The sequence below is a fragment of the Carya illinoinensis genome, chromosome 6, assembly GCF_018687715.1.
Source record: "Carya illinoinensis cultivar Pawnee chromosome 6, C.illinoinensisPawnee_v1, whole genome shotgun sequence".
NCBI classification, from domain to species: domain Eukaryota; kingdom Viridiplantae; phylum Streptophyta; class Magnoliopsida; order Fagales; family Juglandaceae; genus Carya; species Carya illinoinensis.
In genome coordinates this window covers 34,099,315-34,221,210 of record NC_056757.1, presented here as the reverse complement: position 1 = coordinate 34,221,210, position 121,896 = coordinate 34,099,315, and the positions used below count along the sequence as shown (strand labels likewise).

At 35.5% G+C, this 121,896-nt stretch overlaps 10 protein-coding genes, 2 long non-coding RNA genes and 1 pseudogene across 16 annotated transcripts; 7 read left to right on the top strand and 6 right to left on the bottom strand.

Annotated features, from left to right (window-relative positions):
* Positions 1-4,989: 4,989 nt before the first annotated feature.
* On the top strand, positions 4,990-11,371 carry LOC122313716 (potassium channel AKT2/3-like). Its single transcript, XM_043128904.1, has 11 exons — positions 4,990-5,751; positions 6,294-6,512; positions 7,674-7,832; positions 8,144-8,201; positions 8,365-8,682; positions 8,858-9,097; positions 9,279-9,599; positions 9,713-9,913; positions 9,992-10,067; positions 10,192-10,767; positions 11,039-11,371. Exons 1-11 carry the CDS (start codon positions 5,456-5,458, stop codon positions 11,167-11,169), a joined length of 2,595 nt encoding a protein of 864 aa, XP_042984838.1. The 5' UTR covers positions 4,990-5,455; the 3' UTR covers positions 11,170-11,371.
* A 125-nt stretch (positions 11,372-11,496) lies between these two features.
* On the top strand, positions 11,497-14,147 carry LOC122313717. The gene is made up of 2 exons (XM_043128905.1): positions 11,497-12,861; positions 12,974-14,147. Exons 1-2 carry the CDS (start codon positions 12,499-12,501, stop codon positions 13,577-13,579), a joined length of 969 nt encoding a protein of 322 aa, XP_042984839.1. The 5' UTR covers positions 11,497-12,498; the 3' UTR covers positions 13,580-14,147.
* A 1,920-nt stretch (positions 14,148-16,067) lies between these two features.
* Positions 16,068-21,885, bottom strand: LOC122313457 (serine hydroxymethyltransferase 7-like). Of its 4 annotated transcripts, none has more exons than XR_006243407.1 (5): positions 20,604-21,884; positions 18,761-19,166; positions 18,131-18,232; positions 17,308-18,025; positions 16,068-16,626 (listed from the first exon to the last, which is right to left on the bottom strand). XR_006243407.1 is itself a non-coding variant. In XM_043128490.1 (4 exons), exons 1-4 carry the CDS (start codon positions 21,669-21,671, stop codon positions 17,802-17,804), a joined length of 1,800 nt encoding a protein of 599 aa, XP_042984424.1. In that variant the 5' UTR covers positions 21,672-21,884; the 3' UTR covers positions 16,909-17,801. The 4 variants fall into 4 exon arrangements, 1 of the variants encoding a protein (XP_042984424.1); XR_006243406.1 differs by having other exon boundaries at positions 17,500-18,025; XR_006243408.1 differs by lacking the exon at positions 18,131-18,232 and having other exon boundaries at positions 17,500-18,025; positions 20,604-21,885.
* A 2,746-nt stretch (positions 21,886-24,631) lies between these two features.
* Positions 24,632-29,280, bottom strand: LOC122314128 (serine/threonine-protein kinase SRK2A-like). Its single transcript, XM_043129541.1, has 9 exons — positions 28,763-29,280; positions 28,456-28,530; positions 28,183-28,284; positions 27,762-27,815; positions 27,583-27,675; positions 27,403-27,495; positions 26,204-26,308; positions 25,991-26,089; positions 24,632-25,373 (listed from the first exon to the last, which is right to left on the bottom strand). The coding sequence occupies exons 1-9, from the start codon at positions 28,880-28,882 to the stop codon at positions 25,104-25,106; spliced, it is 1,011 nt and encodes a 336-aa protein (XP_042985475.1). The 5' UTR covers positions 28,883-29,280; the 3' UTR covers positions 24,632-25,103.
* Positions 29,281-30,420: 1,140 nt separating this feature from the next.
* LOC122312908 (transmembrane 9 superfamily member 1-like) lies at positions 30,421-37,804 on the top strand. The gene is made up of 12 exons (XM_043127580.1): positions 30,421-30,634; positions 32,563-32,755; positions 33,058-33,162; positions 34,208-34,225; positions 34,305-34,396; positions 34,482-34,634; positions 34,826-34,960; positions 35,094-35,260; positions 35,415-35,509; positions 35,640-36,013; positions 36,616-36,889; positions 37,407-37,804. The coding sequence occupies exons 1-12, from the start codon at positions 30,548-30,550 to the stop codon at positions 37,472-37,474; spliced, it is 1,761 nt and encodes a 586-aa protein (XP_042983514.1). The 5' UTR covers positions 30,421-30,547; the 3' UTR covers positions 37,475-37,804.
* A 634-nt stretch (positions 37,805-38,438) lies between these two features.
* On the top strand, positions 38,439-39,187 carry LOC122312910 (ferredoxin-like). Its single transcript, XM_043127583.1, has one exon. The coding sequence runs from the start codon at positions 38,534-38,536 to the stop codon at positions 38,972-38,974; it is 441 nt and encodes a 146-aa protein (XP_042983517.1). The 5' UTR covers positions 38,439-38,533; the 3' UTR covers positions 38,975-39,187.
* A 285-nt stretch (positions 39,188-39,472) lies between these two features.
* Positions 39,473-42,345, bottom strand: LOC122312909 (butanoate--CoA ligase AAE1-like). Its single transcript, XM_043127581.1, has 2 exons — positions 42,055-42,345; positions 39,473-41,185 (listed from the first exon to the last, which is right to left on the bottom strand). The coding sequence occupies exons 1-2, from the start codon at positions 42,253-42,255 to the stop codon at positions 39,656-39,658; spliced, it is 1,731 nt and encodes a 576-aa protein (XP_042983515.1). The 5' UTR covers positions 42,256-42,345; the 3' UTR covers positions 39,473-39,655.
* A 5,374-nt stretch (positions 42,346-47,719) lies between these two features.
* Positions 47,720-48,823, bottom strand: LOC122312861. Its single transcript, XR_006243220.1, has 3 exons — positions 48,605-48,823; positions 48,431-48,474; positions 47,720-48,299 (listed from the first exon to the last, which is right to left on the bottom strand). It is a non-coding gene; the product is annotated as an uncharacterized LOC122312861 (long non-coding RNA).
* A 2,780-nt stretch (positions 48,824-51,603) lies between these two features.
* On the bottom strand, positions 51,604-52,934 carry LOC122312525. The gene is made up of 2 exons (XR_006243205.1): positions 52,317-52,934; positions 51,604-52,172 (listed from the first exon to the last, which is right to left on the bottom strand). It is a non-coding gene; the product is annotated as an uncharacterized LOC122312525 (long non-coding RNA).
* A 3,305-nt stretch (positions 52,935-56,239) lies between these two features.
* LOC122313272 (endochitinase 4-like) lies at positions 56,240-58,159 on the top strand. Of its 2 annotated transcripts, XM_043128112.1 has the most exons (4): positions 56,240-56,422; positions 56,609-57,144; positions 57,278-57,428; positions 57,613-58,159. In XM_043128112.1, exons 1-4 carry the CDS (start codon positions 56,295-56,297, stop codon positions 58,028-58,030), a joined length of 1,233 nt encoding a protein of 410 aa, XP_042984046.1. In that variant the 5' UTR covers positions 56,240-56,294; the 3' UTR covers positions 58,031-58,159. The 2 variants fall into 2 exon arrangements, with proteins under 2 accessions (XP_042984046.1, XP_042984045.1); XM_043128111.1 differs by having other exon boundaries at positions 56,240-57,144.
* Positions 58,160-58,302: 143 nt separating this feature from the next.
* LOC122313274 lies at positions 58,303-60,635 on the top strand (annotated as a pseudogene).
* A 45,886-nt stretch (positions 60,636-106,521) lies between these two features.
* On the top strand, positions 106,522-108,425 carry LOC122313273 (basic endochitinase C-like). Its single transcript, XM_043128114.1, has 3 exons — positions 106,522-107,272; positions 107,397-107,556; positions 107,927-108,425. Exons 1-3 carry the CDS (start codon positions 106,543-106,545, stop codon positions 108,342-108,344), a joined length of 1,308 nt encoding a protein of 435 aa, XP_042984048.1. The 5' UTR covers positions 106,522-106,542; the 3' UTR covers positions 108,345-108,425.
* An 8,692-nt stretch (positions 108,426-117,117) lies between these two features.
* On the bottom strand, positions 117,118-117,804 carry LOC122312798. The gene has a single exon (XM_043127450.1). It carries the CDS (start codon positions 117,802-117,804, stop codon positions 117,118-117,120), a length of 687 nt encoding a protein of 228 aa, XP_042983384.1.
* Positions 117,805-121,896: the final 4,092 nt, after the last annotated feature.

Below are 121,896 nucleotides of genomic sequence, written 5' to 3'. Positions count from 1 at the left end.
CTTCTTTCAGTCACTAAACTAACTTCTGATAAGAGTTGTTATTTTATTTTTATGCCTGAAATCTATTATATACAGGGCCTTACCCCATGGAAGATGATTGGGAAGGGTAGAAAAGCGACTTGCTTATATTTTTTGTAACAACCTTCAATGAGTGCAACTAGTAATTCATCTAAAGTTCTTCCATCAAATGTCAAATTTGTTTATGATTCTAATTCCAATTTGTGGCATAGTAGGTTAGGCCACCCATCATATTCTAGATTGTTAGTTCTTGAAAAACTACTTTCAAACTTTGTTTTGAATAAAACAGCACACAAGGATTATTGTTCTATACGTCCTTTGGCAAAATAGAAACGTTTGTCATTTCCAACCTACTCGTACAAATTCAGTTTTCCATTTCATTTGATACATTGTAACATCTGGGGTCTCTTTTCATTACTCACTCATGATGGTTTTAAATATTTTCTAACCGTTGTTGATGATCACTCAAGATTAACTTGGATCTATTTGATACGATCCAAATCTGAAGTAAAAACCATTTTTATAGCTTTCTATAATATGGTTTATACACAATTCAAACAAAAAATACAATGTATAAGAACTGATAATGGCTTAGAATTCAACATGACTGATTTTTTCTATTCCAAAGGCATTATCCATCAAACTTCTTGTGTTGAGACTCCTCAACAAAATTTCATCATTGAAAGGAAACATTAACACATTCTAAATGTAGCTAAAGCCCTAAAATTTCAGTACAATGTTCCACTAACATTCTGGAGTGTGTGTACTTACTGCCACACATATCATAAACTGTATTCATTCTCATATTCTGAATGACAAATTACCATATCAGATTTTTTATGGTAATGTTCCATTCTATTCTCATTTAAGAGTATTTGGATGTCTATGCTATGCTTCTACTCGAAGTCACAATAGATCCAAATTCTCACCTCGTGCCAAGAAGTGTGTCTTTGTTGGTTATCCATTTGGGATAAAGGGATATAAGCTCTTTATTATTGATTCACAAAATTTCTTCATATCCCAATATATCATCTTTCATGAGTCCATATTTCCATTTCAACATAAATCATCTCAAATTCCTTCATCAATCCCATCTAATCTTGTCATACCTAATTCAATTCCAGACTCAATTTCTCAATCTGAAACTGTTCCACCAATCAATTCCAGACCAGATATATCTTCTTCCAATCTCAATGAACAATCTCTTCATTCTTCTCCAACAATTCCAAGGTAATGTTCATTTTCCTCCTCTTCGAAATCAACTAGACAACGCAAAACTCCTGGTTATTTCTTATTTGTAGCACTATCACTATAGTTTAGCATCTTCTACTTCTACCACATCTTATGCAGGCTCAAATTTTACAAACTCAAGTAATCGATATGACATTTATGATGTTTTATCTTATAAACATTTATCTCCTTCTCATAGTGCTTTTAGAATTTCCATTTCATCCCATACAGAACCCGATTTTTATCATCAGGCTGTGAGCACTCTCATTGGAGAGATGATATGTCCATTGAATTAAATGCCCTTGAATCAAACAATACCTGGTCCCTCACTGACCTGCCACCTAATACAATTGTCATTGATTGTAAATGAGTATATAAAACCAAGTTTAATACCGATGGTTCAATTGAGAGTCATAAGGCAAGATTGGTTGCCAAAGGTTGTACTCAAAGGGAGGAAAGATGGTCACAGTAAGGTATTTCTTGTCGTTAGTAGCTATTCATAATTGGCATTTGATATATTTAGATGTAAATAATGCTTTTCTATATGGAGATTTGAATTAAATGGTTTATATGAAGCCACCTCCTGGTTATCTTAGAAAGGGGAACACACGGGTTAGCAAGCTACAGAAATCCTTGTATGGTTTAAAACAGGCTTCTCAGCAATGGAATTCTAAGTTCACTGCAGCCTTGTTGGACTTGGGTTTTGTCTAACCTAAAACAGACTATTCTTTGTTCACAAAAAAGGAAGAATGATTTCTTTGTGACCTTGTTAGTGTATGTTGATGATATCCTTCTAGCAAGCACTGATTTATCTGTTGTCAGTCTATTACATCCTTTCTGAGTGCCCATTTCAAGTTGAAGGACTTGGGTCATGTTAAATGCTTCTTAGGGATGGAAGTTGCTAGATCCAAAAAGGGTATTTATTTAAGTCAAAGAAAATATGCCCTGGAGTTAATCTCATATGCTAGTTTAACAGGATGTAAACTAGCTAGTTTTCCTGTGGACTCTCATTGTAAGTTGTTCAAAACTGATGGTGATTTGCTTGAGGATGGCACAAGTTTTCGAAAGCTCATTGGTAGGTTACTTTACCTTACTTGTATCAAACCAGACATCACTTATTTAGTCCATCATTTAAGTTAATTTCTTGACTCTCCTCGAGTTCCACATATGCAAGCTGCTCTAAGAATTTTAAAGTATATTAAACTGGCTCTAGGATAGGGCATATTTTTCTCAGATTCTTCTCAGATTCATCTTAAAGCCTTTGCTAACTCTGATTGGGCTAGTTGCCCTAATACAAAGAGATCTATTTCTGATGTTTGTATTTTTCTTGGTGATTCTCTTATGTCATGGAAATCTAAGAAGCAAGCAACAGTCTCAAGGTCCTCTGCAAAAGCTGAATATCGATTTATGGCCTATACTATTTGTGAGATAATATGGCTTGAGTCTTTGCTTTCTAATCTTCACCAACCTCATCCTCAACATGCTTTACTTTTTTTGTAACAATCAAGCTGCCACGCGCATTATAGCAAATCCAGTATTTCATGAAAAAACCAAACATATTGAATTGGATTGTCATCTCATCGGGGAGAAATTACAAGCTGGAGTGCTTCGGACTTTGTATATTTCTTCTTTACGTCAACTTGCTGATACACTAACCAAGCCTCTAGATTCTTTGTTGTCCAAGATGAATGTGTATGATATTTACCATTCATCTTGAGGGGGACTATCACAGATATTGTAAATAATAGTTACTACTTTATAGTAAATAGTAAATAGTTAGTTAATGATAGATAATATAAATGTTACTTTAATTACTTTTACTTTCTTTCTCTGGACTGATATAAATAGTTGCTCTCGTGTGTAAATGAATAAGTTGAAAATAATACATAATACTTTCCTTCTCTATTTCGAGGAGTTTCTTTGAGTTGGATAGTCTGGATTTGCTTCAAAAGAGCTATGGCTATATTTTCCATCCTTTCACTTCCAGAATGGAACCTCTCACTTGAAGAAAAGTCTATAATTTTGTAAAAGACCTCACACATTACTGCAAATTTATGTTAATTTTCCTAAGTAGAATTAAGTCGAGTGTGTTTCATCTGATTTCAAATGGTTTTGATTCTTCGTGGCTGGCCAGTTTTGCATTTCTCATTTTTATTCTCTTCTTTTTCGCCTCCCATTGGGTCCCACAGGCCACAAGTGAGTATGGGAGGAAATTAAGCAGCCAACATGGCAAATAATCAGTGAAGCAATCCAGTGCAATTGGTTATACAATAAAATTCACATAATCACATTTATCCTTCTCTCATATTGATGGTAATTAACCATTTCTTCCTTGATACAGTCTTGGAGTATAAATTATGTGTACTGTCTATTATTAAAAATAAATGAATTTTTCATGTGATTCGAAATTTATTTATTTATTTTTAAAAGAAATACGTGATATCTCATAATAGGTTAGATGTGTCGGTACCGACATTATATTGCAGCAAACACATTAAAATGATAGCACTATTAGACGCCGAGTATTGGGAAAGAGCACACCTTTTCACATGGTCGTGACCAAAAAAGGAAAAGGAAAAGGAAGAGGAACGCGTGGGACCTTCTCATCAGCCATCATATCAACTTGGATGAACTGTTTTGAATTTTTTTCTGTTCTTTTTTTATATATCCCCCTAAATGCATGCATTCATGCCTGCCCGCCTTAATAGTATATTACCTGTGGTTTAAGACACGCTAAACTTATGAGATATTTCCATGTTTCGACTCACCTAGCTTCCTCCATAGTGCTTGTACAACCAAATTGGCAGGTAATTAGGTCAGGAGTATTCTTGCAACACGTTGGGTTGATATATATGACGTTAATGCTCATAATTGAAGTACTATTAATTAAATTCAGCCTAACTAAAAATTTAATGACCTGTTGGCATATACCCAGTTCTCTAAATGAAAAATTTAGATTCGAAATCTATCACCCATCGTTGTGTATATATATATATATCAGTCTAAAATGATAAATTAAGATGTTTAATGGGTAATGTTAATTACATCAAATTAAAAGAATTATGAGATATATAAATGATTTCGCATATATGGCAATAAAACAGGATGTCGACGTTCATTCATTTGGGAGGAGACTTGGCGCGCCAACCCCACCTCTACTGCTTTTCCCCTTACTTTTAATGCTTTTTCTTTTTCGAATGCGTCCAACTGTTTATAATTTTGTAGTTTACCACTCGTGATGACCGGCTACATATGTCTTCAATTTTTATCTACAAAGCTCGGAGAACCTTTTTTTTTTTGTTGTTGTGGGAATTACAACTTAAGACCTCACTTTCTCTTTAATTTCTTATTACAAAGATAGAAAATACCAGTTAGCTAGAACTATATAAGTTAACCGGTAACACTTTAATATATATGCTTTCCGTCCATCAAAACTAAGCCTATCGTCCTTGAATTGACTACAAGGACGCGAAGTATATGTTTAGGCAGCCCCACCAAAAAACGTGTTTGGCAATAAGCTTGGGTAAAAACATGGATGGCCACCAAAAAAGGCCCAATTATTCATATTTTGAAAATACTTAATAATGAGATTTCCACATGATTTTGAGGATATGCGACCATTTAATAGGATATGGCCAATTAATTGGCCATACCAGATATTGCAGTGGGTCATATATATCAAGTACCTCACGCTTTGACACCATACATACTCATTTAAAATCATATATACATGAATAATGTTGGAAAAATTACGTACACAGACACAGAGAGAGAGAGAGAGAGAGAGAGAGAGAGAGAGAGAGATGATCCTCAGGCAGTACAGGTCTTCCAAATAGTCCACCTTTTTTATCCTCAGTTCAACTCTTACTAACTCTTTCCAGGATCATCACTTCCAGCTACTACTACTAGCTAGTACTAGTACTACTTCAGAGAATCCCCACAACTACTTCCATCTCTTCACATCCACCAAGCGATGGAATCTGCATCTATCATGATCACAAAGCTCTCTTCTTTTAACTTTAAGCCCTCCCTACCTTTAATTTCCCCCTTACTCTCTCAAGCTAGCTAGCTCATGTTTCTCCAAAACTCAGAAATATAATTACTCCGGGCAGGCCGGGACTCTAATCCCTTTCTGATCTTCTAGCTCTGTTTTTGTGTGTTTCTGTTATTATATTTGTCTTCAAAAATTCTAGTACTAAAGAGTACTATGTTTCGGAGAATTGATAAGGAACAGCTTGGTCCATACAATACTAGTCTTGATCACGACTTAGCCTCTGACATGAAGAAGGATAGCCGGAAAAATCAGCACAGCGGCCAGCTGCACCTGAATCCAGAAACCCCAGTACCACATGAGCATGAAGAAAGCGATGCGTCATCATCTCTCAGTTTGCGTCACCTTTCGAAGCTCATCATTCCGCCACTCGGTGTTTCTGGTGATCATTACACCCAAAATCAAATAGAGTCAAAAGGCTGGATCATATCGCCCATGGATTCAAGATACAGGTACGTACGTACGTACGTAAATGTAATATATATGAACTGAATTAGCAATAATATTTTCGATGAATAATATTTCTTATTTCCTTTAATTTTTCGTTTGGAGGAATAAAAGAAAAATTCGAAGATAGCGATATGCTCATTTACCAAAGTTGGACGTACGCGTTGTGTTGATGATCATCACCTACCGGTCATCACCATGAATTAATCACGACCACATATTTTAGTTAATATAAAATATTGTTCTAAAATGTTACTTTCTACACGTACGTGCGTACCCATATATGATTGTATATTTACATATATGCGTGTACACGTGTGTGAATCCATCCATGCACGTGTGTGTACTGCTAGACAAATTTGAAATTCACCTAAAAAAATCTCAATTTTTAACTATGGATCTCAGTACTGCATACCTTTCAAAAGAGAATACTACATGAAACATGTAAATCTTAATATTACATCTTCGATCCCTTACTCAAATATTAATTTACAATAGGAATGAAGATAAAGATGAATAGACTGGGTTGGTTTGTGTATATATGCAGGTGTTGGCAGGCATTTATGGTGCTTCTGGTTGCGTACTCTGCATGGGTCTACCCATTTGAGGTAGCATTTCTCAGATCCTCTCCCAAGAAACTGCTATGGATAGCAGACAGCATTGTGGATCTATTCTTTGGGGTCGATATCTTCTTGACATTTTTCGTGGCTTATATTGATTCGCTAACTCAGCTTCCAGTTCGTGACTCTAGAAAGATTGCGAGGAGGTTAGTTATACGTTCCTGCATTTTTTTTTTGGACCACTTTTGACTCATGGTGATCTGTTTTTCAACCTCATCAATCATGTCCGGTCTGATCGATATTATCTCTTGAATTGAAGCCAAATATGAACATGATCATTGATTTTGGAATAATTCTATTTGGAGGATTTTAATTTACGCCACACACCTATCTATATATGTGACATAATTTGATTTTGACACATGACCAACTTTTCCTCTTTAGTTGCTAGTTTGTCTTAAAAGCTGGATGAAATCATAATTAGTTCATAAACTAATGATCATTGATCCATTTCAATTGAAATAAATAAATAATATCTATTTAACATAAAATATTGGATACTTTAATCATTTCTATTTATTTGAAACTAAGGCTGGTTTGGTTTCACAAACTTTTCAAATCATTTCATCATCTCTCATTTGAATATTTAAATACTATTCAAATGCAAACATTTTCATCTAATTATTACATAATCATTATAACTTTTTCAAATTTTCAAACAATTAAAACACAAAAAGCATGCAATACAATTTTTTTAAATTTCAAAAAAAAAAATTATATTAAAAAATTATATTATAATCCTTTTTTAATTTTATAATTTTTTATTTAACTTAATCTATTTCACTGTTATTTTTAAATCATAATCTCATTACTATTTATAAATTTTTCATTTTATCCCTTTTAATTACATTTGTGTAACCAAACGAAACTTAAGAAAAAAAATTGAATAGAGGGTGAAGACATCAAATATTCAAAGGCACCTCAATATATGATGGACCCCTAGCTAGCTAGCTACTTGATCAAGCAATTACAGCCAACCGCCCAACCATGCAGGGCTTCTCATTGATAATCTTCCGAGTCCCGGTGGTCCATTTACATTAAAGTTAGGATTGAAGAGTTTTAAACCAAATAATTTAATAGATTATTTAATTTTCTCACCATGCATGTATACAGCAGTCTTAATTATAATTAAAACATCCGGCCCCAGCAATCCAAATTTCTAGATCTGTGTCATTGTACGTACCTGTTTGAAATATATAATATTCAATATTTGATGATTTTTTTATCAACTTAAAAAAAAAATTGATCATTTAATATATATATATATATATAATTTGATATTGATTCTCTTATTTGACTAATTAAAGGTACCTGTCAACTTGGTTCGTGATGGATGTGGCATCCACATTCCCATTTGAGGCATTTGGATACTTGCGCACAGGCAAACTACGCACGAGTGTCTCTTACACCCTCTTGGGCATGCTCAGATTTTGGAGACTCCGACGGGCCAAGCAGCTCTTCACCAGGTCGGTCAGTCTTATCCAAATTTAGGTCGAAAAATATTCGCCAGATCACTTGAAAATGAAAATAAGATAATTAATGCATAAAGTAGATTTTACAGTATTTAATATTGTGTAAAATATCTTTACATTACGCATCATTCAAATAATATAATATAATTTAAAAAATAAATTTTAAAATTTGAATATGAAGAATGAAATTACAAAACGTTGTTTGTTCAGATTTTTTCAATGCTTATGCATGTTTATCCAAATTTTGAAGCCCGCAACTGGACTCATTCTACAATTAAAATGTATTGGGCTCCCTTATTTGGCAGGCTTGAGAAGGACATCAGGTTCAGTTATTTCTGGATCAGATGTGCTAGGCTGCTATCTGTAAGTAGCCCATATATCCACTCCCACTCGGCCCCATGCATGCATTTTGATCATTTTGCAAGCATTGACACACGAGTTTTTCTGAACCTACGTACACGTACGTACGTACGTACAACTTGCATGAGGTGATTATGTAAATCAATCATCTTGTTGGTTTCATCAGGTGACACTGTTTACGGTGCATTGTGCTGGTTGCCTCTACTACTTGCTAGCAGAACTGTACCCTCACCATGGAAAGACATGGACTGGAACTTTGATCCCAAATTTCAGAGAAGCAAGCCTTTCCACACGTTATATTTCTTCCATGTATTGGTCCATTACCACCATGACCACAGTCGGCTATGGAGATCTCCATGCTGTCAACACCATGGAAATGGTCTTCATTATTTTCTATATGCTCGTTAACCTTGGCCTCACTTCTTACATTATTGGTAACATGACAAATTTAGTCGTTGAAGGAACTCGTCGTACCATGGAATTTGTGAGTATTTTAGATTTTCCTCTCTCTCTCTCTCTCTCTCTCTCTCTGATTGCAGTCTTTTTCAATTTCACGTCACAATTTAAATATTTATGCTTGTTAATTTGTGCCACTTAATCTGTGTGTTCTGATCGATGATGAATTTGGTGGGATTGGCTGGCTTTATAAATTGTTGCAGAGAAATAGCATTGAAGCAGCATCAAATTTCGTAAGCCGAAATCGCTTGCCTCGAAGGCTAAAAGAACAGATATTGGCTTACATGTGCTTGAGGTTCAAGGCTGAGCACCTAAACGAGCAGCAACTGATTGAGCAGCTACCAAAGTCTATCTGTACAAATATCTGCCAGCGTTTATTTTTGCCTACCGTGGCGAACGTCTATCTTTTCAAGGGCATTACGAAGGAAACTCTCTTGATCATGGTATGATCCATGATATTGGTTAAAATCTGAAAGAACAATACGTACGTTTTTTAACATCAATATTAAAATATGACAATCAGTGTCAATCCCCTTATAAAAAATAAGATTATTTTGGTTCATTTTTCTTGCCAAATAGGAAATTAAATTGCTCTAAACATACATGATCTGGTATTGGATGTAGGTTGCCAAGATGAAGGCAGAGTACGTACCACCTAGAGAGGATGTCATAATGCAAAATGAAGCCCCGGAAGATATCTACATCATTGTATCGGGTGAGGTTGAAATACTTGAGTGCGAGAAGGATCAGAGAGAAAGAGTTATAGCCACTTTGCAATCAAAGGACATATTCGGAGAATTTGGTGCTCTTTGTTGTACGCCTCAAAGATTTAATTATCGAACCAAGACGCTTTCACAACTCCTGAGGCTCAAAACCACTGTTCTAATCGAGTCGACACAGACCAAACTAGAAGACTACGAGCAAATGCTGAACAACTTCCTTCAGGTCGGTGTGCATGCATAGCATAGATTTACGATGATCATTAATCTTTTGATATCTATATATGCTTGTTCACTTTGATTAAGGATTTAAAGGTTTCTTATAACTTGTAAATGCAGCATTACAAAAAGCTAAAGGATCTTAGTATTGGAGATCAATTGCTAGAAGAGAATGAGGAAGAAGTAGATCAGGCCGGTGACCCGAATATGGCTAGCAACTTGTTGGCCGTTGCTAAGGCTGGCAATGCTGCCTTTCTGGATGAGCTTCTCAAAGCGAAGTTGGATCCTGACATTGGAGATTCTAAAGGAAGAACTCCATTGGTATTTTACTCTCTCTGTATAATCATCATCATTATAATCATCATTATAATTAGTAGTAATTTTCTTGTAATGCATTAGCACATTGCTGCATCGAAAGGGCATGAAGAGTGTGTTTTGGTACTCCTTAAGCACGCATGTAACGTACACTTAAGAGGTAATGATCTCTGTCCTTCGCATTTTTGTTTAAATATTTTAGTTGGTGAAATTCTTCTGCTTCAACATAATTAGTATGCCCTTCGTATTTTATATTATACCATATATGCATGGCATGCATGCAGATAAAAAGGGCAACACTGCATTGTGGGATGCTATAGAATCCAAACATCATTCCATATTCTGGACCCTCTACAACTCTGCTGCCATTTCTGATCCACATATTGCTGGCGATCTCTTCTGCACTGCTTCAAATAGAGACGATCTGACGGTGATGCAGGAACTGTTGAAACAAGGACTAAACGTCGATTCAAAGAATCGACACGGGTTAACAGCAATCGAGATAGCCATGTCCAAAAACAATGTGGAAATGGTCAAACTTCTTGTTATGAATGGTGCAGATGTAACGTCCAACACCAAAACATACGAGTTTCCTCAGACAACTTTGAATGAAATGTTGCAAAAGCGAGAGGTTGGACACCAGATTAGAGTCCCCGATACAAATCAAATTCTTTTGGGGAGTCATGGTGAAGGGGAGCAGGGTTGCAATCTGAGAGAGTGCTACTCCAGTACAGGATCAATTTGTCCAAGGGTAAGCATTTATAGAGGCAATCCACTTTTGAGGAGAGAGACTGGCTGCATGGAAGCTGGAAGGCTAATTAGGTTGCCGGGTTCACTTGAGGAGCTCAGAAATATTGCAGGTACTGGAGACATATATATCTTCGAGTGCTGCTAAATATTAATTATATCACTATTTTTCAACATCCAAATTTTATGCCCACAAGACATATATTAATGTTCCCTATGACCACTTTTCCTACAAAATTAAGCTTGATCTCTGTCATGAGATATCATTTAGAATGGCCTACTAACAGTTCAATCATTATGTTGCTTTGATTCTAGGTGACAACTGACAAGGTTTTAATCTGATATATATCACCTTGTTTTGTATATTTGTGTTTCTTCTAATAGGTCAGAAATTCGGGTTCGATGCAAGAAATGCCACGGTAACAGATGAAGAAGGATCAGTGATCGACTCTGTTGACGTAATTAGAGATAAAGATAAACTTTTCATTGTTGAAGTTCCAAATTCCTCTATGTAATTGGGAAGCAAAAAAGGCAAAGCAAAAAATGCCGCATATAATTATGTGTTAAAAAAATAAAAAAGCCATGGCTCTCACGTATATTTTCCATCCTTTCACTTCCAGAATAGAATGGAAACTCTCACTTCAAGAAAAGTCTATATTTTTGTAAGTGATCTCACACATTACTGCAAATATATGTGAGTTTTCCTCTTTCTTTTTTTTTTTTTTTTCTCACTAGGGTGGAAATACAGAGGATGCCCCCTTTCCCCCACATTATATCACAAATAAAATAGAGAATTGATAGTATTATTGCTCTAAGTGCGTTTAATTACTAACATAACACTGGTTTGGGACTAATTAATTTGTAAATACATATCTAGGTCAGAGATTCTATGGCCAGAAAAGTTGCCAAGAAAAAGTACTTGGGCTGCTGGTCTTGGGCCACTGTGGTGGAGGTTTGGGGTACATATATCAGAGTAACCCATCATCGATGTTACTAGGATCAATGGGTACGATACTCACATTCCATCAAATATCAAAAACTGTAGATTTAATGCCTAGAAAAAGGATGTTGGGTCCTGAAAAGGATAAAGAAGAATCGGTATTTGGAACATAAATTAATCCATATATAGAGAACCCTCACCATCCAATTCCTTTTAAATGAAACAAAACAATAAAATAGAGCCTGTCTGGGAAAACAAGACAGAATTTGCAAAATGAGGGTTGTAGAAACATGGGAAGGAAGAGAAAATAAAGTTGAGGGCAAGTCAAAGAGCAATCAGTTCAAAAGGGAAACAAATCAAACTAGAAGAATGAGAAGAAAATCTCATTCAAAGTAGTCAGACCTTTACAGCTCGGGAAACATAATCTAACATATCAAATGATAAAGAGCTTTTAAGATTCTTGATTTACTTTCTAGCATATATTCCTATATTTACTTTCTGCTATGTGCACTATCCCCTTGGGGAATGGAAAAAACAAACTGTTACACATAAATCAAAGAAGCAAAACAAATAAAGGGTAAAATAATATTGGAAGAAGAATATTTTGAGAGAACTCATTTTCATATATCATATTATTTTTTCTCTGTGTCTAACTTTTTATTTTTTTAATTTCATTAACTGCCCATATAACAATGCAACAGCAGATTCTCAATCATCCCCTCCACTCTAAAGGAAACAGCCATGATTGCACCCAGCAATGCTTTTCACTATGGAAACCTAAGCTCTTGAGCTACCCACCTTCTTTCGTTCCTGCTTGCTTTCTCCATCTTCTAGTATATATCTGTCAGTCCCATCATCTTTATTTTCACCCCCACCATATCATCCTTTTTTTTTCTTAGTTTCCATGATGGATCCCTCATGTTCCACCTCTTCTGTCAATGGCTTCTACAACTTTCTCAACCAAGGACTCGACGATCTTGATCATTCCTTGCTCTCTCACGACTTCATGTCAATCCAATACCTTCAGAAGGTGCTATCCTCACTAAGATCCTTTAATTGCCAGCTAACCATTTTGGTTCAAAAGCTTCACTTGCCAATAGGTGATAAATGGCTCGACGAATACATGGATGAAAGTTCTAGGCTTTGGGAAGCATGTCAAGTGCTCAAATCTGGTGCCTCCGGAATGGAAAATTACTATTCGACTGCTGCCAATATAGAAACCTCGATGGATGGCTGTCGCCATTTGAGCCCTCAGCTCTCTCGTCAGGTCAGTAAACTTGACTCGCCAACATCACTAAAATCGTTTTCAAGTTAATTTTCCAAAATATGATTATATTTCGATGTGTTATTATTTTGATCTTCCAATATTTATGCAAAAGGTGATTCGGGCTATAAGTGGTTGCCGGAGGGAAATTGTAGCATTGGAAGAGGATCACAAGAGTTTGATGGAAACAAGAATTCAACCACTCTCATTATGTTTCGATGAGAACATTTCGACAACATCAAATTTCAACGGGTTCTATGGTTTTCGAGGTGTTCTTTATGCAATGAGGAACATTAGCTCATTGCTTTTGATGATCTTGCTTTGTGGACTTGTGTATTGTTGGCCTGCATCGAGCTTTTGCCAAGGAGGATCAGGGTTCGAGGGGAATAATGCTGTATTTGGCTCAGGCTTGATGGTTTCAATCAAAAGATTGCAGCAAAGAGTTGCGGATGAGATGGAACAAATTGATCAAGGGCAGCCTGGGATTTTGCTGCACGAGCTCCGGGAAGCGAAGGCAGCAATGGAAGAGTTGAAAGTTGAAATGGAGAGATTTTTGGAGTATGAAATTGAGATTGATGTCCAAGACAGGGTCGAGAGGTTGAAGAGTTGCTTTGGGTCGTTGAGATGTGGGGTGGAGGCCATCATTGGACAGATTGATGATTTTTTCGATGAAATAGTTGAATGGAGGAAGAAGCTTTTGGACATGTGCACTCATAGGTAGCAAGAAACTCTGGACATGTGAAGCCCTGAGTTCAAAAAGAAAAGGATCAAAGTACGTGAGTGAAAAAAAAAAAAAAAAAAAAGCATTTTGCTGAACTGGCACTAGTGTCAGCCATCTCTCTTCAATTTTTTTTTTTTTTTTTTTTTTTTTAATCTTCTCTACTGTCTTGAAGTCACTTTGTTTTGAAGCCACAACAGTGTTGAAGCTTTAAGACAGCTTTCCAGAGGAAACCCAAAAAGGAAAAATATGGAGTAAAGAGAATGTGATTCTTCCTTACAAGAAAAGTAACATTATTACCCAAACAGAAGAAACAGGGAAGAATATTAAGATAGCTAATGGCTTGAATGGAAAGCAAGATTTTCCTACCAAAAGGTCAGATTCTTCTCTTGAAATGAGAAGATAATATAAATGAGGTTAAAAAAAAAAAAAAAATTGCCTCTTGTTTGTCCCAGAGGACAAGGAATCTTTGATGATGAAATATTCAACATGTATGACAGTATGATGTCCATGAGATTTCTGTTAAAACACTTTGAAAGATAACATAAATCCCTTTAATTTTGTAGTACTATTTGAGTGGTACGTAGTTCTCTCTCTCTCTCTCTCTCTCTCTCTCTCTCTCTCTCTCTCTCTCTCTCTCTCTCTAAATATTGCCATAAGATAGGTACCTATTACCAATTTATATTCGAATTAACTAGTGCTGAATTGAGGTAAATCTGGTCAGAATCTTCACCTTGGTATCTAATGACAATTTACCAATTCTGATCTTAGGATGCTATTTATTCAAAAGAAGAATAACACCAATCGGAGAGATTAATGTTTTATTGGAACAGCTGAATATCACTTAATTAATATTAACCTTTTATATGGACCACACTACCATTTTTACCCAAATTTTTTCGAAAGAAAATATTAAAAAAAAACCGATCTGGAGCTAGCCTTCAACCTTGAATCAGCCAACTCACATTGTACCACCAGCTTGGCATTCCTTGATCTATCAGTCTCAATACAAAAAATATTAGTAAAACCATAGGCGCAGTGGCGAACACGTTGTCGTCACCGGCCATCAAGTACTATTTTTGACAATTTTTTTCCTCTAAGGAACAAGAAGATGAAGATATGGGTCTCTCCATCGATCAATCCAACACGATGAGTTACACCACATCTCATTCTATTGTGGTTGCCACCATGGTATGATATTGGTATCTAAGTTTGCCAACCACATGACTATAGTAAAATCGTCAAATAAGGCAACTCCTCAATTGGCTTGATGAAATTAAATAAGTGGGGAGGAGACATTTTTTTAGGTGTTTTATTAATAGTAATTGGGTGTTTGTTGAGGAACCCTAACCCCTCCTTATGTACCTATTATACCTATATTAATAATGTTAAGGTTGCTTATAACTAAACAAACCCTAGCTAATTTATTAGCAGACTTTCAAAATCCAAATGCACACAGCCAATAGGACATTGGCCTAATGGAGCTTCTTTTTTTTTTAAATAAAAAAACGAAAATCACCTATTCATGAGTGACCGTCTCCCTATTTTATTAAAAAAATTCTCGCTTATGACGAAAAAATACCATAATAACAAATAACATCTCGATTAATAATGCAAAACCCAACTCCACAAAAACTAGCGTCTAATGTAAGAGAAACCCCAACTATCCACACCGTCCCTTGGAATATACACATTATGAAGTTGAGAAGGGAATTTGGCCTTGGATCGTTCAGCCAAAGCAAGAGGAGCATGCATGCTCAATGCCAATAGTAACTTTGCTGCTGCATGCATTTATTTATAAGCCCTGGCAGCAGGCTATGCATATACTTGAAGCTTGATTTCCGAACCCTAGAACAAAAGGCTAGACTCCACATTTCTTGAACAACATAGTATAAAAAGAAGAATTAAAATACCATCAACCCTTTTCACAAAAACAGGAAACAGCAATACCGCAGACAAGTTTAAGACAGTAAATATCATGAAGAATCAGCTACCTACAAAGGATTTACCCTCTTTTTCTTTTTTCTTTTTTGATTTAATGATGTTTTGGGTTGTTGGGCAGATAGAGGGATGATGGGAAGTCAGCTTTCAAAGGATGGTTAATTGCCATGAAGAAACAAGAATACCTCTCCCCCACCAAGCTAATTAAAAGATAATTATACCCACAAAAGGTTTCTATTTTTCTTGGTGAAAAATAAAATACGGGATCATGATATGCCCACAAGACAATCAGAAGATCACATCTACATGAAACAATGATTTTTCTTAATTAATAATGGAAGTTGGGCGTTCTTATTTTATTTGGGAGCTCAGCTTCTAACCGTCTTTATATTTGCTTTTAAATTCCCTTTGTACTCATAATGTGAAGCGTGGTGGTGCAAAAAGCTAGCTAGGTAGCACACGGGAGTGCAAGCAGCACTACTCTACATAAATTTGGAAGTCATTGTCTACGTGAGCCAAATAGGTTAAAGTTCAGTGGCACTCGAGTGGGAAAAGAAAATGAAATAGGAATATTAAAGATTCTTAATTCTCCTCTTGCTCCGGGTTTTCCTTCTCTTGTCAAGAAAGAAAGATGCCCTTATAAAATGGTACAGCAGTTTTTCTCCCAACATATCTTTCGCATTTTCATAGAGATTCTCCAGAGTTGTGATAGCAAATTGACTAATCATTTTAGTGTGCAGCAATATGGAAAAAGAGGGTTGATAGGACAAAAAAACAGAGAGAGAGAGAGAGAGAGAGAGAGAGATTCCTCCTAAGGTTTTCTTTATTAAAAGTTCGAAAGGCAAGCTTTTCTATCTCAATGGATAGATGCTGTCTGATTCTGGTTAGAAATGAAAGCAATGGTGTCGAGTGTTTGCTGTAGTTTATGGTGGAAAGTCTTCTCGATCATGAGTCTCCAACACCAGCTACTGACATTTGTCCCGTTTATGTTGATCGCCCTCTTTTAATGAATCTTCTTTTTCCATCACCCTCCTCTTCATAATAATGGCTCCGTCCTTTCCTCAATGAAATGAAATTATGGTAGTATGAGCACAGAACTCAAAATATCCCTGATGCAGACACAGATGCTATTTTCAGTTTACAAAGTTATTGCAAAATTTTAAAAAATAAATAAAAATGATAAATGCAAACAATTAGCAAATTACTTGGTCCCCATAAAATTGTCTCTTGCACTAATTCTCTTGTGTGAAGGATATGAAGAGAGACCCTGCACTTGCAACTAATATCACCTATGAAAGTAAACACCCCCCACCCAAAATGTTCTTTCTTTCGAGCAAGGGGCTCCCCTGGCATATGTCTTCAGATGTATAGGAAGTTTTAACTTCAAAGTATTTAGTATCCCAATTTGTTTGAATACAGAAGGAATAATAGTTTTAGTAATTGGTTCAAAGCTACAGAAACAAAATCGTCTTGAACTATCCAGGAAAACATTTATGAGGTAGTAAAGGCTTTTACAGCCTCATTTTTTCTTCAGAATAGATACAAGAAGTTCCAAGGTGTAAAAAAAAAAAAAAACAGACCAACCCCAAGATTCCGACGTAAGGTCTGTGATTGCACGATTTCGCTCAATAGGACAAACAGAAAATGAAATTAAATTCAGGATGCTGCAAATCAACGACATATGAAGCAAAAACAATGAGACTGTTATGTGGGTCAAACGATATTGACCCAACATTGCGCTAGCTGAATTAAATGTGATGAAAAAGACTTCAAGGATTCAATGCATGTACATCAGAATCAATGTATTTTGCTGGCTCCACATAAATTAGGAAGGTTGAAATCGGGATTGGTTGATCAAGATTTGATCTTCTGTTTGGTCAACTGAATCACAAATGCTCCAAGCACCACACTCATTCCTTGTTCAGCTGTCCGCAGCCACCATTCTATCAAAACAGCAGAAAGCATTAAGTATGAAAACATACCTCACTAAATAATGGCCGTGCACAGTGTCACACTTCATTGGCATAAGGCCCACGCTTCAGGACAAGGATCCATAAGACAGGCAATCCGATGATCCATGCCACAAGTAGATGCAGGATGAGGATCCATAAGACGGACAATCCGATGATCCATGGCACAAGTACTACCTGAGGATGTGAATCGGGAAGTTGCCATTGGCAGCAGAAATCTGCCAGGTATGAGACGAGGAAGATGGTGATCCTTTCCTAATAATCTCTTCAAATGTTGGACCATAACCCTTCATTGTTGTAACACCAGAACCCGTTCAAATTTCATATCCTGGCATTGCAAACTGTGTTGCAAAAGTTTCAACTTGGGTTCGGAGCTCCACAATGTCCTTGTTACTTTGGAGACCCTTCAGAAAAACAATTTGCAACTTCCCATGCTCTCTGTGCAATCCACTAGCAATCTGTGCAGCTCTGAGGAGGAATTCAGCAATTGTCTCAAAATCAGTCTCTAAACAACCTCTGGATGTCATAGCAGGGGTACCTGCAAACATTAACAATATAAGCATTATAAAGCACCGTCCCCTGAAGTAGACACATCAAGCTTTAAAAAACTTGCAAACTGAAATCTACCAAAACATTCACATACCAATCCTTACTCCTCTGGGGGTGATGGTTCCATTGTCATCGAAAATAGCAATTTTATTGAGAGTTATGTGACACATCTCACAGACTTTCTCATAATTCTTACCTATAAAAATATGAATGCAATAGGAGAATTCTCAGACAGCAGAATCAAAAAATACAAAAAAAGTCCGAACAGACACTAAAGAGGACTACTATCCCCGATAGCGGAAAGCAACAACCACAAAAGAAGACAAAATGCACTAAATTCTGCAGTTAGTTATTTAATGCCTGGTGAAAAATATAAATTCCATCCTATTATAACAGCAAGGACAGATCACGCTCTAATTTAAGTGATAAAGAAAAAGAGAGGAGGCATTGAATGAAAAGAGTCAAAAAGTTTATTTTTAATTATGAATACTTAAGCGACTGATAAACTAGGAAACAGATATAATTCAAACTTAAATCTCATTCATGAATACCTCAAAGAAGGTCCCTAGAAATAATTTGAAGCCTTTGAGCAGCCAGGAATCACAACATAGAAAAATTTCACTAGCAATAAAATGAATATAAGTTTGTGCCAGCATTTTACAAAGAAACTGACTGCCAACATGAACTGTACCAGCTTGAATCAGAACATATAATATAACTATACCTGTTAATCCCAGAGGCCTTAGATCCCAAAGTAACAAATGATTGTCTGTGCCTCCAGTAACCAACCTACACTTCCTTCTCAATAAAGCAGATGCTAGAGCCTGAGCATTTTTCTTCACCTGTTGCATATATGCCTTGTACTCAGGTGTAGCCACTTGCTTCAAGGCTATGGCAAGAGCAGCAATATGATTATTGTGTGGTCCACCTTGCAATGATGGAAACACAGCAAAGTTTATCTTTTCCTCAAAATCATACTGTTCGCTTTCATCTCCCTGATTCAAACACATGCCTCTCTTCCTAGGCTTCATACCCCTTCTATAGAAAATTATACCCCCCCTGGGCCCTCGAAGACTTTTATGAGTTGTTGAGGTGACAATGTCACAGTAGTCAAAAGGATTAACACATTCCTGTATTAAAAACATGTCAGAGGCACTTATAAAAATAAAAATATATATAAATAAATGTAAATTATTGTGGTCATAACTAAGATATATTAGTTTTCCATACAAAAACCAAAGTGACTTTAAAATTCATGAAATAGTAGCCTTAAAAATAGAGAGCTTGAATTTAATTATATATATATTTTTTTATAAGTAGCTTGAATTTAATTATATTACAAGCAATTATACCAAAAGTTTAAGAATGTCATCATTTGCCAAAAAGTATGGTCTCCCCATCACATCATTACAATAAGCAAACATAACATTTCATTCAGGCTTCATAAAGCATAGGTGATGCTCTTGTATACATCCTGTGTACTTGGCCTATCCCTATTGTCAATAAAATCTGTTTACCAATTAAAAAAAAAAAAAACATTTCATTTTGGCTGGTTGAGATGCAGGGTTACTCCCCACAAGCCACCCCACCCATAAAAGCCCAGCACAACCACCCAAGCAACCAAGGAGATGTTCAACAACAAACAAAATTCCAATCCTCTGAAAGGCAGCACATAAAACTAAGAATGTGAAAGCCCATTAGTAACGGAACACAAAAGCCAAGTAAAGAGTAGGGTGAGCCATATAATTATTATTTTAACCCAAAATAGGATGGCATTCCATGATATTAAGATCTACATTATTAGGCATATGTTATCAGGCATAAGTTGACTTCATCCAGTCAACTTGAAGAAGTTATTCAAAATCTAGATTTTGAACCATGACTACACATCCTCAATAATAGTGGACTTCCTAGTGGATGCAGCATTAGGATTTGCTTCAAACAAAAGGTACTTGCTTCTATAGACATGTTGTCCTATAATTTAGAACCCCCCCCCCCCCCCCCCCCCCCCCCTTTTTCTTTTCTTTTCTTTTCTTTTCTTTTTGATGATGAGGTATTCGAGAACTTTTACCACCCTAGATAAGGCTCTGGTTCTCGACTAATCCCCGAGGTAAAAGACGTCTCTGCCAGCAAATTTGTCACCTTCACCGCAGTGCCTTGTTCGCAAGGACCAGAACTGTAAAGTTGTAAATTGCAGCCAATGAACTGTAATTTCCAGCCTTGTAAAAAGCTTTTAGATGATTGCAATTTGCCTCGTATCTTAGTAAATTTTCGAAAACGTATTTCACTCGATAACTACCTATCAACACATATTTCACGATAACTACCAATTCCACACTAAGCAGACTTTTAATAAAAAAAAAAAAAAAAGTATTAATATAAAAGAAAAGAAATGGCTAAAATAAAGTTAAATGACACCAAAGGCCCGCTATATCTAGAAACCAGTAGGGAGCAGATCAAATTACCACATAGAAAAACAAAAGAAGCATTAATGTACAATGCATAGATACAAAGTCAACAAGTCATAATTACACATGCGAAAAAGGAAGCAATGAAATTGACTCCACCTTAGCCGCCACAAGCCCGCTTATTTGAGCCATATCACACATGAGCACGGCTCCGCACTTATCCGCAATCTGCCTAAACCTGGCATAATCCCATTCCCGAGGATAGGAGCTCCCCCCACAAATCAATATCTTGGGACGGAAATCAAGCGCCCTCTCCTCAAGCTTATCAAAATCAATATACCCCGTTTGAGGTTTCACCTTATACGGCAGACTCTCAAAGAAAATAGACGCCCCCGAAACTTTCTTCCCATTCGGAGTATGGTACCCATGGCTAGTATTCCCTCCAGACGGAGTATCCAACCCCATTATCCGATCCCCAGGGAGTAGCAATCCTGTGTAGACCGCGAAATTTGAAGATGTGCACGAATAAGGTTGCACATTCACTCTCCAGTTCTCCGAATCGAGACCGAACGCCGATAATGCGCGGTCGCAACACAGCGTTTCAATCTCATCGATGTATTGATTCCCAACGTAATATCGCGCCCCGGGCATTCCTTCCGAGTATTTATTGGTTAAATGGCTACCAAGCGCTTCCATTACTGCCCTGCATGCGAAATTCTCCGACGCAATCAATTCAATTCCTTTGTACTGCCGCTGCTTCTCCTTCTCCATTATCTCGAAAATATCGGGGTCCGCCACGTGCAGTGGCGCATCACCCCAAGAGTGAATAGCACTCCGCCGCGCCTCGAGATCCGGCTCGACGGAAACCCTCTTCAAAGAACTAGACATCGAAATTGACGACGAAGAGGAAGACGAAGAGCTCTCGCGGCGGCGCTTGAGGCACATCGACTGCCCAAGAATCCGGATTTCCTTTTCACCGTATTCGGCTAATTCGGTGTCCAGAGTCGTGCCGTTTTCGGTGGCCTCTTTGCGGGGGTTCTCGGTGGTTTGGGGTTCGAGCAATCGGAATGGGATGGGCGAGGCCTGTGGGCGGGTTGGCGTGGGGTCCCGGAGGCTGGAATCGAGCTGGAGAGAGATGGAATCGTCGGCCATTTTGGTCTGACGGGGTGGTGATACATGGGATGAAAATCCTAGTGAAAGGTTCGATTGTGGATGGGTTAAGTCCATCAGAGCCAAATCTTAAAACCCTAATCAAAATAGAAATATAGATAGATAGACAGACAGATAAACTAACGTCGATGTGCTTATGTGTGTGACTCGGTTACACTAGGAACAGCTAGGAAGAAGAGAGGTTGAAAATGAACATGGTCCTACTTCCATGGCTCTGTAAATTGCATGGGGAGAGAGAGAGAGAGAGAGAGGTATGGATGAGTGGGCCTATCTATTTTTGACCCATGGTATGTATTTTAGATCTTGTTCAATGGGCCGGACCTTCTTTCTATCCATTGTGTTTATATAAATGGACCCAATTATAATTTAGAATTTCTCACCGCATCCAAGTATAATAACATTTTCTTATATAAAAAAACAAAAAGTGTAATAACATTTAAAACTTTTAATTAAAAAATTTATTTATAAGTGTAGATAACAAAACTATATTATATAATTTAATTTATAAGATAAATTTAAATTTTGAATATTATAAATTAAATATTACAATTTAAGTCATGTAAATTAGAAGTAGCAATATGTGATACGATCCATGAATCTAATATGAACACAATACGAAATCAGTAGATTTATATTTGATATAAATAGATTCATGTCAAAACGGGTTGAGCAGTTTAAACACAATTAATAAAATGGGTCAATAATAGGTCGAACTGCTTTACCCGAAATCAATCTGCAATAATCCGTTTAAATTTTATTTCAAAGTTAAAATTCTATTATTGATGAGTTATAATATTGGTATTTCTCAATATGTTTATATTTTATTATTGAGATTGTAATTTGTACATATGCTTATATTTGTTGTTGTTGGGTTGCTACTATAGATTTTATTATAAGTTAAAATCTAAAAAATATTAATATTTTTTTGTTAGTAGACAGTCTTATTTTTTAAAAAATATTGTGACTAATAATAAATTTAGATTTTAAATTTTATGTAAAATTATGTTAATCTATTCAAGTAGTTTATGCAGGTTAGTTTAATCCATTTACATGAAATGGGTTAGAATGAGTCATGTTATATTATATTATTTCTAATTAATTATTATATGTGTTAAAATGGATAACATGACACGACCAATTATTTAAATGAGCCGTGATAGAGTTTGAATGTATGAACCATTTAGCTTAATGGATCGTATTCACGTTGACCTATTTAATTGAATGTTCATAACTTGACAAGACTCGTGAATATGAATTATCATCTTGAATATGGATAATGGAGTTACATTAAACAACCACCCATTGTTCACTCAACCTCCGCACTCCAGCCTATGTGGCTTTTTTTTTAATTAAAATGCGCGTTTTGATCAAAACATTTCAATTTCTCCTCCCCTCCCCCGGTTCGTCTTCACTTTCTTCAGAATTCTTCCCCGCGTTCTCTCCTCCATGCCCCCAGCTCGTGTCCTTTGCCGGCCTGACCCTCTCCCCGCCCCGCCATCACTACGGAACTGTGTGGGTTCATCACTCCGTCAAGGTGGAACAAAAGTTCCCCTCTAGGTGCATCATTTTTGTACGGGTTCTCCAGCCTCACGGTTTCAGCACGATTTCAGTCCCCGCACCGGCATCACTACTAAATTTATGCCATTTTCGGATGAGAATATACCCAAACTCAACAACCATTAAAAGACAAAACATAAATCTAACAAACACAAAACTAAGGAAGGAAAGAGACATTTTGGAAGGTAGAGATTAAAAATAAAAATAAAAATAAAAATAAAGTGCCTTCGGGGATGGCGAGAAGAGGCTGAAGGAAGTGAGTCAGATGGGTGGGTCTTGGAATCTGTCGAGGATGATTTCTTCTCGGGTTTGGAATTGAAGGGGGTGAGAGAAATGAGTCTTCGTTCAAGGGAGAGATACGTGAAGGGCGATGGGTGAGAGAAAAGAGTCTCACAGTAATGGTAGAGGGTAGCTGCATTTAGGAGAGATGAAGAAGAGAGAAAAGAGTATGAGGTGAGGGCGTCGGATTGAGGGGTGATGAAGAAGAGAGAGTGCGTAGGGAGCAGAGTAAAGGGCAACCTGGTTTATTTTGATAATAAACCGTGACGTGGAAGGAGTGTGGCGTGCATTTTAGGCAAACCGAATGTTGAGTAGCTTTTTTCATGAATAATGTACTCTATACACATTTTTAATAATAAAATAACTTAATTTTGATTATTGTGTTTTCTCTCATAGGAGGGCCATAAACTTTAAAAAATAAAAAATATAACTCACAAACTTTTGAGGTGATAGGAAGATCTTAGAGTATCTAAAACTACATGCATAGGGTCATAGGATTTGTTAATAAGTATTATTACTTTTTTTTTTATTTATTTTGATTTTAATCTTCAGTTATTTCAGCAGACTGGTGTGCAAAATTTTAAGGAAAAGCTAAGAACTAAATAAAATATTATTATTATTATTATTTTTAGAGTTTAAAAATATTAAATTATTTATTATATTTTATTTAAAAATTTGAAGAAATTATAATGATAAGATCTCAATAATATTTTATTTGATTTTTAATTTTTATATAAAATCATCTCACCCTCCAAAGTTCCAAACAACACCTAAATGAATCTATATATTAACTACTTGAGCGACCTTTTAGCAACTAGGTGGAATTAGAATAGTCGTGTCGACGACTCTTGAGTGCTTTGTTTGAGCTGTATTTCTGTGTAAGAGCTGTTACTTTTTCACCCAATTTGGCCTGAGTATCTGCCCTTTTTTTACCTCAATACTTCAAACTATGGCAAATGGCAGCAGAATATTCGAGGCAGAGAAGAAAATGAAATGTATGGAGACTTCTAATGGTTAATCACTTTATTCACACTCTGTTTACCAAATCTTTATACTTACTTATTGTATAAAGAGAAGAGGAAAAGAAGGGGGATCAAGAGACCAGGAGGACGAAACTTAAAAGATCAAGGATCAAATCAGGCATCGATATGTTTTGTGGAATGAAAGTCCACCACAGGAGATGAGCAAAAAAAGAAAAAAATATTATATTTTAAAATACTGACAAATATTTTATTGGCATGGCCCTTTAATCAGGTCAACCTTCCGTATATACAACCTCAAGGGAGTGAAAGCATCTTACAAGAATTCCATGTTCTCTGCTAGAACCCCTAGACCATCCAAAACCCTTAAGGCCAACCTTACTACTACACAACCCATTTTCCCTCCATACCCTCAAGAGGATTTGCAATCCTCAAAGGTACTTGGCAATCCTAATGTTGTTTCCAACATGATAGTTCTTGGACAGTCTAACATTCAGTTCCGGTTGTGGAGAGACTGACCACGACACTGTAAATTTACAAACATTTATTGAAGACCATGTCCCAAGCAGAAAAAACTGACTTTTATACAAACAAGAAACCATACTGAAATTGAGAGAGACTCGACTACCAAAATTCTTTAGTTCTAAAATAATTAAGAAGTAATAGATTGGCCTTAACTGAAATGAACTTCTTCCTCCTCATCATCGACATCTTCCTTGTTGTCGCCATATTCTTCTCCTCCACAATCAAAGCCTCCGATTGATCTGGAAGATGGGGGAGGAAATTTAGCTTCGTTAACAATTTTCATTATATCTTCCACGCTTTGGAGGGAAAAGCTTGGGTTCTCTTTCTTGTAGTATATGGCTTGAGCAGCCTCTGTTAGTTCCCTTGGCAAGTTCTTCAAAAACCATGGGTGACTCTTGATTTCATTAATGGTGATCCTCTGCCAGAAGGGAAAAAGGAAAAAAGAAAGAAAGAATGCAAACATTATATAACCTGCAATTTCCCAATCTATTTATCATAGATGATAAAAGCTATCAACATCAAAGAGTGGGCACTTCATTATTAACAATAAACAACACCTTCCCAACACCCTTCACAGGCATGTCCTACACACTATACTGTGACTGCCAACTATACTACTGAACATCACATACTAGTTATGTGCCTGCACATCAAACACTAACCCTTAGTTAACCATACAAACTTTAAAGTCATGGTTCTCTTGCTCCAATTGAGCATGGCATGTGGACCTAAAAATAACTCATGAATCAACGAAATTGCACAGATCACACCTAACTACAGCCAAAAAAAGAAAAAAAAGCAAGACCCATCACAAGAGGGTAATACTACTTTGAAGAGATATTTTTATTCTCAAGTATTTAAGAAATATGAACCATACAATGCTTATTAAAAAATTATTTCCCCAGTTTCAACCAGAGAATGAAAGCAAAACCCTCTAAACCACAAAAATCAATAAACCACAGATACAACTTTGTATCCTTCCAGACTAAGTTTATCAAAATTCTTAAGAGATCAGCAACTTAGTTTCACACATACCTTTAGAGGATTTGCAACAAAAATGTGAGAAAGAAGCTGTTTACAATCTTGAGATATGTGAACATAGTCTGGAATATTGTACTGAACAGCCATTGTTTGCTGCATAAGAATGGTAGAGGAAGATACTAATAAAAGATAACGACAGAGAAAGATATTAAACTGTTCGAATAAGAAACTTATTGGTTTTAAGCCAGCCAAATGAAGGTAAATTACATTGAAAGTTTTCCTGATATTCTTTGGGTCTTGCGGATCTTCAAATGGGTATGCTCCCACTAGCATAACATGAAGAGTCACTCCACATGACCATACATCCGCCAACTGAACATACACAAAGTATAATTAAATAGAACTGCAAATAAAAGGTTATTTGTATCCTTTGCACAAATAAGAAACTTGTCAAACAAGAGGTAGTTTACCAAGTTTTTGATCTTTCCAGGTCATATCAGTGTTCAATTGTTTCCCAAGCATCTTCTTACAAAAAAAGATAGTCTCAACTGATCACATTATGGTAATGCGGGTATGTTTAGTTAAAATAAATAAATATAACCGGCATTTGCTTTATCATATTGATGGGCAAAATACAGGTACAGTAACAAAATGAACAAGACAGACAAAGGATCACATTCGACAGAAGTGGCACAAATGTTGTAACACAATACCAGGAGAGATGGTCCTCATTTGCATTATGTGGTGCTTATGGCGAGAATGTAATGAGAGGACATTTGAAGATAAGGAGCTGTCATTAGAGGAGCGTCAATCTTTATTTTTCCGTACTTTCTTCCTTTGGGCTATAGCTGTAGATTGTAATGGCCTAAATTTGCATGATTTTCTTGTTTCCTCTATAACGACCGAGATAGGTTTTATCTCTTGTATACCATCTTGTGTACTTGGGCTTTATCTATCCTTATTAATACTATCGTTTACTTATAAAAAAAAAAAATACCAGGGGAGGCAGGGGTCTAACCCTCATTTTTTAAAAACATACAAACATTGGGATCATAGTCCTCTATGCTGATTATTGATTGGTTTACATGTTCAGTGACCGCCATATACCTCGTATAGTTTGCTAATTAATCAATTGAGCTAAGAAATCACATTCCAAAATAAATAACTGTTACTCTAACATAGCTGTGCACACAATAGGTGATTTATAATTTATTGAGATAAGAACACCGGCAGGTGGAAAATCAATAGTGAAGATGTTCAGAACAATGGTTCATTGGCTCATGCATCAAGTCTTCAAATCAGAAATAAGTTTCAAGAGAAATGGTTCAACTGAGAAGTTTAGGGAAAACAGGATCTAGGCATTATAAATACATGATAATCTGGTCATTAAATCAGCTCCAGCAAAGCTTGAACAGATAAACTTAATAGAACATGTGAGGTTCAGCAACATACGATATCAAAATTACCTTGCCATCATACTCTTTCCGTGAAAGAACCTCGGGTGCAATATATGCGGGAGTTCCAACGGTTGATTTGGGACTCGAATGTAACAGAGATGACTACACAAATATCGCTAGTTAGAGGATGTAAATTCATAACTACCTCATAGAAAGGCTTAGCATACTAAATTGAATCTAAAACTAAACCTTTGAATAACCAAAATCGCAAATCTTCAGGCATGGAGCAGGGTTTCCATCCAGCAAGGTATTTTCCAGCTTCAAATCTCTATGGCAGATTTGCTACAGGACAAGGAAAATTAGAGGGAAAATTCAACTTCAAGTAGAGAAATGAACTAGATAGTTTTACATATATTAACACCTCTTACCATATAATGGCAGTAGCACACTCCAGAGATGAGCTGTTGGAAAAAATATCTCGCCTGAAAAGACGCAAAAGAAAAGACAAAGAATCGGATTCATAGTATTTCACCCTCTGTTTGGTTGCTTATTGAAAAGAATGGGACACGTAATTCAGATCTTTATCTTCGTTTCTTTTCCCCTCTTATATTGCTAATTTTTTTGTCTCATAAGTAAAAACAATACAACCAAGCTGACTAGCAACACAGAACTGGAATGAAGGGATATTGTTTTAACCATAAACGTTGTGAGATCCAAATCCTACTCTTCCGTTATTTTCCTACATATTTTCAGCAAACAGAAACGACAGTCTAAATCTATCAATAGACCTGTAGAAAACCAGAAACATTTGAAATTGGAGCTCGCTATCAGTTAAGAACAATGATCAACCTCATCTTCGCTAAACCTTCCGGCAGCACAAATTCGCTCAAATAGCTCTCCACCGGCGGCGTACTCCATGACGATAGCCAGATGGGTAGGAGTCAAAACCACCTGTGAATCCAAATCCCAAAAACCCAAATCGGACAATTTAAAACGATAGAAGTAATATTTATGTCTAAACTCAAACAAAATAATGCATACATGCATACATGTGTGTGTTGAAAGTAAAAAAGAGAAAAGAGAAGGAAAAAACATATACTCGCGCATCACACAAGCACACACCTCCTTGAACCGAATAATGTTTGGATGGCAAAGCGATCTGTGGTTTATGATTTCTCTCACCACATTCTGACCAATCTGCCACCAAAGAAGCAAATAAACAGGTGATCGAAAGCCGCCCAGGTAGACGAAACGAAATTTTAAAACTTTCAGAGGGTTTATGCATTCTCTGAACTACCCAAATAAATTTCTGTCCTTTTTTATGTTAGCAATGGAGTTCGACGAAGTTAATCCTAAAAAGTAGTAATTTCCTCAAACAGCATGCAATAGATACTCGAGGATATGGAAAGACACTTATAAGAGCGGATACCTTGTGTCCCCGCTCGATGTACTTCATGGCAACGAGCTTTTTCGTTTGTTTGTCCCGCATAAGCCTGGCCACTCCGAACTTCCCAGACCCTATGTCTTTCACTAGCTCGTAATTCTCCATTGATATTATCTCTTAACTTTCGCCTCTTGTTATGTGCTAAACCCTGGTTTCAGTGTTACACCCATCAATCGAAATCAATAGCGGAGCCCTCAATTCATGGCTTCATGCTCGAGAAGATGTAGAAGCACAAAACTAGACTGCAATGTTTTCCAAATCTATATCCCTATTCAACTGGGAATCGGATTCGGAGAGAGGGGGGAGGATTTCGAAGACTAGAGATTTAAGGAAACCAAAGTATCTAAAACAGTCGTTTCACATTGAGAGAGAGAGAGAGAGAGAGAGAGACGTAACGTATCTCTCAGTAGCCGGTAAGGTAGAATAAAAAGCAAGGGGAGAGGAGACTGTGAGGGCGAAAGGAGGGAAACATAATTACAAGAGCCGCGAAAGGTGCCGTTTACTAGGACTTCATAGTTCATACTTCATATTGTCAAGGGTGGAAATTTGGTGCCCAGTGCCACACAGAAGTATGGTTCACGCCATACGAGACAGTGATCCAACATGCACAAATTTGAGTTATTATTATTTTATTTTTTTAAATTAATTAAATTCTTCGATTCACCATCTATATATCATATATTTAATAATAATAATAAATTTTAAAAAATAAATATAATATATAATATGCAAAGATGATGAATATATTATTTATTTTATTAAATAAATTACAATCTATTTCAAATCATTTCATTGAAATTTCATCTTGTCAAAAATAAAAATAAAAATAAAATTTCTTACAAATCTTGTCATATTAATAAAATAGATGATATATTTTTCACACTGACTTTTAAATATAATCTTAACATTTGAAATATTAAGACATTGGAAATCTCTTGATTTAAAACTCAAATCCAATTTCTAATTTGTTTATCCAAACACAAATTTTAAAATATTTTGTTTGAGCTACTAAAATAGATATCATAGCATTTATTGAGACTTTAATAATATCTAAAAATTCATTCGAATAATCATAAATGTTACGCGATTCATTTTATATATATAACTTAAGAGAAATGATATTTTCAGTCGTGGTTGTGCAAGTGTCGTGCAGTCGTTTTGAAAAAAATAAATTAATATGAGACCCATATGAAAAAAAAACTAACTTTTTAATCGTGGACCTCACTCTTTTTCAAAACGATTGTGCGACGTTTGCAATTTCACAACTGTATGTAATATTGCCGATAACTTAAATTCATTCTAAATCTTAAAATATTTGAATAAATACTCTAAAATATCCAAATATAACATCCACAAGGAATATGAGTTAATACGTTGAGATAACATTTCATTTTATAGTACAAAAAAAAAAGTATTTTTTATTTGCTTCAACAATAATTAATAATTGCTGTTTAGTGTGATTAAAAAAATTGCTCTTTATTATTGGGTCTGGGTAAAAATATTGGGTTGAGAAGCCCAACTATTATGGGTGGAACTATAAGAAACGGAAAAGCCCGTGTCCCGAGAGATGGGCCTGGGCCGGACAAAATTCTGATTAATCAAGAAAATAATAAATAATTACAAATGTAATCGTCAATCGTCAGCCAACTCTGTTTCTCCTACTCTCTCTCTTAAAGGAAGAGCTCGGGAATTAAATCGAAGAAAGTCTCAGATCAGAGCGACCTTGGGAAAGTCTGGACCGTCCATATCCAACGCTTGCCGGCGATCTCCATGTCCTCCACCGTCCGATCTTTCTCACTTGTCACCTTCCTCTTCCTCCTCCTCTCCTCCTCATTCGCCTCCGAGTCAGATCACAAGGTGAACCTGCTCTCTCTGTTTATCTATCTCCCTCTTCAAGCCCTAGCAATGACTTTGTTATCCTGTCGTGGCCCTCCTAATCAACTCGTAGATCTTTTAAATGCTTCTTGTTTGTTGTTTAATTGGCTTCAGATCTGCCACTTTCTTGATTGGTAGACTCTGTGATTTGACTTCCTCTGGTCAATTTCTGAGCATTTGAAAGTTGATTTGGGGGTTTCGTTGGTTTTCTTGGTCATGAATACCTCCTATCAACTCAGTTTTTTCTGAAGTGCAAGAACCAAAGGCGTACATTCTGTGTACATCTTCGTGTATAAGCTTTTATGCATGTGTATATGTATACATGTATGCTTATTGGGGATTTGGAAATGACGTAGTGTTTGTGTCGTTGTGTGTTGGGACCTTGGAAGTTAGGTATTCGTAACATTTTACCTTTATTATATTTGTCGATCTGATCTACATAGGCTTGCAATAGACATTTTGTGGCAGGATAGTTGACCTGCTAGTGATGCGTGTAGCAAAGTTAGGTTTGGGGGTTGCTGGGATCGTGGGAGTGCTGATGGTTTTAATCGTGATAGCGGGAATGGTGATTTCCCGTATGCACATATGCACCTATCATTGTAAGACAAGATGCGTTTCCATGCTTTTGAAGTACCCCGAATTATGACCACTATCGAATTAATCCATGACTAGATTTATCGTTTACTTATCAAAAAAAATTAATCCATGACAAGATAATTCCTGTGACGTAATGCTATAAGTTGGATCTGGTTCTGATGGATGTTCCCCGATATATTTTCCATTTGGAAGGATAGAGCTGTAATTGTGGAGTTGCGGATATGGAAATGATTTTGACTGACATATTTTAAACAGTTATAGAAAATGTTTGGACTGGTTATTTGTGATTTTGACTGACATATTTTAAACAGTTATAGAAAATGTTTGGACTGGTTATTTGACTCATAATTGTTACAAATAAACGTTAGTTTGAGCTCTAGTTGGCGGTGACTCCTTTTTTATTTAGTTTATTTAATCAGAATTTGAAAGAAAGCCACCCACAAGTGTAGGGAAAAATGAATTGCAAGTGCCTATCCAATCTGCACCTCGTACCCTTATTCATGAAGTTCTAGGAGATGCCATTATTGAGCCTCCATGTGATGCATTTTTATCCTAGAAAAAGATAGTAAATGTAGAAAGTTGCTGACCCTCTTCAGTGGTTATCATATGCAATTTCTGCTTTTTATTCCTTCTTTTATGTTTTGCACAATAAGCACATTAATTTTGAATGGTGTTTTAACCTTAAGGGTTGGCTCAAGTGGTAAGGGTCTTAGTTTTGGTCGTATGCTCTTTCTTCTAAGGCTTGAACCCTTGGGTGCAAAAATTTTCTAGGGGATACATCCAATCAGTGCAATGATTTACCTGATCCGTGTGATGGGGATGCATCATACGGGTCAGGGTTTATTTAGGTTAAAAGACATGTTGCTTTTGCAGTCTCCGGGATTTCTCATCATAAGAAAAGAAAGTCAAACAGTGTTCAATTCAAAACTAGCATTTCCTCCTCCCTTAACCAGGGGGCAGTGGGTAAAATAAAAGCCTGATATGGGTGCATGAGTCTTGTTTGCAGTAGAAAAGGGCACACTAATCTGATAAGAAAATTACGTTATTAACGCTTCTCTCTCTCTCTCTCTCTCTCTCTCTCTCTCTCTCTCTCTCAGTTTTAATGGATGTAACTAGCATTACTTATTTTCTTAAAAAAGAATTTTATAAGATGAGCTGGTCTTTCGTATATTCCAAATTATTTCTGTGTACATATTGTTGTGAAATATGTCTTGGATGAACTCAACTTGTAGTGTGTATAAATAGCTTGAGATGAGCTGAACTGCCAATGAAATTAATTGATACCTCTTTCACCCCCTTCATTTCTTCTTCAGTATCAGCAAGATGATCCGGTTACGCTTTGGGTAAATAAAGTTGGCCCCTATAATAATCCACAAGAAACCTACAATTATTATAGCCTTCCATTTTGTCGTCCTCCGGGCAGTGCTGCTCACAAATGGGGTGGTCTCGGCGAGGTCCTTGGTGGAAATGAACTGATTGACAGCCAGATCCAAATAAAGTTTGGAAGTAAGAAAAATTTCTATCATAACCCTTACTTTTTATTTTGAGGTATTAAAGCTTTCTTTTTTCGTACTTTGTTTCTTTGGGCTTCGATTATATTTTTGGATGGGAATAGTCTTATTGACTTTTGAAATGTTTTTCGTAATTAGGTGTCTCTCTATGTATACTTCTTGTGTATTTGGGCTATGCCTAATTACGTTTATTAATAAATTTCTTACTTATTAAAAAAAAGAAAATTGATTTAGGTTGTGACCAAGGCTTATATTTTGTTGAATTTAGTTGCACATATTGACTTTTTTCTTGCACAGAAAATGTGGAGAAGGCTGTCATTTGTTCTCTGGATCTTGATGAAGCAAAGGTTAAACACTTCAAGGATGCAATTGAGAATAATTACTGGCTTGAATTCTTCGTGGGTATGTTCTTCTCTGTATCCATTAGTTTTTTGCTAATACAATTTGAAGATTATTTCAGTGTGAATTATTCGAATGTTGATGGGTATGAGATTGCTGTAGAAAGTTCATAAATGCGGGGAGTGTGTACAGTCATAAATTACGATTTCCTGGGGAGGGGGAAGTGGAATCGATTAGGCTTAATTTTCCATGGGAAAAGCAATGCCATAGAGAAGTATTATTTCCTAAGCTGTTGCGTTTGGATTACAAGATGATCCGTACCAAAGTGATGAGAAATATCTTCCTTCACAGTGACAGCAAATTAATTCTTTTTTATGAGAATATACTTGTAGATTTAATAGCACAGATAGAATGGATTCGTATCTCAGTGTAAAATATGTAACACAGATAATTTTTGTTAATGCAACTATTTTATTTTTTCACACTATATACTGCTATAGGTGTAACCAGGTGAGAGTTCCAAGCAAACCCCATCACCAAATTTCCAGCAAGCTTCATTGTTGAAACCTTGACTATGACTCGTGCAAATTTGAGTTTGCCTGAGGCACTGATTTTCCCTCCCTCCCTCTCTGGGCAGGTTGGAAGGATGGGGACTTTGAAAATCATAACTGAAGCAATTTCGAGTCTTTTATGCATAGTTTTCTTTTTATAAGTAATAAGAAGTTTTTTTCCTTTTATGCACATTTTACAACTATTTATTGTTGCAAATTTCTACATGGGTTTAGATATGTTAAATCTTTTATATATATATATGTAAGTAATAAGATATTTTATTGATATTGTATAGGCATAGCCCAAGTACACAGGAAGTATACATGTGTTTACACCTAGTTAGGAATGGGTTTAGATATGTTAATCTAATAACCACATTACCTTATACTAGAGATATCTAAAAAATGCATATATGGGCTGCCATATATGTTTCTTACGTGTTATTTTGGTTTGCTTTGTGGTCTTGTTTTCCCTTTATTTACTATGGTGGAGAACTCACTCTTAACTTCTTGCCTGTTTTCTAATGTTGGTCTCGACATGCTGGATACAAGTTCAGATGATCTGCCTTTATGGGGTATGCATTTAACTCACTTTTGTTTTTTGTACTTGAGTTTGCACATAATTGGATAATTTTTTTTTTTTCCAACATTTAGGTTTTGTCGGTACGATGCATGCGGATAAGAATGGTGAGAAGCATGCCCTTTTCACACATAAGAAAATTGTCATCCAATATAACAAAGATCAGGTTTGCATTTTTCCAAATTGCATATGAATTCTATGATGGGATTTAGGATTCACCCTGGCATCATAATTAAGCTTCTATCTTGTAGATCATTCATGTGAATCTCACTCAAGAGATCCCAAAGCCATTGGTAGTTGGGAAAAAATTGGATATGACATACTCTGTCAAATGGAGTTTAACAAATGTAACTTTTGCACGTCGCTTTGATGTCTATTTGGATTACCCTTTCTTTGAGCACCAGGTAACCCATTGGTTTTTTTTTTTTTTTTTTTTTTTTTTTTTTTTTTTTTTTTCTATTTCAACCACTTTATGCATTATTATGAGTATCAAAAAAATATTTCTGACTAATCTGTGGTCATTGGCTGCTTGATTTTTCACTCATTGCCATACTTATCTGTTATTGAGAGTTGCATGTGCATTGTTAATGTGCAGATCCATTGGTTCTCCATTTTTAATTCGTTCATGATGGTTATCTTCCTTACTGGTTTGGTGTCAATGATATTAATGCGGACCCTAAGGAATGACTATGCAAAATATGCTCGGGAAGATGATGACTTGGAGACTCTGGTATTGTGCCATTTACTTGTATTTCTATTGTCATTTTTTATGTTAATGCTTTATGGATTTTTTTTACTTGAAGAAACTGTAATTGCTGCTCACTATAAAGTCCTTGATTGCTGTTTTGGTGCTTGTTCTTTAGGAAAGAGATGTTAGTGAAGAGTCTGGTTGGAAACTCGTGCATGGGGATGTTTTTCGTCCTCCTCGCAATTTAGTTCTTCTTTCGGCTGTTGTTGGGACAGGTGCCCAGCTTGCACTGCTTGTTCTCCTCGTCATCTTATTGGCAATTGTTGGCATGTTGTATGTTGGGTAAGTTGAGAACTCATGGTTGATCCTGAACAACATGCATGCATTTTATGGTAGCACAATCTTCCCAGCATCGATTTTCAATCATTGCGTATGTTTTCCTTTCATCTTCTTATAGCTGCTATAATGTCCTTCAATTGTTATTGATATGTCTCAGGCGAGGAGCAATTGTCACAACTTTCATTGTGTGTTATGCTCTTACATCGTTCATTTCTGGTTATGTGAGTGGTGGGATGTACTCACGCCATGGGGGTAAGAAAGGGTTTTGTTTCATCATCTTAATACTTTTCTTTTTTCTTTTTGATAAGTAAAAGAAACATCTTGATGCTTTTCTTAGATGGTTATTATTACAGTTTTGAATAACTCCATTTTGTTCTGCCAGGTAAAACTTGGATAAAGTCTATGATTCTCACTGCATCTCTATTTCCATTTATGTGTTTCGGTATTGGGTTCATCTTGAACACAATTGCTATCTTCTACGGGTCTTTAGCAGCTATTCCCTTTGGCACAATGGTTGTTGTCTTTGTCATTTGGGCTTTCATCTCTTTCCCTTTGGCTCTTCTTGGTACGGTTGTTGGAAGAAACTGGAGTGGTGCTCCAAACAATCCTTGTCGTGTGAAGACCATTCCTCGTCCAATCCCTGAGAAGAAATGGTATCTTACACCATCTGTAGTCTCAATGATGGGTGGGTTGCTACCCTTTGGCAGCATATTCATTGAGATGTATTTTGTCTTCACATCGTTCTGGAATTACAAGGTGGGTTTTACCATTCTATGGGTTTTTTGGGTACATAATGAATCCAATATGGTGTTATAGAAGGTGGTGGAATCGCTATGATATTTTGTTTGAATCACTCTCATGTTCAGCTGGTTAATATTAAAAACATGTAAAATGGTTTTGCCTTTTTACATTGTAAAATGGTTCACTCTCCTGTATACTCGGGATTTGCTTTTTTACATGGATCAATAAAATCTCTTTTTACCTATCCAAAAATTAAAAAAAAAAACATTGTAAAATGGTTTTAACAATATGGAGGCAGGTTTTCCAAGAACTGATTTGCATCTCTCAAATACAATGAACAGAACAGTGACATCTTTATGTTGATGGTTAACTAGTGTCTTGAATCTTCTATTTACCTATTTTTTAGGTTTGCCCGAGAACTGAGTCAGTTTTTTTTTTTTTGTTATGGTGCGAGTATTAATATTTCCTGATGGTTTTCCTTTTAATTAATATCTCCTGATGGTTTTTCAGACTGATGGATGTTTTTGTTTTCTCCAACACTAGTAATTAGAAAGTATGCACAATATGGTTAAAGGTATATCGAAGCTGAGTAACTCTTCTTGCTTTGTGTGCAACAGGTTTACTATGTGTATGGGTTTATGCTGCTGGTTTTCTTGATTCTCATTATTGTCACTGTTTGTGTGACCATTGTGGGGACATACTTCTTGTTAAATGCTGAAAACTATCATTGGCAGTGGACTTCCTTCTTCTCTGCTGCCTCAACAGCTGTCTATGTGTATCTGTACTCAGTATACTACTATTATGTGAAGACCAAGATGTTCGGCTTCTTTCAGACCAGCTTCTATTTTGGATACACTTTGATGTTTTGTCTTGGTTTAGGAATCCTTTGCGGTGAGTTTCCACAGTTCTATTGAATTTTCAATATTGAGACTTACCTTTCTTTGTTGCTTTGTAGTCGTCTTTTTGGGAACCAAAGGGCTCCCTTCTTGAGACTCGATAGTTATTTCATCTTATTTTCATTCTAACGCTTGTGCTCTCCCTCAGGGGTCTAAAACTTGATAAATTCACTAAAGTTTCGTGCTTGAAAGCTTCACAAGATTTAATGGGAATTTTAATTTTCTATTTGTTACTTCAGCCGAAGTTTAAATTGTAGTGGATTACTTATTTTAAGAAAAAAAGAAAAGGGTTAAGGAGCCCAATAAACTTGGTTTGAATTTTTAGCTAACATAGAATTGAAATTCAGTTTATACTGCCTGTGTTTTTGATACTGACACGACACTGAAAACTCCCATTTGATAGCCCCTATTTTGGGCCAAAAAAAACAAAAAAAAAAAGGATGATCCCTTTTTACTTGAACATTGATTTTTTATTTTTTATTTTTTTTTTAATTTTCGGTTTAAATGTGTAGGAGCTGTTGGTTACCTGGGCTCGAATTTGTTCGTGAGGAGGATCTACAGAAACATCAAGTGTGACTAGCATTCTTCTGAAGAGGAAATAGACCGAATGACACTTCCCTGCGCTCTTTGGTTGACAATAAATTTTGAGAGGAAGCTCGTGGGTCATGTACAAGGGACTTGGCATTTGTCTACAGATCCAAATCACAGGGTTTGAGGATGGGGATGTATTCTTCTCTCTCTAGACTGGGGATGCTCTGAGATTATTATTTCTTCTTCTTCTTCTTCTTCTTCTTCTTCTTTTTGTGCTTTTCCCCCCGGCTGTAAGTGAAAGCCTTAATTTAGGATGCAGAAATTGTTTCCATAGTCTGGAAGTTTAGCAAAATATCGAATCCACCTATCATTTGAATTATTTCTTCTTTGCCCCCTTACAAATAGGTGCCTTTGTAAGGATCGATGCCTAATTTTCCCCTCCTTTTAATTATATTTTTATGCTAGTTGCACGTCTCTGGGACAACGGAACATGTGAAGGCGAGGACTTTTAAGTAATGAATTTTGTGCTTCTGAATATGTGAGAATCAATAGGGTTCTCTCCCTATTTTGTGTTCAAAAATTTTTGGGTCGGGAGCAAAAGTAATGGATAACTTGACGTGTGTGGTTGCCATGCCTGCCCGCCTGCTTTAGACATCTAGGTGTTTTCTGTTCTTTTGTTTTTGGTTTCCTTTGTTTGTTTCTCAATTTCCTTGTATGCAAAATCATATTATGAGGAAAGAAATAATTGCAGGAAATAGATCCCAAATAGGAAATTCACTTGTAAATATAGAAGAAAATTTGGAACCAAGAAAATAAAACCCCTTTCACCCATCCAAGAAATGCGAAGGCAAAAAGCAAGGAGAAAAGAAGAATTAAGAGGATTGTATCAACCAGAGTCACCAATAAATCTGAGGTGATAATAAAAAGATAAAGCGAGCCTCAAAAGGTTGCCACGTGGCAGATAGGGGGTTATGGACACCTAATAATAATAGGCCACGCTACTTCCACAAGCCCTCCCAGTTATCAACATTAGTAGTCTCTCATCTCTCTTTAGCTATCATATCCCCAAACTCTTCACCCACACCAACCACAAAACAAAAGAAAGAAAATGGCAACCACAGCTGCTCTCTCTGGCACCATGGTTAGCACTTCCTTCCTTCGCCGGCAGCCGGTGACAAGTCTACGGTCACTTCCTAGCGTTGGCCAGGCTCTTTTCGGCATAAAGGCTGGGCGTGGAGGGCGCATAACAGCCATGGCTATTCACAAGGTCAAGCTCCTTACACCTGAAGGGCCAGTAGAGTTTGATTGCCCGGATGATGTCTACATCCTGGACCAGGCTGAGGAGATTGGTATTGAGCTCCCTTACTCATGCAGAGCAGGTTCTTGCTCTTCATGTGCAGGGAAAGTTGTGGAAGGATCTCTGGACCAGTCTGATGGTAGCTTCCTTGATGATGACCAGCTTGAAGAGGGGTGGGTTCTTACTTGTGTTGCTTATCCTCAGGGTAATGTTGTCATTGAGACCCACAAGGAGGAGGAGCTTACTGCTTAAGAAATGTGATTTCATCTTCACTTTGTTGTTGTTGCTCTCTCTCCCTCTGTCACTTCATGAATGTTTTGTTGGTTGGTTTGGTGTTTTAGTCTTGTTCCAGGGACATGGTGTTTTATGCTTTAAATGAGCGACTTTTTCTGTTTTTGTTTCCTTCATTTGTAGTCTCAAATGGACTGTAGTAGCTTAATAATCTTCCAATGGTTTTGCTTATCAGATCTCTCTCTCTCTCTCTCTCTCTCTCTCTCTCTCTGTGGCTCTCTTTCTCTCTCTGCGTGTTTGTGCTTGTCTTCAACAATTACTGGATGTCATAAATGCTTGCAGCGGACACAGCTCAGAATCCTATTTCAATTTCATCACAAAAAGGAAGAAAGTGTGTTTGGATTTTTGGTAGTGGTTGAATGGGGAATTGCACTTTGTTTGAACTAGTCTACGATACCAACAAATTAAGCCACGAGTCTGTTACAATGAATCTGCAATGAAAAAAAGGAGAGGAAAAGATCACTCAAATGGCAGCCAAAAGGAGCCAGAATACCTGGGATAGACATACAGCAAATCACAAACATGGGCAAATCACCCATTATCAATCACAATGCACACTAACATTCATACAATGATCCATTAGGCCTTAGGGATTCATTTTTCACATAGCAAGGAATTCAAGCAACAAACGGAGCATTACAACTATTGGAGCCCTTTTTGGAGAGCCAGACCAGCTGCAATATTAACCTTCTCTCTGAGAACAAATTTCTGTATCTTACCAGTTGAATTGACTGGTAAATCCCCAAAAACAACACTGTGAGGAGCCATATACTTGGGCAATCGATCCCCACAAAACTTAATAATCTCTTCCGCCGTACACACACCACACTCTTTCTTCAACTTCACAAACGCACAAGGAGCCTGATCCCCCAGCAGGTGGCCATCACATGATGCTCTCCCAACAACAGCAGCATTCAACACCTTTGGATGACTTAGCAACACTGCCTCCACCTCAAGTGTGCTTATTGCCTCTCCCCCAGAAGAGATTATGATATCCTTTGCACGGTCTTTTATTTGTACAAAGCCATCTGGATGTCTGATTGCTAGGTCCCCAGAATGATACCATCCATCCCTAAAAGCCTCTTGAGCTACTTTTGGATTTTTAAGGTACCCCAACATCATAGCATTGCCCTTAAGCATTACCTCCCCGATGGTTTTCCCATCGCAAGGTATACTCTTCATGGTTTTCGGATCTTTCACATCTACACCATCCATTATAAGGTTGTGAAGACCTTCACGACCCTTTATTCTTTCTGTTTGTTCATCCATTATTAATTTTGAAGAATACTGCAATCTGCGTTCCCATGGTCCTAGAATGGCTGCAGGGCCAAGGGCTTCTGTCATACCATAGCCATGGCTGACGTTAAATCCTAGTTCGGTAACCTTCATGAGGATTTGGGGTGCTGGTAATGCACCAGCAACAGTAATGTTCACCCTGGATGGGAGTGGCCTCTGATGATCGGTAGCCGGAGCGTCTGCAATTATGTTCAAAATGGTGGGTGCACCACACAAGTGAGTTACTTTGTGAATATAAATTGCATCAAATATGGGTTTTGAGGAGAGTTCAGTTCTAAGGAAGATATTGGTGCCGCCAAGAGCAGCCATTGCCCAAGTGAAGCACCACCCATTGCAACGAAACATGTCAACAGTCCAAAGAAACACGGGCATTTGTCTCATGTCACTGCGAAAAATTGCTGCAAGTGAATTGAGGTAGGCAGCTCTATGGCTGTATATTGCTCCTTTAGGAATCCCAGTTGAGCCTGAAGTATAATTCACCGAGATGGGATCACACTCATTTTTCAGTGGGACAATCTCAAAATCTGCTCGTCCCCTTGCAAGAAGAGCATTGTAATATTCCAGGCTACAGCCTGCTGGGGTTTCTTTAAGAAGTATTGAGGGTGCTGTAATTTGATCACTCTCTACTATTAGTACAAGTACTACTTGTAGTACTGGGGGCTTGCCTTTTCTGTCGGAGAGTATGTTTAATGCCTCCAAAACAACCTCGATGAACTCGAAGTAGATAAAAATGATTTTGGCCTCTAACTGTTCTAATAAGAAAGCTAACATGGTTGCATCTATCCTGGTGTTGAGTGCAGAAAGAACTGCTCCTGCCATCGGAACTCCAAAATGCAGCTCATAGAGTTCTGGAACATTTGGTGCTATAGCAGCAACCTGTAAAAAATATATTCATCATCTATTTTCTTATCCTTCTCTCATCATCTCATGACGTGGCATTAGATGATAGTCTCCAATCATATAATTTCACATCATGGAAAGATGAGAATTGAAATGATGTATAGGATTACTCATCTAAATAGAAGATAAATAGATCCATAAATTGAATCCCACCGTATTTATTAAATATTTAATACTATTTAAGAGATTCCCATAAACAATGTACAATAAATATTATTGGATGAAACTAGTCTACTGTCCACTATCCTCTCACAAAAGTCTACAAATCAGACAAAATCTTTTAAGATTCCTTGACTTTTTGGCGTAATGCTAGGTTAATTAGTTGAAACCCATGCAGGACCACACAGGGCGATTTTAACAAGTAAACGCGTCCATGAGGAGACCAAAAAGGTCAATGCTCTTCCTCCTCGATCGGCCTCTTCGGCTTGTACGTTCATGATCAGATTTCATCATCAGAGTTGAAGAAATTTGAGGAGATCATAGGCTGGTATATATAGATTTAGTCATATTCCAAGCAAGCAAAGGAATTATCGCATTAATGATCAATGTTTTTAATGTATTCTACTTCATTTTTTGAAAAAATAAAAAATCAGAAGAGATCTCAATAAAATACCATTACATGATGATGATCACATATCTGTAGAATGTTTTTCATTGATTAAGATCTAGCTGGTCATAAGAATTTGGAAGAATTATGTACTAAAAATGCTGCGTTCTCGTGTGTTTGTGTGTGTCCTTTTTCATTAATCGAGTTTGACATTGATTACTTAAGAGATCATGAGGACTGGTAGCCAAAAAAAAAAAAAAAAAGAGGAAAATAATACTAAGAGGAAAATAATACTTACAGTATCACCAGGAGAAATTCCAAAGAACTGGACCAAAGCAGAAGCAAGCTTGATACAGCGTTGATGTGTTTGTTTCCATGAAGTTTTCTCAGTACCATAAACCATGGAAACCTTATCTCCATACACAATGGCTGCTCTCTCTAAGAAGCTTATTGGGGAAAGAGGAGTGTAGTTTGCAGAGCATTGGATAACACCCTCCATATTGATATTATTTTACTTGTAACCAAGCATTCAGCTCCCTACCTATCTATCTATGTATCTCGCAAAACCAATTAATCTATATATATATATATATATATATATATATAACTGAGTCTACGCTGCTGTACACACATACACACATTTATATAGAATACACCAATGCTCGCCATATGTTTCATTTTATATGTTCTTTTTATATTAAAAAAGAAAATGTGATGATGATTGATTATTGAGATAATGACAGAAGTGGTTTATATACATAAACAACTCATGTTACTTTAATTCTAATACTTTGCATACTTAAATATATATATATATATATATGTTGGGATCAAGGGGCGGGTTTCAACTGGGGGAGTCGGATTTAATTGAGTGATGACCAAACAATTAAGTATGAGTTATGTCTTTTTTTTTTTTTTAGAAGAAGACAGTACTCTAATTTTATTGATAACTCTCATTTTTTTACGGATGAAAATCGTGGCTACAACCAAATATCTGGAGATTACAAAATAAACAAAAAGACCAAAAAAAAAAAAAACCGAAAAAACACCCAACCACAATACTCAGTAGCAAAAAACATACAAATCAAATAGAACAGAAAACAACACGAAGAAAACCAACATGCAAAAAAGAAATAACAGCTCACAAGATAAGATAATACTAAAGCAATCAATAGCAAAAAGGTCAAATACCTCGTTTCAAAAATCTCAAATAAGGAAAATCTCAAATACCTCACACGAAGAAGGCCTCTTAACCGTTACTCATATCACAAATCTAATCCATATTTAAACTTCCAGTATCTTATTTAGCAAGAAAATCAACCATGCATTGTATTTCCTTTACGATAAATATGATTCAATCGATGCTCCCTACAGTATCGACACACATATAGACTCAAAGCTAGCTAGCTGATCATCATGACATGATGATCATTCAAAAAAAATATATTTGTAAGTTGCTTTAGACTTTAGAGTACATACTCTAAGCGCATCTAACACGATATGCAGTATTATATTGATTTATAAATATAATGACACAATGATTATAGATAGAAAGTGAAGTTTTTTCTATATATTTATTTTTGGTCAGAGTACTGCATATATATATATATATATATATATATATATATATATATATATATATATATATATATATATATAACAATAGATTAACAAGCTGCCGACCTGATTCACACGGTGGATCATGGAATATCAAACTTAATGCATGCAGTGTCGATGCCCCACCAAAGACCCGAGAAAAGCAAGTCAAGTAATATTATCTACACACGTGAATGTGTAAGTACGAATAATTATTTAGGAAAAGAGTGGAATCTATTATTAAAAAATTAATTTTTTTTATATATATTTAGTATTTATTTATTTTTTTAAATAATTGTGTAGTACTTACACACTCATAATTACAAAAATCATTTCTCATATATATATATATATATATATATCCCCACCATCCAATTACATTACAGTTTTTATATAATAAACTGACCATTTCATACTGCATATTGCACTTTGGTTAAAATATATCTTATCATAGTTATTGTCGGCATTGTTCTTTTGGTAGCTCATGACGACCTGGCTAATTCGTAGTATATGTGACGTAATGGTACTTAATACACATGGTACGAATTAAACATCTAAATTTTTTATTGAGTTTTGTTTTGTATAAGTAAAGTCGTATATTAATCTGCATATCAATACTGATTTATTCATATTTAAAATTTAAATTAATAATATTTTTAATAAAATTTATTTTTTGACCAATCACATTAGATTGATGCACATATTAATATGCAGTTGTGCTTGTAACTAAATTTTTTTAAGATAAAAATATAATATTCAACATAACTCTTTCAAAAATATAATAAAAACCCAACACATGAATCACGATGGTACTATGAATTAAAGACCTAAATTTTTTATTTGGTTTGACATGGTATTGTTCATAAACTTTTGAATATTTTAATTTAAAAGAATAAAGAGTAACGTCACGATTGATAAATAGTGACATTATGTATTGAGATGGAAATTAAAATATAATATATCACATAATTCTTTTAAAAAATATATAATATAAACCCAACACTTAGAATTTTTTTATTAATATTGGATGTCTGATAACAAAATCTCGACTAATCTCGAGAGATGCAAATTTTGGAATATAATTTTTAGAAGTTGTTTGCTTAGATTTAAATGAAATATACCACCAACATCAAAATAATTATAATTTACGCCTTTAAATTACCATATCTTTTTTTAAAACTCATACCATTTGAGACCCTGAAATTATTCTTCCACTTGAACAAAATGAAAGCCGCAGTGCCTGAAAAGATATGTTCCGTCCCTAATACCAGCAAATTTTCGACCAGAAAGTGGGCCCTGATTGTACGTGCATGGGCCTGGACGATGAAATCAAGCCCAACCCCAACACCCAATGGCGATACTAGTAGCATCAGAAGCTCGTCTCTTTTCGACCAACTGGTGGCCCGTGGGCAACTGCACTAGATGGTCCATATGCATGGCCCATGGGGATATTGCTATTTGCTTTATTACGGAAAAAAACAAACGAGACTATTGTACGTCCAGTACAGTCACTACTACTGCTCGGCCGTCAGGAAAACAGTACTATATGGCCAGGAATATGGTTTTGGATGTACAAACAACTGAAGGTACCCCAGCCGGACGAGTCCCAAGCCTGTGATAAAAGTGGGATCGAGTGTGGGCCTGACAAGAAGAGTGTTCTAATTATAAAGATTCAAGTAAAAGGCCGAGGGTTTTTGGTGGAGAAAAACAATGCTTTTGAAACTACAGGAATAGTATGCTTTGCTTATTTTCCTGGGCTATGGACCTATGGTGTATTTTGTGTTCTATATTTTTCCATTTTTACAGTGCTGCTTTTCCCCATTCATAGGGACCCATTTTCACCTCTTTTTTAATTATCTTGATCTAAAGTCCAATTTATATCGAGCATACTCTATATTTCAAAACAATAAAATTAAAACTCTGTTATTTATATATGTTTTAGTTTTATGAGAATCTGAAGCTTATTGAAATGGATATCGAAGAGAAGGGAGAGGAAACAGAGGAGGTAGAAAGAATGATAAAGGCACTGCTGCGGCGAGAAAATACTTGCTAGCAACATGTTGTGTGGCGAGGAAAATTGGCAAAGAAACTATTGTCGACGTTTTTCTACCAAATTAATTAGAGAAGAATCGAAGGATTACAACACAGGGAGAAAGAGAAGTCTGCCATTTTTAATTGCTTGAAAGGTGGGTGGGAAGTCACAGTAATGCTTTGTGAAATGGACTGAGAATGGAAAAATTTGAGCAAAGGAGAGGGGAGGGGAATTAGGAAGAAGAAACTCACCATTTCATGGCATGCGATTTTTTTCATTCCCACTCATCCTAGCAGCTAAATGCCGCTTTTGATTAAAGCCACGTAGGCAGTCGTGCGCGAGGCCTGCACCCTAGTGACTGAGTTTAGACTTTTTCATCTTATAAATAAATAGACGTAATTTTATTTAATTTATTAGATTTGTTTTATAATAAAAATAATTTTATAATATGAAGAATCATATTAAATTACGACCAATATGATTACTTTTATATTGGTTAGTATATTTCCATTACAGAAATGATTTTTACAGTCGGGAAATGCAGTCGGCGTGCAGTCGGCTGTAAAAAAAAAATTAATACAGGACTTACATGAAAAAAAAAAAATTATTTTTATAACTTTTTATAATTCATGCAGGTCCCCCTGAATATAAAATAATTTTTTTATAATTTTTTTTTATTCATTCTGTACAGCCGACTGCACGCCGACTGCGTTTTCCGACTGCGTGTAGCAAAGCCCAAGAGTGTACAAGAACTATCGAAACCGGCCGAGAATCGATCAAACCGGTTATCGGAGCATGAAACCAGTCGGAACTGGTAAGGAACGGGTCGGTGGGCGAGAGAATAAATGAGAAAACCGATATCAGTGGTTCAACGCAAGTTCGAACCCCTAGGAAATCACTGAACCAGTCAATCTCATCTAATTTTTTTTTTTTCGAATATCTGTCTATAAAACGGCAGTTTTGAACTAGGTTTAATAACCCTCCCTCTTATTCTTCTTCCTCACGTAGTCTTCTTTCTCTCGCTGCTTCTGAATCCTCTGCAACCCTCCATCATAGAGACATTATTGTTCTTCTTCGCAGCATCTCTCCATCACAAAGATGTCGACAATATACTGAAGACCGCACCGACACATGTCGAGATTGATGAGATTGGTTTTTTCTTCCACGGTCAACCAGTTTTGGCTGGTTCTAAGCTGCGTTCTCCCAATTCGGTAGGGTCTCGATTTTGAGCCGAAACCAATGCCGATACATCAGTGTACAGCCCTATGCGATACTGTGACAACCCGTGGAAGTTGTGGATGAAGAACAACACCGGCCACTGACGAAAAAAAAAAACAAAAAGAGTTTTCTGAATTTCTCCCTAATCCCTACGTACCTGTCTCTATCATATCCCTTGATTATATAAGTAACGTGTCGTGAAATACCATCCTAACTGAATAATTATAGCTCTTGGGCATATGCAAGGGATAAGTTTGAAGGGCTAGAATAGATAGTATCGGATGTCATTAATTGCCAACGTGCAGGGTAACGTGATCGATCATGTCCTGTTGTACTACTATTCAATCGATTATTGCTAGCTGCATATGCAGATGTATATATAAATAGGACAACTCGATCGACCCGGGGACCATGAAGGGTGGAAACCAGAGACGTACAAGTATTGTTATATTTGAAAAATCATTATGTACTCTTGAAAATACAGATGTTGTGATACCGATCTGATCAACTTATTACAGAATGTAGTACTTGTATCTTTAAAATTAATTATATAATTAATATTAATTTTTAATAATACCTTACTCTATATATTGTAATGTGATAAAAGTATAAAGTACCATATATCTATCTAATAATTATTTATTACGGAAAGATTCGTGAATAATAAATATAGGAATATCTTTCCCTATAGCCTAAGAATTGGGATAAGAGCAGTACTGGCCGGCAGATGCATGCGCTGGCTACTTTAAGCTAAATGGTGCATGTGGACCCTATGTCAATGACGAACCATCACGTATGTACAGTACATTAATTGAAAAGAGAATGGAAGCAAACACATGATGCAACACATGCATTTTACGACACTACGTACCTCTTTCAATCAGTTTATCAAACCTTTAATTTCGGTCTGTTTCTGATTTTTTTATTCTTTGTGTTCTATCCATTTTATCATTATCTATGCATCAGTGGCTGACATATCATGATCATTTAGATTTTTAAGAACTCGGAATTTAGGTGAAGAGATAAATGGATATATATACATAATTTGAGTTATGCGATATTTAATATTAATATCTCAAAAATTCTATTGAATAACTATAAATATTGCAAAACTCACTTCATATGATCTATCACTATTATTCAAGAAATGATATTTTTAATCTTAGATGTTGTTATCCCTAGTCGTAAGAGGCACAACTAAAATGCAATACATGATCTCCAAAATATGATTAGAGATGATAAAATTATTTAACTTAAAAATAACAAATTGAATTTTAATAAATTTCAACAAAGTAAGCTGCATGATCTCTTAAGTTTGAAAAGTGGCTAACACATTTGGATCAGCTGATCTTTGCCATTCACGAGATTAATATCATCGATCCTGACTAGGGTTGTTCATCCGGGTTTCGACCTGGAAATCCAGATATACCCAAACAGGAATTTGGATTTAAAACCCTGGCTGGAACCCGAACCGGATTAGCCCGAATCAGATTTGGGCCGGAACCCAGATGAACCCGGATTTTGTAAAACCCAGATTCCGGGTTCCGGATTGAACCCAGTTTTTTTTTCTTCTTTTTGGAGAGGAGCTTGTTCTCGTTGATCTTGCAGCCACCGCCTTCGGTGGTGTTGCTCGCCCCTTCTTTCCATTTGTTCGGAACTATCACCTTTGATAGCTTTTTCTCACCTGCACTCCCCTACTAAACAACAAAAAAGATAAACAAAGTTTTATTGAGAAAGTAAAAAACTTCGAATATCAAAACACTACATCTAAAGCTGGGAGATTGATCCTATGGAGATAAACCGTCAGGTAAAATCAGAAAACGCTTACACTTTTCGCACACCATTGCTGTCCTCTCTCAATTTCTCCCTTCTCTGTAAGTAGAAAAATTGAAGCCCTAATCAGAAAACCGTTCAGATTGGACCTCTACTTCGTACGAGCATGTTGTTATATTTATAGAACAAAGTACGAAGGCCCAAAATGAGAGAACAAAACAAGACATACCCGTGGATGAAAACGAGGCTTTGATCGGTAGAGGAGGCTAGGGTTTCGGCGTGAGAGAGAGAGAGAGACGACGAAGACGACGACAATGCAGACAGAGCCACAAAATAGAGACGACATCACGAGGAGGAAGGGGCGTGAGGATGAAGGCGACGAGTGAGACACGAGGGGGGAGAAGGGCCGCGTGAGATGGCGGCGGCTAGGGTTACGAAGCTTCTTTCGCGAGAGAGAGAGAGAGAGAGAGAGAGAGAGAGAGAGAGAGAGAGAGAGAGAAGGGAGTCGGGACGTCGAGTGGGATATTTTGTTTTTATACAAACCCGGTTGTACCGGTATTGAATACGGAACCCGAGTTTCATACCAGGGTCCGGACCAGCTGTTCCGATTATTATAATTGCGGGTTTCGGCCTGGATTTGATCTAGTCCGAAACCCATAACCGGAACCCAGTTATCCGGGTTCCGGACCGGGCCGGATAAAAATCTAACCCGGATGAACACCTCTAATCCCGACCGTAATTTGAACGCCTCGACATCAACCTCAACGAGCTCGTACGTTGTCATTTTTATCAATTTGGTTAGAGAGTTTTTCCTCTAATCATTATTAACGTAGTCATCTCAGTTTAGAAAATAAACTATATTTCTTTTAAAATATTATAACTATAGTATAACTATTTTAAACCTTATTTTATAAAAATACCATCAATATTTTAAATTATTGCTGTAAGGGTTGTATCGATCTTTGCCATTTTCGTATTTTACGAGATCATGTAACAGGAATTCATGAGTATTTGGGTCTCGACGATGAAGTTAAGCTGATCGGCTAGCTCATCTTGACCACATGACGATGATCACACACGAGAACCGAGGAAAAATCCACCAAGTGGTCCTAGATTATAACAGTATATAAATCCATGCACCATCCTTTTCCACAAAACATGCATATCGATCGCCCCATTATATATACAGTGTATTATAATGTGTAAATCGATTAGAAAAAATCTTGTCATATGTCTTTAGCTGTCTTTGCACAAGTAATACTGCCAGCAATATCTTTTGACACAGAACTGATAATCCAAGAAGAGACCATATTGTTGCATCTTTCTCACAACCCATACGAAGAATTTGTAAAAGCTGGTCGAGCAATCAAACTATTTATAAAACCAATTTTATTCTTTACTTTCAAAGCCATTATCATGGACCTACTCTATATATGATAATTTTTTCCAATAATGACATTCGATACCAGCATAGCACCTAGTGAATCACCACTCTGTAGGTGATAATTAAGGACTTGCAGAACTCTCTATACTCGAAAAAGAAACAGAAGTTGTAGTGGTCATGACAGAAGACCCTCTTAAGGTATCTTCTCTGACACTACGAAACAAAGTAAAATAAAATGAAGAGAAAAGAGAGAATAAAATGGAATGAATTGAATTTACTTCATCTTTTACCTTTACAAGACTGTATTCATACATAGAAAAACAAAATCAGAGAGGAAATATAAACTGATTTAACCAACTGATTTTTCTAACCAATGAAAATATTACACGTGTTTCAGCTTGTTACTACTTTACTAGTTTACAGTGTATTATTCTGTAATACACCAGCCTCCAGATGGACCACAAGTACTGTGCGTCCAGTACCAATGCATGTGACTTGTGAGTAATGCTCGGCCATGGGCTCCTGACAAACAGTACTATATATGGCCAGCGAATATGGTTTTAGATGACAGTGCAGCGAAACAAGCCATCCAGCCACGATGTTATCATTGGAAAATTGGTACCTTCTACTGCGGGGACACGTCAGCAGGTCGTGTTCCAAGCCCGCGACGAATGTGACATAATACTAAAGCTAGACACAGGTTTAAAGTATTTAAATTTCATACATTTTCTTTTAAAAATATAAATTTAATTTTACTAATTATCTAATATTTCTAAATAGATTATACGAGATTTATATATTTTAAGTATCATTTCTATTCTTAACCCGCGGAAGTTGTGAATTGAGAACACCGCCTACCACCGAAAGGTTTAAAAAAAGAATAATCACACATTTACTACTCTTTTATTATTATTTTATTAATTTTTTTAATTTTTTAATTTTTTTACTTAATGATTAAACAAGTGACTATTATTAAAATTATATATTTTTTAATTTTTTTCTTAATAGTTAAAGATGTTAAAAATATATTTAAAAATAATAATAAAAAAATAAATATAATACAAATGGTAAAATAGTAATAAAAAAGTCGTAAGTGTATCATTACCCTTAAAAAAAATAGAAAGAAGAGTTTTCTGACTTTGTCCCCCTCTCTCTCTCACTATAAGAAAAACGGACTTTTGCGACTAATTTATTACAACAAAAAGACTATTTACAATATAAAATAGTAATAAAAAAGTTATAAGTGTATCATTACCCTTAAAAAAAATAGAAAGAAGAGTTTTTTGACTTTGTCCCCCTCTCTCTCTCTCACTACAAGAAAAATGGATTTTTACGACTAATTTATTACAACAATTAAAAGACTATTTGCAATCAATTTTTATTGCTAATAGTTTTTTCGTTACAATAAATTATTGGCAAAAGTTCCTTTTTCTTGTAGTGTCTCTCTCGTCCCCTTGATTAAGTAAGGTGTCGTAAAATTCAATCCAAATCGAATAATTTTGAGTTTTTGGGTATAAGGAATAAATTTGAAGGGCTAGACTCGATCAATTACCAACGTGAATAACGATTTCTAGCTAACAATCATGCTAGCTGGCTAGCAATCGATTAAGAAGAGATGTCTATTTAGGTCAAGTAATGCTATATATATAATTGTGATTATGTAATTTTTTTAAAAAAGAACGAAGTGTATTATTTAAAAATTAATTTTTTTATATAAATTTTATATTTACTTATATTTTTATATAAATTATGTATATTAATATATACATAATTTGAGTTATGCGATATTTAATATTAATATCTCAAAAATTCTATTGAATAACTATAAATATTGCAAAACTCACTTCATATGATCTATCACTATTATTCAAGAAATGATATTTTTAATCTTAGATGTTGTTATCCCTAGTCGTAAGAGGCACAACTAAAATGCAATACATGATCTCCAAAATATGATTAGAGATGATAAAATTATTTAACTTAAAAATAACAAATTGAATTTTAATAAATTTCAACAAAGTAAACTGCATGATCTCTTAAGTTTGAAAAGTGGCTAACACATTTGGATCAGCTGATCTTTGCCATTCACGAGATTCAATATCATCGATCCTGGCTAGGGCTGTTCATCCGGGTTCCGACTCGGAAATCCGAATATACCCAAACAGGAATCTGGATTTAAAACCCTGGCTGGAACCCGGACCGGATTAGCCCGGGTCAAATTTGGGCCGGAACCCGGATGAACTCGGGTTTTGTAAAACCCAGATTCCGGGTTCCGGATTGAACCCAGTTTTTTTTTTCTTCTTTTTGGAGAAGAGCTTGTTCTCGTTGATCTTGCAGCCACCGCCTTCGGTGGTGTTGCTTGCCCCTTCTTTCCATTTGTTCAGAACTATCACCTTTGATAGCTTCTTCTCACCTGCACTCCCCCACCAAACAACAAAAAAGATAAACAAAGTTTTTTTGAGAAAGTAAAAAACTTCGAATATCAAAACACTACATCTAAAGCTGGGAGATTGATCCTATGGAGACAAACCGTCAGGTAAAATCAGAAAACGCTTACACTTTTCGCACACCATTGATGTCCTCTCTCAATTTCTCCCTTCTCTGTAAGTAGAAAAATTGAAGCCCTAATCAGAAAACGTTCCAGATTGGACCTCTACTTCGTACGAGCGTGTTGTTATATTTATAGAACAAAGTACGAAGGCCCAAAATGAGAGAACAAAACAAGACATACCCGTGGATGAAAACGAGGCTTTGATCGGTAGAGAAGGCTAGGTTTCAGCGTGAGAGAGAGAGAGAGAGAGAGAGAGACGACGAAGACGACGACAATGCAGACAGAGCCACAAAATAGAGACGACGGCACGAGGAGGAAGGGGCGCGAGGATGAAGGCGACGAGTGAGACACGAGGGGGGAGAAGGGCCGCGTGAGATGGCGGCGGCTAGGGTTACGAAGCTTCTTTCGCGAGAGAGAGAGAGAGAGAGAGAGAGAGAGAGAGAGAGAGAGAGAGAGAGAGAGAGAGAGAGAGAGAGAGAGAGAGAGAGAGAGAGAGAGAGAGAGAGAGAGAGAGAGAGAGAGAGAGAGAAGGGAGTCGGGACGTCAAGTGGGATATTTTATTTTTATACAAACCCGATTGTACCGGTATTGAATACGGAACCCGGGTTTCATACCCGGGCCCGAGCCAGCTGTTCCGATTATTATAATTACGGGTTTCGGCCTGTATTTGATCTAGTCCGAAACCCATAACCGGAACCCAGTTATCCGGGTTCCGGACCATCCGACCCGGATGAACACCCCTAATCCCGACCGTAATTTGAACGCCTCGACATCAACCTCAACGAGCTCGTACGTTGTCATTTTTATCAATTTGGTTAGAGAGTTTTTCCTCTAATTCATTATTAACGTAGTCATCTCAGTTTAGAAAAAAAACTATATTTCTTTTAAAATAGTATAACTATAGTATAACTATTTTAAACCTTATTTTATAAAAATACCATCAATATTTTAAATTATTGCTGTAAGGGTTGTATCGATCTTTGCCATTTTTGTATTTTACGAGATCATGTAACAGGAATTCATGAGTATTTGGGTCTCGACGATGAAGTTAAGCTGATCGGCTAGATCATCTTGACCACATGACGATGATCACACACGAGAACCGAGGAAAAATCCACCAAGTGGTCCCATATTATAACAGTATATAAATCCATGCACCATCCTTTTCCACAAAACATGCATATCGATCGCCCCATTATATATACAGTGTATTATAATGTGTAAATCGATTAGAAAAAATCTTGTCATATGTCTTTAGCTGTCTTTGCACAAGTAATACCGCCAGCAATATCTTTTAACACAGAACTGATAATCCAAGAATAGACTATATTGTTGTATCTTTCTCACAACCCATACGAAGAATCTGTAAAAACTGGTCGAGCAATCAAACTTTTTATAAAACTAATTTTATTCTTTACTTTCAAAGCCATTATCATGGACCTACTCCATGTATGATAATTTTTTCCAATGAAGACATTCGATACCAGCATAGCACCTAGTGAATCACCACTCTGTAGGTGATAAGGACTTGCAGAACTCTCTATACTCGAAGAAGAAACAGAAGCTGTAGTGGCCATGACAGAAGACCCTCTTAAGGTATCTTCTCTGATACTATGAAACAAAGTAAAATAAAATGAAGAGAAAAGAGAAAATAAAATGGAATGAATTGAATTTACTTCATCTTACATTTACAAGACTGTATTCATACATAGAAAAACAAAATCAGAGAGGAAATATAAACTGATTTAACCAACTGATTTCTCTAACCAATGAAAATATTACACGTACGTGTTTCAGCTTATTACTACTTTACTACTTTACAGTGTATTAATCTGTAATACACCAGCCTCCAGATGGACCACAAGCACGGGAAAGAAACAAATGAGAGAACTACTGGACCACAAGCACGTGTTTCAGCTTATTACTACTTTACAGTGTATTAATCTGTAATACACCAGCCTCCAGATGGACCACATGAGACTACTGTGCGTCCAGTACCAATGCATGTGACTTGTGAGTAATGCTCGGCCATGGGCTTCTGGCAAACAGTACTATATATGGCCAGCGAATATGGTTTTAGATGACAGTGCAGCCAAACAAGCCATCCAGCCACGATGTTATCATTGGAAAATTGGTACCTTCTACTGCGGGGACACGTCAGCAGGTCGTGTGACATAATACTAAAGCTAGACACAGGTTTAAAGTACTTAAATTTCGTACATTTTCTTTTAAAAAATAAATTTTACTAATTATCTAATATTTCTAAATAGATTATACGAGATTAATATATTTTAAGTATCATTTCTATTCTTAACCCGCGGAAGTTGTGAATTGAGAACACCGCCTACCACCGAAAGGTTTAAAAAAAATAGAAAGAAGAGTTTTCTGACTCTCTCTCTCTCTCTCTCTCTCTCTCTCTCTCTCTCTCTCTCTCTCTCTCTCTCTCTCTCTCTCTCTCTCTCTCTCTCTCTCTCTCTCGTCCCCTTGATTAAGTAAGGTGTCGTAAAATTCAATCCAAATCGAATAATTTTGAGTTTTTGGGTATATCCAAGGAATAAATTTGAAGGGCTAGACTCGATCAATTACCAACGTGAATAACGATTTCTAGCTAACAATCATGCTAGCTGGCTAGCAATCGATTAAGAAGAGATGTCTATTTAGGTCAAGTAATGCTATATATATAATTGTGATTATGTAATTTTTTTAAAAAAGAACGAAGTGTATTATTTAAAAATTAATTTTTTTATATAAATTTTATATTTACTTATTTTTTTCAAAAATATTATATATAAAATATTTACATACTCTCATTTAATTCGAGACTATAAAAAAATTAAGAGACAACCATGGTTGTATTTGAAAGATTATTAGATATTCTTAAAATATATATATATATATATATATATGTTGTGATACTTTCAACTCATTACGTATAAAATATTATATCATTAAAATTACTTATATAAATATTCATTTTTAACAAATACCTCATGTGATAATTTTTCTCTGTCTTGTGAGAAATGACCGATATGTCATTTGTTGTTAGGACGCTGCTACAGTCACCGTTGGTGGCTCCCGCTGGGAGTCACCGTTAGGCAAAAACTTTTTTTTGTTTTTTTTATTTTTTTTTTCAAATCATTTTTTAATAGTTTTAAACATTTTAAAAAAATATAAAAAAATTATAATAATATTAAAAAAAAATTTCTTAATCATTAAGAAAAAGAAAAAATTAAAAAAAAAATTTTTTTGGGCCAGCGGTGGCCCCCAGCGGGAGCCACCAGCGGTGGCCATAGTGTTTTCCTTGTTGTTATTATCTTGTAATTTCGTATTTGTGTTAGTAAGTGCATGCTTTGCCACGATGTTTTTTGAGCAGTACATTTTTTTTTAAAAAAATATATATATATATATTAACGGATATTTGTCATTTTTATATATTGATTAGAGAAATTTTTCTCCAATTCTATAACGTTTAAATTTAGAAGAAAAAAAAACTATATTTTTTTTGTAAAATAGTACAACTATTTTAAAAACTTACTTGATAAGAACACCATTAATTTAAATTATCGTTGTAAGGGTTATATCGATCCATGCCATTTTCGTATTTTCCACTGGAAAGATCACGTAACAGGAATTCATGAAACGTATATGGGTCTCGACGATGATTCACAGGGATGCGCGCATGAAATTATCAGGATCATCCACCACCGAATGAAATTTTTTCTTCAACCCGGTGGAAGGTGGGCCCCCTCGACCGCGCAAGCTTTGTCCCCGTCGATGAAGTTAAGCTGATCAGCCAAACCATCTTGACCGCATTATAAACGAGGAAAAAATCGATTAATTAATGCTCCAATACATGACCAGATGATGAGAATCGAGGAAAATATCCAGTGGCTAAGTACTGGTTCTACCTTATATAAACCCACCATTCTCTTGCACAAAACATGCAGTATATCGATCGCCCCAAATATACCTTCAACGATAAAAATGAACCTTGTTTCATGGATTCTCTTTTTCGCTTTAATGCTTGCTGGATCAACCTCAGCAGCACAATGCGGAGTGCAAGCTGGGGGCGCTCTATGTCCGAATGGGCTATGTTGTAGCCAATGGGGGTGGTGCGGCAACACGGAGGCCTACTGTGGAACTGGCTGTCAGAGCCAATGCCCTTCTCCTCCTCCTCCTCCATCTCCATCTCCTCCTCCTCCTCCTCCTCCATCTCCTCCTCCAATACCAGGACAATGCGGAGTGCAAGCTGGGGGCGCTCTATGTCCGAATGGGCTATGTTGTAGCCAATGGGGGTGGTGTGGCAACACGGAGGCCTACTGTGGAACTGGCTGTCAGAGCCAATGCCCTTCTCCTCCTCCTCCTCCATCTCCTCCTCCTCCTCCTCCTCCATCTCCTCCTCCTCCTCCTCCTCCATCTCCTCCTCCAATACCAGGACAATGCGGAGTGCAAGCTGGGGGCACTCTATGTCCGAATGGGCTATGTTGTAGCCAATGGGGGTGGTGTGGCAACACGGAGGCCTACTGCGGAACTGGCTGTCAGAGCCAATGCCCTTCTCCTCCTCCTCCTCCATCTCCCATCGTCCCAACCCCACCCCCACCCCCAAGCCCTACACCCAGTGGCGACGATGTTAGCAGCATCATCAGCTCATCTCTTTTCGACGAACTGCTCCCATATAGGAATGATCCCAGATGCGAAAGTAATGGGTTCTACAGTTATGATGCTTTCCTTGCTGCTGCACGGTCTTTTCCTGGCTTTGGCACCACTGGTGATGTTGATACGCGTAAAAGGGAGATTGCTGCTTTCTTGGGTCAAACCTCTCATGAAACCACAGGTTGGCTATTGTGTTTAGCTAATTTGCACACATCTGTTGTTAATCATCATGTATATATGTTTACGTACGTATGATCATAATCTCCATAAAATCTAACACCAAATGATAACATGACGACTTTTTGTGTACGTAGGAGGGTGGGAAACTGCACCAGGTGGTCCATTTGCATGGGGATATTGCTTTATTACGGAAAGAAACAAACTCGACTATTGTCAGCCCAGTGCAGAATGGCCATGCGTTCAAGGCAAACAATATTATGGCCGTGGACCTATTCAACTTTCTTGGTATATCTCTCTGAATCTAAACAAAGATGCTCCATGACTGATCGATGACATGTTAATTAGTTCTCTACTACAATATCTCTGCTTCTCGATCGGCATCACACTGCAAATATGCAGCTAGTTAGCCTCATAAAAAGGCCTAGTTTCATAAATGCCAATCGATCTGAATTTTTATTGAAATTTTCAGGAACTACAATTATGGGCAAGCAGGTGCAGCCCTTGGATATGATCTCCTAAATAATCCGGATCTGGTAGCCACAGACCCGATCCTATCATTCAAGACAGCCATATGGTTTTGGATGACGCCGCAAGGAAACAAGCCATCCAGCCACGATGTTATAATCGGAAAATGGGTACCTTCTGCTGCGGACATATCCGCACGTCGATTTCCAGGCTACGGTGTCATCACCAACATAATCAACGGTGGGCTCGAATGCGGGCGTGGTTTCGATAATAGAGTGGCTAATAGGATCGGGTTCTTTACGACTTACTGTGACGAATTTGGAATAAGCTATGGTGACAACTTGGATTGCTATAATCAACTTTCTTTTGCCTTCGGTGCTATCCACATGCCTGCAAAATATTTAAAAAACCATATAATGTAATTGCAGGTTCGTTTTCTTGTACGTCTAATGAGAAAGCTCCTAAATTACATATATGAATAAAGGCTTTTAATGCAAAAGGTATTCTTCTGCCAAAAGTGAAGATTATGAATAAAATTAGAGTTATCATTACTCTTTTTTGAGAAAAAAAAAACAAAATAGATACAAAAGATTCATGACTACTATATATATATATATATATATTTATCCTTAAAAGGGATGGATATATATATATATATATATATATATGAATATCAGAATGGCTAATTTCGGATGACCAGTGTATTATGAAAAATATTGTGTGTTTATATTTTTTCATGTCGTGTTAATTTCGGTTGTCCTTGTCGATTTTGGATGTCCTTGTCAACGTGAATAATGTGCTATATATCCATGTGCGATTCAACCAATTGCTGCATATATTATGAAGATGCATACAAGATAAGTTGTCCTTGTCAACGTCTGAATAAGTACGTGCAGTATATATATCCATGTGCTAAATATTCAACAAAGTAAACTGCATGATCTCTTAACTTTGAAAAGTGGCTGACACATTTGGATCAGCTGATCTTTGCCATTCACGAGGCTCAATATCATCGATCCCGGCCGAAATTTGAACGCCTCGACATCAACCTCAACGAGCTCGTACGTTGTCACTTTTATAAATTTGGTTAGAGAGTTTTTCCTCTAATTCATTATTAACGTCATCTCAGTTTAGAAAAAAAAACTATATTTCTTTTAAAATAGTATAACTATTTTAAACCTTATTTTATAAAAATACCATCAATATTTTAAATTATTGCTGTAAGGGTTGTATCGATCTTTGCCATTTTTGTATTTTACGAGATCATGTAACAGGAATTCATGAGTATTTGGGTCTCGACGATGAAGCTAAGCTGATCAGCCAGCTCATCTTGACCACATGACGATGATCACACACGAGAACCGAGGAAAAATCCACCAAGTGGTCCTATATTATAACAGTATATAAATCCATGCACCATCCTTTTCCACAAAACATGCATATCGATCGCCCGGCCATTATATATACCTTCAAAGATAAAAATGAACCCCGTTTCATGGATTCTCTTTTTCGCTTTCGTGCTTGCTAGAACCTCAGCTGAATAATGCGGAAAGCAAGCTGGAGGTGCTTTATGTCCGAATGGGCTATGTTGTAGCGAATGGGGGTATTGTGGGACCACTGCTACCTACTGTGGACCTGGCTGTCAGAGCCAATGCCCTTCTCCACCTCCCATCGTCCCAACCCCACCCCCACCCCCAAACCCTACACCCAGTGGCGAAGATGTTAGCAGCATCATCAGCTCATCTCTTTTCGACAAACTGCTCCCATATAGGAATGATCCCAGATGCGAAAGTACTAATGGATTCTACAGTTACGATGCTTTCCTTGCTGCTGCGCGATCTTTTATTGGTTTTGGCACCACTGGTGATATTGATACACGTAAAAGGGAGATTGCAGCTTTCTTGGGTCAAACCTCTCATGAAACCACAGGTCGGCTATTGTGTTTAGCTAATTTGAATGCAGAACTGTTCTGTTCATGTTAATTATCATCATGTAAATATGTTTAACTATCATGATCAAAATCGTCATATATAAAATCTAACACCAAATGATAATACTTTTTGTGTACGTAGGAGGGTGGGCAACTGCACCAGGTGGTCCATTTGCATGGGGATATTGCTTTATTACGGAGAGAAACAAATTCGACTATTGTACGCCCAGTACAGATTGGCCATGCGCTCCAGGCAAACAATACTATGGCCGTGGACCCATTCAACTCACTCAGTACTATTCCTTTCTGAATCTATACAAAGATGCTCTATGATATATTAATAAGAAGTGTTACATAAATAAAAGAATCTTATAAAAATAAACTTATAAATTTACATAACTTTATATGATATATTAGATGTAATTTACAATAAAATGAACTTTATAATCAACATACCACATCAAACCATATTAATTTATAAATTTATTTTATGAGATCTTTTAATGACTAAATCATTTCTATGTATTAATTAATTTGATAAATCCTGATTCGGATTTTATTTAAATTTTCAGCAACTACAATTATGGGCAAGCAGGTGAAGCCCTTGGATATAATCTCCTAAATAATCCGAATCTGGTAGCCAAAGACCCGTTCCTATCATTCAAGACTGCCATATGGTTTTGGATGACCGTGCAAGGAAACAAGCCATCCAGCCACGATGTTATAATCGGAAAATGGGTACCTTCTGCCGCCGACACGGCGGCAGGCCGAGTCCCAGGCTACGGTGTGATCACTAACATAATCAACGGTGGGCTCGAATGCGGGCATGGTCCAGATGATAGTGTGGCTAATAGGATCGGGTTCTATAAGCGTTACTGTGACGAATTTGGATTAAGCTATGGTGACAACTTGGATTGCTATATATAATCAAAGCCCTTTTGCCTAAACTACTATGCACAGGATGATGCATATAAGATATCTAATAAACCATATAATGTAATTGCAGTTTGGTTTTCATAATTGTAAGTCTAATGATCAGAAATTTGTAAGCTCCTAAATTACATGTATGAATAAAGAAATAAAGAGTTAATCCTCAAGTTTTTCTTATAAAAGGTATTCTTAAGCCAAAAGTGAAGTTTATTAATAAAATTAGAGGTATTATCCCTCTTTTTAAAAAATAAAATAATAATAAAGAATTGATATAGAAGTTTCATGAGTATTATATATATGTGATTCATCTTATTTCAAGTTTGCATGGCCAAAGATTTTCTTTAAATTATGGAGATGAAATAATGTATAAAAATAAATGCAAGTAAATATATAGAGGAAAATAATATATTAGAATTACATGATTAAAAGGGATAAATCTAAAGATCAGAATGGATAATGTCGAATCTCCTAATTGTCAAATGTCAACATGCATGATAATATTATAATTTCCTGTTAATTTTGGGGGTCCTTGTCAACGTCAATAGTGTGATATATCATGTTAATGATAAAGAGAATTAGAAATACCTCAGAGAGAGAGAGAGAGAGACTGTGTCCCGCCGTGCCATGCTGTCTGAGAGAGACTAGGAGCAGTGAGAGCATCAGAGGAAGAGAGAGGTTATGGGGGGAGAAGGGTTGGGTTTAATTAAAACCTTACCCTAAACGACGGCGTATTATTTTAAGAAAATATAACTTAAATTAACGATGTTGTTTTATTAACGATTATTTTTAATATATATATATATATATATATAAAATACACAAAATTAGAAGCCGATCGTCCACTATTAGTGTCGACTTGACGTTAGGTTTGATAGCTTAATAAGTTGATCTATATATAAGCCATATGAAAGAGGGGAAAAGTTAGCTGGTCGAACAAGTTAAGGAATCAACGTACGTACGAACCTCACTTTCAAGTCTCAAATTCCACAGCTTGTAGAAGGCTGGGTTGCATCAACTTTAATTTGATCTCAGGCATCGTTTAGATGATAAGCCGAAGGCTTTGTTTAGATGTTGAGCCGAGCTCAACACCTTATAAATAGTAGTGAGTTGAGATAGTAGAGCGAATTCTATGGGGCCCATCTAAGATTAGTTTAAATGCATTTTGATGTTATTGAGATTAGTTCTCAGTATGCATAGCAAGTATTCGATAGAATGCCCAGAAGAAGAGAGAAAATGTATTCACACTCTTTTCACTTGTACATTCGGGTATTGAACATTTACAAACTATTTATAGACTACTGTTAGATACATTTCAGACTTCCTCAATGGTAAGATTGGAGGCCACTTGTCCTGTACATTTATAGACTATTTCTATTGTTCTGACATGATTCCATTTGTGATGTATTTCTGTTTCTGTGCAACTGTGCAGGATAGCTTGCTGCCGTGCTTTGTAGTGTAACATTGCCTCTGCCTTGCAACTGATCTGCCGTGCTCTGTAGTGCAGCATTGCCTCTGTTGGTGCGACATTGCCTCTGCTGTGCAACATTGCCTCTGTCTTGCAACTTATTATAGTTTTTTGTTTTGAGGGTCTTCCCATCTTCCTTAACAGCCCCCCTCGATGCAAGCGGCACATGTGAAACTGTGAGGTTGGATCGAAGAAAAAGAAAAATAGTGAAGTTGTCCCAAGTCTTTCACAGGAAACGACGGACCAAGTTCAGATACAAATTCAAAAATTAAGCTCAAGCTGGACCCAGTTACAACAATGTCATCTACATATATTAAGACAAAAATAACATGAGATGCATTACGGTAAATAAAGAGAGATGTATCAGATTTTGATTCTTGAAAGCCAAGAGAAAATAACTTGGAGCTGAGTTTGGAAAACCAGGCCCGAGGTGCCTGTTTTAGGCCATAAATGGCCTTTTTCAGTTTACACACGTGAAGAGGAAAGTCAAGATGTACAAAACCTTGGGGTTGTCGCATATAAACATCTTCCTCCAGTTCACCATGCAAGAAGACATTCTGTATGTCTAACTGTTGTAGAGGTCAGTTGAATGACACAGCCAAAGAGAGTAAAAGCCGAATGGTAGTTGGTTTGACTACAGGAGAGAAAGTCTCATTGTAGTCAACACCAGCTTGTTGATGAAATCCCTTTGCAACTAGACGTGCTTTACGTCTTTCCAGAGTACCATCTGCTTTTCTTTTTGTTTTGAGAATCCATTTTGGTCCCAACACATTGTAGGAATCAGAGGGGGGAACTAAGTCCCACGTGTGATTGTGAAGTAGTGGGTGAAATTCAGATTGCATGGCATCGCGCCACTCATGAAATTTAGATGCCTCTGTGTAGTTTGTGGGTTCCTCAGGAACCATGGTGGGTGCGGACTGTGTACGTGTAGTGAGGGCATGTTTGCGTGGAGGCCATGGCACTGTACCGTCTGTGCGAGTGAGAGGTTTGAGATGATTTACCTTACCTCGAGTGGCCATAGGGTGAATGTTTGACGCAGTAGCAGGAGCAGTAGGAGGGGACGATGCAGGTTGCTCTGTTTCGGGAAGGGCACGATCTAGGGTTTGAGAATTTGGGGATGTTTCGGGTAGAGGAGATGTAGAGGGGGACGAATGGCCAGAGGTATTAGTCGAAGGGCCTGAGTTAACGGGCTGGGTATGGGTTTGATTTGGAAATATTAGGGGCGGAAGTGTGGTGAGGAAATGGGCCCGTGTGTGAGTGTTGGACTGTGAGTCAATGGATTGAGAGTGAGTTGGGGTGCAAACCGTGACTTGATTGCGTTGAGGGTGAAACGGAAATTGGGTTTCATTGAATATTACGTCCCTAGATGTGTAGATCTGGCCTGATGGAATATGTAGGCATTTATATCCTTTGTGATCTGAACTGTAGCCCATGAAAACACAGAGAGTGGATCTAAGAGCCATTTTATTTTTATTATAAGGTCGTAAATTTGGCCAACATGCAGTGCCAAATGTACGAAGAAACTTATAATCTGGTATTTTTTTGAAAAGAATTTGAAAGGGAGATTTATTTTGTAAAACTGGCGTAGGCATCCTATTAACAAGAAAAACAGATGTTTGAAAAGCATTCGACCAATATTTAAAAGGCATGGAGGCTTGTGTTAAAAGGGATACACCAGTCTCCATAATATGCCTATGACGACGTTCAATGGTCTCGTTTTGTTCATGTGAATAGAGACATGTAATGCGATGTACAATGCCGAAAGATTGAAGAATTTTTTTGAGAGGTCGAAATTCACCACCCCAATCGGATTGTACATCCATTACTTTTGAAGAAAAATAATTACTCACATAGTGCAAAAAGGCAAGAAAAATAGTAGAAACATCAGATTTTGATTAAATAGGAAAAAGCCAGATATATTTCGAGTGATCATCAACAATAGAGAAATAAAATCTGCAACTATTTGTGGATAAAAAAGGGGCCGGACCCCATACATCTAGAAATAACAACTCAAAAGGTTGTGTGGAGAGTGAGGGAGATGAAGGGTGAGGAAGAGCATGGGTTTTTGCTTGTAAACAAGCTGTGCAGTGCTGGACATGTGCATGCGAGCTAGTGGAAAGATTAAATCTACGAACAGTGAAAGCAGTTGTTCTTTGAGAGAGATGTCCAAGCCGAAGATGCCATTGAAAAGGAGTGGTTCTTTCTCCAATAAAAGCTTTAGGAGAGATGGAATCTGAGATTGAAGTGGTGGCCTCCGCAGGTAAGACATACAGACCATCTTTAACAATACCTTGAAGTAGAACTCCCTGAGTTTGTAAATCCTTCACAAAGAAACAGTCAGAGTGAAATTCAAAATAAACTGAATTATCAAGACAAAACTGATGTACAGACAACAAATTTTTTGTGATTAATGGAACATGCAGAAGTTTTGAAAGAAGAAAATTGCTAGAGGGCGTGTGAAGGTTGGCAAAGCCAGTGTGTTGTATTGGCATAGATGATCCATCTCCAATGTTCACTTGGTCAGAGCCTTGATATGTAGAGGAATCCAAATTAAGGTTGCTGAAATCTGAAGTGAAGTGATGTGCAGCTGCAGTGTCAGGGAACCAGGAGTTGATATAAGGTGAAGGAGGAGTTGTGGTGGTCAGATTTGCAGATAAGGATGAGGGAGAAGCTTTTTGGTAGCTATGATCAAATCTATGGTAACATGATAGAGCAGTGTGCCCAGGCTTATTGCACACTTAGCAATGTGGTCGATTTTCAGAACGTGTGGAGAAGGAGTAAGTATTGTGTCTGCCTCCTCCATGGCAACCACGAGAACCTCTATTACCCCTTCCACGATTATTAGAATTAAACATGGAGTCAGGTTTCGAAGTAGTGAGATGGACAGTTAACGGAGAGCCACTTAGAAGTGTATTGGTCTGATGTTGAAGCCGAGATTCATGATTTAACAGGAAGCTGTAAATCTGCTGAGGAGTTAAGGGTAGGGCTGTGCTCCGATTCTGACGGAGTCAGAATCGGAATTTCGACTTCCGACTCCGACTTTTGTCGGAGTCGAAATCGAGCTCCGATTCCGATTCCGAGAGGAATTGGAGTTCGATTCCGTTCAAAATTCAGAATTTTGAATTCCGAACGGAATTCCAAATTATGAACGGAATTCGGAATTTCGATTACTGTCAGTAGTCAGATTTCCGATCGGGGCCGGAATTCCGACTTCCGACTTTAATTCCGACTCAGCCAACTTGATACGTTTTATCTTTTTTTTTTTTAAATTTATTTTATCCTTATTTTCAATTTTCTTGAAATATATAAAAGCTTGAACACGTTAAAACATATAATTAATTAATGAATTAATTAATTTTCCTGGTATAACGAGTATTATGGATAATATTTTCAATCACGTTAAAGCGTATAATTAATTAATGAATTAATTAATTTTCCTGGTATAACGAGTATTATGGACAATATTTTCAATGCAAAAGGTCAAATATATTTGATCACGTTAGACTGCATAATTAATTATTATACATAAATCAGAAAGTCCTAAACAATTAATAATAGGAATAACAACTTATTTCAAAGTTTGATTAAACAGTCCATAAGAATAAACATTTTGATTCAACCAAAATAAAAAACATCATTTGCACTTTGCAGCATCGTACTTGGTCATTTGAAGTACTTGAAATTAAGATAAAAAAGTATTCAATCAATAAATATAACTAAATATTGATACAGAAAATTGAACACAATAAAAGTAAAATTTAATTACCATTAATACCAATAAAGATTAAGTTAATTCTGACATCAACTTATCTTTATCCATACTCCATCATTCATCGGCAACTATACTGGGGTTCACAATTGCATTTGTGAAATGATAAAAAAATATAAATTAAATAAATTTCCGAAATCATAAAAATAATTAAAATAATCAATAATAAAAAAACAAGTAAAATAAGGTTACCATCTTCAAGCCTATAGCTCTCATCATCAATGCCAATGCTATTTAGTCCAATGGGTGTATCACTGATCCAGTTCTGTGTGCAAACGAGGGCCTCCACGGTTGATGGTGACAAAGAACTCCGGAAAGCATCCAAGACTCGACCTCCAGTGCTAAACGTCGACTCAGATGTAACCGTCGTAATAGGAATGGCTAGCACATCTCGGGCAATACGGGAAAGGATTGGATACTTGATGGAATTAGCCTTCCATCAAATGCATATCTCAAATGCAGGACTAGGTATAACAGCCCGCTAGAAATTTAATTGTGAAATTTCTATTAGTTTTAGGAATCTCGTGAAGATCCCATAAGTTTTCACGAATCCATTAATCGTATAGGTTTTAGTCTAACTACATAGTTAGTGTTATTATTTACTATAGTATCCGAAGTGTGTTTTTGATTATTAGAGATAGTTAGAAGTGTCAAAATGTATTATGATTTGTGTTATTAGACTCAGAGGGTTATTTAAGGTCTTATGGCGCAGTAACACTTTTTCATATTTTTGGACGAAACGTTTGTTCAAAACTGGAGATATTATTGGATAAAAATATCTTGAGCTAAATTTTGTGGATATTTTGGATAAAAATATCTTAAGCTAATTTTGTGGATATTTTGGATAAAAATATCTTAAGCTAATTTTGTGGATATTTTGTGGATAAAAATATCTATTGTGTATGTGTGTTAAGTAAATGAACTACAGTGTATGTATGTGTGTTATCATATATGTCATGCCATACCAAGTTATCACGTAGTTGTCTATTATATAGAATTTATTCTGTCATCAATTTTTATCTGTTACATAATATATTTTGTCATGTATTACTGTACCTTACAAGTACGTCATGCTAAGTATACCATCTATTACATGTATGTCAAGTCATGTAATATTTACTGTTGCAAGTATGTCATGTTAAATATGTTGTCTATTATATGTTATGCCATGTTACGAAATGTTTCTATCTCAAGTTGGTCATGTATTTCAAGTTATGTTCAAGTCACGTTATGTTACGTCAGTGCTTCAGTCATTTCGTATTCCAGTCACGTTTCATCTTGATTTCTTATGTATGGGGTCACAGCAATTGTGACGCATACACTACGTGAGACACAACAATTGTGACATGTAGAATACATGGGGCCACAACAACTGTGGGGTATGTATTTAAGCAGTTAAAGAATAAGTTTCCGTAGAATACATGGGGCCACAACAACTGTGGAGTATGTATTTATACGTAGAATACATGGGGCCACAACAACTGTAGAGTATGTATTTTTCATGTTAAGTCAAGTTTGTGTAGAATACATGGGGCCGCAACAACTGTGGAGTATGTATTTACACGTAGAATACATGGGACCACAACAACTGTGGAGTATGTATTTTTCATGTTAAGTCAAGTTTCAGATCAAGTTCATGTCAAGTCAAGTTCAGTTCATGTTTCAATTTAAGTTATGTCAATTATGCTATGTTGTACGCTAAGTTATACTTTAATTACTTATGAATTTGATTATGCATTTATGTTTTTACTGTCATCCATGCATCATTAGCTTGTGTGGAATTTTTTGTTAACTTACTGAGATTTGTAATCAAATCTCACTTTGGTAGTCCCAACTACCATTTTCCCCGAATGGTAGATCTTGTTACAGGATCTGAAGGAGAATCAGGAGCTGATCAACTAGACACAGTTGACTAAGCGACGGTGCGACGTCAATGTTAATATAGTAGTTAACGTAAATTACTACTTATACAATGGAGTTGCATTTCTAGTACTTTTTGGATCATAACCTTTTTGGACTAGTGTTGTGATCTGTTTAATGGGTCTTTATGTATGAAGTATGTTTTAAGCATTTGGGATATTTTCAATTTGGTGCATAGTATTACTAAAGAAAAAAATTATCCGCTACGAATATTGCATAATGTTAGATGTATGTTAGGAACATTGCATCTTATATGTCATGAACGGGGGTAGGTAACCTTGTGTTGCATGTCTTGACGCTTCAAATGTCCGTCCGATCCCAAACAGAGTTTGGGGGCGTCACACTAGGTGCCTCGACCTCTTCCATAAAATACCGTTCAACTTCTGAAGTACACCCCATAATATTCTTCGATGCAACGAGCTGATGATACTCGTTCATGATGTCGTAATTCCTACGGCGTCGAGGCAATGTGTCAGTCGGGCTAAAGTCATCAGAGGGAGGTGTCGGAGTCACGTGTGAGGTACCCGCTGAAGATGAAGGCTGTCCACTATTTTTGTAGTGGTTGTACAAGTCATCGAGATCAGTTTTCAGCGCTGTAATAAACGATGCAGCCTTCATTGCCCCGAGGACGGAATTTGCCCAATATTCTATCACGACCAACTTGATTCGGGGGTCAAGGATCACAGCTACAAAGAGTAATCTATTTATCTTCTCAATTTGCCCCCAATATTTATTATATTTGGACAACATCCTCTGAGCCATACCAGATAACAGTCCGCTAGGGTCATCACAACCATCTTCCAAGTGGTGGTGTAGTGTCGAGATCTGACTGAACCACAAGTTTGCAGTTGTGTATGCGGATCCAGATATTTTCATTGTAATATCATAAAAAATCTGCAAAAATGTGACAAAAAATCCTACACTCGTCCAATTATGTGTGTCCGGCAGACCGAGCCCCTTTCCTGCAGGCTCCAGCAAAGCATACCGCAGACCCCCATCTTCCACCTCCATCCGCTCAAACAATTTTTTGGTACCTCTGTGCCACATCCAACATCATGTATGTAGAGTTCCATCGAGTGGGAACGTCCAAGCACAGCGTCCGAAAATGTTTTATCCCTAGTTATTCTTCTATTGGCCTGAATTTTTTCAGCCTTTGCGGGGAAGCCCTCACATACCGCACAATGTTGCGGACTTTTGTAATGGAATCGTCAACCTCTTTTAACCCCTCAGTCACAATCAGGTTCATTATGTGAGCACAACAACGAATATGGATAAACTCATGGTCCCGGATGACATCATCTCTCACTCTCGTATTCCGCTTGAACCATTCAATTGCAGTATCATTAGCACTGGCATTGTCAACTGTAATGCATAAAACCTTTTGAATTTCCCAATCTTTCAAGCAATCATCCATCGCTGCCCCAATTGATGCACCCTTATGATCCAATATTTCTTTGAATCCAATAATCCATTTTTTAAAGTCCATAAACTGTCTATGTAGTGTGCTGTAATACACATGTATGAAACATTCTGTATAGACGTCCATGTGTCAGTCATAAATGAGACTCTCTGACCGGTCGTCACAAACATTTGTCTCATCTCAGCCTTCTCTTTCAAATGCATTTTCATACAATCTCGCATCACTGTATACCGTGACAGCAATGAGAATCGTGGCTCAATAAGCTTGATAAACGATCGGAACCCTCTTTTCTCAACTGTAGTAAAAGGCATCTCATCTTGAATGATCATCTGGGCAAGCGCATCTCTCAACATCTTCTCACTGTATTGAGGGATGACCATTTTCTTGGATTGCGTACCATCAGTTGCAGTAGAAGTTTCATAACTTAGCGTTGTATGATCTCGGGCCGCCAATCCTTTCGCTATCTTATACCTCTGGCAACTATTTAGATGTGATATCAAACCAGCAGTGCCTTGTTTCTTTGAATGACATGCAACTTCTGTGCCACAATGATTGCAAGCTGTGTGCGGTTCCGAGGGATCACCGTCAACCTTTGTGAAATGTTCCCACGTCCACGACCTTTTTTTATTTGATCGTGGACGTGGTAGTCTGGCCCTCGCGGATGAAGGTGGTGGTACATCCGGCTCATCCCCAAGCCCCATCTCCTCCTCATCATTAAATGTATCCTCATCTTCTATGTTTACCGGGAGTGGGAATCGACTACTTGCACATGAAGTTTGTGTTCTGGAAGTGGGTCTGGATCTCGGTGGTGGGGACGGAATTGTGGCATCTTGATCTTGTTCTGGCATCCCATATGGTTCTTCATCCATAGCTTGAAATCTGACACATTTAGTTCCAAAAATTAAAGTATTTATTAAAAAAAACAATGTTTTATAAAACAATAAGCTTGAAATCTGCATAATGAATTCATTTGGCCAGTCTCATGTTAGAAGTAATTACGTATGTTATTTTCTTTGATTCCTTTTCTGAAAAGTAGCAGTAATGATGGATGACATGATCGACACAGCTGGTGGGTCTTTGTGCTTTCACTTGTCTCTATTGGTTAGAAAAAAGTCTAATGTAAATTTAAGTAAACAATTATGCTAGCAGTCTCCAATTATCATCACCATTGTAAATTTGTAACTACTTCTCTAGTTTTCCAAAACATATTTTTCCAGCCAATGAGAAACTGAATGAATGCAGATCAAATCAGTATATCCAGGAGTTTTGAACATTCGATGGGGACCAAATTAGTATCTAGGACATTAATTGGAAGTCAGTATCTAGGAGTTTTAAAGCTTTTCCGAATTGGTATCTCCTTCTTTCCTAAAAGATGCTAGAGCTACCCCTTTTACTTTTATACTATTCCATGAAACAATTAATGGTCCTAAAAGCACCATAAACCAAATCTGATCTGGAACCTTCCGTTAAAGTTGATATATGCACTCCTAATCCTATGGTACGAGATTTAAGAAACTGACACCAGCTAAAGGCATAGAGGCGACCCGATTTCCAGACAAGTAATAACCTACTCAACTCAGCTAAAGGTCTTTGGTTTTAGAATTATGAACCGAAGGTCTGGCCAGCATTTATGCCACTACGGATCACATAACGTGGATCAAGATCATTGTTGCCAGTCATGTTTTGGAGCCTAGCGGTAGAATTATACTGACACAAAAAGTAATAGCATGTAATGATCGAAGAAGAACTCAAGCCACGTCCGGCCTCATACTCTAAAAGTACTATCCAATGTCATAAATGGAGCTCATAGGAATTACTAAAAAGGGAAATAACTTCTCTATCCAATGCACTCCTGATTTAACTAAACGTATTATAAGAAAAGGAAACATATAACTACAAATGCCATTTAACCATACCTGTGTAGGTTCTTTTTATCCTTTTAACTGCCTGTTATAGAGAATATGCTATTATTATAAGTTTGTACTGAGCTCAAAGTTGGTCTATAATCTGTAGTCTAAAAGTTTTTAGTAATTAGAGTTGTTATTCACTAAATATTTGTAGTCTAAAAGTTGTTCGACTTTAATTTTTAGCAATCGTATACCGTGACTTTCTTTGTGACATTTCCACAAACACGTAGGCTGCAGCCTTCAAAGTCCATCCAACTAACACACAACGAGTAAAAAAGACCATCATCCTCCTCAAATAAATATTCGGCCAACGTACAAAACAATACATTCACGGCCAATTTCCAATTATCAAACAAATATTATCAAAAATTTGGAGTAAATACACAATCGGTAAAATTTCAATTTATCGATTGGGTAATGTTAGGCTGTTAGCAGCAACTTGCAACAATAAATTTGGCACTACAGCGAGTTGGCAACGGCAACCTCTGAGCTGTGGCGTCGTCGAGCAGGTGAAGAAGTGAGCCGTGAGGGGAGAAAATGAGAATGGTCGACTGGTCAAACTTCGAGTGAGGAACAGACTACAGAGGAAGAATCCGAAGAAATGAAGAATGGCTTATGGCCCTTGGGGAGGCCATTTAGCCGTGAATCAAACGGCGTCGTTCTCATTTAAATGGAACGATGCCGTTCCAATTAAATGAGATGCCAAAAACCTGATACAAAACGATGCCGTTTTGCATCAGGTTTTTTTAAAAAAAAATTGAAATCGGAATCAGAATTCGGAACCTGTGGTTTACCGATTCCGATTCTGACTTCCATTACGGAGTTGGAACTGCTCCGACTTCTGAACCCTCTGATTCCGTCGGAGTCAGAATCGGACCGGGAGTCGGCCGGAATCGAATAGTTCAGAATTTTGCACACCCCTAGTTAAGGGTTTAGCTCGGATTGTAAGAGAAGTAACCAAAGCATCACACTCCGATCCAAGGCCAGCCAGTAAATAGACCGAGAAGTCAGAGTTAGATAGCGGATGACCAGCCGCACCCAGAGAAGTAGAGAGAGCTTTAACCTTGTTGTAATACTCGGTTATAGATTCAGGGCCTTTTTTTGTTGTGGCCAACCGGTATTGGGTCTGCATAACATGTGCAGAGGATTGGGAAACAAACATTGCATTAAGAGTGTCCCAAACCTCTCGAGCAGACACACATTCAAGGACTTCAGCAAGGACAGGTTCGGACAAGGAGGAGTTTATCGCTGAAAGGACACGTTGATCCACAAGCAACCATTGTGTATACTCGGGATTGGGCTGTTGGTTGATCATGAAGGGAGGTATTTCAAGAGAACCATCCATATGACCGAACACTTGATAGCCTTTCAAGAAGGGAACCATTTGAGCTTTCCATAAGAGAAAGTTCTCTATGGTAAGCTTCACGGTAATGGAGCTACTTGTAGAGTGAAGTAGTGTAGGAAGAATATTATGTACCATGTTCTGTGTAGAAATGGGAGGTGTAGAAATAGGAGAGTCCTCTTCTGAAGCCATTGGACTGTGGAAGAATAGGAAACACAAAAAAAATATATATATATTGTAAAAGACGATGGTCTTATTGGGCTCTTGATACCATATTAAGATTAGGTCTCAGTATGCATAACAAGTATTCGATAGAATGCCAAGAAGAAGAGAGAAAATGTATTCACACTCTTTTCACTTGTACATTCGGGTATTGAACATTTACAAACTATTTATAGACTACTGTTAGATACATTTCAGACTTCCTCAACGGTAAGATTGGAGGCCACTTGTCCTGTACATTTATAGACTATTTCTACTGTTCTAACATGATTCCATTTGTGATGTATTTTCGTTTCTGTGCAATTGTGCAGGATAGCTTGCTGCCGTGCTCTGTAGTGCAACATTGCCTCTGCTGTGCAACACTGCCTCTGTCTTGCAACTTATTATAGTTTTTTGTTTTGATCAGGGTCTTCTCATCTTCCTTAACAGATGTTAAGATGAGTTTAGTGTTATTTATAGGAAGTTAGAAAAAATTGTGGGTCTCGCGTATAAAGAGGTGTTGAGTTGAAAATATTGTGAATCTCACGTGTAAAGAGGTTTTGATTTAAGACAAGTTTAGTAATTTGAGAGTTGTATTTGGATGTTAGACTCAGGTTAAAATTAGACTGAACTAAATTAATCTCAGTGCTGTCTAACAATCAAACTAGCCTAATCTTTATATATATAATTAGCAAATGTATTGAATGGCATATAATATTATATATCTCCACGATCCAACTTTATTACAATTTTTAGATCATTTCAAACCAACCATTTCATACATTTGGCTTCTAATATGATCAAAACAATTGCTAATGCTTCATTTTTTTCAGTCATTTCCCCCCACCTTTTAGCCTAGTGCATGGTACTTTATAGAATTTTGTCCTTATAATGGGGTGCATAATGTGCAAATTATATATCATAATAATCATTAAATAAAATAATAAAAATAATAAATTTCATATTAATGTATAGTATAGAAAATAATAAATATGTTATAAACTATCTTGAATTGTATGACCACATTTAGCTAGCCGTCAAATGCATAGTGCTAGTCGTCAAATGCATAGTGCTAATCGTCAAATGCATAGTGCTAGTGCATAGTGCTAGTCGTCAAATGCATAGTGCTAGTCGTCAAATGCATAGTGCTAGTCGTCAAAAGCATAGTCTCTTTTGTACTCCTATATATATCGCCGTATCCTTTAAGGAATTCATAAGTTTTCATAACCTCTCTGATCTCTATCTCTTTTTCTCTCTTTTTGAAAGTTTTATAACACGTTATGGCTCTCTCTTTTCAATGATTTCATAATACGTTATCAGCACGAAAGTTCTGACGATTTTGAAGCTAGTAGTCCTCTACTTCAAGTAAGTTTTTCAATATATTTTTGTAGTTTCTAAAATGAATATGAAATGTTACATTACTTAATGAAAACTCTATACTTATGTTCCTGATTTATATATGTAAAAAATGTCAAATCTTACAAAATTGGAATTCGTTGCTCTTGACATTTCTGGAAAAAATTATTTATCTTGAATCCTTGATGCTGAGATCCATCTGGATGCGATGAACCTGGGAAATACAATTAAAGAAGGAAATCAAGGGTCCCTGCATGACCGTGCTAAGGCAATGATTTTCCTTCGGCACCATCTTCATGAAGAATTAAAAACTGAGTATCTAACGGTGAAAGATCCACTTATTTTGTGGAATGATTTAAGAAAGAGATATGAACACTAGAAACCTGTAATCCTCCCAAAAGCTCGTCATGATTGGATACACCTGAGGTTGCAAAACTTCAAGAGTGTTAGTGAGTATAACTCTGCACTCTTTAAAATTAGCTCGCTATTGAAATTATGTGGTAAAAAAGTCACTGATGATGACTTGTTAGAGAAGACATATAATACTTTTCATGCTTCGAATGTGCTCTTGCAGCAGCAGTATCGAGAGTGAAAGTTTAAAAAATATTCTGAACTTATATCTTGTCTTCTATTAACTGAGCAAAATAATGAGTTTTTATTAAGAAATCACCAGTCACGTCCTACTGGTTTTATATCATTCCCTGAAGTGAATGGTACTAGATTTACATCATTCCCAAAAGCAAATGGTGCATCTTTTCAAAGAAAACGAGGGCGTGGACGTGGTAGGAAAAACTATAGAAGTGGAGGTCCTAGAAGTGACCACACTAAAAGAGACAATAATAGATATACACCGTACCACCAGAAGTGGTTCAACTCAGAGAAGGGCAAAGGTCGTCAAAACAAATTTTTAAAGAAAGATGAAGATGAATGTCATAGATGTGGTATGACTGGACATTGGGCTCGTGTCTGTCGTACAGATAAGCACTTGGTTGACTTATACCAATCTTCTATAAAAGAAAAAACAAAGAAATTTGAAACAAATTTTGCTGAACCATCATATGCTTTAGATTCTATAGATGGAGAAGATATTATAAGCCTTGATGTTTCTGATTTCTTTGAGGATTCTAGTGGTAGAGTTGATTATGAAAGTGTTCCTTTTTAATTAATGTATTTCAATTATCTTATTATAAAATATTTTTATATTCTGCAATGTTTTGTAGTAATAAAAGTTTTATTTATTCTTTTATACTTGTTATAAATTATTGATAATATGATTTATCTGAGAATGGAAATGGACTATCCCTGAAGGATCGCCCTAAATCAATAATTTTATTGAGTATCTCATATGAGTGATACTTGTACCAAAAGCTCATGATGATTTATGCACCTGAAGTTGTATAATTGAAATTATGGAAAGAATATATATTTAAATGAACGTCTTGAATGTGCTCCTGAAGTAGTAATATCGAGTATTCTCCTGAAATAGTAATATGAAATGCAAACGTTCACAATGTATTCTAAATTTGCATCAGGTCTTTTAGTGACTGAGCAAAATAATGAGTTTTTGATAAGAATCATTAGTCACGTCTTACTAGATCTATATCATTCCCTGAAGTGAATGATAATGAATTTATATCATTCTATTCCCTGAAGTTAAAAGAATGATGCATTTTATTCAAAGAAACTAAGAGATTAGACGTGATAATGAATATCTTTTCGAGCCAGAAGCTCGTATTGGAAAAGCTGTAAGCTTTCTCTTTGAGATGATATTATACAAATTATTGAATCAAATATTATGATGCATCAAAATGTGATATGATTCAAAATATTTTTATCTTTTCATGGTTATCTTGATCATCCAAAATCAATTACGATAAGTCGAATGATTTTCATATGGACGTCTATAAAAGAACCAGAAGATTCTTTTACTATAAAGTCTTACCACCAGAAGTGGAAAGAAAAATTTGCTTGAAACAAATAAGATAAAATTATTCGACGTTATCTTGATTATCATATGTGAACCAGAAGTTCAGATGATAATTAAATTTTGGATGCAATAAGATAAAAATGTCTCATATTCTAGCTGCTAAAATCCCAGCGAGGATTGAAGTCCCTGTAGGACAATTAAAAAATTTAGCAGTCTGAAAGCATGTGAGACCTATTGATACAAAAGGTACTGCATCTCAAAAGAGAAAGGCACAAATAATTTGGTGTTTCTGAAGAGGCCATATCCACAAAACAAGCAATAAAGTCCATCCAAATTCTCTGTATAAATATCTCCTATATAAACTCTTGAAGAGTGCCTCCTGAAAAGGTTTTTCATGAAAATGTCTTCCCTTGAAGAGGGACAGGTACCTGAAAATAACGAGATCTCATTACATTTCATGAATAATAGAGAAATTATAGATAGAAATAAAATCGTTGTCAACAACGTATTTCCATATGAGATGGCAATTGACATTACCAGAAGTAATGATGAAAGTAAATCAAGAATCGTCGAAAAATACGACGTAAAATATTGGCCAAATTTGAAAGAAACAATTCCCGCAGAATTGATTCACTAGTAAAATATGATGCATCGGGACTTATAGTCCAAACACCTAAAGAGGTGATACTTGTTGAATGTCAGTGGGTATTTATGGAAAGGAAATAAAAATGTGATATATAAATCACGAGTCAGTTTCAAAATTCCTGCAGAATTGATATCACTAAGTAAAATGTGATAAATATGGACTTGAAATCCAAACACTTAAAGAGGTGATTTTTGTTAAATATCAGTATATATTTATATACATGATATAAAAAGGCTGAAGCTTTTAATATGAAAATGTGATATAGAAATCACAAGTTAGTTTCTCGAAGAAACAATATTGATATGATTTTAAAGTGGTTGAAATCATATTGATTTTTATTAGCTTGAAAGTTACCGAGAGTTTGGATATGCATGATTAACTGCATATTTATATGGATCATTGGATCATGATATATATATATAAAAATCCCTGAAGGATAGAAAATGTCTGAAGCTTCTAATATGAATACATATAGAAATATGTATTCTATCAAGTTTCAAAGATTCTTATATGATCTAAAACAATCCAAACGCAAATGGAAACAAGCTATTATTGCAGTTTATATATATGATTTAAATGTTATTGAGGCTCCAGAAGAGCTCATAAAAACTGCACATATTTGAAATATAAATCTGAAACCCTTGCGGCTTCAAGGGGAAGATAGATGATGTTATTAGTCATGAAATACCATCTTTTAATATAATTAGTATTTCAGATTCATATTATGGGTTTGATAAGAAGTGTGCATTATTAAAGAAGAAATAAAAGGGAACACACAAAACATCTACCAAAAGATAGAAACACAAATATGAATATTTGTGAAATATTATTTTATTATCGTGAAGCAAGAATTACAGAAATTTGAGACACTTTGCCTCATTCTTCAAACGCTCTTGTTCTTCAAGAATCTGCATGACATCCCTATCTAAAGGGGTGGGCAATCGAAAAGAAGATTTAAGTAAGGATTTTAAATTCCTATTTTCTTGTTTTATTGATTCTATTTTCATGTTGGACTCTAGAAGAAGTCGCTGAAGTATAGCAATATTCTCGTGGAGATTGTCAACTCCACAAGTTCTGGATTGCAGTCGCTGAGAAAATGCGACAATGGATGATGAGTATCGGGTACCGAGACTCACAAGCTCATAGATAGCTTCATTATCTGACCTATGAGTCAGATTATTATATTGCATGATAGCACATGTGGTAGAAGCAGGAACAGCTGATGAACGAGGTGCAGAGTACCTCATATATTGGCCATGAGAAGATCACTGAGCCATTGTAGGATAAGAATGCAGAAAGAGATTGCAGAGTAAAAATGCAGTATGATTACAGAAAAGTGAAGAAGATGAGATGCGAATGAAGATGAGCTGAATATCTCTTTTATAGAGAAAATTATGATACAACATCTCTCGTGAAGCAAGAGAAAAGAGACGAAATATAACTTCATATCTCTGCAGCGCCTGACAGCTGCGGCGCCTGACAGCACGCCTGACACCTACAGAGGAGTTGAAAATCCGCGGTGCTTGTCTGATCTTAAAAGGCTGGCCACCGTTTTTATTAAAAAATGAGGTTAGCAGTTTAATGTTGATGAATTCTCCACTAACTGTGTTATTTACAAGAATTCCAGAAGAGTACAACTCCAGAAGAGTAGTAATGAGCAGAAAGATCCAGTTGTGATTATTTTATCAACATGGATCAAGTCTACAGTTAGTTGGATGTACAGATGCGAGTTATCTTTCAGATACACACAAGAAAATCATTGCAATTCATGAGAAGAAAGTTGAAATTGATATCAAGAAGGTACGGTCAAGTAAAAATTTGGCAAATTTATTCGCTAAAACATTACCAACTGCAACATTTAAGAAGATTATGCAGAACATTGGAATGCGGAGGTTTGAAAACCTATTATCATGCACTTTTCAGGGGAAGTAATGTCTTGAAGACTTGTGCTGATTGTACTCTTTTTTCTTCACTAAGGTTTTATCCCACTGAGTTTTCATTTGCAAGGTTTTTAATGAGGCAATCCTAAAGCACTCGGCGATACACATGAATACTGTACTCTTTTTCCTTCGCCATTGATTTTTTCCCACAGGGTTTTTCCTTGACAAGGTTTTAACGAGGCATATTCTTTAAATATGGTCATCCAAAGGAGAAGTGTTATAAACTATCTTGAATTGTATGACCACATTTAGCTAGCCGTCAAATGCATAGTGCTAGTGCATAGTGCTAGTCGTCAAATGCATAGTACTAGTCGTCAAATGCATAGTACTAGTCGTCAAATGCATAGTGCTAGTCGTCAAAAGCATAAGTCGTCAAAAGCATAATCTCTTTTGTACTCCTATATATATCGCCGTATCTTTTAAGGAATTCATAAGTTTTCATAACTTCTCTGACCTCTATCTCTTTCTCTCTCTTTTTGAAAGTTTTATAACACGTTATGACTCTCTCTTTTCAATAATTTCATAACAAAATATAACTTTTCTTCCGCATTAGAACTGAAAACGATAATTTAGCCGTTTGTTCTTCCACGTGAACAAAATCAAAGCCGCAGCGCCTGATAAGATATGTTCCGTCCCACTCGCAAAATTTCCACCACAAAAGTGAGCAGGCTGGATCGTACGTACATGGGCCTCAACTATGAATCAGGCCCAGCCCCAACACCCAGTGGCGATATTAGCAGGCTAGCAGCATCATAAGCTCATCTCTTTTCGACCCAACTGGTGGGCCGTGGGCAACTTCATGGCCAGATGGTCCATATGCACGGGGATATTGGTTTATTATACTCCTGTAATTTTGGGTGACAGCATGGGGAAACAAGAGCCACGATGTTATTATTGTAAAATGAAAAATTTTACTCTTATCATTTTCGTACATATTATATATAATTTTTTTTTTCTTATTAAATGTATTGTGCATGAATCATGAGTAGAATAAACCAATCAGTGTAGGAAGAATAAAACTAAAATAAATAAAAAATAAAAATAAATATGGTGGATAAGATTAATGATGAGTAGCAAAGTTCAGTTATGATATTAGTGTGGCTAATAGCTATATAGGATCGGGTTCTATAAGATCAACCGCCTACTGTGCTGGAAGTTGCGTTTGAAAACCGCCGGCCACCGAAAAAAAGAAGGAAGAGTTTTTTGAATTTCTACCACCGTCCTAATTGAATAATTTTGGCCCTTGGTTAAATCCAGGGGATAAGTTTGAAGGGCTAGAATAGATAGTTTCGTATGTCCTTAATTGCCAACGTGGGTGACGTGATCATGTGATCCTGTAGTATTAATATTCATGAGTAATATGTCATGTGTACGTAAGTGTGTGAGATTCATATATATTATAATTTCTTGTTTGCACTGCCAAAGATTTTTTTCGAATTATGCAGATGAAATAATATAAAAAAATATATGCACGTAAATATAGAGAAAAATAATATATGAGAATTACATATTATATCCCTTTTAATCATGCACATACATGCATGATTAAAATTAAAGGGATAAATCTGAATATCATAATCATGAATAGGCATGTTCATCCGGGTTCCAACCCGAAAATCTGGGTATACCCAAACCGAAATCCGGATTTTAAATCCGGCCGGAACCCGGACCGGGTTAACCCAGGTCAGAAACGGGCTGGAACCCGGATGAATCCGGGTTTTTCAAAAACCGGATTCCGGATTGAACACGGTTTTTTTTTTTTGTTAAAACCCATATAAAAGCCTAAATATAAATACAATATTTTCACATGTAACTCTGATTTTTTTTTAAATAAAAAACAAAAGAATAAATTTGATTGTACAATTTAGAAGTTTAAAAATATCAACTCCTATATCAAAGTTCCACTTAATTTGTATCGCAATAAAAATGCATGTAAAACCAAAAAAAAAATTCCAATATTCATCTATGCAAGTATGCATGCATTACAATACAATCCACTATATATTATATTATTTGTTATTTATACATTACATTACGAAATATTAAATTACAATATATGAATTACAAAATCAGTGATTTCTTATTACAAAAAAACAAAATCGGTGATTTAATTTTCACACCAAATAACAATTTCAAAGTGACTGACCTGAAAGTGATCCTGCAAAAAACAAAATAAAATGAAATAAGCAATTTACAAATTGTAAATCTTGCTTTACTTGCAAGTCCTATCGTGCGAATTATTATAATATGGCTCTAGAAAAACCAGTCAAGGAATTGACAAATGAAATGTGGTAGAACCAATTGCATTTGAGGACAAAGTAGTCAACTGGTCAAAGAATTTTGATAGGGAATTTTGGTTGCAGCTATGTGAGCTAACTTCACCATTTGCCTGATGCACTTTGATATCCAGGTTTTGTGCAAGGGAAAATCATCTAAGAATATTGATGTCATGTGCTATGATTTTCATGAGAAGTAGATTGAGAAATATGACTGAAAGAATTATGCAGAATATTTTGGGTAAAAAGGCTGAATGAAAAGCTATGTTGATGTGCTTTCTGCCCTGAGGAAGAACTAACAACTATGTTGATGCTTGTTGCCTTGTGACCAAAAGGCATGCATATGCAAAAGAAATATGGTGGAATTATTGAGAAGGTCAAAGAAGAATCCAATGATATTAAGGTAAACAAAACTACTACATTGTCCCACATTACAATTATTAGTGGGCAATTCCAACAGCTAGAATCTATATTAAGTATACTAACTAACATTTGAAAATAGTGTAGTACTGACTTAATGACAAAAATAAAACAGAATAAGACAATAGTAAAACATTGTCAGGACTCAAACCCACAAATAAATGACAATCACAGGACTCAAACCCACAAATTAAACACAAAGAAAATAAACCAATTCAGGAAAAGAAATGAGAAAGAAAACATTGGGTCATGGATGGGATCAGGCTACAGGATTATGAACCAAGAGTAAATCCACAGGAGACCCCAACACAAACTGAAACAGGACAAGTACCTTAGCAAACATTCAAACATCCTCTTAAAAAAAAAAACTCAAAATCACCAAAGAGAGAACAAAACAATAGAGAAAAAAAAAAACATAGTCACGGGCAGCAGACACCTGCACAGTAGCAATCAGTAGTCTGAGTCATGCAAATTGTATTAAGAAGTTCTTGAGATCTTGAATGCATAAAAATACTCTGGACAAACATAAGGGTTAGAATTTCTAATCTACTTAGGAGCCATGAAAAATTAACAAGCACATGGAATAACTTCCAACACCACAAAAAGAAACTTAAAGTGTGAAGTTTTCTATTACCTCACAAAGAGCATCAGCATAAGAACTCGTATTTGTAAGAATGACAAGAACATGCTTCCCACATTCATAAGCCAAATATTCAGCAGTAGTAAGAGCAATATGAGGAGTGATAATACGTTCAATTGTAGGGTCATTTGCTTGTGCAACAGAACGTCAATAAACACATTTTTGGACTGGCCTACAAGGTATTTGGGCATAAAACATGTTTTTTGAACGTCAATGAAAACCCACACGAGACAGTGATTCACAAACACTAAATACCAAATACCCAGAAGAGATTTGGGCATAAAACACAAAGAAATGAAAACAAAAAAGACCCAAATCAACAAAGTACTCAAAACGAAAAAAAAAAAAAAAACCCTAAAAAAACTATTGCAGATCTGAACTTGAACAGAAATGGCTAGCACATATTTGACCCTAAAAAACTCGTAGCTTGATTCTTTACCCATTCCAAACAGATAAACAAAAGCATAAGGCTAACGTAAATAATAGAAATTTTCTTTTAAAAATACCCACTAATAAAAATAGCAGATCTAGATTCTATGTTGGTTAGATTGATCGATCGATCGAGAGAGAGAGAGAGAGAGAAGAGAGACTACCGATCTAAACTCCGGCGACGGAGGTGAGAGAGATAGACGATGGCTAGGGTTACATTCGTTGGACTCAGACGAGAGAGAGAGAGAGAGAGAGAGAGAGAGAGAGAGAGAGAGAGAGAGAGAGAGAGAGAGAGAGAGAGAGAGAGAGAGAGAGAGAGAGAGAGAGAGAGAGAGAGAGAGAAATGACTAATGAGAAACACGATTTTTTTTTTCTTTTTATATAAAAACTGGGTACCGGTGTTTACCTCCGGTACCAGGGTGTAATACCCATAACCGGCCCGGATTGGGCCAGTTTTAAAAATGCGGGTTTCGGCCCGGGTCAAATATGGGCCGAAACCCATAACCGGACACCTGGTTATATGGGTTCCGGGCCGGGCCGAGCCGGATAAACGTATGAACAATCCTAATCATGAATAATTTTGGATGCGTCCTAATTGTGAACGTGCATATATAATATTGCGAGCATAACGATGCCTTCACAATATTTTTCACAGCACATCTTACAACTTTGTTTTAAAATAATAATATTTTTGTAAAGTGATGTTACTTTATGAGTAATTTTACAAAAATATCATTCATTTTAAAATATAATTATGTAAAGTATTATGTGTTTATCCTTCGATCTCCCTGTCGTGTTAATTTCGGGTGTCCTTGTCAACGTGAATAATGTGATATCCTATTAATTTTGGATGTCTTTGTCAACGTGAATGATGTGCGCTATATTGTGATATTCAACTGATTGCTGCATATTTACGAAGATGCATAAATACAGGTAGGGGTGTTCAACCGTGTTTCGGACCGGGTATCCGGGTATACCCGGTCCAGAATCTGGATTCAAAATCCGGAACGGGTATAGCCGGGTTATGACCCTGTCCGAAACCCGGATTGATCCGGGTTTTTATAACCCGGAAATCCGGGTTATGGATAAAACCCAGTTTTTTTTTTTTTTTTAAATTCAAATCATTCTGTTATTAATTTTTTATGTTGACAAAATGTTTATAAAAATATCCAATATTTTATTGCAAATTTTTCAAGAAATATTGTTGAATGCAATTTTTTTTTTTTTTTTGCTATATAAAAGCTTATATTTTATATCATTTTGTCCATGATGATAAAAATATCAACTAATTATAGTTAACACATACATATAAGCTAACGCTTTAAACAACTAATTAACCTAAAAAGAAAAAAAAATCCACTAAATATTACATTGTTTGAACTGATTTGCTTAAAATATTACAAAACACATACATTGTTTTAATTAAACTCCAATACACAACAACAAACAGGAACTAATTTGGTAAGAACATTCCTTGCACTTGTCTCTTTATGTATCGCCACCAAAGTGAAGAAAACAAAAGCCATGGGAAAAGAAAAACATCAAAGCCAGCAATTAAACAATGGAAAAATGGACGTAAAGGGATCCATCCAACCCTCACTGAAGCTCCTCGAGTGTTCTGAAGAACGATCTGGTCAATTCCATTCTTGTTCTTTGTAATTTCAACTGTTGCTCTCTGATTACTTTCTGCCCCAGAATGATTCATTTCATAAACACAATAAGGACATCAATGGAAAGAAACAAGAAGACAGAATTCTCTCCAAAACAAAACCTGAAAGTAGAGCTTTCCCCCTTAATGCTTTCTTGGGACTCACCAATTTTCTTGTGAATTGAAACCAAAAACCCAACAACCAATTTAACTACCTTAATCTCTATTCATCGCTCAAAACCCACCAACGAATTATAAAGACCAAAATATCTATGACCCTCAATACCCAATTTCAAACCAAACCAAATTCCATAAAGAAACAGAAAAACAACACAGGAGACAAAAACCCAATTCTTGAAACAGTGACCCAGACGACCAAAAAATTAGTAGTGCTTGTAATGCAGCAGAGCAACAATAGAGTCGATAACCTATAGAAATTACTCAATATTTAATATATATCCCTAAATTGATAAATATATTGATAATTAATTGTATATTGACATATATCATGTATATAGCAAAATATGCATTATGAAAAAATATTAAAAAAATATGAACTATTGTTATACCTCTGTCTCTAAGTTCCAAAAGACTCTAAATAAAATAAACGTTTATACTAACAAAATAAACGTTGAACTATAATCTATTAGATTTAATTAAATATTTTATGTATTGAAATATTTATTGAAGAGGAGCTATCCCACACATAAAAGAGAAGTATTAAGATATAAAATAAATTACAAGCTGATCACATCATAATCTGCATCACTTCCTTCAGATTTTCCTTAAAACATAGCCATCATAAACAATAAGCATACTACAATGCAAAAATGCAGAGAGTAGGCTATCCCAGTAAAGAATAACGATGAAGCAACCAGAAACAACCACTAAAAGTTAATGTTATTAATATCTAAAACATTCCCGTCGTGCCACAACCAAAAATAAAAGAGGCAAATAGAAATGTTGAACGCCCTAAACAGATTTACAATACGTATCCCCTAACAGAAAATTAAACAAGCTAACTGAAAATCACCTGAAACAAAGAAACCCAGTTAGCAAAATAGTAAAAAGAAACCGTAACCAATTCCATGATATTGACACTTCTTCTCCCAAGCTACTCTGCAGATCTAACCAACCAATTACAACTAACAAAATAATAACAACAAAGAATCTAAACTAAACAAAACTCTAACAAATAAAACCCAAAAATAAAAGAGCCGATCTAGCCAACCAAAACACTACTCACGCACTACCACAACATAACAGGTTATAGATCTGGGCGAAAAAATAAAACCCAAAAAGAAAATAGCAGATCTAGCCAAATGGCAGCCTCTGCTAGTCACCGGCGACGATGGCTAAGGTTTCGGCTTCCCCAAAACACTCTTGATACGAAAGAACCTCCCCCCATGGAGAAGAGATCTAAATGCTCAAAAAACACACAGAGAGAGAGAGAGAGAGAGAGAGAGAGAGAGAGAGAGAGAGAGAGAGAGAGAGAGAGAGAGAGAGGAAAGTACCGAGAGTTGCGAAAACTCTTCTATGGAGTCGTGGACGTTGGCCTCAGATTACACCGGCAGCGATGGTTGTGGTTTCGGCGCGAGAGAGAGAGAGAGAGAGAGAGAGAGAGAGAGAGAGAGAGAGAGAGAGAGAGAGAGAGAGAGAGAGAGAGAGAGAGAGAGAGAGAGAGAGAGAGAGAGAGAGAGAGAGAGAGAGAGAGAGAGAGAGAGGTCTGAATTTTGTCCAGGGGGTGCGGCTAGGTTTTTTTTTTTTTTCATTTATATACCCGAGTACCGGGTTTTAAACTCGAGTCCCGGATTTAAAATCCGATACCCAGACCGGATTAATCCGGTTTTTCAAATCCGGGTACCGACCCGAATTTGACCCGGTCCAAAAACCTGATACCGGATTCCGGTCCGGATGAACAGCCCTAAATACAGGATCAGTCCAGGGAAGAGGTAAGGCATCTGGCCACTGGCTAGACCTGAATATAGCTATAAAATAACACAGTCGAAGCTTTTCTGTTTTCCCCATAGTGTTTTACTACCCATGCAGTGGTTGATAGATTTAGCTTCTTTTAAGACTTTTATCTAAATTGTAGAACTTAAACAGAAACGAGATAGAGATATAACGCCAATTAAATTAATATGAACTACAGTTATAAATTGTACAAGTGTCACGTAATTATTTTAAAAAATAATAAGGTTTATTATTAAAAAATTAATTTTTTATGTAGATCTTATATTTATTTATTTTTTTAAATGAGTGCGCGACACTTACACATTATCATTTTTTTGAAAAAAATAGATTAAGTTATAATATTTATTAAACAATATTTAATATTGTCAAAGAAATTCATTCAGATAATTATAAATATTGTACGACTCATCTCGTCCGTATATCTTTTCTATTGTATGCTCTACTAGGTTCAACAGTTCAATTAGAAACTCTAAAAAAACTAAATCCATGATTGACAAAAGCAACACATCATATTCGTGATTTTACTGTATACAAAATGATGTTATTACTCCTAACATCGTATTCGTTATTTTGATATATATATATATATATATATAAAAGCAATCACACTTGCCCATGGGACACTTAAAATATGTTGCGATCGTTGATTGGTCATGAAAAAATCACTTAATTTAAAAATGAGTAATAATAGAAATAATTTTAGGATATGCAAATCTAGCACATTCATGTTAAAATATATATATATATAGATATATATATATATAAAAACCATGCATTAATTATTGTTGATTTAGAGGATGAAGATCAATTATTCAAACATTACATGATCGTTGAGTAGGATCGGGGCTGGCTGGGTGCACCAAGTGGCCCATATGTATATGGGTATACAAATTGCACTTTGGTTAAAATATATGTTATCTAGTAACTGTCGGCATTGTTGTTCTTGGTAGCTGATGTAACACCTCATTGCTCAATGCTCATGGCATGGCTAATTACTCGTAATACACATGATGGTATGAATTAAAAGACCTAAATTTTTTATTTGGTTCAAGTATTAAAAAAACTTCATTGAGAATAGATAAATAGTGTCATGTTAACATATATAATGTGTCGGGAGTGAGATGAAAATATAATATACTGTATGAACGTCATAACTCTTTAAAAAATATAATAAAAATCCAACACTTCAAATCTTAATAAAAGAACATATATAGGTGTAACTGATCATAAGCCGTATATTATGCTCAAAAAAAAAAAAAAATCTACCAGTTTAAATTTTTAAAATACATAAGTTTCACTCATTTTTTTTTTAAATAAGGGTTAATATTAAAAAATAATTTTTTTTTATAAATCTTTAATTTATTTAATATTTTAAAAACATTTGTGTGAGATTTATACATTTTAATATAAAAAATATCATTAATATCATTTTTCTTCTTAATGGTGTGGCTAATAGTATTTAGTGGAAATTGTGGATTGAGAATTTGAGAACACCACCGATCAACGGAAAAAAAAGAAGAAGACAAAAGAGTTTTCTGTCTTTTTCCCCTCTTTTCTCTCTCTCGTCCCCTTTATAAGGTAAGGTGTTGTAACCCAAAAAAAAAAAAAAAAAAAAAAAAAAAAAAAAAAAGAGGTAAGTAAGGTGGCATAAAATTCAATCCTAATCGAATAATTTTGACTTTGAGTGGGCTACTGTGCCGGCTACTGATATCGCTGGCGTACCGTTCAGTGATTTTTTATACAATTTTTTTAATTATTTTCTTAATTATTAAATAAAAAATTATATATATATCAATACACTTAAAATTACTTTTTTAATCACTAAATAATAAAGAAAAAATTACTTGAGTGGCACACTAGTTTTTCCCTTTGACTTTTGAGTGCATCCAAGGAATAAATTTTAAGGACACTCGATCAATTACCAATGTGAATAACAGTTTCTAACCATGCACGCTATTCTAACTAGCTAGGGCTAACTGCTTAAGAGCATTAGTAAATAGTAATGCCCTAGTCAAATATTAATACAAGTCTAAACTTTAGTTAGATGTGATAAAAAACTTTTATATTGGATTAGTCAAAAGTCAAAAACTCAACGCTTGAGCTACAATAAATTAAGGAGACTCTCCATTGTTGGAGAGTTACTATTCAATCTCTATCTAATTATTTTATTCTTTTTATCAACCTCTCATTCTCTTCATCACGTTGAAATAAATTACCATATTAAAATAGATCATATAAGTACTATATCAAAATAAATTACCACATTTTATTTTTTAATAAAATTATTAATTAATATATGAGTGTATTTGTAAAATAGAAAATAAAATTAATAAAAAAATATAATAAAAATCCAACACTTCAAATCTTAATAAAAGAACATATATAGGTGTAACTGATCATAAGCCGTATATTATGCTCATAAAAAAAAAAATTCTACCAGTTTAAATTTTTAAAATACATAAGTTTCACTCTTTTTTTTTTTTAAATAAGGGTTAATATTAAAAAATAATTTTTTTTTATAAATCTCTAATTTATTTAATATTTTAAAAACATTTGTGTGAGATTTACACATTTTAATATAACAAATATCATTAATATCATTTTTCTTCTTAATGGTGTGGCTAACAGTATTTAGTGGAAATTGTGGATTGAGAATTTGAGAACACCACCGATCAACGGAAAAAAAAAATTGAAGAAGAAGACAAAAGAGTTTTCTGTCTTTTTCCCCTCTTTTCTCTCCCCCGTCCCCTTAATAAAGTAAGGTATCGTAACCAAAAGAAAAAAAGAGTAAGGTGGCATAAAATTCAATCCTAATCGAATAATTTTGACTTTGAATGGGCTACTGTGCCGGCTACTGATGTCGCTGGCGTAGTGATTTTTTATACAATTTTTTTAATTACTTTCTTAATTATTAAATAAAAAATATATATCAATATACTTAAAATTACTTCTTTAATCACTAAATAATAAAGAAAAAATTACTTGAGTGGCACACTAGTTTTTCCTTTTGACTTTTAGGTGCATCCAAGGAATAAATTTTAAGGACACTCGATCAATTACCAACGTCAATAACAGTTTCTAGCCATGCAAGCTATTCTAGCTAATTAGAACTAACTGCTTAAGAGCATTAGCAATAGTCTAGCTAAATACTAATACAAGTCTAAACTTTAGCTAGATGTGATAAAAAATTTTCACATTGAATTAATCAAAAGTAAAAAACTCAACACTTGAGCTATAATAAATTAAGGAGACTCTCCATTGTCGGAGAGTTACTATTCAATCTCTATCTAATTATTTTATTCTTTTTATCAACATCTCATTCTCTTCATCATGTTGAAATAAATTACCATATTGAAATAAATCATATAAGTACTATATCGAAATAAATGACCACATTTTATTTTTTAATAAAATTATTAATTAATATATGAGTGTATTTGTAAAATAGAAAATAAAATTAATCAAATATTATTAAAATATATAATATTATATTATTATTTTATCTTTAAGATGGCTAGTCTAATGTATGTTTATTTAGCTAAAAATTAATGTTATGGCCAAAAGGTGAAATTCTAGCTAAATTTTAGATTTGACAATAGCTAGTCTATTGCCAATGCTCTTAAAAATGTGTCTATTTAGGTCGAGTAATACTAGATCTACTATAGAAGCATTGTGCAATATTTTTTAAAGAGAATGAAGTCTATTATTAAAAAAATTAATTTTTTTATATAAATTTTATATTTACTTATTTTTTCTAAAAAAATTATACAATATTTATACATTCTATAATTACAAATATCATTTCTCGTTTAACTCCAGACAAAAAAATCAAGAGACAACTATAGTTATATTTGAAAATTTATATTTTTTTTAAAGAAAGAAAACAAATTTTATATATTCTTAAAATATATATGTTGTGATACATTCAACTTATTACGTTTAAAATATTATATCATTAAAATTACCTATATAAATATTCATTTTTAACAATACCTCGTGTGATGATTTTTGTCTCTCGTGGGAAATGACCGATATGTCATTTTCTATTATTATCTTGTAATTTCATATTTGTGTTAGTAAGTGTAGGGGTGTTCAGCGGTCTATTCGAACTTGAGAAACTGACTGGACCCATCAGTTCGGTCATGTCCAGACCAGACCGAAAATTGAGGGGGTCGGTTTCGGTCCAAGGATAATGAATTTTTTTGGTCTTTGGTCCGGTCCAGGATGGGGTTCCTTGGACAGGACTAGATCGACTGAATAGTAAAAATAAATATTTTCTATTATATATATAATTTTATATAATATTTGTATAATTAATTATATAATTTTCATTTAACCTATCCCCATTTACAATATAAAATTTTAAATACGTAATTACAAATTTATTCTATTAATTAACTAATGTATATTATCAATTAACCTATCACCAATTCACCATTGACTAATTACTAACATCCACATCTATATCTAATTAAATTTATTAGATAATTTTTTTATAAAATACCTAAGTTGTAAGTAAATATAAAACAATTAAAAATATTATTGTAAATTGTAATTAACTAATGTATGATATCAATTAACTAACTTATCACCAATTCACAATTAACTAATTACTAACATCTACATGTATGACCTGAGTTGCAAGTAAATATAAAGCATGCATGGATGTATGGATAATTAAATTATGTATTCTTATTGCTTCATATACAAAATGTAAAAAGTTGTATATAGCTCATTTCTCATTATACATTAACTTAGAATTATCGAAATACATTTACATACTCTAAATTAGTAACAAAGTAACAATTAACATAATCATTATAATTATAATTAATTTTTTAATGAGTTAATTAAATAATCCATATTGAATAGTTTACTTAATTTTAATTTTATTAATTAAAATATTTTTTTATTAATTCATATGCTAAAAAGATAGAACAACTCAGTTCAGATCTAATTTTGCACTAAACAACGCTGTTTAGGTCCAAGGGAAGGGAAATTAAAACTGAGTTACGTGAACTAATGCTGTTTCACGCAACTCAGTTTTAATTTCCATTCCCCTTATGTTGAATGGTGTTGTTTAAGATTATTTTCAATCCAAACGGTGCCGTTTCAACAAATTTCAGAGTGAAACCCACCCCTCCTCCTCCAATTCCCTCCAATTCTCTCTTACTTCTTAGTTTTCACTCTCAGGCTCTCATTGTGTGAAACCCTAGCCCCCCCATTCCGTGACTATTGCATTCGTAGTCTCGCAAGGCCTTTCCCCACCACATTCCGTCCCAGACAAGGTGGGCCTTCCCTCGATTCCATCGCAGGGTCTCCCCTTTATTGCATTCCCTTCCTTCTCCAGCCCCTCCATCGGACCGTCACACAAAAATCAACAAATCCAAGTATGTGTTTTGTACTTTTATGATTTTGTGAATCAGTAATTTGTTTTGTGATTTTGTGATTTCATGACTTCGTGATTTTGTGAATTTGGGTTTGTGAATCTATGTTTCATGATTTTGCAAATATGTGTTTCATGATTTCATGATTTCGTGAATCTGGGTTTTGTGAATTTGTGTTTTGTGATTTCCTGATTTCGTGAGTTCATGAATATGGGTTTCGTGAATTTGTGTTTTGTGATTTTGTGAATCTGGGTTTCGTGGTATTATTCTAAATATATGATTTGTGAAATTGTAAATATATACTAAAAACTTTAGTATATTTTTATTATTATGAATATGTGATTAGGCTATTAGCTACATTCGCTTTTGTTATTTGTTTGGAAAAGTAGAAACAACTAGGAGAGAGAGAGAGAGAGAGAGAGAGAGAGAGAGAGAGAGAGAGAGAGAGAGAGAGAGAGAGAGAGAGAGAGAGAAACTAAGTATAAACAGATTGAAAATACAAATTGATAAAAGCTCTAAACTTGATAGCAAATTCCCTGTTTGGGAATGGATTAAATTGATCTGTGATTTTGTATGATATATTTATTTAAGTTCTTGCTATTCTTATTTTTTGTTAAAATCAAATTGTTGATGACTTGATGCATTGTTTTTGTAGATAAACCCTATTCTAGAAATTAATCCACAAGACTCTACTACAGATGATGTAGAGTCAACCATGCCTACACGGGATCAAGGCACTCCTCCACTCCCACTCAATGTAAGTACTAGTATTAAACCGAGTGTGAGTGTCAGATCTAGGAGAATGGTTTGTGATTACTTTACAAGAATACCAAATGGTGATCCAAGTAAAACTAGGGCTAAATATAATTATTGTGATGTTTTGTATGCATGTGATATGAACACCAACAATACAAAGTTCATGAAGTATCATATTGAGAAATAATATAAGAAATGTTATTTTAATAGGATGGATAAGTCAAAAACTACTCTAGCTTGGAAGGAGGAGGGAGGAAGTGGTAGTGGAGAACTTATGCCCATAACATTTAAAGTTGAGGATTGCAGACAAGCCTTAGCAGAGATGATAATCTTGATGAGTTGTCCTTTAGGTTTGTTGAAATTGAGGGTTTCAAGAAATTTATACTTATTGTTTGCCTTAAATGGGTAATGATTCTATTCCATCTTACGATTGAGAATGATTGCTTTAATGTGTATATGAGAGAAAAAAAATAAGTTGAGAAGTGCTCTTCAATGGCAACGAATTTTCCTCACTACGGATACATGAACATCCGTGCAAAACCTCAACTATATGTGTCTAACTGCATACTTTATTGATGATGACTGGAATCTACACAAGAGGATTCTTTCTTTTTGATTGGTTGAGAATCACAATGGTGATACACTTCGTAGGTCCATAGAGATGTGCTTGCATGACTGGAGGCGACCGAAATATCTTACTATCACACTTGATAATGCAAGTTTTAATAATGGAGCGGTTTCTTATTTTAAAAAAAAAAAAAAAAAAACTAAGTATAGGAAAGACACTGTTTTGGAACACGAATTCTTGCATGTTTAATGTTGGGCCCACATCTTAAACGTAATCGTCCATAAAGGGTTGAAAAAATTTGATGAGTCTACTGTAAAGGTGAGAGATGTTATGAAATATGTGAAATCCTCACCTCAAAGGTGGAGTATATTTAAGAAATGTGTATAGTTGAAAGATATTACATACAAAAATGGCATTTGTTTAGATGTACAAACTAGGTGGAACTCCACCTATCTTATGTTAGAGAGGGTGTCAAAATTTCAAAAAACTTTTGAACGGTTGGAAGAAGAAGATTCGGGGTATCTTACTAGTATTGGAGACGATGATGATGATGATGTAGAGCATGTGGGGAATATGAGAACGTCAAAGAAGTTAGGGCCTCCCATTAATATGGTTTGGGAGAAGGTAAGGTTGTTTGTAAGGTTTCTTAAGCTATTTCATGATGCACCTTTACGCTTTTCAGAGAGTCGATATGTAACTTGCAACTCATTTTTTCTGGAGTTATGTGCAATATTTGATGCGATTAATTTGGAGTGTCAAAATCAAAGTCCCGTGGTGGAATTAATGACCACAAATATGAAGAAAAAATTTCACAAATATTGGAGCAACATGGATAATATGAATATGTTATTTTTTGTTGGATTCTTCTTGATCGTCAGTATAAGATGTGATATCTTAACTTTGAATTGGAATGGATGTATGCCCATGATACCACAAGAGTGGTTAATTTGAGTTTTTCAATGAAGAATACTTTAACTCACATGTATGAAGCATACCTTGAACATGAAGAAGGGAATAATTCTTTACAACAATAACAACAGGCTACAAATTTCCAATGTGAAGATGTAAATCCTACATATGAAGATGACGCAAGTGGAGACGTGAATGTCTGTGCACAAAGAAAGACCATATTTAAGTAACGGTTACAGTCAGAGGACTCTCTTGAAAGCAAGTTAGAGGTTGATAGATACCTAGATAAAAAGTGTGAGGTAGAAAATGGAAGTTTTGACATTCTAATTTGGTGGAAGGTTAATTCATTTAGATATTGCGTACTTTCAAAAATTACACACAACGTGCTTGCAATACCAGTTTTTACAGTTGCCTTTGAATCTTACTTTAGCGCAATGGGTCGTGTCCTTGATCTTTTTCGAAATAGTTTATCTCCAATAATGGTTGAGAGTCTCATTTGTGCACAAAATTGATTTCGTTCTTCGTCTGCTCCAATCAATCTTAGAACTTTAATGGATGAGGTGGAGGATTGTGAAAGACAGTTAGATATGAGTATGTTTCTTATTTACTTCATTTTATAACTTTCATGATCTATATGTTATGTAAATTTATATAATTTATTTTGTTTTTTCTTTATTGTATAGCACTTGCTCGGGAGGGTGAAGTATCTATGGAGGCGTCAAATACAATGTCTACATCCAATGCAAATTCATGAGGTGAGAACTTGAATTGTTTTCTTGAATCTCTTATATTACTTTTTTGAATTGTGACCTGTCGAATTTTGTTTTACTTTTGTATTGTCTAATCTGTCTCTCGTTGAACTTTTGTATCCTTATTTGGCATTAACCAAAAATGTGGCATTTCATTTTATTAATTTATTAGTAGCTATATGGCAGTAGCATTTCATTTGGTGATGAAAGCTTTGAGGAGATCAAGCAATGTTTGCCGTTTGAAGATCAAGTATTAGTAATTTAGTTATTTGTATTAGTTATTATTCAGTTATTTGTAATTTGTAATATCACTTTATCAATAGATAGGATTATGGCTAGAAGCCTAGATGCATGAATTGTAAATTGTAATAATTTTTGTATCATTTGCTTTACCTTTTTTGGTTTTTTAACTTATTTTTCATTTTATTCGGACTCTTGGAGTTGGAGTTGTGGACTTGGCTAGTTGCTTTTACTCTTTTTTTTTTCATTTTTTATTCGGATTTTGAAATATGGATGCTTTAATTTCATGGTTAGTTGCTTACTAATTACTTGATTAGGGATTACTTTAATTTCTTTATCTCTATTTTTTTTTAAATTTTATTGTCTATGATTCTAAGAATCATGATTCATGATTGATAAGATCATAAGTTTGATAACTTTATTTAAGTTGTTTGGAATCTGGATGGATATAGAAATTAGAAAACTTAAAATTTTTTTTAACTAAAACAGTTTATTCAAATTTAATCATTTATTGTATAGATAATTTTTCTTTTATGATTATTTTAAATATTTTTTCTTTCAAGTTCTTTTTTGGTATTTTTTGACTTAAAATTAGATAAATCTCAGTGGGCCGAAAACACCCACATTGAGCCACATAGAATTTTCACTGTTGGGCCGAAAAAAACATAAGATACATATTGGGCCATTGGCCCATTTGGCATTGTGGAGGACTGAACAGACCGGCCGAGATAGGACCAGACCGGTCCCAATGTCTATTCAGTCCAGGTCAGGGTGGGAATACCTTGGATCGAATAAATCCGGTCTGATCTGCAAAACCTTCTTGGACCATACCGATATCACTCCTAAGTGCATGCTTTGCCACGATATTTTTTGAGCAGTACATATTTTTTTAAAAATTATATTAACGGGTATTTGCCATTTTTATATATTGATTAGAGATTTTTTTTTATCCCTCCAATTCTCTAACATTTCAATTTAGGAAAAAAAAAACCATATTTTTTTTTGTAAAATAGTATAACTATTTTAAAACTTATTTTATAAGAACACAATTAATTTAAATTATTGTTGTAAGGGTTATATCGATCTTTGCCATTTTTGTATTTTCCACCGCAAAGATCAGGTAACAGGAATTCATCATATTATTAAAATTATATATAAATATTAATTTTTAACAATACGCTATTCTATAATGTGATAAAAGTGTTATATATCTATATTCTAGAACTATGTAACAATTTTTTATGAAAAATTTATTTATCATCTATTTTCTTATTATACGTACAATTCTCATCATTTTATAATATAGTATTAGTGATAACTTTACATGTCAAATATAATAAATAGTCTCTAATTATCTAATAATATTATTATTGAACCCAAGGTTTCAAGTTTTATGTGATTATAAATCTACATATGGATTTTGATGATAACAAATGAATTCAAAGAATAAAGGAGTTTTAAGCTCAAGTTGTTCACACAATGGAATCAAGCACATTAAAGAACCAAGCATGAACAAGAAGGAAACAAGTTCACATTAAAGTCATAGAATAATGTTGTAAATCTCTTAAAATTCAAAATTAGGATTAATGCTCAAAATTAATATTTTATCATAAAGCATTAAAATACATTTTCCACATGTGCATGAATATTTTTGAAAATTAAATTTGAAAATTTTGAAAGATGATTGATTGTCATCTTTTGCATGTACATGCCTTGATTAAAGGGTTGACCTTTGAAAATATTAAAGATGATTGATTGTCATCTTTTACATGTGCATGTTTTATTTGAATATTTTCAAAAGTGATTGATGCTTTTTTAGACTTATACAAAAGGTAAATGATTTTGTTTGAAAAATTTGAAAAGTAAAGTGTGCTCCTTTTGTCATATGCAAAAAGTAAAAGATTAGGTTTGAATTTTTTGAAAAAGGAAAGTGTGCTCCTTTTGTCATATGCCAAAAGTAAAAGATTAGGTTTGAAGTTTTTGAAAAATGAATGATGTTTTCTTTGACAATTGAAAATGAAGAACCTTTTATTTGAATTTTTTGAAAAAATGAATGATGTTGTCTTTGACATGTGAATCTTTTTAAATTTAAATATGAAGTCTCATATGCCTATAAATAGATCATTTGAGAGCTTCATATTTACAACACCAAGAGCATACAACATTCATTCAAAGCTTTCATTCTCTCTTCTCTAAGCATTGAGCCTTAATCCTTGTTCATTTTGAGAGATATAGTTTGCGCTGTATTGTTCTTATTTCACTCATTGAGGAGTGTTTTCTGATAACCTACCCACTATCAGCTCTTGTATCAGAAAAAGGATGTGTATAACCCTTGTGTGTGTAGAAAGTATTCTACACGGGGAATAGTTGAATCACCACGTGTAAGGTGATTGCAAGTGTAGAGGGTGTTCTACACGGATCCTTTGTAGCGGTGTTGTTCAAAGGTGTAATAGGTTTCTATCTCCACCTGAAGGAGATTGAATAGTGAATTTGGGAATCCTCAAGGGGTAGCTTGAGGCGAGGACATAGGCAGTGGGGCCGAATCTCGTTAACATACTGAGTTTGCTTCTCTATTACCCTTACTCGTTATATTTATTGTTATTTTATATTTTGTTTATATTTTATATTATATATTTGATTTATAATTGTTATTTTTTTAATACAACTCAATTCACCCCCCTCTTGTGTTAGTCATCTGGGCAACAATTGGTATCAGAGCTAAGAGCTCTACTATAAAATTAACTATCTTTTGAGTTAAGATCTTATGGCTAACATTGCAGCTTCATTTGGTGAAGGTCAATCTAGCAGTCGGCCTCCACTCTTTTGTGGAGATAATTACTCATTCTGGAAAGTTAGAATGAGAATATTTCTTCAAACTCAAGGTAGAGAAATCTGGAAATGTATTGTAAATGGACCTTATATTCCAACAAAAGTGGTTGATGGAGTAAAGGTCAAAAAGAAAGAAGAAGAGTTTGATCGTGAAGACGATAGACTTTATACTTTGAATTTAACTGCTATGAATTTAATATTTAATGCTCTCAATAGAAATGAGTTTAATAGAATAATAACTTGTGCTGCGGTAAAAGAAATTTGGGATAACTTGGAAGTTACTTATGAAGGAACTTCGCAAGTCAAGAAATCAAAAATTTATATTCTTACTCATGAATATGAAATGTTTAAGATGAATGATGATGAATCTATTTCTAGTATGCACACTCGTTTTACTAACATCATAAACAGCTTGACAGCTCTTGGCAAAATTTATTCCAAGGTGGAGATAGTATGAAAAATTATCAACTCTCTACCAAAACGCTGGGAATCAAAAGTGATAGCGATTCTTGAAGCTAAAGACCTCAAGAAGCTCGAAATCAATGAACTCATCGGATCACTTATCACCCATGAGTACACATTGAAAAGAGGAGAAGAAGAAGGAAAGCCAAAGAAGAGCTTAGCACTTAAAGTTGTTCCTCATGAAAGTGAAAGTGATGAAGATGAGGAAAATAAAGATAAAGATGAAGAAGTTGCGATGATAACAAGAAGAATTCAGAGGTTCTTGAAGAAAAATAGAACTCTTCCAAGGAAATCTTTCAAAAAGTTTTTCAAGAAAGATTCAGGTAAAAATGACACTTTAATTTGTTATAAATGCAATAAACCTGGTCATATCAAACCAGATTGTCCTCTGCTAAAGAAAGATCGGAACAAGGGCAAGAAAGCAATGAAAGCTACATGGGATGATGATTCAAGTAGTTCAGATAGTGAAGCAAGCAATGGAGAATCAGCAAATCTTTGTCTTATGGCTAAAGATGACATTGAGGTAACAAATCTTGATAATATTGAAAATCCTCCATATGAAGAATTGCAAAATATTTTAGAAGAGGTATATGAGGAATTTGAAAAATTGGGTATCAAGTATACTGCTTTGAAAAAGAAAAATTCTTCTTTAACAAACGAAATTGAAATTTTAAGAAAAGAAAGTATCATTTTGAAAGATGAAAATCTTGAATTGAATAAGAAAAAAACCGATTTAGAAAATATTGTTGAAAACTTTATGAATGGAAAAAGAAATTTTGAAAAACTTCTTAGTAGTCAAAGATGTGTTTTTGACAAGGCAGGTTTGGGATATATGCCAAAACAAAAATACAAACCTTATAAAAATTTCTTTGATAATCATTCTACATCAAAGACTAATATTTAAAATTCTTTTCATAAAAATAATTTTGTCAAAAAAGGATATTATTATAATCATTCAAGTTTTTCATATATGTCACATGCTATTTGCAATTTTTGTAATAGAAATGGTCATAATTATCATACTTGTCCTATTAGAAGAAATCATACAATGACTATTAGGGCCATATGGGTACTTAAAAATCTTGTTTCTTCTAATACTAATAAATAAAGGACCCAAAGAACTTGGGTACCAAGAAAAATCATTTTAATTGTTTTTATAGGTATGCATGAAGTCTTCCACAAGTAAAAACAAATGGTTTTTAGATAGTGGATGTTCAAGACACATGACGGGAGACAAGACTAAGTTCTTTTATCTTAGATCTAAAGAAGAAGGACACGTGACATTTGGAGACAACTCTAAAGGGAAGATCGTGGGAATAGGTAAAATTGGTAATGAATCTTCTCTCATAATTGAAGATGTTCTACTTGTTGAAGGTCTAAAACATAATCTTTTGAGTATAAGTCAATTATGTGATAAAGGATTTACAGTTACTTTCAAAATGGATAAGTGTATTATTTTGAATGATCATGATTGTAATATTTATTTTATTGCTTTTAGAAACAATAATGTTTATACAATTGATTTTGAAGAAATTACCTCACAAGATGCTATTTGCTTTTCTGCTCAAAATGAAACTAGTTGGTTATGGCATAGAAGATTAGGTCATGCCAACATGGAACTTATTTCCAAACTTTCAAAAAATGATCTTGTGAGAGATTTACCAAAAACAAATTTTCTTAAAGACAAAATTTGTGATGCATGTCAATTTGATAAACAAACAAAAATTTCTTTTAAAACTAAGAAACATATTTCCACTACTAGACCATTACAACTGATACACATGGATCTTTTTGGACCAAATAGAGTTGCAAGTCTAGGAGGAAAATATTATGCATTTGTTATTGTTGATGATTTCTTTAGATATACTTAGGTCATCTTTCTTGCTCATAAAGATGAGGCACATAATGGCTTTACCAAGTTATGCAAGAGAATTCAAAATGAAAAGGGCTATACTATTTCAAGTATCCGAAGTGATAGGGGAAAAGAGTTTGTTAATAAAAATATTGAAACTTTTTGTGATGAAAATGGTTTTGTGCATAATTTTTCTGCTCCTCGAACTCCTCAACAAAATGGGGTGGTAGAGAGGAGAAATAGATCTCTTCAAGAGATGGCAAGAACAATGCTCAATGAGAACAACTTGCCTAGTTATTTTTGGGTCGAAGCGGTAAGTACTACATGTTATGTTATAAATAGAGTTATGCTAAGGTCTAAGTTAGATAAAACCTCCTATGAGCTTTAGAATGAGAAAAAGCCCAACATTGGTTACTTTCATATATTTGGATGCAAATGTTTTATTTTGAATGACAGGGATAATTTAGGCAAGTTTGATGCAAAATCTGATGAAGGTATCTTTCTCGGGTATTCTACTAATAGTAAAGCTTATAGAGTATTCAATAAAAAGACTTTGACTGTACAAGAATCTATGCATGTAATATTTGATGAATCTAATTCTCCACTCTCCAAGAAATCTATTGATGAAGAAACATGAGGTATAAATAACACGGAAAGTCTCAATCTCAACAAAGAGAAAACAATAGAGGAAGTTCAACATGGAGCCATCAGGAAAGATCATCAAAATTTAATACAAGATGCAACCAAACAGTGAAAATTTGTGAAAGATCATCCAGTGGAACAAATTTTGGGAGAACCTTCACAAGGTGTAAGTACTCGATCATCTCTTAGAAATATTTGCAATCATACTGCTTTTCTATCTCAAATTGAACCCAAAAATATTGATGACGCACTTCTTGATGAATCTTGGATTCTAGCTATGCAAGAAGAGTTGAATCAATTTGAAAGAAATGATGTTTGGACACTTGTTCCTAGACCCAAAAATCATACTATTATTGGAACAAAATGAGTTTTTAGAAATAAGAAAGATGAGTCCGGAGTCATAACTAGAAATAAGGCTCGACTTGTAGCCCAAGGTTTTAATCAAGAAGAAGGAATCGATTATGATGAGACATATGCACCAGTCGCAAGATTAGAAGCTATTCGAATGCTACTTGCATATGCTTGTTATAAAGATTTCAAACTTTTTCAAATGGATGTTAAAAGTGCTTTCTTAAATGATTTTATAAATGAAGAGATATATGTTGAGCAACCTCCAGGTTTTGAAAATCATATTTCCCCAAATCATGTTTTCAAACTCACAAAAGCACTATATGGACTTAAACAAGCTCCTAGAGCTTGGTACGAAAGACTTAGTGGTTTCTTGATTGAAAAAGGTTTTTCAAGAGGAAAAATCGACACAACTCTTTTTATTAAATATGAAAATGATGATATTCTTTTGATTCAAATTTATGTTGATGATATAATATTCGGTGCTACTAATGAAAATATGTGTCAAGTTTTTGCTAAGACTATGCAGGAAGAATTTGAGATGAGCATGATGGGAGAACTTACATTCTTTCTCGGATTGCAAATTAAGCAAGTAAAAAGTGGGACATTCATCAATCAATCAAAATATATTAAGGAATTACTGAAGAAGTTTGGGATGGAAAATGCTAAGGAAATTGGAACACCAATGAGCCCATCAACTAAACTTGATAAAGATGAATCCGGTAAGCCAGTTGACTCGAAAATATATCGAGGTATGATTGGTAGCTTATTATATTTAACAGCCAGTAGACCAAATATTATGTTTAGTGTGTGCTTATGTGCACGCTTTCAATCATTTCCAAAAGAATCACATTTAATTGCAGTTAAGCGCATTCTTAGATATCTTAGTGGTACAATTAACCTAGGATTATGGTACCCTAAGCACACATCTTTCGATCTAATCAGCTACACAGATGCAGATTATGCTGGCTGTAAAATATATCGAAAAAGTACTAGTGGAGCATGCCATTTCTTAGGTCATGCATTAGTTTCCTGGTTTAGTAAAAAACAAAATTCTGTTGCACTATCTACTGCTAAGGCAGAATATGTTGCTGCGGGTAGTTGTTGTGCTCAAGTTTTCTACATGAAGCAACAACTTGAAAATTTTAAACTCAAGTATAATCACATTCCAATCAAATGTGATAATACAAGTGCTATAAATCTTTCAAAGAACCCAATACAACATTCTAGAACTAAGCATATTGAAATAAGATATCATTTTCTTCGAGATCATGTGCAGAAAGGCGATATAGTACTAGAATTCACAAACACACACGATCAGTTAGCAGATATTTTCACAAAGCTTTTACTAGAAGATAGATTATGTATGATCAGAAGAGAAATAGGTATGATGCATGCTATGAATATCTCTTAAAAGATAGACTAGAGTCAATAAAAATAGAGATAGATTTTTTAAATACTTTTACATAAACTTGAGATTCTTAGCCTCATGTTTGAGACGCTCATTCTCTTCAAACAATATCATGTCATTCTTATCCATGGGAACCGGCAAGCAGAATGAAGAATCTAATAAAGATTTCAACTGTTTATTCTTCTGCCGAATGATTCCTTCCCTTGTGTGAGACTCTTGAACAATTCGTTGAAGTACAACAATTTATTCTTTGAGCTTTTCAACTTCATGATTTTTGGCTTGTAGCCGCTGAGAAAAAGCAACAATAGAGGAAGAGTAGCGAGTCCCAAGACTCACCAAGTCATAAATAGCATCAGAATTTGACTTATTAGTCAAATTATTATTTTCTTGCTGCAACATGGCACCAATGGCAGCTGCAGAAAGGACAGGAGGTTGAGATGCAGAATGCCTCATGGATGGATCTAGAGAAATGTTAGAAGAATGAGCCATTGAGAAAAGAATAGAAGGCTTAAAACGAGAATGCTGAAGGAATGCAGATGAGTTATAGAGATGAGATGAAAACTTGATGCGAATTAGATGAACTTCAGGACCGATTTTATAGAGATAGCATAAAGAATAAGACAAACTATTGTCTCTTCAAATCTTATTTAGTCAAAAGAAATACAAGATATGCTGGACACACATTGTCAAAAGTTTTCTTACTAACCCAGCGAGATTAACAGTAGATTGTCCCTATTTTTCTAGTAAACGATGAACCTCTGCTGTTATCTGCCGATGTTGACCTTATATCTGAACCCTTTCTCGTTCCAGCTCCTCTATTCGTGGTTGCAGATCATGAGCATACCAATCTGCAAATTTTTTCAACTCTTGGTTTTCTTGCTTTAGCATTTTATTCTCACTATCCTTATTAGCAAGTTTCTGTCGTAACTCAGATATTTGCATGTTAAGATAATCAATCTCACTCACCCTCGCCATTAACCTTCGAGACAAGATCGTAACAGAGGCAGCATATTGACTACTGAGCATTCTTGATTCTGCAATAATCTCAGAATCAGCCTTACTAGAAAAACGGTTCACTGCTCCTATCATGGTATTGACGGCCTCAGGAGAGAAGATTGATGATTGATACGTCAAGGGTTCCTGATTCATGTCTGGAACATTAGTGGAAGAGAATTGCTCAGCCATTTTATTATTGTGGTAAAACAGAACTCAGGTCAAGAAGCAATTATTTTTTTTGGCATCCGATAGATGAAAATGATCATTTTTTTATAGCAACTCAAAGCATTTAATCACATTTTTCAACAACATCAGGCGATTGTTTAAATCTCTAGCCGCACTAAATTCATAGAGTTAGGCCTTGAGTCTTTGCAGCATTTGTCGGGTCACGGACGGCTCCTTTTTCAACTATCTACAATGACTATTAAACGCATCGTTTTCTTTAGTCCATTTATTTGCTGTCGATCCTTTTTAATGATGCCAAAAGGGGAAGAAGTTTTAGACTAGAACATTAACATTGTTTAAATTGCTAAACTTGTTATATATGCTTGGAATTATATTTATACTTTTGCTTGAAAAACTAACGCATGTTTTCAGGGGGGCTTAAGTATTAATACAGGTTTCAAGTTTTATCAAGTATTTGTCATAATCAAAAAGGGGGAGATTGTTGAACCCAAGGTTTCAAGTTTCATGTGATTATAAATCTACACATGGATTTTGATGATAACAAATGAATTCAAAAAATAAATGAGTTTCAAGTTCAAGTTGTTCACACAATGGAATCAAGCACATTAAAGAATCAAGCATGAGCAAGAAGGAAACAAGTTCACATTAAAGTCTTAGAATAATGTTGTAAATCTCTTAAAATTTGAAATTAGGATTAATGCTTAAAATTAATATTTTATCATAAAGCATTAAAATACATTTTCCACATGTGCATGAATATTTTTGAAAATTAAATTTGAAAATTTTGAAAGATGATTGATTGTCATCTTTTGCATGTGCATGCCTTGATTAAAGGGTTGAACTTTGAAAATATTAAAGATGATTGATTGTCATCTTTCACATGTGCATGTTTTATTTGAATATTTTCAAAAGTGATTGATGCTTTTTTAGACTTATACAAAAGGTAGATGATTTTGTTTGAAAAATTTGAAAAGTAAAGTGTGCTCCTTTTGTTATATGCAAAAAGTAAAAGATTAGGTTTGAATTTTTTGAAAAAAGGAAACTGTGCTCCTTTTGTCATATGCCAAAAATAAAATATTAGATTTGAAGTTTTTGAAAAATGAATGATGTTGTCTTTGACAATTGAAAATGAAGAACCTTTTATTTGAATTTTTTGAAAAAATGAATGATGTTGTCTTTGACATGTGAATCTTTTTAAATTTGAATATGAAGTCTCATATGCCTATAAATAGATCATTTGAGAGCTTCACATTTACAACACCAAGAGCATACAACATTCATTCAAAACTTTCATTCTCTCTTCTGTAAGCATTGAGCCTTAATTCTTGTTCATTTTGAGAGATATAGTTTGCGCTATATTGTTCTTATTTCACTCATTGAGGAGTGTTTTCTGATAACCTACCCACTATCAGCTCTTGTATAAGAAAAAGGGTGTGTATAACCCTTGTGTGTGTAGAAAGTATTCTACACGGGGAATAGTTGAATCACCACGTGTAAGGTGATTGCAAGTGTAGAGGGTGGTCTACACGGATCCTTTGTAGCGGTGTTGTTCAAAGGTGTAATAGGTTTCTATCTCCACCTGAAGGAGATTGAATAGTGAATTTGGGAATTCTCAAGGGGTAGCTTGAGGCGAGGACGTAGGCAGTGGGGCCGAATTTCGTTAACATACTGAGTTTGCTTTTCTCTTACCCTTACTCGTTATATTTATTGTTATTTCATATTTTGTTTATATTTTATATTATATATTTGATTTATAATTGTTATTTTTTTAATACAACTCAATTCATTCCCCTCTTGTGTTAGTCATCTGGGTAACAATTATATCATAAAATGATGAAAATTAAAATAATAAATAATATTACTCATTATTTATTACGGAACAACTAGTGAATAATGAATATACGAATTTCCCTGGCCTATAACCTAAGAATTGGAACAAGAGTAGTGGTGCATGTGCCAGCTACTTTAAGCTAAATGGCGCATGCGGACCCTATATATATATATATCAATTACGAGCCCGGCAAAAGAGTGGTGCGCGCATGTACGTGCCAGCTCCTTTAAGCTGCTAAATGGTGTGGACCCTATATCAATGACTCATCACGGTGGTGGCCGACATGTTCCATATCCCTCGATCCGACGTTGAATAGAGAATGATGGAAGTAAATACATGCAACACATGCATTTTACGCCGACCTTGCCTACCTCATTTTACGTCGACCCTAGCTACCTCTTTCAATCGGTTGATCAAACGTTTTCTGTTTCACTTTTTTACTTTTATTCTTTCCATTTTATCATTATCAGTGGCTACCATTAGGCCTGTTTTAATTTTACAGATTAATAGTAATAAAATAATTTATAAATAATAATAAATTTATTTGAATTAAGACTTTAATGAGATTTTAAAAAATAAGAGAGAAAAAATTAAATAAAAAATTATAAAATTAAAAGAGAGTTAGAATTTAATTTTTAAATTTTTTTAAAATTTTAAAAAAGTTAAATTATTGAGACAAATAGAAAGGTCATGTCCCAATCCTGTGAGTCTCTGCCGAATGTGACATCCAATATTGTATAGACATGGTTTATCTAATAGTAATGTTAAATATATTTTTAGAGTATCTAAATTTTGCATAAAGTTTATTATTAAAAAAATAATTTTTTTTATGTAAATTTTTGATTTATCTAATTTTTTTTTAAAAAAAAATTATACGAGAGATACATACTCTAAAATGACAAATATCATATATCTTCATATAATGTTGTGGCTAACAGTACTTAACCCGTGGAAGTTGTGGATTGAGAACACCAGCGACCACCAAAAGAAAAGAAAAAGAGTTCTCTCTCCCACCCCCCCTTTTTCTCCGTCTCTCATCCGTTTAACTAAGTAAGGTGTCGAAAAAAAAAAAAAAAAAAATGAGGTAAGGTGTCGTAAAATACAATCCTAATCAAATAATTTTAATTTTTGGATATATCTAAAGAGATAAATTCTTTTGAGAGAAATGATATTTATAATCGTAATTGTAAAAATATCGTAATTATAAAAATATCGTGTAGTTTTTTGAAAAAAATAAATTAATACAGGATTTATAAGAAAAAAATTAATTTTTTAATAGTAAATCTCACTATTTTTTAAAACGATTACTTAACGTTTATACATTTTACGACTGTATATAGTATTATTCATTTTTTAGAACGCTAGATTAGATTCATTACCAATGTGGGCCGCCGTGGCTTTGTCCCCTTCGATGAAGTTAAACTCCGCCAACCCATCTTGATCACATGATCATAATCGAGAGGTAAAAATCGAATAATTAATGCTCCTATAGACATCCATGAGGACTCATGAGAATCGAGGAAAAAACCCACCATCCAATAGACCAAATTATAACAGTATATAAACCCACCATCCTCTTACACAAAACATGCATATCCATTGCCCCGTATAGACCTTCAAAGATAAAAATGAACCTTGTTTCATGGATTCTCTTTTTAGCTTTCGTGCTTGCTAGAACCTCGGGAAAACATGCATATCGATTTCCCGAAGGAGAATGCGGAAAGGAAGCTGAATATACTCCATGTCGAGATGGGTATTGTTGTAGCAATGATGGGTGGTGCGGCAACACCGATGACTATTGTTCACCTGGTCACTGTCAGAGCCAATGCCCTACTTCTCCTCCTCCTCCTTCTCCTCCTCCTCCTCCTCCTCCAATAGCCCCACCACCACCTCCCATAGTCCCACCCCCACCCCCATTTCCCGAAGGAGAATGCGGAAAGGAAGCTGAATATACTCCATGTCGAGATGGGTATTGTTGTAGCAATGATGGGTGGTGTGGCAACACCGATGACTATTGTTCACCTGGTCACTGTCAGAGCCAATGCCCTGCTACTCCTCCTCCTCCTCCTCCTCCATCTCCCATCGTCCCAACCCCAGCCCCAGCCCCAGCCCCAGCCCAAGCTTCAAACCCTACATCTAGTGGCGATGATGTTAGCAGCATCATCACCCCATCTCTTTTCGACAAACTTCTCCTACATAGGAATGATCTCATATGTGAAAGTACTAACGGATTCTACAGTTACGATGCTTTCCTTGCTGCTGCACGATCTTTTACTGGCTTTGGCACCACTGGTGATGTTGATACTCGTAAAAGGGAGATTGCTGCTTTCTTGGCTCAAACCTCCTATGAAACCGCAGGTTGACTATTGTGTTTAATTAGCTAATTCGCACACAGAACTGATATGTTGTCAATCATGTATATATGTTAAGTATCATCATAATCTTCATAAAATCTAACACCAAATGATAATACTTTGTGTAGGAGGGTGGGCAGATGCACCAAATGGTGCCTATGCATGGCGATATTGCTTTATTACGGAGATAAACAAACTCGACTATTGTACGGAGACTGCAGAGACTGCAAATTGGCCATGCGCTCCAGGCAAACAATACTATGGCCGTGGACCCATTCAACTCACTTAGTATATCTCTCTTAATCTAAACAAGGAAGCTTTATGATATATTACCTAGAAGTACTATAGCTACAAAAAAAAATCTCATAAAAAGTAAATTAAAAAATTAATATGATTTCATATGATACATTAAATTATTTATTTTATAATAAAAATAACTTTACAAACTAACGTATCATATCAAATTATATTAATTTATAACTACGTCAGTTTATAGTTAAAAAATTTTCTCTATATTAATTAGTTCTCTATTTTCTGTTTCTCGATCGCCATCACAGGACTGCATGCAACTTGTAAACCTCATAGAGAGGGTTCATAAATGGCAGGCTTATAGATTAATTTGATATATTCTGATTTGGATTTTTATTAAAATTTTCAGCAACTACAATTATGGGCAAGCAGGTGAAGCCCTTGGATATGATCTCCTAAACAATCCGGATCTGGTAGCCACAGACCCAACCATATCGTTCAAGACAGCGATATGGTTTTGGATGACGGCGCAAGAAAACAAGCCATCCAGCCACGATGTTATCACCGGAAAATGGGTACCTTCTGCCGCAGACATGGCCGCAAGTCGAGTCCCAGGCTACGGTGTCATCACCAACATAATCAACGGTGGGGTCGAATGTGGGCATGGTTCCAATGATAAAGTGGCTAATAGGATCGGGTTCTATAAGAGTTTCTGTGACGCATTTGGAATTAGCTATGGTGACAACTTGGATTGCTATAATCAACGTCCTTTTGGCTACACTGCTATCCGTATGCATGTAAAATATCTAAAGAACCATATAATGTAATTGCAGGTTGGTTTTTGTGTAAAAGGCATCCTTCCGCCGAAAGTGAAGGTCATAAATAAAATTAGAAGAACCATCCTTTTTCTTTAAAATAAATAAATGATATATAGAAGTTTCATGAGTAATGTGTGTGTGTGTGTGAGATTCATATCATAAATTATTGTTTGCACTACCAAAGATTTTTTTTCAAATTATACTTACAAATTTTAATATAGCAAATATCATTTCTCTTATTAACAGTATGCTAATAGTACTTAACTCGTGGAAGTTGTGGATTAAGAACATCACTTACCACCAAAAGAAAAGAAAAAAAAGAAAAAGAAAAAAGAAGAAGAGTTTTCTGACTTTATGCCCTCTCTCTCTCTCTCTCTCTCTCTCTCTCTCTCTCTCTCTCTCTCTCTCTCTCTCTCTCTCTCTCTCTCTCTCTCTCTCTCTCTCTCTCATCCACTTGATTAGGGATGGGCAGCGGCGCCCCGCACCCAGCCCCCGCACGACGGGACGGGGCGGGGCACGACGGAGCGGGGTACACTGCCCCGCATCTAGTCCCCCTAGCGGGGGCGGGGAGGGCCCAACCCCGCCCTGCCCTCACCTATATATATTATATATATAAACATAAATATTTATATATACAAAAACATAAATATATGTTTATATATAAATATATATTTATATTTTACAAATTGTGTATATATAAATATATATATTATAATTTGTTAGACTTGTTCACAAATTATGCATTAACAAATTTAAAAACTATATAGTTTAAAAACTACTACACTACAACTTACACAAAATATGTATTAGCAAATTTAAAAATTACATAATTTTTAAATTATAGTCATATTTACAAAATTTAAATTTAAAATTTAGATCTAAAAATATATTTTTTATCACTTTTAGATCTAGAAATAATTTTTTAAAATAATAAAATATAGTTAATATTTGAAGTGAAAATAAGATGGGGTGGATTAGGTATCCCTCCTGCACCCCGCCTAGCGGGGTGGGGTACCCCGCCCCAGGGATGCGGGGGCGGGGATGAAAACCCCACCCCCACACCATGTGGGGCGGGGGGCGGGGAGGGGGCTACCCCGCACTGTATGGTGCGGGTAGCACCCCTACACTTGATTGATGAAACATGGGGATGTGCCCCTGCCAGTATTGATAGAGTGATGATCCCCATGGGAGAAGCAATGTCTAACATCAAACTGCTTAGTGGCACTAGTGCAGCCCATAGGCGAGCAGGATCTATTCCCATACGGTAGAAGGCATCCCATAAGAGGATGTTAGTGGAACTGTCGTTGTTGACAAGTATCCTTCAAATGGTGTAATTCGCAACCAACATAATGATCACTAGTGATAATGATTGGGGTGACTCCACTGGCCCTCTTTGGTCGGTGCTCCGCTACATATATTTATTGAAAGCGTGCCTTTCTTGCGTGCGCCTTTCTTCCTGAAGACCCCACCCCACCCCACCCCACCCCAAAACGAACCCTCATGCAATGGTTCGAATTTCTCCAAGCGGAAGGCCCTGATGCAAGGGTGTGAGCGACTGACCCCACCGATCCCCTCTCTTTTCCTACCTCCTACGCTCCTAGCCTCGAGAGAGAGGATGTCCCTTGAATCTTCTATTGTTAATGCTGGCCACTCACATCGAGGTCCATTACATTTGGCATATTCTAAGTATTAGACTCACTCATTAAAAAGATTCTAACCCGTATGTGAGGGAGAGTATATAAAATATTATTAAATGTACCTTTTACTATGAGCTTAAATTTTTGGCATATGATTATACATAATTTTCGTCTTTAAATTACCACAATTTTTTTAAACACTAACCATTTGAGACCCTGAAAATGATAATTTGACCGTTTGTTCTTCCACGTGAACAAAATGAAAGCCGCAGCCGGTAGTGCCTGGAAAGATAGTCTCATATGTTCTGTCCCAAATATCTTCAAATTTTCTACCACAAAAGTTGGCCGGCTGAATTGCTTGTACATGGGCCTCAACGATGAAATCAGGCCCAGCTCCAACACCCAGTGGCGATATTAGTAGCATCATAAGAGTATTGACAATAGTTTATGCATCCTCATATGCAAAATCACATCTTTTAAATATTGATTTTGTATATGAAAAAAAATTTCTACATTGAATTATGCATTTTTTATCCAAATAATAAAAAATTATTATTATTATATTTATAAAAAAAAACACCAAACTAAAAGCCAAGTTGCAAAAGGAGCAGACTTCAAATTTGATCTCCGGCTCCTCCATTATCTCATCAACCAACCATGGATTACAAAGAAAACGACCCCAAACCCTAACGAAAACACAACAATCCCTTGTTCATGATCCAAAACAAATTAACAGTTCAGAGAGGAGAGGGGAGAGCTTGGAGGGGCTAATCGACTTGAGGGAGTGGTGAGGCAAGCGGCGGAGGAGTGCAAAGAGAGCAATGTCGGTGTGCTTTGGAGGGATTCTTCTCATCAATCCCATGACCGCCTCCATTTTTCTTTCTATCTTTGTCTTTAAAATTTGCACAGCTACTGGAAGAAGAAAATGGGTGCTTACATTAACCTTTGTTGTTGAACCAAAGAATGTAACTGGGATGAAAATGGGTGCTTACATTAACCTTTGTATTTTGTTTTTACTTTCTGTGTTAATTTTATTTTTAAGCTGAAAACATAACCAAATATGTTGACCTAATAAAGCAAAATTAAAATCCTCAATGTTTCTAACCCCCAATATTATTTTGATTTGTTGTAGAACAAATCAGGGGTAGATTAGCTAGCTAGATTTGATTCTGATACTTGATCTCTTATATGCTCTGGGCTTGTATTAGTTTAGGGTCTTGTATCAATTTTATTTATATGTAATTCTAGAATTTAAAGCTAGCAGAAATTACCAAAATACATTAAATATATATTGATTATCCATCAATGAATATGTTAAACATATGCTAGCTCATCATGTTGATCTTGTCTTTTTTGTTTTGATAGCTTTAGTTGCATTAACATTGCAACTATATATAGAGCAGTACTGATCAAATTAAAAAAAAAAAAAAAAAAGTGATCATGCAGTTCATGAATAATAGCTAGGGTGTCGTTTTCATCCAAGAACTTTTGATTGTTTTAGTATGTATATATATGGACGTAAAATGAATACAAAGGATGATTTTTGTATTCATCCTTTGTATTCAAACCGCATTTGTGTGATTCAAGTAAAATGTGAGTAGGGGCATGTATACTGCCTGTAATTGCTTGTACATCAATTAGTTTCAGATACACTTATATATATATATATATATATATATATATACTGTTTGTATGGCACAAGTGTTTATATATATATAGAGCGGTTGTTTGTTTCTTTCAAACATCTTTACAGCCAAAAAAACTTTACAAGCAGCTTTGCTAAAAGTGTTAGTTTCCTGCTGAAAAGTGTTTTGCTTAAATGACTACTGTAAGATATGACTGATTTTAGCATGACTTTATGTTTGCCATTTTGGAAATTGGCGATGATAAAGGAACATTAAAGTTAGTTTCCTAATTGAGTATTATTTTTTTGTTCATTAATCAATGTTTGCATTATTAAATTAATCGGTTTACGTAACGGCTCTCTTTATTCATTGACAGATTGGAGTTGGAGAGATTGAAAGGCTAAAAAATGTTGAACAATGAACCCCCCCCCCCCACACGTGATGGAGACGTGTTGAAACTGTTTTACCCAATGCCCAGGTACACATTGTTATAGATGACATGAACTAATTTTAGTCCATAGAGGAGTAGGACAGTTGAACAATTCTGAATGAATGTGGACATTTTAAATTAATGTTTAGAAGCAAGAAATGTGATATATATATATATATATTTAGTAGTTTGTAAGTTGTAGGTTTTGGGAAGAAATTGGTCCGCCCCAATGTATATAGCCCATAACTACATTAATGTGAATTTTCCACTGGGTTTAGATGAATGAATGTGTTTGATTTATTATATTCAAGAAAAAATGTGCCCAAAGATTTGATTTATAATGAAAGTGCCTAGAATTTTTCTTTATGTTACCTATTTCTAAATTGGGTGCTTGATAAACACTATAAATATTATATAGCAATGGAATAGAATGAATCATAGGTTTATGTATGATCGTACCTATGTAAGTGAAAAACTTGTGGTGGTGCCAATGAATGACGAATTAATCTTAATTTAAATGACTTAAATTAAGTGAAATTTAAGGTATTAAAAAAAGTTAATTTATTATTTCAGACTAGGTAATAAATTGATTAAATAATTATTTAGTGAATGACATGAACAGGATAAATAAAAATTAATAAGATAAATAATTTATTTCAAATCAAGTTCGAAAATGACACTTATATATATATAACCAACGTATATGGCGAGAGAGGAAAAAAATACACCAAAAAGTCAATTGCAGCGATTTTTATAGTAATTACAACAATACTAAATGCTGCAATTATACTTTAACAACGATTTTTCCATACAGCGTATGATGTCATTTGTAACAATTTTTTCTATTTGCAGTGCTTTTGGTTCTTTCCGCAACATCACCATTATGCTGTAAAAGATTGTTTGCAACAATTATTAAAATTTTCGCTGGAATTGATATACTGACATCAATTCCAGCAATTTATAGTCTTATTTCAACGATTTTAAATGCTACAATTAAATTTTAACAAAGATTTTCCATTAGATGGATGATGACATTTGCAACAGTTTTATTACTATTTGCATCGCTTTTGGTTCTATTAGCAGTGTTACTATTACGCTGCAAAAAATTATTTGAAACAATTTTTAAATTTTTCGCTGGAAATACATGAGATCAATTCCAGCGATTTATAGAGTATTTGCAAAGATTTAAAATGCTGCAATTATACTTTAACAACGATTTTTCCATACATGGATGACATCATTTGAACAATTTTTCCTATTTGCAGTGCTTTTGGTTCTATTTGCAGCGTTAGGATTACGCTGCAAAAAATTATTTATAACAATTTTTCAGATTTTCACTGGAAATACTGGGTTCAATTCCAGCGATTTATAGTCTTACTACAACGATTTTAAATGCCGTAATTAAATTTTAACAACGATTTTCCATACATCAGTGACCACATTTGCAATAGTTTTTTTCCTATTTGCAGTGCTTTTGGTTCTTGTTTCAGTGTTTCTATTACGCTGCAAATGAGTATTTACAAAAAACATTTTCTTTTTCGCTAGAAATACCGTAGATCAATTCTAGCAATTTCTAGAGTATTTGCAAGGATTTAAAATGCTGCAATTGAGATTTCTCAGCGATCTATGTTTATGGGCATGAGGACAGTTACAACAATTTTGGGAGTTTTAGCAAGGGAAAAATACTTTTAGCAGCTAAATTTTTTTTTTATCGCTGCTTTGAGCAAAAAAGACGCGATAATTACGGCGAACGTACAGGGAAGTTAAAATCGCTGGAAATGAGTATATGCAGCGCTCAAAATGTTTTTTTGCAATGATTTTAAGCGCTGAAAATGACCTGATTTCTTGTAGTGAGATTCATGACTACTATATATATATGAATATCAGAATGGATAATTTCGGATGACCAGTGTATTATGAAAAATATTGTGTTTATATTTTTTTCATGTCGTGTTAATTTCGGTTGTTCTAGTCGATTTTGGATGTCCTTGTCGACGTGAATAATGTGCTATATATCCATGTGCTATTCAACCAATTGCTGCATATTTATGAAGATGCATACAAGATCAGTTGTCCTTGTCAACGTCTGAATAATCTATGTGTTGTATATATATATATATCCATGTGCTAAATATTCAAGTAACCACATTGTTTCTGATGCTCCATTGGCAAGGGCTCGGTATTCGGCTTCCATGGTGGACCGAGCAACAACTCTTTGCTTTTTTGAACTCCATGAAATTGGATTGTAGCCTAGGAATCTGATGTAAGCCGATGTAGAGGTTCTATCATCAATATTGCCAGCCCAGTCGACATCGCTGTAGGTTGTTAAACATGGGGCTGCAACCTTCTTAAGTTGAATGCCGTGAAATATTGTTTTCTTAAGATACTGAAGAAGCCTCTTAGTAGTTATCCAATGAATGACCGTCGGCTTGTGCATAAATTGAGAATGCTTGTTTACTGCAAAAGAAATGTCTGGACGGGTTAAAGAAAGGTATTGGAGGTTGCCAATGATGCGCCTAGACTCTGTGCTGTCCACTGCAGTTGTCCCATCCACCAAACGAACATAAGTATGTTCGTATTCTCCAAGAGAACACGAACATACTTATGTTCAGAGAGAAATAAACCCACAAGGGTATGATTTCCACTCCTAGGAAGTAGTGAAGTGAGCCCATATCTTTCAATAAAAGTTGATCACCAAGTTTGTTAACAACATGAGCTACAAACTGGTTATCATTCCCCATAATGACCAAATCATCAACATATACAAGGAAATAACAAATAATGTAATCATGGCGATAAACAAATAAGTTTACTTGGGATTTAATCAACTACAGGGCGCTGATTATAGCCCTTTGCAACAAGCCGTGCTTTGAATTTATCAACCGAGCCATCTGGTTTCCGTTTAACTCTAAACACCCTCTTACAACCCACTGGTTTACAATCTTTGGGTGGGAAAATTAAATCCCAAGTACCATGTCGCATAAGGGTTGTTAATTCACTGGACATAGCTTCACGCCATTCAGGGTGAGACATGGCTTGACTCACACATGTGGGTTCTAGAGGTAACGGGAGAGGATGCTTAGAAATAGTGTGCAATTGCTTGGGTTTGAAAATATTATCCATAGATCGAGTAGTCATGGAATAGGTTCAGCTTGAGGACATTGTGAATCAGAAAGAGAAGTAGATGCAAGGTGATGTGGGGATGAATCATGCGGTGCAATAACATGTAAATGAGAATTCGAATTTAAATGCTCAGCATGTAAAGATCCATGTGATTCGCAAGAAGGAGTAGAGAGAGGGGGTGATATACCTGGAAGTGGCGCAGGAAGGACGACAACATTTTCCAAGCTCAGTGATGGCTGAGTTGAGCGATTGGAGAGGGATGATTGCGCAGGAACCAAAGAAGTAGTGGGAGAAATGTTATGGCACGGGTTCGACGTGAGGAAGAAATGGGTGTTTTCAAGTGGGCTGGCTTTGGATATTGGGCCGAGCATGACATTTGTAGAAATTGGGCTTTGTGTTTCATCAAAGGTCACATGTCTAGATAGGTAGACCCAATTCGTTGATGGGTCCATGCATTTATATGCATTTTCAGTTTGTGAATATCCAATGAAAACACATGGAATTGACTTTAGTTGTAATTTTTGGGTATTATAAGGCTTTGTGAGGGAATAACATAAACACCCAAATTTTTGCAATTTGAGATAATTTGGTGTCTGACCAAAAAGGACCTCAAACGGGGACTTATTTTGGAGAAGAGGAGTTGGCTGACGATTTATGAGATAAGTGGCGGTTTGGAATGCATGAGACCAATAAGAGAGTGGTAAGGAAGCATCATGGAGCAAAGTAAGACCCATTTCTACAAGATGACGATGACGCCTTTCAGAAACACCATTTTGTTGGGGAGTGTAGGGGGCGGTGGTGTAGTGGCTTATATCATGATCGGACAAATATTTTTTTAAACTTAGAAATTCGCCACCATTGTCCGAGTATAAATTTGTTATGGTAGATTGAAACCATGTTTCAACAAGCATTTTAAATTGTGGAAAAATGCTAGAGATGAGATTTTGCGGACATTGGATAAAACCACATGTATTTGGTATAATGATCCACAAAAATGAGATAATAGCATGCACCATTTAACCCAGCGATGTGAGTGGGACCCCAAACATCAGTGTATATAATTTCAAGTGGATAATGACTTTGAAAGATTGTAGAGCCAAATGGTTGTTGATATGCTTTATTGATTGAACAAGAAGTACATGAAGATGGTAACTTATTTGTGGTAAGAGGAAGAGAAAAAAATTTGACAAGATTTTGAACGGCTTTAATCGATGGGTGTCCAAGACGCTTGTGCCACCCGTCGATTGAAGTCCGTTCATGCACATAAGCAACCATTTTAGGAGTGGAGGAGGCCACCATTGAGTTTGGAAACATGTAGACGTCATTCTCACACGCACCTCTTAGTAGTATCGCCCCCGTGGATCGTTCCTTCACAAGAAAATAAAATGGGTAAAATTCAAGAAAAACATCATTTTGTTTAGTGAAGTGATGAACAGAAATGAGATTCTTGTGAATATGTGGAACACATAAGGTATCATGTAAATGAAAAAAAAAATTAGGTATGGGTAAGGCTAAAGAACCAATATGTGTGACCACCAAAGATGTACCATCACCAAGAATGACTTCATCAGTGCCATCATACTTAGAGTGAATGGATAAATTTTGGAGATCACCCGTGATGTTGTGAGAAGCTGCAGAGTCAATTAACCATTTATTTTCTTGACCATCAAATGTTCCAGCACAGTTAACAGTCATTTAAGAAGACTGTAGTTGTGAGCGGCCTTAGCTGTGTGGCCCAGTTGATCACAATATTGAAAATTGGGCTAGAAACGCCTTTGGTTTGAGTTGGGGTAGCCTGAATTGTTAATGCGCTTTTGGTCTCGAGATGGGCCATTTGAAGACCGGTTTTGGCCTTGTGAACGCGAAGGCCCGTTGCTCTTATTAGCTCATCTCTGTTGCAAAGTGGCAAAGAACCCAGAATGTCAACTGGTGAAGTTTGCAGCAGCCACAAGCTGCTGTGTAGCAACTTACATCCTCCTTAAGTAGCTCTCATGTCCAACAAGTAGATCATGGAGCTCTTCAAAAGCAGGAGATTTTTCTCTTGCTCGAATAGGGGCAGCGATCTCACGAAAGTCAGGACCTAACCCGTTGAGGACATAGAGGGTTAGATCGTCGTTGGAGATGGGGTGATCGATGAGAGCTATCTCATCAGCCAGTCCTTTAATTGCATGAAGATACTCTGGAATTGGTCGATTTCCTCTTTGAATCAAGGGTAGTTCTTCCTTGAGTTGCATTGCCCTTGTACGCGATTTGCTTGCATATAGAGTAGACAATTTTTTCCATGCCTCATATGAGGTCTTGGTCGTGGCAATGAGAGGCGTATTTGTGGATGAGGTAGATGCAAGAACAGCGCTAAGAATTAGCTTATCTTGCCGAACCCAACGATTTTTCTTGGCTAAAGACACTAGGGTCCCATCGGAAGAGGGACATTGTGATTTTCCATTGACATAATCCATTAGATCATAGCCAATGAGAAGGGCCTCAAATTGTGCTTGCCATTGGGGAAAAGATGAGGGTGTGAGTTTCTCATTAATCTGAGCTGTGATGTTGAAATCAACAAGAGGAATTTCGGAGGAAGGGGTAGGCTGATTTTCAAAATACATTTGGGAAATAAGGATCAAATTCTCGTTGGAGAGATGGTCTCCTGATACCATATAGAGAAGTAAGAAATTCAAGAGCTCACAATGGAAAATTCAACACACTATGTATTGATCCTTCAGGAGTTTACTTTATACAGACCTTGCAATTTATCTAAGGAAATATACAACTATGCATATTGGTTACATAATTTATTTACATAAATACATGCCTTTACAAGACATGATTTTCGGCTTGGTTGGTTTTGCAAATCACTTACAGATTTCTCGGCAATTTGAATTTATTGGTTGGTGTCACCTTCCTTAATAGAGGGTTGGGTTTAATTAAAACCTAACTCTAAATGTCGGCATATTATTTTAAGAAAATATAACTTGACTTAAATTAACAACGTTGTTTTGTTAACGATTATTTTTGATATATATATACACACAATTAGAAGCCGATCGTCCATTATTAGTGTCGTCTTGACATTAGGTTTGATAGCTTAATAATTTGATCTATATATAAGCATATAAAAGAGGGGACAAGCTAGCTAGCACATGATGGTTCCTGGTACTCGAACAAGTTAAGGCATCAACGTACGTATGGACCTCACTTTCAAGTCTCAAATTCCACACTTGCTGGGTTGCATCAACTTTAATTTGATCGTAGGCTTTGTTTGGATGTTGATCGAGTTGAACTCAATTCTTTAATTTGATCTTAAACTTTTGGAATAAATGATAATTTCACATGGTGCCAGATCAAAGATCATGAGTTCAAGCTCTAACCCTACACTTCAACAAAATAATGAAATATCTAACATGATGGACTCACTTACTAATGGGAATCAGGCTCAATCATGATAGGAGTGTTAAGATATAAATAATTAAAAGAAAAATTTTATTCATCATCCTCATACACCATACTTGTTTTTTTTCTCTCTTACCAAATGTATAATGTATGGATGATGAGTATACGAATTCAATTAGTTTAAGAAAAATAAACAAAAAAAAATTAAAAATAATAAAAATAAGTATGGTGTGTGAAAATAATAAGTAGCAAAACTCTAATTAAAATATTCCACATGGTATCAGAATATATATAGGTCTTGAATTCGAATCTTGAATTTACACTCTTATCATATTTAAATATTTTACGTATTAGATCCACTCATTAAGAGGATTCTGACCTACACGTAAGGGAGGTGTTTAAAATATAATTACCTCTTACTATGAGTTTAAATTTTTGGCATATGATTTCACATAATTTACGTCTTTAAATTAGCACAATTTTTTTTAAAACACTTACCATTTGAGACCCTGAAAAATTTACGCCTTTAAATGACCACAATTGTTTTTTTAAACACTTACATTTGAGACCCTGAAAATGATAATTTGATCGTTTGTTCTTCCACATGAACAACATGAAAGCCGCGGCCTGTAGTGCCTAAAAAAGATAGTCTCATGACTCTCGTACATTCCGTCCCAAATATCTGCACCACAAAAGTGGGCCAGATGGATCACATGTACATGTGCCTCAATGATGAAATCAGGCCCAGCTCAACATCCAGTGTCAAATCTGCGATATTAGCAGCATCATAAGCTCCTCTCTTTCCGACCAACTGCTTAAAGCCTCAAACATCGAAACAATGCGGCATGCGACAAAAAAAAAGAAAAAAAAGGAATCTACATTCATTTGGTGTAAAGAGAAAAACAATCATTTAATCCGATCAAGAATTGTATCAAATGCTGTCTATCTTGATAACCCAAGAAAACTCTTATTGCACCACAACTACAGACTTGTAAAGCACTACAAGAACAAGTAGGAACTTGATTGTAATCTTGTAGTTCATCCCATAAAGATTTAAATCTTGTGTAGTAATCTCACGAACATATCTTCTTGTATTAAGATTGAAAAATCTTTTTGCAGTTGAAAGATTCTTGGTCCATTAACTTGTGTAAATCGATTCTTCAAATCTTGTCATATGTCTTTGGCTGTCTTTGTACAAGTAATACTGCCAACAATATCTTTTAACACAGAACTGATAATCTAAGAAGAGAGCATATTGTTGCATCTTTCTCACAACCCATATAAAGAATCTGTAAAAACTGGTCGAGCAATCAAACTATTTATAAAACCAATTTTATTCTTTATTTTCAAAGCCATTATCATGGACCTACTCCATGTATGATAATTTTTTTCAATGAAGACATTCAATACCAGCATAGCACCTGGTGAATCACTATTCTGTAGGTGACGTGCAAAACTCTCCATATTCTAAAAAAAAACACAAAAACTGTAGTGGCCATGGCAGAAGACCCTCTTAAGGTATCTTCTCTGATATTCTCATGAAACAAAGTAAAATGAAATGAAAGAGAAAAGAAAAAAAAAAAGAATGGAATAAATTGAATTTACTTCATGTTTTACATTTACAAGACTCTATATTTATACATAGAAAAATAAAGAGGAAATATAAACTGATTTAACCAACTGATTTCTCTAACCAATGAAAATATTACATCATGTGTTTGAGCTTATTGCTACTTTACAGCGTATTAATCTATAACACACCAGCCCCCAGATGGTCCACATGCACGGGAAAGAAACAAATGAGACTACTGTGCGTCCAGGACTACTGCATGGGACTTGTGAGTAATGCTCGACCATGTGCTCCTGGCAATTTGGCAAACAGTACTATATTAATGGCCAGCGAATATGGTTTTAAGAGCATTAGTGATATCTTATTTATCTTTATTTTTATTTTTAAATTTGAATAATTTTTTTTAAAATCATCTATATTAACTTATCTATATTTATAATTTTAAATAATTATGAACAGTCATTATTTATCTTTGAAGATATCATTTTCCTTCTTTAAATATTATTTTTATTATTTTTCTTTGTCCAAATTATAAATTTGTATGAAATTAGACCACACATAAAGTATGTGTGGATTTTTCTATATTACTGAATATATATATATATATATGGTAGATTAAATTTATTAAATTTATATATTGAATTTAATTTAAATTTATTGGACTATCTAGATTTTAGGAAAAAAAAAATATAATAATATTTTTTTATTATTTAGTCAAAAAATACATAATTTAATATAAATTTTTTTTTACATCTTTAAAATTAATTTTTAAAAAATATAATTTTAAAAATAAAGATACATAAACCATTACTAATGGTTTTAGATGACAGTGCAAGAAAACAAGCCATCCAGCCACGATGTTATCATTGGAAAACTGGTACCTTCTACTGCGGGGACACGTCAGCAGGTCGAGTTCCAAGTAGGGGTGGGCAGCGGGGCCCCGTTACCCGCTGCCCCGCCCTGTTCGCCCTGCCCCCGCATAGGGCGGGGCGGGGCATCCGCACCGTCAGGGCCAGGGCGGGGCCCCCCGGCCCGTATGGTGTAACCCAGCGGAGGCGGGGGACGAGGACGGACCCTCCCCCCGGTCCGTTTTTCCCCCGCCCCGCCCCGTATGATATATATAATATATAATATTATATATATATATATATATAAGTTTAAGTTAACAAAACGGCGCCGTTTCATTTAAGTATAACGTTTACCCCTTACCCCCCCCCCCCCCCCCCCGGCGTCCGAAACCCAGAAACCTTCATACTTCTCCCGAGTCCCTCCCCTCCCCTCCGAAACCCCCAATCCCCTCCCCTCCGACCCTAAGTCGCCGTGCCGCACGCAGTCCCTCCTCCCTCTCCCACACTGGAGGCAAGCCGAACGCACGCCGGACGCACGGTGTGACGCCCCCAAATTCCGTTTGGGATTGGACGGACATTTGAAGCGTCGAGACATGCAACACAAGGTTACCTGCCCCCGTTCATGACATATAAGATGCAATAATCCTAACATGCATCTAACATTATGCAATATTCGCAGCGGATAATTTTTTTCTTTAGCAATACTATGCACCAAACTGAAAATATCCCAAAGTACTGGAGATGCAACTCCACCGTACAAGTAGTAATTTAACTACTATATTAACATTAACGACGCACCGTCCTTCAGTCGACTGTGTCTAGTTGGTCAGTTCCTGATCTTCCTTTAGGTCCTGTAACAAGATCTACCATTCGGGGGGAATGGTAGTTGGGACTACACAATGAGATTTGATTACAAATCTCAGCAAGTTAACAAAAAACTT

Excerpts from the sequence above, each read along its gene's own strand:
- LOC122313716 (XM_043128904.1), top strand. The coding sequence starts at position 5,456 with ATGTTTCGGAGAATTGATAAGGAACAGCTTGGTCCATACAATACTAGT. Across the intron at positions 6,513-7,673 it reads TCTAGAAAGATTGCGAGGAG|GTACCTGTCAACTTGGTTCG; the intron begins GTTAGTTATACG and ends GACTAATTAAAG. Across the intron at positions 9,914-9,991 it reads CTAAAGGAAGAACTCCATTG|CACATTGCTGCATCGAAAGG; the intron begins GTATTTTACTCT and ends GTAATGCATTAG.
- LOC122313717 (XM_043128905.1), top strand. The coding sequence starts at position 12,499 with ATGATGGATCCCTCATGTTCCACCTCTTCTGTCAATGGCTTCTACAAC. Across the intron at positions 12,862-12,973 it reads GCCCTCAGCTCTCTCGTCAG|GTGATTCGGGCTATAAGTGG; the intron begins GTCAGTAAACTT and ends TTTATGCAAAAG.
- LOC122313457 (XM_043128490.1), bottom strand. The coding sequence starts at position 21,671 with ATGGACTTAACCCATCCACAATCGAACCTTTCACTAGGATTTTCATCC. Across the intron at positions 19,167-20,603 it reads GCGGGCTTGTGGCGGCTAAG|GAATGTGTTAATCCTTTTGA; the intron begins GTGGAGTCAATT and ends TTTTTAATACAG. Across the intron at positions 18,233-18,760 it reads AAGGCCTCTGGGATTAACAG|GTAAGAATTATGAGAAAGTC; the intron begins GTATAGTTATAT and ends ATATTTTTATAG.
- LOC122314128 (XM_043129541.1), bottom strand. The coding sequence starts at position 28,882 with ATGGAGAATTACGAGCTAGTGAAAGACATAGGGTCTGGGAAGTTCGGA. Across the intron at positions 28,285-28,455 it reads ACATTATTCGGTTCAAGGAG|GTGGTTTTGACTCCTACCCA; the intron begins GTGTGTGCTTGT and ends TTGGATTCACAG. Across the intron at positions 27,816-28,182 it reads GAAGGTTTAGCGAAGATGAG|GCGAGATATTTTTTCCAACA; the intron begins GTTGATCATTGT and ends GCGTCTTTTCAG.
- LOC122312908 (XM_043127580.1), top strand. The coding sequence starts at position 30,548 with ATGTCCTCCACCGTCCGATCTTTCTCACTTGTCACCTTCCTCTTCCTC. Across the intron at positions 32,756-33,057 it reads GATCCAAATAAAGTTTGGAA|AAAATGTGGAGAAGGCTGTC; the intron begins GTAAGAAAAATT and ends TTTCTTGCACAG. Across the intron at positions 35,510-35,639 it reads GATGTACTCACGCCATGGGG|GTAAAACTTGGATAAAGTCT; the intron begins GTAAGAAAGGGT and ends TTGTTCTGCCAG.
- LOC122312910 (XM_043127583.1), top strand. The coding sequence starts at position 38,534 with ATGGCAACCACAGCTGCTCTCTCTGGCACCATGGTTAGCACTTCCTTC.
- LOC122312909 (XM_043127581.1), bottom strand. The coding sequence starts at position 42,255 with ATGGAGGGTGTTATCCAATGCTCTGCAAACTACACTCCTCTTTCCCCA. Across the intron at positions 41,186-42,054 it reads GAATTTCTCCTGGTGATACT|GTTGCTGCTATAGCACCAAA; the intron begins GTAAGTATTATT and ends TATTTTTTACAG.
- LOC122313272 (XM_043128111.1), top strand. The coding sequence starts at position 56,295 with ATGAACCTTGTTTCATGGATTCTCTTTTTCGCTTTAATGCTTGCTGGA. Across the intron at positions 57,145-57,277 it reads AACCTCTCATGAAACCACAG|GAGGGTGGGAAACTGCACCA; the intron begins GTTGGCTATTGT and ends TTGTGTACGTAG. Across the intron at positions 57,429-57,612 it reads GGACCTATTCAACTTTCTTG|GAACTACAATTATGGGCAAG; the intron begins GTATATCTCTCT and ends TGAAATTTTCAG.
- LOC122313273 (XM_043128114.1), top strand. The coding sequence starts at position 106,543 with ATGAACCTTGTTTCATGGATTCTCTTTTTAGCTTTCGTGCTTGCTAGA. Across the intron at positions 107,273-107,396 it reads AACCTCCTATGAAACCGCAG|GAGGGTGGGCAGATGCACCA; the intron begins GTTGACTATTGT and ends TACTTTGTGTAG. Across the intron at positions 107,557-107,926 it reads GGACCCATTCAACTCACTTA|CAACTACAATTATGGGCAAG; the intron begins GTATATCTCTCT and ends TAAAATTTTCAG.
- LOC122312798 (XM_043127450.1), bottom strand. The coding sequence starts at position 117,804 with ATGGTATCAGGAGACCATCTCTCCAACGAGAATTTGATCCTTATTTCC.